General features: G+C 38.0%; 5 protein-coding genes across 9 annotated transcripts; 4 read left to right on the top strand and 1 right to left on the bottom strand.

Moving 5' to 3' along the window:
- The first annotated feature begins 1,301 nt into the window (after positions 1-1,301).
- LOC149845559 (transcription factor PIF1-like) lies at positions 1,302-26,178 on the top strand. Of its 2 annotated transcripts, XM_089995833.1 has the most exons (8): positions 1,302-1,509; positions 1,595-2,381; positions 3,717-3,809; positions 4,689-4,754; positions 7,359-7,424; positions 8,377-8,725; positions 9,678-9,738; positions 9,847-10,109. In XM_089995833.1, exons 1-7 carry the CDS (start codon positions 1,421-1,423, stop codon positions 9,710-9,712), a joined length of 1,485 nt encoding a protein of 494 aa, XP_089851959.1. In that variant the 5' UTR covers positions 1,302-1,420; the 3' UTR covers positions 9,713-9,738; positions 9,847-10,109. The 2 variants fall into 2 exon arrangements, with proteins under 2 accessions (XP_089851959.1, XP_089851960.1); XM_089995834.1 differs by lacking the exons at positions 9,678-9,738; positions 9,847-10,109 and adding an exon at positions 26,020-26,178.
- A 7,375-nt stretch (positions 26,179-33,553) lies between these two features.
- LOC149845558 (Ribulose bisphosphate carboxylase large chain, catalytic domain-containing protein) lies at positions 33,554-34,875 on the top strand. Its single transcript, XM_089988402.1, is given in 5 exon segments — positions 33,554-33,560; positions 33,665-34,321; positions 34,324-34,494; positions 34,497-34,517; positions 34,520-34,875. Coding segments are annotated over 5 exon segments (1,119 nt in total). The 3' UTR covers positions 34,783-34,875.
- Positions 34,876-54,556: 19,681 nt separating this feature from the next.
- LOC149845557 (Serinc-domain containing serine and sphingolipid biosynthesis protein) lies at positions 54,557-63,986 on the top strand. Its single transcript, XM_089988382.1, is given in 8 exon segments — positions 54,557-54,595; positions 54,858-55,018; positions 56,132-56,312; positions 59,973-60,078; positions 61,000-61,067; positions 61,201-61,331; positions 63,143-63,216; positions 63,913-63,986. Coding segments are annotated over 7 exon segments (780 nt in total). The 5' UTR covers positions 54,557-54,595; positions 54,858-54,872.
- A 10,281-nt stretch (positions 63,987-74,267) lies between these two features.
- LOC149845555 (uncharacterized) lies at positions 74,268-138,235 on the bottom strand. 4 transcript variants are annotated; one of them, XM_089995830.1, is made up of 5 exons: positions 137,782-138,235; positions 112,444-112,536; positions 78,316-78,576; positions 76,139-76,243; positions 74,268-74,373 (listed from the first exon to the last, which is right to left on the bottom strand). In XM_089995830.1, the coding sequence occupies exons 3-4, from the start codon at positions 78,522-78,524 to the stop codon at positions 76,153-76,155; spliced, it is 300 nt and encodes a 99-aa protein (XP_089851956.1). In that variant the 5' UTR covers positions 78,525-78,576; positions 112,444-112,536; positions 137,782-138,235; the 3' UTR covers positions 74,268-74,373; positions 76,139-76,152. The 4 variants fall into 4 exon arrangements, with proteins under 4 accessions (XP_089851956.1, XP_089851957.1, XP_089851955.1 ...); XM_089995831.1 differs by lacking the exon at positions 74,268-74,373 and adding an exon at positions 128,076-128,247 and having other exon boundaries at positions 75,942-76,243; XM_089995829.1 differs by lacking the exon at positions 74,268-74,373 and having other exon boundaries at positions 75,942-76,243.
- Positions 108,707-111,128, top strand: LOC149845556 (uncharacterized). The gene is made up of 3 exons (XM_089995827.1): positions 108,707-108,997; positions 109,519-109,592; positions 109,865-111,128. Exons 1-3 carry the CDS (start codon positions 108,772-108,774, stop codon positions 110,030-110,032), a joined length of 468 nt encoding a protein of 155 aa, XP_089851953.1. The 5' UTR covers positions 108,707-108,771; the 3' UTR covers positions 110,033-111,128.
- Positions 138,236-144,179: the final 5,944 nt, after the last annotated feature.

Here is a 144,179-nt window from a genome sequence, read left to right as displayed (position 1 = left end):
TGAGATCGGTCATCATCCATGTTCTGTTACTGAAATTTCTTAGAAGTCGGTGCTGCAACCAAAGGTGAAGCAAAGGATCCCCTACTCTATGGTGCAATTCCAAGCCGACAATATTGGGACATGCAGAAGTACAACTAGTAGTGTATGACATGCAGCTTTACTGTCAACTTCTTGGTTTCTCCTTTAAAAAAAAAAGGTAACTTATTAAATTGATTTCTGATGAGTTGAGTTACCCAAAACTTTTTTTTTAAGTGCTTGCATTCCCATGAGTGTCACCTTTCTGGACAAGCCAATGCATAGGTCTTATGCCTTCTGCTGGCATGACGACCATAGGTATGGCAAGCTGAGCCTAGGAGATCAGGTCTTCGTACCGGGTGCAGTTTCTTCAGCTTATAAATAGAAAAAGTGCTTGCTTTTAGCAAATAAGGTGCTCTGCAATAATGCGTTTAATTAGCCTCTTTTTTTTTTAAGTCCAGCTGGGGTTAGGCAGACTCCCACCAGTTATTATTTTCAACATACCACTGGGATTTGAACCTCCAACGTCCCCCCACAAAATGACCTGCACTGACAGCTCCTACCAACCACACTGAGCCCCCGTTGGTAGGGTTTAATCAGCCTTTGGCCCCCACACTGTTGCACAATGTAAATCTTTTTGAAGGCCGTTTTCATCATTTTGGTCACGATTGAGACCTTTCTTAGTGACACAGATTCCTTCAAAGTTATGGTCTTAATTTCACTTATATCGATGATTAGAGGCAAGAAATCATGTGTGAGGTCAAAATTAATCAAAAGAGTGCCTTAAGGGGGATTGGTGTAGTGGGGTGGGTCCTTGGGCGCTAGACTGGCAATCAAGGTTCGATATCCATGGGTGTCTTTCTTCTCTGCAAGTCGATGCCCAGCATAGGCTCCAGGGAAAAGGGTCATAACCTCAGAGTTTTAAGCTGATGGCATGGCTGATCCAGCGCTGCCAGGTCTTCGTGCCGAGTGTGGTTTCTTAAAAAAGAAGAAGAAAAAACCCAAAGAATGCAACCCAGTTTCATACACGATTTTAATACAAATCTAACGGCCATGATTTTGCAATATTTCAGATATCTCATAACTCTTAAATGAAGGAGCCATCAAGGCAACGTCTTACACAGGGTTAATGTGATGAATGGCAGTGGACTAATAAGATCCTCTGAGTCATTATTATCTTCCTTTAATTGCATCCGACTATTCCCATATTAAACAACCTCAAAACTAAATATTTTAAAGAAAAGGGTGAAAAACAAAAAGATTAAAAAAAAAGCAAACATAAAAAAACAAAAAATTCCCGTTTCAGTTAAAAAGAAATCTAAATTGAAACTTCTCCCTTCATATATATCCTTCTCTTTCTTTCCAGCCCACCGCCTCTTTCTCTCTCTAAACGTTATGGTCAAGGATGAATCATTGCGTACCGATTTGGCATATCGACGGCGTCCCAATTCCCTTCTCGCCGGAATTCGTCTCGGAAGCCGATATATTGCAACCGTGAGTATCGGTATCCTCCTTACTAATCCTTTCTTCTTCTTCTTCGCTTTGTTTTGTGATGATGAGTGTCGTTATTTTGGCTTAGGATCGAGCAGGAAGTGCAGGAATTGGTATGGAGGAACGGGAGGCTAACCACCCAAAACTACAACCAGAAATCGTCGAGGGCGAGCATCGCCACCACCTTCCCCGGCAAGCCGGAGCAGTCCTCCGGCGTCCGCACGAAGCACAACCCGCCGGGGTCGGTCGTCGATGCCGCCGCCGCCGCTATCGGATCAGCCGACCTGCCGGCACCCTTCTTCCAGGAGGACGAGATGGCGTCGTGGTTGCACTACCCGCTAGACGATGCCCTCAACCGCGACCTCTACCACGATATCTTCCCCCAGCCGGCCGGAAACGTTCCCGCCGACCCGAATTGCCAGGAGGATCCGGCGTCCAAATTGCCGGAGCTCGGCCAGGCGTTCGGAGCGGTAGGGGAGCCGTCGCCCCGGCCGGCTATGCTCCCGCCGATGCCCCGAGACGCCGCGTCGCAGTCGCCGGGGTCGAGGGTGGTCAACTTCTCGCTGTTCGCCAAGACTGCTGGGCTGGTTGGCGGCTCGGATCCGAGACGTTACGCGATCGAATCGGGTTGTTTGGACCGGGATCGGATCGAATCCACGGTGGTGGACTCGTGCGGAATCCCGGGACCGGCAGCGACCCGGACTGCGAGGTGTCGTACCGAGTCGAAGGGCTCGGCGCTCCCGAGCGAGACCAGCAAGGAGCAGGCGAGGAGCTCGTCTGAGCCGCGGGAGTCAGCGCTCGTATCGTTCCCGGCCGGTTCGAGGGACCGGAAACGCAAGGCTCGGGAGAAGGACGAATCGGAAAGCCATAGTGAGGTTCGACTCTCTCCTTGTTTTTCTAATGAATTTGTTGCCCCTTTCAATCGATAAAATGACAAAATTGTTCTTTGGATCAATGCTCGGATTTTGGACTCGAACCCTATTTTCACCGACCACGTGATTCTGACAGCTCGAGCCTATATCAAGCTCCAGGATGGTATTCAGTGCTGGGTTCAACATCCAGTTCCGGATCAGAATCTATCAAAAGTGTGTCACAGGGATTCTTCAACTTGCCTTCGTATCATAATCCCTTTGTATACTATATTTAATAGAAAGTTAAATAAAAATAACGTGTCTCGTGTCATTTTTTAACCATTTCCTTGTGACATAGAATCTAAGTAGTTTTGGACCAATATAGCTTTATTTTATTATTAAATGACAAAACTACCCCTCCTAGGGGTCAAGTCTGGGGAGCGCGAACATCGGGTCCCCCATCGGAAACTGCCAGCCTGAATCCAGCAGCATTTGCTGGTAAAGGACGACTCTGGATTTATGCATGTCATTTATGAAAATGTTACGGGGCCATTTTGGAGATAATGTCTTTGCCAGTTGTCCAGAGAACTGGGTGTGCGTTAGCAAGTTTGGAAATTTCCGGGACGGACGCTTTCCTTGATACAGTGCAGTTCAGGACCGGTGGTCCAGTACACTGACTTGTGTTGTGCTTTGACACAAAATGTGATGTGTGAATTAGCGTCCCTACGCAACTAGGGATGGCAGTGGACCGGGGCGGGGGACAAGGTCTCCACCCCCCGCCCCGTTTCAAAATCCGAACCTCCATCCCGGTCGAGGATGGATTTTAACCTTCACCCCCACCTCCATACCCGGTTCAGACGGGGGCGGGGCGGGGCGGGGCGGGGCGGGGCGGAGATTGACGGGGATGGGGCGGGGGAAAGCGTAAGTCCATCCCCGCATGGGGATAGATTTTAACCTTCGTCCCCGCCTTCATCGATCCCGGTTGTCCCCCCGGTCCACTGCCATCCCTATCCGCAACTAGTCATAGGTCTTCACGTATGACGTATTTCGAACATCACCACAGGACGTACATGTACTTATCTTTTACAATGTAACTAGGGCTGACTGGGACTCGATCGGCTCATGTTGAGCTTGTAAAAAGCTCGTTTAGGTTACTTGCTTAGGCTAGGCTCGGCTTGGCCTGACTCACATAAGCTTGTTAGGTAGTAAGCAGTATATTTTAGAATGTTATTTGGCTAGGCTAGGCTTGGCCTGACTCACATAAGCTTGGTAGGTAGTAAGAAATATATTTTTGATATATTCTTACTTCTTTTGCTGTAATTTGTTGATTGATTTTGAAGGATCAAAATTCACATGCAGGATGCTGGTGAATCTGTGAATGTAAAAGAGGCTAAGAGATCAAAGACCAAGCGAAGAAACCGTGCAGCCCAGATCCATAATCTCTCTGAGAGGGTGCACAATTCTTCTTTTTTTTTGAATTTTTGATGATCCTCTATTATCATTTTATTAGCAGAAAAATAGTTTTTTTTCTTTTTGTTTTCAATTAGACTAATTGTTTTTAGATGTATGTTTATCACCACCAATTGACAAGCATGGTAACCATAAGGTCCGTAACTTACCCAAAATAGTGGTTCAAGGAACTTTTTAGAGGTGCTACATTTGTCAAGACCTTGTTATGAACAAGTTCATGAACTACAAAGTTCCTATTAGCATCCCTCAGTGGTGTGACGTGTTTATCTATAGTGGGAATGTTTAAGTACATGAACTTGATCATGGTTTTCACAAGACATCCAAAAGTACTATACCTACCAGCTATATAGAAAGCATAAACTACAATCAAGTTCTAAGTTCTATGTTCCATTCCAATCCAAGCAAGTTCACATTGCATTTCACAAGTCGTGGTGTGACATGTTTGTCTATAATGTAAATATTGGAGTTTTTGGGAACTTGGTCATGGTTTTCACACGACATCCAAAGGTACCATACATATTAGCTTCATGGATAGCATAAACAACTAGTATGATCTATATGAGACATGATAATTCACATCAACATTTAGAGACATCCCTATGTTTTGGTTGGCCACTAGTTCATATGGCATCTCTATGATGTCTTTATCCTGTCCAAAATCTAACTGGGTCAGTTCATGGGCCTGCCTCCCTGCGAAGTAAAACTCCGAGTTGACGCGACCATCGAGCCTTACGTGCCCCAACCGTGATAGAGCGACGATTGAACATGTTGGGTGCATGTAGTATCTTTTATCTTTGATAATCACATTCTTGGCATACATCATTTTCCACCATAATGTGACCATCTCCCTCACTGATGCAGAAGAGGAGGGACAGAATCAATGAGAAGATGAGAGCACTGCAAGAATTAATACCCCGATGCAACAAGGTAACAATTCGTAGCCACACAATTTTGCGAGGTCCATGTGTCGTGTCTTTTTTTTTTTTAATAGGCAAGCTATGGGATAACTTGAGATTTGAACAGGAGACCTCTCAGTTATGATAGTGTGACCTAACCATCTAAATGTTTCATTTGTAAGTCAGTTCATATACTGTGCTAATTGACAATGAAATATTTGAGGCATGATGTTTGCTGCTTCTATCAAGTCGTGGAAGTGTCCTAATACCTCGGAACATGTGCACAATGGGAAATCTAACGTGTTGCCCTTTTAAGGGTCATACCTAGGGGTGTCAGCGGTTAGGGTTTGGTTCGGACCCAGGTGGAACGAGACTTTGACCAGGTTTTTGAGTATGGTATCAGGTCCAGACCTGGGTCTAATCGGGTCTACTATAAGAAAACCATACCCGTACCCGATAAGAACTACATGAACCAAACCCAGACCATATCCGGTAAAACCATATTTTTTTATCATTTTTACATTGAAAAATTGTGGATCTTAATTTGAACATGGGTCAAGTCCGAGTCTGGTATAAAATTTCACAAACTATACTCGAATTCCATGTATTAATCAGACCTTCGGGTCTGGACCTGGGTCTTAATCGGATCTTCATATTTATCATCATACCCGAACCCTATAGGGTTTGGTTCGGGTAAACCAGGCCTGTTGACACCCGGCCCGTAGTCATATCTAGTATGGACCAGAGCTGGCAAACAAGCCGAGCTCAGGCTGTTTGGGCTCGGCTTGTTAGGGGTACACCGCTGCTTAGGTTCAGCTCATGAATGTAGCACGAGATGAGCCAAGCCAAGAGCCCGAGTCCCTTATTAATTAGCCGATCACGGGCTAGCTTGTTTTGTAAAAAAAAATTATTTTTTTACTGCTTTTTAAAGCTTGATAATATATGAAATAATGTATAAATACATGTATAAATCATATATAATGTGCATATTATATATGTAAAAAATATATAATAGGTAAAATGAGTCTATACGAGCCAACCCGAGTTTGCCTTGTTCGTGCTCGATCGACTCATTTACCTAAACTGACTCTCATAGCTCCACTCTATCTTGTAGAAACAAATATTGATTTTTTTCTTTTTTTAAACGATAATAGTGTTTTTTTCCTTATCCACACTGTGATGCAAAGCCTTTTTTAAGGACATGTTGAAGAGGTTTTACAGATTTACTTGTTTTTCATGTTTTACTCGTAAGCTTTGCAGCTCTCTCCTCGTGAATTGTACTCAAAATTAAATTATCTCCAGTACTGCAATGGAGTTTACTATGGTAATTTATGTAATTCTTAGCAACAAAACTTATTAAAAAATCTATAAAACCTTCATTTTTTTTATAACTTGGAAAATGAATTTAGCAATTAATTTGTTACAATGAACCTATGGCTATGTAAGTAGGCTAAGTCAAGGTTACGTGTAAGGTTAGATATCCTCTGGGTGACTACATCTTTTGTCAACCAAAGATGACATCATTATTATTATTTTAAAGTTTCGTGTATATATATATATATATATATATATATATATATATATATATATATATATATATATATATATATATATATATAAGAAAAGTAATAGTTGCCTACCACTTTTTAATCCTACAATCAGTGAATAGGTGTTTTCCAGTTATTTTTTGCAAATCTGGCCCTGCAGATGTGTTCACCATGGTCAATTTGCTAAGAAATGATGCTTGAATCATAATTTTTAATTAAAAACATGATTTTTAAGCATTAAATATTTTTTTAAATTGTAGATGGATGATTTTTAAATCTTATAAAAACTTACCTGTGTGTCAGAATCGGGAATCGGGTGATTCAAGAGTCTATTCATATAAAATCAAGCATGTAGATCACATATCTATGGTTAGATCTTAGAAAAAACCCTTTCAAAGCCTATAGTGATGGTAGGTGGCTGACGTCTTTTTGTGCCTACTGCATGCCTACCCAGCTTTGGAAAGATTGTTTCTATCTTTTCTAAAATCTGACCATACAAATGTGATCTACAAATTTGTAAGAATAGACTTTTGGATCGTCTCATTCCAACACCAAGTTAGGTTTTTATAAGATTAAAAAATCTGTCTACAATTTTAAAAAATATTCAATGCTTAAAAGATCAATTTTTTTTCTCAAAAAATATTATCCAAGTGTGATTTTCTAGCAAATCAATATCTATCCAAGCTAGGTAGGCACAGAAAGTCTCAGGCCCCTACCTCTCTCTCTCTCTCTCTCGATATATATATATATATATATATATATATATAGAGAGAGAGAGAGAGAGAGAGAGAGAGAGAGTAGTGCTTTTGTGGACCTTGTGGGAAGAAAGGGCAAGGCAAAAACATTTGCCACCTGGCCCTTTTAACGCCTGAGTGGGGGGTTCCCACCATGGAGAATGTGGCCCATGATAGAGCGGCCTTGCTTTTAGTGGGCCTTCGTGTAAGAGCTTTGTGCCTTAGGGGCATCTTTTCTCTCTGAATGAATGAGATGTCCCTTAAAGATAAAATGCACTAATCAAGAAGAACTAGTTTTCAAGTGGTTTTCTATCTGAATCATTAAGTTTCTTATTTTTACTTTCATTTGTGCAGTTGGACAAAGCATCAATGTTAGATGAGGCTATTGAGTACTTGAAGTCTCTTCAAATCCAAGTGCAGGTTCTTCTCTACTCCTTTGAAAATCATCACCTGTCCCTTTAGCAGTATTTCTCTATCAATTTTTCATGACCATAAAGACGCCTGCTTTATGTTTATATTTACCCGGAGAAGCCTTCCCCAAGATCAGTGACCAAGCCGTGCTGGCTCTGCCTGCAGTACTTACCATCGCATTGTCCTGGCAGCTTAAAACTCTGTGGGGTACCCCTTACACCCTGGGGAGTCGCCATGCTTTGGCTTGCGCAAGGGGTGATGCCCACGGGATTTGAACCTAGACAGCCTGCCTGGCAGCCTAGAGGCTCCATTCCACTATGACAAACCCCTTGAGGCTTAACAAAAAATCTGCTTGAAATCTAATGACATTTCTGTAATCAAGCAATCAATTATTGTGGCTATTAACTACTACTAAGCGTTTCTTGAGCATCAAAAGCTCCCTATCATTCTGAAAGTGATTTCATCTGGGGGTTGGTTTGAGGTGCATCATGGGACCTGCCCCCACTAGGGCGCGCCTACATTCATCCTACCCCACAGAGTAGAAGATCAGTGTCAACTTCCTGCTGTACTGATGAATTGATCAGGTAGATCATGTCACTTGAGATCACTCGATAATTGAAGTCATTCAATTATCAGAACCATGATTTTGCTTTGATTTTGTTACATGTAACATGACCATTATTTGAGATAACAATGACCAAGCAGCGTGCAGAACAATGAGAAATGCCGTCTTGGTGTTGGCATTTTTTCTTTGAACAAGTTAAAATTGAGGTCAATGGCATGAAATGCATCTGATTTTGTTCTATCATTTCGTCCCCACAAATTTTTTGATAGGATCTCTAGAAAGAAATCACGTCATTTTCATGGAGTAATTATCAATAGCATTAATTTGGAAGGGATTGATGTTTTGGAGAATGATTCGTAATTGAGTGTTTTTTTATTTTGTGTCCTGATGAAACAGATGATGTCCATGGGATGTAGTATGCCACAGATGATGCGCCCTGGTCCTCACCAATACATGTCACCCATGGCCATGGGTATGGGTATGGGGATGGCTGCTGGGTCAATGCGCCCAGTTATGCCTTTTCCACCTGTCATGCCTGGGTTGGCCGTTCCGAGCCCTGGCACGGGCCCGCTGTATCCGAGTCTCCCAATGCCAGGAGTACACATGCAGGTTCCACCGTGCGCCAAGACAGAGCAAATGAGCAACAGCCCATTAGACACACTTATGAACCCAACTCAGCCCACAACTCTGGCAGAATACCAGCAATACTTGAGCCAATTCCACATGCCAGTACAAACAACCAAGGGTATGTTTCTAGCTTGAACGATATTACTTTCAGAACTATGGTACTTGTGATGTTTCGTTTTATGTCTTATGGATTAATGGTAGCAAAATCCTTGAAACCAAACACGAATTTATCAAGATTTGTGAATGTGTGAATGGTTTTTGTCCAATATAGAGTATATGAGCAAGGATTTTGCAGGGATTTGCCTAATGAAATGAAGTAGTTGGTGGGTCAGCTAGTGTGTGTGTGTATATATATATATATATATAGTGAGAGAGAGGAATGAAAACCTATCCAGTAAAAAACATGCCAAACCTACCCAATGAAAAAATTTTGGTGTTTTTTCAAAATTCTGACTGTACAAATGTGTTCGTGATGATTGATTTACTATAAATCAATACTTCCATCATGAATTTTGGATATTAAAAATGGTATTTGGAACCTTGAAAATTTATAAAAATTGTAGGCCCTTGACTTTTGAAACTTATAAAAACCTATCAGTGCATCGGAATCAAATGCTCCAAGGACTGATTCCTATAAAAACATGCATATAAATCACATCTATACGGTCGGAATTTTGAAAAAAATAACAAAAATCCAATGAAACGAGTGGTGGCTAGGTTTAGGTTTGACATGTTTTTTAGTGGGTATATATATATATATATATATATATATATATATATATATATATATATATATATATATATATATATATATATATATATATATATACACGCACACACCATCCAGGGCTATCAATTTTCAATCACCTCTTCATGGTCGGTTGTATTGATACGAACCATTTTTGTGAAGAACTTGTGGTTCCCCATCAGTATATCTGCCATCCACTTTCCTCTAAATTGAGAACAGTACCTGCTAGAGTTATGGTTGCTGGGGGTCATTATGCCTGAAAATGTGATGATTCTCCTCGTTTAAGTTTTAATATAGTAACCTCTAATGTTTATTGTGGTAGGCCTCACTACCATCAACAAGCCTGAGCAAAAGTAAAGAGCCCCCTCCTTGCAGTCGATGAGGTAACATTCTGAGCAAAAAAAATGCTAGAGAGAATATATATATATATATATTGTGAAGAAGACTTTCCTAGTGGTACTGATCATGTTATTCTGATGAAACGGTTGTAGGTTGAAGGAAGGTTCGAGGGTTGCTTTGGAGAAGCACCATAGGAAATTTTGTTCATAGCAAACTTGGTAGCATGCATCCTTGGTTTGAGGAATAATTAACCACCCACCCACCAGCCTCATGTAATTTATCATATTATTGAAGTAGCTTAGATAGAACCTCCTTTTCCTTTCCTTTTTTCTTTCTCTTACTTTTTTTGTTTATATTTTTTTATTGTAGACCACGTGCAATAGGTGATGGTTTAATGATAAAGTGGGTTTGGTTATGTTCTTGGGTTGGCTATGCGTCTCAAGTAGTTGTCCCAGTTCAATCTGTCCAAAGCATGTCCCACACGTTGCAATGCTTTTACTTTTTTGTAGTCATAGGAGCCCTCTTTGGCACATTCTTAAAGGGGTGAATAATTTTTAATGGGTCCTACACAATGAGAAATGAAAAGAGACATGCCAATCCGATTAGTATTTGGGAATTAAGTCTCTCTCTCTCTCTCAAAGGTATCATATGCTATAAGTGCAGATTACATGTTTTCTGTTCTTTTGGTATGTTAAAAGTCTTACTGTTAATTAGATAACATGAGAGCAAACTTGATCCTGATGTATATGGTGACCTTCATTAGGTGGTTCAATAGCAAGTTGAATACGTCCAACATGACCCATATCTTTATTTGGACTTCTGGACACTTCATTTGGATTGAGAACTCTAGACTCTTCCTTTTGGATCTTCTGAATCCAAGAGTCTTTCTGCCACCTTAACACGCTCCCTCAAGCAAATCTCTATTGCCACCTAATCACACCACAAAACTGGAGGTTGAACTTGAACAATTTTCAGTTCTTGAAAAAAGTTGCTTTATCCAAGCCAATTCTAAAGCAACTCATGCAAATGCCTTATATTCTGCTTCGGTGCTTGACTGCTTGGTCGAGCTCCTAAATAGCAAATTAGAACCGAGAAAAATGTGATAGCCACTTGTCGACCTTTTGTCATCTGGGCATCCCACCCAGTTAGCATAAGAATATGTAGACAACCCGAAATTGGACTTGGTAATATTTATGCCAAAATTAACACTTCCTTTTAAATAACATAAAATTGGGTTGGGTTGGGTTGGAGACTTAACTTTTATACCCGACTCAATTTATATCTGAATCTGTCAACCTTTACGGATCTATACTTTTAGTAAGAACCAAACTCGGGCCTGAACCAATTGGACTGGGTATGTAACTTTTAGGGTCTGATAAGGCCCAAAGCAAAACCGACCCAGTTACACCTCTTGGTTGGATACTAGAAAACTTCAAGACAAAGAGAGCAATTGTAACTTGTAAAAATGGATGTGTGGAAAAGGTTACAGGTATTGGCTTTCCTGTCAGATATGAGGAAGGAAATTGTAGGCTTTGAACTGTTTTCTCTAAGTACTTAGTTATTTAAGATGAGATCTTTAATTATGATTTAACTTACAACATACTAACTGAATGACTCATGTGGCTAACCGCTTTCAAATAAACGAGGAGTTTCATAGCGTGTCTGTGTGTGCCTGGTGCACGCGTGTAATTCTCCATTAGTTCGCACATATTACATGCTAAGACATAGTTGCCAGAAAACGAACAAATGACATTTTCTACTGGATCAAGTGGAGAAAGAACCTCTTGGTTGAGCCCCTTCGCTAGTGTTGAATTGCCACCAAAAAGTAAACCTAAAGAGTGCAAAGATTCCATTGACTCAACCAGATGATGAAAACTTTTTGACTTCTGAAAGAATGGAATGCCAGCTAGCCGGTGAAAAAATCGATCCCAATTTCATCGAAGATTAGAAGAGAATAGGGAGAGCCGAAGGAAGGCACCCAGGAAAGGCTGGAATCATGAATCTTTTCAACATAGCTTCTTCCTATTCCTTCTTAACTTTCCCTTGCTTACCTGGCTACTTGAACAACAAAAACCTTAGCTACTTTACATGATTCCTACCTTGGTCATGAGCTCAGCTCTATTCAGCTCGAAAGTCACGAAAAACTCTCTCTCTCTCTCTCTCTCTCTCTCTCTCTCTCTCTCTCTCTATATATATATATATATATATATAGAGAGAGAGAGAGAGAGAGAAACTAGTAGTTCCTCACACGTTAGGTGCTAACACTACAACAAAGCAGTAGATTAGCGACGACCACATTCCGTCGCTAACATGGTTAGCGACGGATTAGCGACAACGAGGCGACAGTATGCTTACGTCGCGAATATTTCGACGCTAACTGGCGACGGAATTATTCCGTCGCCAGGTCCGTCGCTAATTGCGACGGAATAACGAGCGCTATATTCCGTCGCCAATCCGCCGGTACTAAACGGCGACCACGGCTTGGCGACGGATTTACTTCCGTCGCTATGCCGTCACTAGATTAATATGAATAGCGACGGATGGTTCCGTCGCTAATCCGTCGCAAACACGAAAAAAAATTAAAAAAATTTTATTTGAAAATTAAATACCGAGAACTGTACAATTTCTATTTCCTGTACAATTTATATTTCCTGTAAATAAAAAACAAACCACACAAAAAAATTCATATAACAAGAATCTACAACAATTAATCGTTCCACCTTAAAATTAAGAAGTTTAATTATTTACAATTCAACAATTACAATTAGGAAAAATAAAAAAAATAGAACTTCTTCAACACAGTCTTCTAATCATCGCCAAGATTTTGTGCGTCTTCTTGTTCATTGTCTTTATCTGTCCCTTCAGCTCCACTACCCTGATTATCGCTAGCAGCCTACACAAGAAAAGAACAATCAGTATTGATAAACAAAATATAATGAAATAAATTACACACTATATGTGATTCTATCATGTGCTCATGTGTGATCTAAGGCAATAAAAAAACTCTATATGTGATTCTATCATGCTCATATGTGCTCTAAGGCAGACAAAAAGTTATATATATATATATATATATATATATATATATATATATATATATATATATATATATATATATATATATATATATATATATATATATATATATATAATTCTATCATGCTCATATGTGTGCTAAGGCAGTCAAAAAATTGAATATGTGATTATAGCATGTTCATATGTGTTCTAAGGCATCTAAAAAAACTCTATATTTGATTCTACCATGCTCAGATGTGCTTTAAGGCAGGCAAAAAACTATATATGTGATTCGATCATGCTCATATGTGTGCTAAGGCAGTAAAAAAATTGAATATGTGAATATAGCATGCTCATATGTGCTCTAAGGCAGGCAAAGCCAAAAATTTTATATGTGATTCTATCATAAATGATATATAACATGTTCATATGTGTTCTAAGGCAGTAAAAAAACTCTATATGTTATTATAGCATGCTCATATGTGTGCTAAGGCAGTCAAAAAACTAAATATGTGATTATAATATGCTCATATGTGTTCTTAGGCAGTCAAAAAACTGAATATGTGATTATAGCATGCTCATGTGTTCTAATGCAGTCAAAAAAACTTTATATGTGATTCTATCATGCTCATATGTGCTCTAAGGCAGACAAAAAGTTTTATATATATATATATATATATATATATATATATATATATATATATATATGTGTGTGTGTGTGTGTGTGTGTGATTCTATCATGCTCATATGTGTGCTAAGGCAGTCAAAAAATTGAATATGTGATTATAGCATGTTCATATGTGTTCTAAGGCATCTAGAAAAACTCTATATGTGATTCTACCATGCTCAGATGTGCTTTAAGGCAGGCAAAAAACTATATATGTGATTCGATCATGCTCGTATGTGTGCTAAGGCAGTAAAAAAATTGAATATGTGAATATAGCATGCTCATATGTGCTCTAAGGCAGGCAAAGCAAAAAAATTTATATGTGATTCTATCATAAATGATATATAGCATGTTCATATGTGTTCTAAGGCAGTAAAAAAACTCTATATGTTATTATAGCATGCTCATATGTGCTCTAATGCAATAAAAAAACTCTATATGTTATTATAGCATGCTCATATGTGCTCTAAGGCAGTCAAAAAACTGAATATGTGATTATACCTGAGAGGGACCTGTAATCGAAGATCCCCTATCCTGAACAGCGGCCTTGATCTCATTTCGGAGAAAGGGGGCGACGGTGTATTGAAAGTAGTTATTCAGTGATTCATTAATGATCTGGCGTACATCATCACCGGAAAGAATAGTCGGTTGCTTGGAGCTTATGTCGGCGAAGAAGTCGGTGAGCCGTAACTGGAAGAACCAATAACTGGTGAAGTGTTCATATTACTCCCAAACCTGAACACGCGACCTTTTTTGGGTTCACCTGCTGCAGTCACCCATGCTGTAGGATCAAATGATGGATGCTGAGTAGCGTCATCGCCATATCGCTCTACCATCTGTTGCTCATATGCCTCCTACAAAATAATGTTTAAAGTATTCATTAATAATTAATGATAACATTATGATAACTTGCATATATATTGCAATGATTATTAATAGAATTAATACATACCATTGTCGTTCTCGCCTTCTCTGATACGAAGACTCCCGTGGTCTTCCGTTTATGTGTTTCTACAAACACATCCTTATATGGTACACTGTCTCCTTTTTCTGCTTCCTGCGAAGTTAAATGACAAAAAATTTAGTACACAAGTTTGCAACAATACTTATAAAATTAATATTATATATTGATGAGTTACCATTTTCTTTAGGTGGCTCACAAATGTCTTAGATCCACCTGTGTGTAGATGGGCTTCGGGCATCTTCGATCGATTTTGTGCAGCCTTCGCAGAGCGATTTCTAAATGCATCTCCCGCCCACTTATCGCACATTTCATCCCAGTAATCTCTCCTGATAGTAATAGGACCATGGCCCTTCCACAGTAATGGATCATCTACTACGCCAGATGCTTTTTTTGCTGCAGTCTTCATAGTGTGCAACATGTCTGCAAATCGATTGGCAGCCACCTTCTGCCACACCTTCCTTGCATCATTTTCTTCCACCGTAGTTGCGAAGCGATTCGAAGCCTACAAATATTTTCAGAAAGTTAGTAGACATTGCTTAAATAAATTAAATATGAAACACATTAACTATGAGGAACAACTGTATACCATGAATGAGGACCACAATCTGTCTAACACCTCCTTTGGGTACTCTTTCCATTGAGCAACTGGTCCTGGTAGATGTTGAAGAAGTGAATTCCTAATCTCCCGTACTACTTCTTGTGGCTCAAACCTCGTGTTGCACATGAATTGTTACACAGTAAATATCAATATAAAATATTTAAAAGATATGCAATAATTGAAAACAAAATACTTACGGTCGATTATCGATATACACTATTCGAATGAGTCTTCTTGTGCCAGCCTGAGAAGACCCTGTTTCCTGTGTTGGCTGTTGACTTGTGTGATCAACTGGTGTAGGTGGGTCGTGTACAGGCGCAACATCATCTGTAAAAAAATACATTAGAAATTCTCAGAATGTGCATTTGAACTAATCAAGCATCTAATTAGTTATATGATATACCTATCACAGGAGCCCGTGAAGATGAAGGCTGAGCCTGGCTACTACTGGATGAGCGACCACTATAACCTCCACGAACCATATTCTAACAAATAACATATGTCATACAATACATTCAAATAATTCACATCAAGTATTACAATGCATTCAAGTCATTCACATCAAGCATTGCAATGCATTCAAATAATTCAAATCATTGACATCAAGTATTACACTAATTCAAATCATTCGTTAATTGCATAAATTATAATACATTCAGATAATTGAAATCATTCACATCAAGTATTACAATGCATTCGAATCATTCGTATCAAGTATTAATATACATTCAAATAAAATTTTTAATCATTCACACCAAGTATTGCAATACAACTCACATCAAGTATTACAATGCATTTAAATAAAGGTTTGTAGTATAAGATTTTTCTCACTAGCTTGAGAATTCTTCCTCGTCACTAGTTTGACTTTCTTTTTCTTCTTCTTCTTCTTCTTCTTCTTCTTCATTGTTTGCCCATCCACTTGGTACATCATTTGGATCACATTCCTCTATGAATGTTTCATCGGCCAATGGAGATATGACATGCATATCATGCGCAACATCGTGACCATAAGCGAAGTCATAGACATCATCTGATTGATAGTAATCACTGTCTTCAGCTAACTCATCTTCCTGTAACTGATCATACTCGGGGTATAGTTTGGATTTCACCTTGCAAACTGCCCACCATTCATTTCTATCTGACTTTTTTATACTCTGATATGAAGTATAATAAACTTGTTGAGCTTGCGAGGCAAATATGAATGGTTCATATGTTCCAAACCTGGATTTATGATTCACCTCCACAATGCCTGAAGCGTTGTCGAGTCTTGTTGCAGTTGGATCAAACCAATGACACTTGAATATCGTAACCCTGTTATTCATGCCTAAGTAAGTCAACTCCATTATTTCCTCTATAACACCGTAGTAATCATGTTCATTTTCACCGTAGCTGCTACCCTTGACACACACGCCACTATTTATCGTTGATTTGTTTATACCGTAGTCTTTTGTATGGAATCGATAACCATTTACGATATACCCGTTGTAGCATTGCACAACTTTGGTCGGACCATTTTCTAAATCACATATTCCTTGATCTTTAACATCACCATGGCGAACCTACGCACAGACATAAACAATTATTGTGATCACGATCAATTAAGTAACTTAGTGTTGTTTATAAGTACAAAATTTATGTTAGCTTCTTTACCAACTGTTTCAACCACTCCACAAACTTAGTTTCACGTTCTTTTTGTACTTCTGCATCAGTGAGATGTGAAACTTCGCTTTGCAACTCCAGATCAAATCGTCTGCAAACCACAAATACTTATATTACCGAGCCATGTATCCACATATAGAACATAAAAGGATTTATAATTGAGTTGCATATACATATACTTACTCGATGTATGGGTCGATCGCTGAGCAATTAAAAAGAATATAGATGTGTGCTGCATCTTGCTCTCGATCTGTCAATAGCCTTGATCGGCAACTACCAAATGCATGCCCAAGTGGTTGAAATATCGACAACTTGTCAGCTACAGTTACTTGTTCTCCATCATCGTTACGGGGCGGGCATGTGTAACGTGTTGGAATATGAGGTTCGAAGTACATAGATGAGAAATTTGAAATCTCTTCTAAAGTGTACGCCTCACAAATAGAGCCTTCTACTCTTGCTTTATTACGAACCTTTTTTTTTAGGTCGAACATGCATCTGACAAGAATATACATTTCAAATTTTAAATATCTGTCATTAAAAAGACAAATATAAAAAAACATATACCTTTCAAATGGGTACATCCATCGATATTGCACAGGGCCACCAACCCTTAGTTCATATGGCAGATGTATGATTAAATGTTCCATAACATCGAAAAATGCTGGCGGAAATATCTTTTCTAACAGACAAACAGTGGTGATGACAGAGTCCTCGAGATTCTTTACATCTGATACAACGACCTCCGATGCGCACAATGTTCTGAAAAATCCGCTCAACTCAGACAATACCCCCCATATAGGTTTGTCTAACATATCATGGAATGCTAGGGGTATCAATCGTTGCATAAAGATATGAAAATCATGGCTCTTCAACCCATATAACTGTCCATCGTCAATCTTCACAGCCCGAGCAATGTTAGAGACATATCCATATGGAAATCTCAGTTGTCTCAACCATTGACATACATGTTTTATTTGATCAGGGCTGAGCACGTACTTCGCCTTTGGTTTCAGTACTTTGCCATTATACTCTTTGAGTTCCAATTCTGGTCTTTTACATATTAATTTTAAATCCATACGGGCCTTCGGATTATCCTTCGTTTTTTCTTTAATATTCATTACTGTATTGAACACATTATCAAACACATTTTTCTCTACATGCATCACATCAAAATTATGTCGTATCAATAGGGTCGGCCAATACGGTAGTTCCCAAAAAATAGATTTTTTCGTCCAATTGTGATCCTTCCCAAATCCATGAAAGGGTGTAGGATTGCGGGCATCTGTTAATACATCTAGAAAGTATCGCAATCTTCTTAGAATCTCTATGCCGGACAATCTTGAGGATGGACCTTCCGCTTCAGTTGTGCCTGCTTTAAATGCATTCTTTTGACGTCAGAACGGATGATCGCTGGGTAGAAATCGACGATGGCAATCAAACCAACATGGCTTCCTTTCATGCCTCAATCTAAAAGCTTTGGAATCCTCCATGCAGTACGGACAAGCCAACCTCCCATATGTGCTCCAACCAGATAACATACCATATGCAGGGAAGTCACTGATTGTCCATAGAACAGCGGCCTTCATGTTGAAATTTTATTTTTTTTGGGCATCATACGTGGTAACACCGTCATCCCACAGTACTTTTAATTCATCAATCAATGGCCTTAGATATACATCAAGATTTTGGCCAGGTGAGGTCGGACCAGGGATCAATAGAGACAAGAAAAGATTTGGACGTTTCATACACAAGCTTGGTAGAAGGTTGTATGGAGTTACAAATACTGGCCAGCATGAGTATGGAGTTGATCTACCCCCAAATGGATTAAATCCATCTGTACATAGACCGAGTCTAACATTTCGCACTTTCATTGTGAAGTTCTGATGAGTACGATCAAAGTGCTTCCAAGCTTCAGCGTCAACAGGATGCGTGATCTTGTTTTCATCGTGTCGAACTTTATTTGCATGCCATCTCACGTGTTTAGTTGTCCTTGAAGACATATACAATCGCTGCAATCTAGGAGTGATAGGAAAGCAGCGGAGCGACTTGTATGAAACTTCCTTTGATCTCGTGGTACCATTGCCTCTTGTCTTTGGCTTGAACCGAGGATGCCCACATGACGGGCATGATATATCGTTTTTCTGCTCCTTGAAATACAACATGCAGTGATTTGGACAAACATCAATCTTTTTGTAACCCATACCTAGAGCGTTGACCATAACTTTCGCACGATAGAAATTTTGTGGCAATTTCTCATCTTTAGGCAACATACTCTTCACAATCATGCACAAACGGTCAAAACATGATTGACTCAAATTATACTCGGACTTCAAATTCATTAGTTGAAGAACTGCAGACAAGATAGTGTGACTCTCACAACCGTTCCAAAGTGGCTCATCAACATCTCTAAGTAAATCATAAAATCTACTAGCTGCATCGTTTGGTGATTCTTCATCTACGGCAGTTCTTACATCACTAGAACTCATAGCAGAACCCAGTTCTGTTCCTGCGGCATCAAATATCAAATTCGTATATGGATTATCGTGCACCACATTCACCCATGCATCAAAATCGTTTCTAAATTCTTCTCCATGAAACGTCCAGTTCTGATAATCACTCACAAAACCCTTCTTGTATAGGTGATGTCTAACGCCATGAGGTTCTACAAATCAATTATTCTTACAAATCTTGCAGGGATACCTAATCCGACCTGTGGGATCTACCGTACTGACACTTGCCATTGCAAATTCAATAAAAACTGTCAACACCATCCATATATTCATGCGATAACTCATTGTCCACTATCCTACGGTACATCCATTCACGGTTTGCAGTCATTCTGTCGTATGATGTTACGAATAGTATCCTAACCAGTTAAAAGAGAACCATCAGAATGCTATGATGAAGAAAATATCAAATTTATCATGCAATATATGATGTCATACAATCACAAGAATTATGATGCATGCATTGATAACTTAATATTTTCATGTGCAAACTATTCATGACACGATACATTCATTTGAAGCATGCTTTCAGTATACAATTTCACATAGAAGACATAATCAAATTGAAAGTAACTACATGTAAGCATGGATACAATCACATCAAACATTGCAATACATCGAAATAATTCATATCAAACAAATGTCAAACATGTACCTGCAGCAAACACACTTCAATATCCCACTAACTACTACCATGCATAGCATGGACTCCGTACTCCAAAAATAAGAACACTTCCATATTCATACATTAAAATCATGCTCAGCATGATCTCCGAACTCCAACAAAGCAGTCCTAGATATCAACAACTAAGTGAGTGTGTGAACAATAAAGTATTACACTCAATAAATTAAATAACATGTGATGCGCTTGCATCACTTACTCACCACGGGTATTTACCCGATTTGCATTGTTTTTGTCACTTACTTACCACGGGTGGCGGGGCACAAGCGAGTTCCGTTGAGAAATCTGCAAAAAACACTGTGTTAAAATGAATATTGAAGCTAATTAGGGAAACACAAACACTTATGCAATGCAAAAAAGCAACTAAATTGTTGATGATATATCTAATGATGAAATGCGATGAAATAAAGTGTGCAAGTAATGTACTGCAATGAATATTGAAGCTAATTAGGGAAACACAAACACTTATGCAAAGGAAGCAAAAAGACTAAACAAAGAAAAATAGAACAAAGAAAAAATAGGAAATGGATCATAAATTGTTTATCTCTGCTCAACGGACGATCTATAGAAGATCATTCTTATACAAGAGGTGACAAAACAAAAATTTCATAAACCAGTACAGAGAAATACTAAACAATCACTTGCCTAACAGATTATAAAAAAGAGAGACACACTAAGAAACCATTTGCAAAATATACAATGAACTAAACCACAACCAATTAAAAATGGGATAATGATATACTCTCTTTAGGATTTCTCTGTTCCCATTTTCTCAATCAAAATCTTTTATAGAGAATAACAAAGGAGTTAGTCAGAATCCAATTATAACTTGACTTAACACACATACACATTAATTCATTCAATTAATGGATTACAAAGATTTCATTATTGTTAGGTTGGTTTTTAACTCTGAATCTTGTTTTTCCAAACTAGTTTGGATGTAAACACATTTGAAAATTATGTAACAAATTTTGCTTCGTTTGTATTTTAGTGAGGATTTTTTGGCAATTGTATAACTTCCGTTTTAATAAGAGAATTCTTGAAATTGATTGAAATCCCAGACCACATGATCTTTACCATTTCAACTAGTTGATCGATATGAAAATCTTCAAGCATCTTCCTAATAAAAGCATAGCATAATGTGAACAAATATTTAGAAATCACGACTAATATTTGTACTAAAAGACTTCTTGTTCATGATAAAACCAAGAAGTCTTTGTAATCCAATAAAACATAATTATTCACTGAAAATAATCAGCTAGTTACAAAGCCCCATCACCATGCCCAAATCATAAATCTTCAAGCCAAATAAAAAAATTGGAACCCTAAAAAACAGAAAAACCCCCAAAAGCATGTTCTTCATAGATAAATGTTTACTCCATGTTAAGAATTTAAGTTATATAACAGAGAAAAATAGAACAATGAAAAACCCTGTTAAAACGTAGGGGCTAGCCGGCTAGCTTAGTTTCAAACTTTCTAAGATGGAAAATCTAAAACTACCTCAATCTCCCCTTTTACACACAGAGAGAGACACTGTTGATGTTACCGCCTGAGTGTTTTTGCCAGTCGGAGAGCTGCCGCTGTCGCCTGAGTGCTTTCACCGGTCGGACTCGGAGAGTTGGAGCGGAGGTGCTGGCGGTGAAAAGGGAGGGTTCCAAAGGGATGGGGGCCAAGGAGTGAGGCTGACGTGAGACTAGCTTGAGGGCGGTGGCGGGAGGCTGACGGGGAGCGGCAGCTGACGAGCGGTGGACGGCTGGCGAGCGGTGGACGGGGAGCGGCGGCTGGCGAGCGGCGGCGGCCGGGCGGTGGCGAGAGCCGACGGGCGGCGGGCGGGAGCAAGACAGCGAAACAGGAAAAAGAGAAAGAGGGATGGGATTAGGGATTTACGCGACATTTAGCGACGGCTTAGCGACGGAATAATTCCGTCGCTAAGCCGTCGTAAATCAAAATACCAAAAAGCGACGGAATGTATTATGTCGCTACGCCGTCGCTAATTAGCGACGGATTAGCGACGACAGAGTTCCCTCTCTAAATCCATCGCTAAAATGGTGTTCTTGTAATAAGAATTAGCGACAAAAAATTGCAGTCGCTAATCCGTCGCTAAGTAGCGACAGATTAGCGATAAAAGTTGTTTCCTCGCTAATCCGTCGCGAATTAGCGACAGATTGTATCTCTCGCTAATATGTCGCTAATTAGCGACGGAAAAAATCCGTCGCAAATTTTCGTCGCTAATTAACAATTTTCTTGTAGTGTAAATGATATCTGCTAAATGGGTTTTTGTAAACCCCCTCTGATGAAAACGACGTAGGGGATAACCTCTTTAAAAAAAAATGGTTCTCCATTTTGGGGAACCGCCTCTTTAATAGACTGAAACCCCATCCCCCACAATCCACAGGAGGGGTGAGGCTTATCCTCACCCTGCGTGAGGGCTATAAAAGCCCTCACGTAGCCCCCTCTACCTCGCATCAAGCGAACAATAGAGGAAGAGAGGAAGTGAGAGCGAGGGAGAGAAGAAAAAAAATTAGGGGGCTTACCGATTCTCTGTCGGTGATGAGGTAAGGCCTCTCCCCTTCTTCATTTTTTGTTTTCGTTTTCAGGCAAAGGGAGCCAGCAGCCATGGCTGTCGACGAGCTACAGAATAAAAGAGAGAGAGAGAGGCCAGCCGTTGTCGGTGGCCGATCCCTCTCTGTCATAGGGAGCAAGGAGGGAGAGGGCCAACAGGGGCCGACCCCTCTACACCTGAGAAAACAAAAGGGGTTCTGCCCCTTCCGCTCTTTGATTTATGGGACTAGAATGTCGCGCCTAGACCGAATCAGAAAAAAAAATGAAAGGTTGGTTTGATCGGTCTGGGTCGCACCCAAACCAAACTACATGGTTCTTAATAAAAAAAAAAGTGTTGGTCGAACCGGTTCAGACCGAACTGGTTCTGGTTGAGATGGTTCAGACCGAAACAGTTTGAATTGAATCGGTTTGGATCAAACTAGGTCAGACCGAACCGATTTGGTCTGACAAAGTCTCTGATCTATTTTGATTTGATCTGGATCAGACCAAATCTAGATCTAGTCAATCTGGACTAATCCAAATAAAACTGGATCTAGAGATATATGGGTCTGAATCTAGACTGTCTGTTCTGGATCCAGAATGAAACTGGATCTGGTTCAGATCATTTCTGGATCTAAATTAGAACTAGATCTGATTGGATCAGTTCTAAATCCATATCAGAATTGGGTTTGTATCCAATCAGATGGTTTTGGATCCAGATCACTAAGGGGTCTGGATTGATTAGACAGTTTAAGATCCAGATAAAAAATAGATCTGGATCGGGTTGTGAGTTATTTTTAAATTATAAAAATAATTTTAAAATAACCAAAATACCCTTGTGAGTATCCAAAATCTATTTTGGTAAAATAGGCATAACTTTGCACTCTGAACTCAGAATTGAGTGAGGTTTGGTGCGTTGGACTTGTATTGCAGAGACATAAAACGGGGATGGAGGACATTAAACTGGGATGAAGGAGGAGATGGAGGTTAAAATCAAAACCCAAGAAGGGATGGAGGTTAAAATCAAAACCCGTGGGGGGATGGAGGGCAGAATTTTGAGACGGGGCAGGGGTGGAGACCTTGTCCCCCGTCCCCTCCCCAGTCCACTGCCATCCCTAACGATGTCATGCCTTCTCATTTATGGCCTATTAAGAACAGTTATAGATTGCTTGATCAAGTTGCATTGGTAAGGAAACTTTTCAAACTGGATATTATGGTCTGTTCGGATTTCTTCTGTAGTGAATGCTAAAATTTTGTTTCTACTACCGCTAGATTGTTTGTATGTTATCAGCTGTTAATTGCTGAATATAAATTTTCACTCATGCACCTGTTTGTGAGGAATAGCCGCTGTGTTTTGATTGCATGAATAAGTTGGTTATTTGATGTGTATTTATGGAAAGAACTCAAGATGTCAAAACATGTTCAGAGATCTCAAAATCTTTTGAAACACCAAGCTTCAATTTCCTCATCCAATTTTGAAAATCTTGGCTCCTGGCACATGAATTGATCAAGTGATAAGATTAAGAATGCATCTTTTTTTAAGGTTTTGAAAAGAAACCCCCAACTTTTCTTTGGAATATCCAAAACTCAATGAGGTATTGCCACAAATCTGATGACCATTGTGAAACCAAGTTCCTATCTGACTAGCCTAGGGAACTTTATGTATTAGCCAGATGAGTTGCATAAAACATTCTTATATTTCTTGTGTTGTTTTCATTCTCTTTAGTTATATATTTATTTGATGGTTTCAAGTTGTAGTGTTTCCATATTTCATGCTATATTTCCTATGCTTTTAAAGTAGTTTACATAAAATTCTATCTTATCCAATTATAACTAAGTAGCTAAATCCAATTATGTGCCATGTTATCACCAACTATAGTTTTATGTGGTTCACATCCCTACCCATCTCGTTACAGTGAATTACATCTAAGCTTCAGTTTGTTCCCTCTAGGAATCATTTCTTGATGGCTTTCATACGTGATCAGTTGATTAATGTTGTTGCCAGTTTAAACAAGCATGAGAATAAACTTTAAATATATGAAAATGAAAACGAGAATAATATATTCAAGGCAAACTTGGTGAAAATGACAAATGTTGATGTGGCATTTTCCAAAACCTGTCACCTGTAAGCAACACTTTGTTTGCATCAAGCAAAGATCAATTGATTTTTGGGGAGTAACCTTTTCTGTTAAAAGAAAATTGTTTATTTTTCTTCTATTGTGGTGAAGTTATTGGACCATTTGCAAATTTGGCTATTGTATAGCACAAGTCAAGCATTATTTTCTGTGTGAACTGGTTGTGGTTGAGTTGACTTGTTACATTTATGAGGTTGAAATATTTCATGCTGTTTGATATGATATAATTTCTACAATTCCACACAGCAGCAACACAAACACACATCAAACAAAACACACCTTCTTTTAAATGATCAATTCTAGTATTTACATGATTGTTGTGTTTGCAGATGGGAAGAAAGGCTTGGAACAAAGCACCTGCCTGAGATGGTGTTTGGAGATAGTTCTTTAGTTCTTCATCATATAGGATCCAGGATTAAGATTTATTTCAATGCCTTCAATTCTCATGAGTCAATTTAGAAAGGGTATTTATAAGAACTTTTGTGCATTAATACAAATATATTTGTGTAATGACCAGATCATACTGTTAGAGCATGTTGAAACTCGATTCTGACAAGAGCATAATATTCGCACTCGAAGTAAGGGATATTATAAGTAATTTTAGATATGAATAAACATTTTTACGTTGCATGTTGCTATGAATTAACATGATAGCTTTTAAGTGTGAAAATGATATGCATAAATTGACCATGCATGATATTATGAGATGATTGCATACACATGTTAATTGTGGAATACATGTTAGTTATTGTATGTCATGCATGTTAGAAAGATTATTTTGTGATAGCATATCTATGTGATAAACTGCTAATGACATGCATGTGATGAGATTGTGTTTAGACTTGAGTCTCATTTTTATTCTATTCATGTTGTATGAATAGATATATTAAGATTAACATGCATAACTCGATAAATCCAAGAAGTGATGACATATGGTAAGGGCTACCTAGTTCACGACCATAGTGCAGCCACCATGGAGAGTGTGCCATCGATGATTTAACGATGTGGAGACCCTACATCATTGCATGCTTATTATGGGATAAGTGTGAGTCCTAATGTCATCCTGAGATTAAAGAATGAGATCTGACATGATCATTTCATGATATCACTCTTGAAAGAAATAGTAAAATACGAGTTTGAGAATGTGGGTCTATATGTGGAACTTAACCTATGACTTAGGGTTACACTCACACATTTGGGATAGCTACCGACATGGTCTCCTTTTTATTTCACTACAGTGTTTGATGGTCTAGGGATCACTGAGAGTGTATGGTTCATTGTCTGGCCAACATGTAGAATTAAGATGTTCTACGCCGGTTGTTACTCCCATAGACGACTATGACTGGTATAGTCCACCTATGATTAGTTTGGTGTGACAGAGTGTTTAAAGAAGTGAATGGAGGACAATTAAAATATACAAACTTGTATGGTGTGTCAAAATCTAAACTCAGACTAGGAGCTTAGAGTCTACTATAGTTGTAAGTTTAAATATTTATTTACTTATAATTATTTTTTACTGGGTTGTAGACTCACCCTCCTATTTAATTTTAACTGTAGGTTTCAAGCACACTAGCACAAACAGGGCTTGATCGACTACTTCTTCGGCAGAGCACTTGATAGTTTTTACTTTCTTGTCATTGAACATCTATGTAATTTTTACTCTCTTTTATTATGAATGATGAACTATGTAAAGAGAGTGAGCTATTGAAAGATAATGAAAAAAAAATTAGCCATATTTTCTTTGTGTGAATTTATACACTTTTCCTCTAGAAAGTAATACCAACCGAACTTGGATTCTCGAGATCCCAAATCGGGGTGTTAGAGTTTTTTTGCCGTTCTTACCCCATAAATGTGTTGGGCATGATCGATTTACGAGGAATCCACACCTGAATCATGTGCTTTCGATGAAAAAAATGATATTTGTAGCCTAAAAATTTTACAAAAAATTTGGTCGGTTGATTTTTTGAACCTTATAAAAACCCACCCATGTATCAGACTTGAATGCTTCAAGAGCTAATTCCTATAAAATCAAGTACATAGATCGCATTTGTACAATCATAATTTATAAATAAAATAAAAAAAGACTGAAAAAACCCATTTAGCACCTAATGAGCAGCTATCAATCACTCATATGTACATATCCTAAACAGTTTATGTCCTAAACCATCTTAAATGTTTCTGAAAAACATAACTACACATTTTTGTTTCATCCTAACTTGTAGATGCTTTCATCATTGCTTATTCACCAAGAATTATGCTTTAGATTGGATTTATTCAATAAGTTTTGGTGCAATACGAGTTGTTGATTTTGGATCGCTTTAAATATGCCTCTAAACATAAAAAATGTTTAATCTAATGCATATTTTTTTTACTAACCGTAGAAAATATGTCTGAATTTAGATTAAGCAAACACTATAAGCTATCTCTTTGAAGCCATTTAGTAGGGTTTAAGAGCTACTCTCTCTCTCTCAAAGATTAAGATAGAGAGAGAGAGAGAGATGTTGGGGCGGCCAATGTTTGCAACTGTCAAGAAGTAAACTTAATAACTTTGTCCTATCCTAATAGAATGCTATGGCAATTTCCTGTATAATTGTTAAAGGTATTTCAATTTATGGAACTAGCATGTCGAACAATGTTTGAAATCATTTGAGCAAATTTGTAAGTTTGCAACATGTCCATGTTCTTGAACCATGAACTAACTGGTGGATCATTCTACATTTTACTCGTGCTTCTATTAGCAAATTACTCACACAAAAAAGGGAACATTCAATTAACAAGAGCAATTTTTTTCTAAAATCTAAATGAGAATTTTTATTTAAAAGAGAAAAAAAAGAGAGGAAAGGGAGAACTTTGTGTTGGTAGAACAATGTCAAACATTGAAGGTTTGGGCACTTGCTCTTGTAGAGAGAGTGACAAAAGGGGCAAAGACAAGGAGCAAGCAGAGTGCTCACCGCGCTTCTAGAGTATGAGGGGTTTGGTTTACTCGTTAGGACTTTTGAAGAAGGAAAATGATGGATTCCTAAAGAAACCAACTATGTTGTGGGGTTTTATATGGTTTTAGGTGGGTGTTCTTAGTAGCTAGTAGGGGTGGAAAAACTTGACACGACCCGCCAACCCGCCTCTTAGGCGGGTTCGGGTTGGGCTTAAGACATCCCGTTTAATAAACGGGTCGACCCGCCTAACCCGTTTATTAAACGGGTCGGGTTCGGGTTGGGGGTATGCCAACCCGCCAACCCGGCTGACCCGTTTAATAAACGGGTTAGGCAGGCGGGTCAACTCACCAACCCGACCCGCCAACCTGAGAACCCGTTTACCCGACCCAACCCATTTATTAAATGGGTTGGCGGGTCGTGTCGGGTTACCCATTTATTAAACGGGTCGGGTTCGTGTTTGCCACAGCCGACCCGTTTAATAAACGGGTCGGGGTCGGGGTCGAGTTGAGGTATGCTGACCCGCCAACCCATCGGGTCGACCCGCCAACCCGACACGATTGCCACTCCTAGTAGCTAGGCACATTACCTAAATTCTAGGGCAATCATTACCCAAAATCCCAAGATTAAGCCACTGACTTTGTCAACTTTTACTCACCAACAAAATAATTTCTTGGCCTACAAGGACCTCATACGTGTCTAGACTTGAGATGTTGAGTTAAAGGATGTCAAGAGCTCGATACCCAGGGTGTGCGTTTCCCGGCATAGGTGGTTTCCTTTTGAAAAAAAGAGAGGAGGAATTCCTTGGGTTGTCAATGGACCAGACCTGTTAATTTCATCTAGTTCCCATGCCCATTTAACTAAAACTATAGTTTTCTAGCCAAGAATTTGCAAATCGGATCTCAATCTAGATGGACTCAGCTCATATTTGTCCTTGAGGATGCTTTTACCAGATACCAATATAAAAAATTTAGAATTTAAAATGTGTATCCTCTAGAATATTACATGGATGTGACCAGTTAGCATCCACACTTACTCTGTCTTTCTAGATGGTACTAATTAAGAAACACTTGGTCCTTTGTACTCCCAACTTTAGGCCAAGAACTTGTGGTTGCTAAGTTACTGAAGAAATTGAAGATTGAGGACAACTTAGCAAGATAGCAAAGAAATAGAGCAGAATTTTCAACATTCTTTGAGTGATCATGAACCTTCTTCCATTGTTTCTCAAGTTTTTCAACTTATGCATGTAATGTGATTCCAATATCACTCCCATATCTACCTACTCAGAAGTGTAGTCTGTAGCATATTTTGTCATTTGGGAAATGACCAAAATATTGAATGTAAACATCTTTAAGTCTAATTAAGCAATCATAATGGTTCATCTTTCTAAAAAACCCAGAGTATCTAAGTGAACAATGAAGGGACAAGCTTATTTCAATCATGCCCTAAAACTGAACATCATTGGTCATTCCAATAAACTATAGGGTGTGGTTTGTAATTTCAAGTGCAAAGCCTACTCCCAAAAGTGATTTCCAAAATATGCTTTACCAAAAAGTGAGGAGAAGAGATTGCTAAAACATTGGTAAAAAATATTGTGATAGCAATGGTGAAGTGAACATAAAGAAAAATAAGTTGTTTAACTAACCTCAATTACTTAACTACTATATTGAGAAGTAAGAATGTTGTGGGGCCATGTGCATATTTTGAGCAACTAAGTTTGTTGTGACATGGGCCCCACTACCTTTTTTTTTTGGAAAGCAAGCTCGGGTTAAGCAGACCCCTACCATACATCATTAATTTCCAAACTATCAGTCTTTATATACAGTCTCTTGTAAAACCAATATGGGGTAACATCCTCCCCCCCCCCCCCCATTCAAACTAGCATCACCTTCATTCATATGATCTAGATATATATATTTACATATCATTATCATTAATATTAATATATATTCCAGATATCCAATCAACCCGCTGAAATGAAAGTCAAGCTATAGATGCATAAACGTGGATTTATCCATATGATCATCATTTATCCATATGATCATCTATTTCCATTTGTGTCTGAAGTCGCATGTCGTACCATTCTCATTAAATGAAATGAAAATCTGTATTATGATCCAAAGATTGAAAAAAATTGATGAGATTGGGTCCCATCATATCTAGACAATTTTGTTTTTTTGAACATGGAGAAATAAAGAAGCCATTACAATTGCCGGAAATAATAGGCCTACTAAAGGCACAAAAATAGAGGGTAAGTTGAGATCTATCATAGAATCGGTGCCTCGGTGTATTTAATTGATACTTCTCTTATAATTATTATAAAGATATCTATTATAATTATAAAGGAGATTTGTACAAGTTATACGTTTCGTCACCACTTTGTGGAAAATCGTTAGGTATGAATATGTCAGATACCTGTGACTCGATTGGTGAAATAGTATCTCTCTCCAAAAAAACATGTTTTTTTTACCGACGCACAAAGAAAATATCTTGTTGCGGATGAACGAGATATGGAGGAATTGTCCATATGTATGGAGGAATTGTCCATATGTAAGATCATAATTATCGATATGGGTCTTTTCCGCATAAAAAGGGAATCTTTTGTTAGAATAGAAGCAGAAGTGATGTGGATTATTCAAGAATCGAAGTAGATTTGCTTTATAAAAAGAAGATATCAATGAACTTCTATGAAATGGTTTCACGGTTTTCAGCCAATTGTCCTGATCGTGGGATATCATTGAGAAATAGGAATCGGTGTTATCAAAGAATTTTCTGCGATTATTCCTAGTATGGAGTGAGTCAATCATCCACTTTGGTATCTTATTGAACAAAAATGCTGATATTGTTCCTCCATTGATCAAGAATTTTGATCTTTGGGAAGTATCATGATCATCCAATAAGAAAGGTTTCAATTTATTCAAATGAACGATTTGAACACCTATTGATTCTAACAACTTATTGCAGAGTTGATCATTCGGAACTTTCAATTCATAGATGTGGATCCCGGACCTATGAATGGGGATATTCCCGATACTCACAAAGAAAAAAGTAAGTGACTTAGACAAAAAGAAAAGTGACTTGGACAAAAAGAAATGAAGTGACTTAGACAAATCTTGTTTGTCGATAACCTTGGACCAATCAATCGAATGTTGATTAATACGTAATCGATCGAACACTACTTGAAAACGGTTCTTCTGTTCAGAAACGAAATGCTCCAAATGCTCCTGGAAATTCTTGCTCCCATTGGACCATTTGTATCTATATGCATTAGGATCCCGATTCATGGATCTCTCGGTTCGAGAAATAAGAGGATCGAACCATTTATTCTGACTCTTTTTCACATTCGATAAATGTTGGTTGATCATATATTTCATTATAGTTATATGATTCAGAGTATCATTTCCTATTTGATCCCTTTGAATTCCATATTCGAAGTTGTGATCAGATCTATTCATTAAAGAGAATCTATTTGATAGATTTCTTATGTACCCATAGGTGCTATATTGGATTTGAATCAGATTTCGGATCAATCTATATTGATTGACTGCCTCCATTATGTTGTTGCTAGCAAATACCACTATTTTTGGTTTTGGATCTTACAAACCATTCCTGCAGGAGATCCGAACCCATTTTTTTCTGATCCTTCGATAAAAAGATTCATTCTCTTCATAAAAAATATGAGGTAGAACCAATAAAGAGTTCTTTTTCGATTCATCCCTGGAGTTGAATACCTCATTCAAGATTTTTTTTTGATCCAACCCGTAGGAATCCATAGAAAAGGCAAATCCCTTATGATACACTAGATCAGACTCAGTTATTGATAGAGTGAATAGATCTGCCATTTCTTGAAATCTCTCTTCTGATTCAAAATCGTGGTGCAACGTGTATCTCCCTTTGTTTCGGTCATGGAATAGATGGAATAAATCACAAAATGGGTTTTTGTTCAAGAATGAGATCTTATTAGAACTGTCCATATCTGGTTCATCCCTCAGAACCATATCACATCCAGGATCTGATGAAATAGGATGAATTGAGACGGTATTTTGTAAATACGTAATTATCTTGAATATATCAACCATTTCTTTCTTTTCCGACCCAGAGTCGGTCAAGGTACTGTTGCGGGCCAAGCCGTAGAAGGTATCGCTAGACAACCAGAAGCAGAGGGTAAAATACGAGGTACTTTATTGCTTAGTCTGGCTTTTATGGAAGCTTTAACAATTTACGGGCTGGTCGTGGCATTAGCACTTTTATTTGCTAATCCCTTTGTGTAATCCTAGAAACATGAAAATGTGAAAAATACGTACTTTTTTTATTGCTTTGGCCATGCCACTTCGCTTCTTTAAATTATATCAACTCATCACTTCACTCCTACAATCACTTCTTCCTTGATCCAATACTCCAGGAAAGTACTGATTTGAGGAATTAGTGGATCCGCTTCCGCTCGCTTTCTTCTTTCCCACCCTTAGTCCAATGGGCATTTTCCCTTTTTTGTATGTCACAATTGACACGAGACTTGGGACTTAATAAGTGTCTTATCGGAAATCTAAATAAGGAGTGAAGTGATACAAAAAATGGAAATCTTTTTTTATTTATTTTGTTAGTCCTATTCCTATCCATAAGATAAGAGGAGAGCATATGAAAAATCTAACCGATTCTTTCGTTTTTTGGGGTCACTGGCCATCCGCCGGGAGTTTCGGGTTTAATATCGATATTTTAGCAACAAATCTAATAAATCTAAGTGTAGTGCTTGGTGTATTGATCTTTTTCGGAAAGGGAGTGTGTGCGAGTTGTGTATTTCAAGAATAGGCTGGAGCCAACCAGCTGCACTTTATATTTTGCTATTGTAATCTAAATAGATAATAGGGAAAGGTGCACGATCTCAATGAATTACTTCTGAAGGAATCAATAAATCCTATGTAAGAACCATAGCATTTCATAACTCATTGGTAATTTTGATTTTCTATTAACCAATAATGTGAGACCATTTAGTTAACATGGTTAAAACTGAACTGTTTGAAGTCTAAGCACAACACGGTACTCTTTCTACCACTGCGTTAGTACAAGATAAGATGGTTTCAAAATGCATAAAAAATTAATTTTAATTTAGTTGAGAATTTATTTGATATAGAACACTCATATCAATAAAATGATTTGAACCATTGACTGGAAAAACGGGTACCTCGCCCCTTCCTTTTTATCTAATGCTGAATCGACGACCTATGTGTATAAAATGAGAAAGAATTCTTTTGGATTTGAAGAAATAAGAAATAAAAGAAACAACTTTGTTGACAATTACAAGTTTTTTTGGTCTGGTCAGAAGAGCCCTCCAGAGATCCTGGTTTTTCTTGTATCAGTTTCGATATCGTGGAATACGAACAGAGAAGAAAGGGTAGGCTCATTAAGAAAGAGATATGGGAATGCCCCATAAGTATAAGTAAAGTAATTTAATTGAGCGTGAGAGCCAAATGTATCGAAAGATTCATGTTCGGTTCGGGAAGAGATCATGGAAGTTGTGGAATTAATGGGGAGATAATCTACTTTCATTAAGTGATTTATTAGATAATCGAAAGCAGAGGATCTTGAGTACTATTCGCAATTCAGAAGAACTATATGGAGGAGCCGTTGAGCAGCTTGAAAAAGCATGGGCTCACTTACGGAAAGTGGAAAGGGAAGCGGAGGAGTTTCGAGTGAATGGATACTCTGAGATAGAACAAGAAAAGGTGAATTTGATTAATGCCGCTTATCAGAATTTGGAACAATTAGAAAATTACAAAAACGAAACCATTCATTTCGAACAACAAAGAGCGATTAATCAGGTCCAACAACGAGTTTTCCAGCAAGCCTTACAAGGGGCTCTAGGAACTCTGAATAATTGTTTGAACGACGAGTTACATTTACGCACCATCGGTGCTAATATTGGCATACTCGGGGCCATGAAAGAAATAACTGATTAGTCCTTCTACTATAGGTATTATTTTTCTCCTTTTTTGCTTCCTAGAAAGAATTAAGAGATACTAATGGTAACCATTCGAGCCGAAGAAATTAGTAATATTATCCGCGAACGGATTGAGCAATATAATAGAGAAGTAAAGATTGTGAACACTGGCACCGTACTTTAAGTGGGCGACGACATTGCTCGTATTCATGGTCTTGATGAAGTAATGGCAGGTGAATTAGTAGAATTTGAAGAGGGTACAATAGGTATTGCTCCGAATTTGGAATCAAATAATGTTGGTGTTGTATTAATGGGTGACGGCTTGATGATACAAGAGGGTACCCTTTGGACCTTTTTAAAGAAGGTTCTGTTACTAACATGTTTACTTCCATTGTGGGTAATGTATTTGGGTTCAAAGCCCTACGAGCTCTACGTCTGGAGGATCTGAGAATTCCTCCTGCTTATTCTAAAACTTTCCAGGGCCCACCTCATGGAATCCAAGTTGAGAGAGATAAATTGAACAAGTATGGTCGTCCCCTATTGGGATGTACTATTAAACCAAAATTGGGGTTATCCGCAAAGAACTATGGGAGAGTGGTTTATGAGTGTCTCCGCGGTGGACTTGATTTTACTAAGGATGATGAGAACGTGAACTCCCAACCGTTTATGCGTTGGAGAGACCGTTTCTTATTTTGCGCCAAAGCTCTTTATAAAGCACAGGCCGAAACAGGTGAAATTAAAGGACATTACTTGAATGCTACTGCAGGTACATCCGAAGAAATGCTCAAAAGGGCGGCATGTGCCCGAGAGTTGGGAGTTCCTATTGTAATGCATGACTACTTAACAGGGGGATTCACCGCAAATACTAGCTTGGCTCATTATTGCCGAGACAATGGCCTACTTCTTCACATCCACCGCGCAATGCATGCAGTTATTGATAGACAGAGGAATCATGGTATTCACTTCCGTGTACTAGCTAAAGCGTTGCGTATGTCTGGGGGGATCATATTCACTCTGGTACCGTAGTAGGTAAACTGGAAGGGGAACGAGATGTCACTTTGGGCTTTGTTGATTTACTACGTGATGATTTTATTGAAAAAGACCGGAGTCGCGGTATTTATTTCACTCAAGATTGGGTATCTATGCCAGGTGTTCTGCCCGTGGCTTCAAGGGGTATTCACGTTTGGCATATGCCTGACCAAGATATTTGGGGGTGATTCCGTGCTACAGTTCGGTGGAGGAACTTTGAGACACCCTTGGGGTAATGCACCTGGTGCATTAGCTAATAGGGTAGCTTTAGAAGCGTGTGTACAAGCTCGTAATGAGGGACGTGATCTTGCTCGTGAAGGTAATGAAGTTATCCGTGAAGCTAGCAAATGGAGTCCTGAACTGGCTGCTGCTTGTGAGGTATGGAAGGAGATCAAATTCGAATTTGAAGCAATGGATGTCTTGTAATTCAGTGATTCTGATTCCCGTTCGTCCCACCAATTGAAATTTAACTCGGCCCAATCTTTTACTAAATAAAAGGATTGAGCCGAACCAAATAAAGAATGAGGCCCAATCTTCCCTGACTTTTGGATTCTCCCTTTTGCCAATTTGGACAAAAACTTATCAATATAATTGGAATTACGTTTGGGAGACTGTACATTAATCCTATCAAAATTTAACAAAATGACTTTCAATTCAGAAGGGATGTCCTGACTGTGGTTTTTGCCTTACAGAAACTGTAAGACTTTCACTTTTAGGTCCATCCTTCCAGTCTCGATAATAACCTTTACTCCAGGGGTTATTTGGTGTAAGATTTCACTCCACCACTGCCATTCTTTTATCTTCTACACAACCTATTTTGTAGAAACAACCAGCAAAAAGAGAGAAACCTGTATATGTGCTGACATATCTTAATTTATGTAATCTTGGCATAAGAGCTCAACCATATATAAATAAATTAGCTTTGAATAAGCCCTGTAAATTTACAAAAAAAAATTAGTCAAAAAAAGCTTTATAAGTGTCCATCATGATCTCCATACAACTCTAAGGCTCTCTTTGAGAGTACTAAAGATAGCGCAAATGAGGGTAACCATTCAAGCGTTGATTGTGTTGGTCCCTATCAAATGCAGATTCAATCTCCCTACAAATTAGGATTTGTTACTAACAGTAAACATATTCTTGATAATATTGCGGTTACTAAAGATAAAAAACTTACTCAAATTAGTGCCACCGATAAGGATGGCAAAGCTGTATATAGCTACTGCATGTAAATGTAATTGGTGGGTTGAAAAACACAAAAGATTGTAAAAAGAGTGTGAGTTCAGTGGACGTAGGCACTATTGCCGAAACACTCTAATACCTGTGTGTGTTTTCTTATTGCTTTCTCTTTCATGGTATCAGAGCACCAGACTGACTGAATGTCCTCGATTCAATGGCGTCACAAGGTGCATCTTCATCCACGTCAATCGGTTCTGAGCAAACAGGTGCTATCTTTCCTAGTATATCTGTGCCTAACAATCTTCAATATTTTCTGTCGGTAAAACTGTTTGTCGATAATTACCTGCTCTGGGAATCACAGTTTATTTCTCTTCTTAAGGGATACAATATGATGGGTCTCATAGATGGCTCATTGTCATGCCCACTTGAATACCTTTCTGCATAAACAGGAAAAGAGGTTGAAAGAAATCCAGCGTATGTTGAATGGCACCGAACAGACCAACTTCTTCTTAGTTGGATCTTGCCATCCTTAACAAAAATCGTTCATAGCCAAGTCATATGACTCAACACATCTTATGAAACCTGGACTTCCATTAAACGCATGTATGCGGCTCAATCTCGAGCAAGGATTCAGCAGTTGAAATCTCAACTCCAAAACCTGAAGAAAGAAACTGATTCAATCACTTTGTTCTCTCACAAAGCCAAGGGCCTAGCACATCAACTAGCCATGGCCAATAAACCGGTAGATGAGGATGATTTAATAATGAATATTTTGTCTAGTCTTCCCTTTTTATGAATATGGTGCCCTTAGAGTTTCTCTGCGCACTCGCATTGATCCCATTAGGCTTGAAGATCTATATGCCATGCTCCTTATCCATGAAGCCGAAATAGGTAGATCTGAACACATTGAGGATCTGCCCATGGAAAATTTAGTTCATCATCAAAGTTTTAAAAATCAAAACTTCAAGAGCCGAAATTTCCAGCAAAAAGACGAATCCAATAATTGATCAAATGATAGATCGGTCACTTGCCACGCCTGTGGTAACAAAGGCCACATTGCCTCTCAATGTCTCACCATTTGTCAAGCCTATAGAAAATCCGGGCATGGCGCCTTGCAATCAAACAATTTAAGCTTTAAAAAGAGCTTGCTTTTCCCGAAGCCTGTCATATGAAATCTGGACCGTATCTTAATTATGCAAATTGGTATGCCAACACTGGAGCCACACACCATGTTACTGCTGATCTAAACGACCTGTCTTTGCACACAGATTATCAAGGCACTGACCAACTGTGCGTGGGAAATGGTATGGGTCTCAAAATAAAAAATATTGGTCATACTACTCTCAATGGTGCTGATTCCAATTTTCTTGTCAAAGATATACTACATGTTCTCGATATTTCCAAAAATCTATTATCGGTTCATAAATTTACTCATGACAATAATGTGTTCTTTGAATTTCATGCAAATCGGTGTGTGGTTAAGAGCGCTGCAACAAGGAAGATGATCCTCGAAGGACCAACTAACCATGGACTATATCAGCTCAATTTGCGAAAGATCGATGGAGTGTCTTGTAGTGGCAAAAAACTGATAAATGTAGGAGAAAGAGCTTCAATTGAAGACTGACACAAGAGAATGGGAGACCCTGACTTCAAGACTGTTCTACGAGTTCTAAATAATGATTTTCCTGTTATCAATAAGAATTTTAATAAAGTATGTGTTGCATGTCAATCTGGAAAGAGTCATGCTCTTCCTTTTCCTCCATCCCAGCATAAAGTTAAAGCTCGTCTTGATTTAATCTTTACAGATGTATGGGGGGCAGCGGTTACTCCCTCTATGCATGGATACAGATATTATGTCACGTTTGTGGATGCCTTCTCTCATTTTTCTTGGCTTTATGTTTTCAAAAGTAGATCTGATGTCCTTTATGTGTTTAAAAATTTTCAACTATATGTTGAAAGACAATTTGACAGGAAAATTAAAAACGTGCAAAGTGACTGGGGAGGAGAATGTCGTAATCTTTCTGCCCATTTGCAGTCACAAGGCATCAATCATCGGATTAGCTGTCCTCATGCCCATCAGTAAAATGGTTGTGTTGAGAGCAAACACCGACATATAGTGTAAACCGGCCTTGCTCACCTTGCGCAAGCAGGCTTGCCGTACAAGTATTGGGATTTTGCTTTTTGAACAACTATATATCTTATAAATCGGATGCCTACTACAATTCTTAATATGAAGTCTCCATATTAGATGCTTTTTAAACGTGAGCCTGACTAAAAATTCCTAAAGATTTCTGGATGTGCATGTTACCCGTGTTTACGTGATTTCAACAGGCATAAACTTGAGTTTCGAAGCAAGTAGTGCACCTTTCTTGGGTACAACAACCAGCATAAAGGATATCTATGCCTTGACTCTAAAACTAATAAATTGATCATAAGCTGCCACGTCATTTTTTATGAAACCATCTACCCATTCAAGGTCCAAAATCAGTTGTCGTCCCTACCTACACCTTGCTCTCCTTCACCTATCGCCATTACCTCCCCACTTCCAATCTCACCCTCTCCAACATACCTGATTCCTCCTCCTGTGGAATCACTGCCCCACCCCTCACCCTCTCCCCCACCTCCCTCTAGTTCTCCTTCCAGACTGCCACCTCCTCCCGATACCGCTGTCAATGACACCTGCACCCGTCATATGATTACCCGATCCCAAACTGGGTCCCTCCGACCCAAAACATATCTCGTCTCCAAATATGCCTTGCTTGAGCTTTACCTGACCCAAGTTTACCCTGAATCCGAACCCATTTCTTTTTGGCAAGCAAAAGTTCTCCCTAAATGAATTGCTGCTATGCAGGACGAGTTCCAGGCTCTTCTAAAAAATGCTACATGGAGTCTTGTTCCTCCTCCGTCCTCAACTAATATTGTTGGCTCTCGCTGGGTTTTTTGAATTAAATGACAGGCTGATGGAACAATTGCTCGTTACAAAGCTCGTCTTGTGGCACAAGGTTATACTCAAGAGGCCGGCATAGACTACTTTGAGACGTTCAGTCCTGTTGTCAAACCTACAACTATTCGGGTAGTGCTCACCACTGCCGTCTCTCAGGGATGGACCTTCTGCCAACTTGATGTTCATAATGCCTTCTTACATGGGCTTCTCTCCGAAGACGTCTATATGGCTCAACCACCTGGTTTTATAAATGCGCAGTTCCCTACTCATGTGTGAAAACTTCATAAAGCCATCTATGGGCTCAAACAGTCTCCTCGAGCCTGGTTTCAGCGTCTTAGTCTTTTTTTGAAATCCCTGGGCTTCTCAGCTTCCAAAGTGGATACCAAGGTGACATTACTGTTTATCTGCTCATCTATGTTGATGATATCATCACTGGCAATCGACGTACCACCATTGAATCCATCATTCAGAAATTACATACCGAATTCACCATTAAAGATCTTCGTTCGTTATATTATTTTTGGGGTATTGAGGCAACTTTCCATTCTGAGGGCCTTTTTCTCCATCAGTTGCAATATATGTTTGAGCTTCTTCGTAGATTCAATATGCTTGAGACAAAACCCTCTCATACCCCATGGCCACCTCTCTCCGATTGTCTCTGCAAGATGGGGATCTTCTTTTTAATCTGACTCCATATCGACAACTCGTTGGCAGCCTCCAATACCTCACTCTTACTAGACCGGATTTGTCAAAGGAACTTTATCTCATGGCCTGCTTCTTCGTCCCACTCGCCTTTTTCAGCTTGATGCCTACATTGACGCTGATTGGGTTGGGGATATTGATGATCAAAAATCTACTGGCGGATATGCTATCTACTTGGGCAAATCTCTCATCTCTTTGGTCTGCTCGCAAACAACCAATTGTGGCTTCTTCTAGTATGGAAGCCAAATATCGAGCTTTGGCATCCTGTGCTACCGAAGTCTTATGGCTCACCTATCTTCTTCGTGAGCTCAGGCTAACCCGACCTCATCCTCCTCATCTTTGGTGTGATAATATCAATGTTGTATCTCTCTCAACGAATCCTGTGTTTCACAATTGCATCAAACACATCGAAATCGATGTGCACTTTGTACGGGATCACATTGCTCAGAAACATTTTGAAGTTCGGTATGTCTTCAGTCATGATCAGTTGGCCGACATTCTCGCTGAACCCCTTGCTCGCACAGCCTTTGACCTTCTTCGGACCAAGCTGAACCTCCTTCCTAGGCCGCTCAGCTCGCAGGGGGATACTAAAGATAACGCAAATGAGGGTAACCGTTCAAGCGCCAATCGTGTTGGTCCCTATCAAATGCAGATTCAATCTCCCTATAAATCAGGATTTGTTACTAACAGTAAACAAATCCTTGATAATACTGTGATTACTAAAGATAAAAATCTTACTCAAATTAGTGCCACCGATAAGGATGGCAAAGCTGTATAAAGCTACTGCATGTAAATGTAATCGGTGGGTTGAAAAACGCAAAAGATAGTAAAAAGAGTGTGAGTTCAGTGGACGTAGGCACTATTGACGAACCACTCTAAAGCCTGTGTGTTTTTGCTTATTGCTTTCTCTTTCAGAGAGCCTACATGGAAATGGAAATACCATTTTCATGTGTTGTTAAAATATGATTTTGCCAAAATGTAGCGTTGATGGAGTTGCCACTCTTATGAATGGTGTTCAAATATGGCGTTGGGGTGATCTTAATGCAATGTTTTGATGATACCACTTCTCTTAGAGAGCATGAGAGGTGGGAGAAACCACAAGATTCCTTAGATTCTAGGCTCCTAAACAGATCACCTAGGTTGCATCTCATGTGGTAAGTCCTGTGTCAAGCTGAAGGCCCAGGATCAAATCCCTCTGTCACATGAGGCAGTTGTTGTTTTGCTAGGTGTTTGCCTAAGCTTGTCTTTCAAAAAAAAAAGAAAAAAGCTCCCAAGCAGAACCTAAATCTCAGTGATAAAAAAAATAGTAATAACAATATAAGGTCATGTTCCCATGAAGGTTTCAACATAAAAAATTAAAAACAAAATAAAATAAAATAGAAAACAATATGAGAGGTTTTGGCTATATAGTATATAAAAAAATAAAAGAGGTGTGGCCGTGTTGTCGGATAACATGAGTTTCCAAACTGTCACAAGATTCTTCAATTCAATCTCCTGTCCTGTCTTTTTTTTTGTATATATATATATATATATATATATATATATATATATATATATATATATATATATATATATATATATATATATATATATATTGGATAATCCAAGAGAAAACCCTCTAGAGAGTACACCCAGCTTCGACCAAGAGATGTCACCCATGGGTTTCCAAACTTGTGATGTCTTTTTGTATGCTTTTTAACAGAATATCACATTAAAATCAGCATGTCCCGTGCTCTGTAACAAATATCACGAGATTTATAAAAATCTCATGATAATATTGCAAGAAATTGCCTGAAAGTTTAAAACGCTAGTTTCTTGCAAGTTTTTTAAACCGTGACAAATATTATGATATTTATAGTTTTAGCAGATATTTATCATGAAAATCCCTGATATTTTTATTTTTAAATGTGTTTTATTTATATTTTTTAATTTATTTTTTATCGTCGAGATTTTGCCCAAAAAAGTGCAAGATTTATGAAAATTTTCAAAATCTCCCGAGTTTTTTTTTACTCCGGAGATTTTGCCGTTTTAAACTTTTGTCACCATGGTCCCGTGTTCTTGTGGCGTAGCTTCTAAAGCTCCTTACCAGCATGCTACTGTAGAGGGTTGCAAATGGGTCGGATTCAGGAAGAGGCATTTGAAATTTTGGTTGTCCTGGATCTGAACTGATCTGATTCTCAATGTAATTTGGGATCCGAAATCCGAACCATTTGCATCCCTACTACTAGTGTTACCGTGTTACGTGGTTGTATAAAAGGAGAGTGAAGGGAAGGAAGTGAGTGGGAAGTGTGAGGGGTGTCCCTCTGAGTTCAAAAAAACGCCTTCCATCTCCCAACCACGAGCTCGTTCATCACCCACATTGTTGGTTTCACATTCTCAATCAAATTCGATTATGTTGAGTAATTCATACTCTCTCTCTCCTTGCCTGCTTTCGGTGCAGTTCAATCAATTCTGAAGCATTATTTCGTTCTCTGTCTCCTTTACAGAACATGGTTTCTGTACTTCTCTAAAATGAGATCATGCTTATCATTGAATTATGTTATGTCTCTGCTCTGGTATCATACGTGAAATCTTGTTCATCTTAGTGGGTTTTTAAAGATCTTCGATGAATTTGAATTTGTTGGTGTTGTCTATTTCGATGATTAGATTAGCAGAATGAAGGATACCTTTGACGAAGCTTTTGCGTAAAGGTATCAAGTTTGAGTGAAACAGTGCTTGTGAAGACAGTTTCCAAATCCTGAAGTCGAAGCTGACGACCTCGCCGGTGTTAGCTTTTGTTATCATCGCAAAATTTTACTTTTGCAAGTCAAACTGACCTTTGAAAAAGTTTTTGAAAATAACTCGTCTCTGTTTTAAAATGCGAGATAATTCTGAGGAATGGGACTCGCCTGTCGGTACGAGGTTCAACCGTTCCTGGCGCCTTTACCAGGGGTAATTGAACCAAGGATCAATTGTGTGCTTAGCTTTGCTCAACTTGTCTAAATCGTGTTCTATTTCCTAAATGCACAAAGAATCAGGCATGTGCTATGAATTTTCTGAAAATGCAAATTTGAAAACATGATGTTTGCTTTGAATATTGGAAAATACTGGGAAAAGAAGCCCTTTGAAAATTGTGAATCTTGATTGAGAAATTGTTTCTGAGAAAGTAAAAATCAATTTATGAAGAAATCTTCAAGTTTTATGAAAATCGATTCTGGGAAAACTTGGATAATTCTGAGAAAAGTTTGAATTTTGAACTTTGAAATTGAAGATATGACTTAGAAAATGTGGGTGATGGTAGGAGTGTGCAGTATGCGGTGGAAACTAAGAAGGCGTTTAGGGCGAGATATGTTTATGGGCTTAGTCTTTTTGACGAATTTACTGGCGTGGATTTTCCGAGACTACGGACGCCCTGTTTTGGCTAAGCTACAATGTATGCCCTGTTTCCTTTTACCCAAATTCATATAATCTTTGGATGGTAGTAGTTATTTTGAAACTTGTATCATGCGAGTAGCGACCACTCTTGGAGTTTTTATATTATTCGAGTATGTTTTCCTGGATTTAGCATTGTTATCCTGCATTGTTGATTCTTATAATTTGGTTGCGTAAATTTTGTTAGGAAAGTTTTAAAATTGGTGATTTCTTTCCACCAAAAGTGTTTTAAAAGGTTTAGTCCCATATCTAAGAGAAATCGGTTTTTCTAGTATTTTAAATACAGACTTTGTTCTCTATTCTTTACTTTGGTAAGCCTTGTGTCTTTGGGTGGCTTGCGGACGTTGTTGCAGCAACGCACGTGCGTGCGCGCAAGGGCGCAATGTGGCATTTTGATGGTGCACTTTGCACTTCGCAGCGGTGCGAGGTGCATATGAGGCGCAAATGTCCGTTTTGATTTTTTGGTTTTGAGATATTTGGTCGTTTGTAAGGTTTTAATAGCATTTATATTGAGTTTAAGGTGCTTTGTGACTGTTGGACGATTTTGTAGGCCTTTGATTGACAGTCAAAGGTGGGTGACCGTTCAGGTACCTTTTCGTCCTATTTTCAAACTGTCAGATTTATGGCCATTAATGTCATTTATCGCAAAACGTTTTGACCTCTCTAAAAGTCTATAAATATCTTCTATTTTCGTCTTTTGAAGATCATCAGAATTTTTGACTCTCCAGTTTTCTCCTTTCTTTCTTCTCGGTTTGGCTTGCAGAGTTCATGTGTGGGAGAGGTCATGTGTTCTTGCAAAGCAGTGACTCTCTTGAGGTTCAAGTCTAGTTGTATCCTGGGAACTCAGTCGTAACAAAACCCTTTTTCGCATCTTCGGAATTTCCGGAGTGGGGCGATTGAAGTTCTAAAGATAGCGATCTTAAGAACGTGCCTCTAGGCTTGACATCTCTTTTTCGAAATCCATTTTTTCACAAGGTTGGAATAACAATTTTAGAACTTCAATCATGGCCTCTGGTTCGACATCCAACTCCATCAATCTGCTTAGCCGTGACCTTGAAAAACTCGATCGATTTGATGGGTCAAACTTCAAGCGGTGGCAATCAAAGGTCTCTTTCTTGCTGTCCGAGCTGCATATCGACTATGTCCTCAAAAAGCTCTGTCCCACTGTTGTTGCTGGAGAAGTTGAGACAGAAGAACAGAAGAAAGAGCGAGAGAAGCGGCATACTGACAACAATTGATGCAAAGGGCATATCCTGAACACTTTAGTTGATTCTCTCTTTGACCTTTATTCACCATTGGAGTCGGCTGGAGAGTTGTGGAATGCTCTCGAGATCAAGTACAATGCAGAAGATGCTGGTAACAAAAGGTTTATCGTAGATCAGTATGTTAATTTTTCTATTATTGAAGATAAGCTCATACTTGCCCAAATTCATGAGATGCAAATTCTGACCTATAAGATCAAAGGAGAAGGTATGTATCTTGATGATGACTTCTAAGTTGTTGTCATCATTGGAAAACTGCCAGATTCCTGGAAAGAATATAGGAATCACCTAAAACATAAAAATGAGAAAATCACTTTAGATGGTCTTCATAAGGACATCTGAATTGAAAAGGAGACTCGTCTTCGTGACAAAAAGAATTTGAGTCCTAAAGAAGGTTATCCTAAAGTGAATTTTATTAGTAACAAGGGTGGCAAAATCATGAAAACCCAGAAAATCAAAAAGAATTTCGTGAAAGGGAAAAAGCCAACTGATAAAAAGAAAATTAGTTGCTATGTTTGTGGCAAGTTTGACCATTTTGCTAGAGAATGCAGAGAACGGAAGAGGACTGGTCCTAAGCCAAATGAGTCAGAAGAGAGGCTTGTTGCTGTAATCTCTGAAACCTTTATGGTGGTTGCAAATAAGGACTGATACCTGGATACTGGAAGCACTGTTCATGTGGCAAACGACAGGAACTTGTTCAAGTCGTATGAAGTAGTGGGGGAGGGATGCAATCTCTTTATGGGCAACTCTTCCTCATCTAAAGTGTTGGGAAAAGGGAGTGTGGAAATTAAGTTCACCTCCGGAAAAGTCCTAACACTTGAGAATGTCCACTATGCTCCAGAAGTTCGAAAAAATTTAATCTTTGCAGATCTACTGTCACGAAATGGCTTTAAGATTGTTATTGAGTCTGGGATTGTAATTGTGACCAAAGGAAAAATCTTTGTAGGAAAAGGGTTTGCCACTGGTGGTATGTTCAAGATGAGCATAAATGAAGCTACTACTTCTGTTTATATGGTTGAGTCCTATTTTCTTTGGCATTCAAGATTAGGGCATATAAATTCTCATTGCATTCATAATATGAATAACTTTGGTCTTCTTCCTTATCATGTTAGAATAGAACATAAACATAAGTGTGAGACATTCATTCAAACTAAGCTAACTAGACTCCCGTTTCCTAGTGTAGAAAAAAATTATAAATTGCTTGAATTAGTGTATTCTGATGTGTGTACGATGGATAATGTTTTAAGTCGTGGTGGCAATAGGTACTTCATTACCTTTATAGATGATTACTCAAAATTATGTTATGTTTATTTGATGAAACATAAATCTGAAGCATTTTCCAAATTTCTTCTTTATTTTGCTGAAGTATAAAATAGGTTTAAAACAAATATTATACATTTAAGAACAGATAAAGGCGGTGAATACTTAGGAGGAAAATTTGATAAATTCTGTGGAGATAATGGCATTATCCATCAAACTTCAGCACATAGAACTCCTAAACAAAATGGAGTAGCAGAAAGGAAAAACAGAACACTTGTAGAAATGATGAATGCTATGCTTCTTAATACGAGTTTGCATTCCAACTTAGGGAGAAAGGCTATACTTTCTGCTTGTTATATTCTTAACCGAGTTCCTTATTCCAAATCTGAAAAATCACCTTATGAATTGTGTTTTGGTAAGAAACCTAATCTTAGTTATTTTTGTGTTTGGGGTTGTTTAGCATATGTTAAAATTCCAGAAAATAAAAGGAAGAAGGTTGGACCTAAAGCATTTAAATGTGCATTTGTTGGGTATGCTGAACATAGTAAAGCATATAGATTTCTGGACATTGTTAATGATGTTATTATAGAATCTAGAGATGCATCTTTCATAGAACATAAAAATGCATTTGATTCTCTTCTTGATGGCAATCGCATTACAGTAGATGAACATCCTGTTAATGACATGATTGAATATTCTAATGATTGTACTGATGAACCAAAAACTGAAATTAGACACAGTAAACGCATTAGAAAACCAACTAATTTTGGTTCTGACTTTTATACATTTCTAATTGAGAATGATCTTGTGTCTTTTCAAGAGGCTATGTCTTCTCAAGATGCTGCCTTTTGGAGAGAAGCCATTAATGATGAAATAGAATCAATTATGTCTAATAATGTTTGCAAATTAGTGGATTTACCTGTTGGTTGCAAAACTATTAGCTGCAAATAGATTTTCAAAAAGAAATTAAAAGTTGATGGTACAATCGATAAATTTAAAGTGTGTTTGGTTGCAAAAGGCTTTAAACAAAAAGAAGGTATTGATTATTTTGATACTTTTGCTCCTGTAACCAGAATATCTACTATTAGAATTCTGATTGCCATGGCTGCCATATATAAGCTTCAAATCCATCAAATGGACGTGAAAACAACCTTTTTGAATGGAGAATTAGATGAAGAGATATATATGGAGCAACCTGAAGGTTTTGTAGTGCTAGGGCAAGAGCGCAAAGTTTGCAAACTTGAGAAATCCTTATATGGATTAAAGCAAGCCCCTAAGCAATGGCATGAAAAGTTTGATAGTTCTCTGGTACATAATGGTTTTAAAATTCATGATGCTGACAAATGTGTCTACAGTAAAGTAGATAGTAGTTCAATTATTATTATATGTTTATATGTTGATGATATGCCTATTTTGGGTAACAATAGTGAATTCATAAATCAAACAAAAATATTTTTATCTTCTTTGTTTTGTATGAAAGACTTGGGTGTTGCTGATGTTATTTTAGGAATCAAAATTATAAGAAATAAAAATAACATTGTATTATGTCAATCACATTATATTGAGAAAATTCTTACAAAGTATGGATATCTTAATAGTTCACCAGCATGCACCCCATATGATCCAAATATGAAATTGACTCCTAATGTTGGTGCAAGTGTTCAACAATTAAAATATACGAGTGTTGTAGGTAGCCTTATGTATGCAATGAACTGCACATGGCCTCATATTGCCTATGCAATGAGTAAAGTGTGTAGATACACTAATAATCCTGGTCATCAACTCTGGAATGCAGTGAACAGGATTCTTAGATATCTAAAGCATACTTTAGACTATGAAATTCACTATACCGAGTTTCCTGATATTATTGAAGGGTATAGTGATGCAAGTTGGAATACCGACTTTGAAGATTCCAAGTCTACGAGTGGTTGGGTTTTTACCCTTGGTGGAGGAGCAGTTGCATGGGGGTCTAAGAAACAGACCTGTATAACTCATTCTACAATGGAATCTGAGTTTATTGCTTTGGCATCTGCTTGTAGAGAAGCTGAATGGCTTAAGAATATGCTAGTGGATATTCCACTAGGTGAGACGCCTATACTTGCTATTTCAATGTTTTGTGATAGCCAATCAGCTATATATAAAGCTGGTAATATGAAATACAATGGGAAGTCTAGACATATTAGTCTAAGACATAGTTTTATAAGACAAATGATTGATGACAATATTATTTCATTGAAATATGTGAAGTCATGTCAAAATTTGGCAGACCCATTTAAAAAAGGCCTTTCGAGAGATGTCATCAATAAAACATCGAGGGGAATGGGAATTAAGCCAATTAAGTCATCACCTATGGATACCCAACCTAGAGCGCTGGAGATCCCACATGCATAGGTTTAATGGGAAACGAATTGGTGAATGACAAATATTGAGCATATTTATGTAATCCCATTATTGATGTATGCTCATGAGTTGTAACTAATATGAGGGTTGAGCTAATAGCTCTTAATGAGTTTGTAGGCCTTAAGGCTAGGGTGCGTGTTACAGTACACCTAGACAAACTCACCTATATGAGTGTAGAAGTGTGAGTCGTTTCTTATGAGAATTGGCAATTCTCTAGAGCACTCATGAATCCAGGGAAGCACAATGTTCTAAATGTGTCAACATGAAATCCACACAATTAAACTTTTGGAAACCTATGTATGATTGAAAACTCCGTTAACAATATAAGGAGCTAAGTTCAAGGTAAGTCCACTTAGCACCTTGGTTAATTTAGGTTTTCTTTCAAATAGTGGGGGTTCAAGTCATGCAGACAATCTCACTGATGCATTATCTTCTATACAAGCCAAATATATTTTAAAACTAGTGGGGGATTGTTAGGAAAGTTTTAAAATTGGTGATTTCTTTCCACCAAAAGTGTTTTAAAAGGTTTAGTCCCATATCTAAGAGAAATCGGTTTTTCTAGTGTTTTAAATACAGACTTTGTTCTCTATTCTTTACTTTGGTAAGCCTTGTGTCTTTGGGTGGCTTTCGGACGTTGCTGCGCATCGTGCAACAACGGACGCGCCGTTCGCGCTCACGCACGCATGCACGCGCGGGCGCGTGTGTGTGCACAAGGGCGCTTTGCACAAGGGCGCTTGAGGCGTAATGTGGCATTTTGATGGCGCACTTTGCACTTCGCACGCTCGCAGCGGTGCGAGGTGCATATGAGATGCAAATATCCGTTTTGATTTTTCGGTTTTGAGATATCCAGTCGTTTGAAAGGTTTTAATAGCATTTATTTGAGTTTAAGGCGCTTTGTGACTGTTGGACGGTTTTGTAGGCCTTTGATTGACAGTCAAAGGTGGGTGACTGTTCAGGTACCTTTTCGTCCTATTTTCAAACTGTCAGATTTATGGCCATTAATCTCATTTATCGCAAAACGTTTTGACCTCTCTAAAAGTCTATAAATATCTTCTATTTTCGTCTTTTGAAGATCATCAGAATTTCTGACTCTCCAGTTTTCTCCTTTCTTTCTTCTCGGTTTGGCTTGCAGAGTTCATGTGTGGGAGAGGTCATCTGTTCTTGCGAAACAGTGACTCTCTTGAGGTTCAAGCCTAGTTGTATCCTGGGAACTCAGTCGTAACAAAACCCTTTTTCGCATCTTCGGAATTTCCGGAGTGGGGCGATTGAAGTTCTAAAGATAGCGATCTTAAGAACGTGCCTCTAGGCTTGACATCTCTTTTTCAAAATCCATTTTTTCACAAGGTTGGAATAACAATTTTAGAACTTCAATCATGGCCTCTGGTTCGACATCGAACTCCATCAATCTGCTTAGTCGTGACCTTGAAAAACTCGATCAATTTGATGGTTCAAACTTCAAGCGGTGGCAATCAAAGGTCTCTTTCTTGCTGTCCGAGCTGCATATCGACTATGTCCTCAAAAAGCTCTGTCCCACTGTTGTTGCTGGAGAAGTTGAGACAGAAGAACAGAAGAAAGAGCGAGAGAAGCGGCATACTGACAACAATTGATGCAAGGGGCATATCCTGAACACTTTAGTCGATTCTCTCTTTGACCTTTATTCACCATTGGAGTCGGCTGGAGAGTTGTGGAATGCTCTCGAGATCAAGTACAATGCAGAAGATGCTGGTAACAAAAGGTTTATCGTAGATCAGTATGTTAATTTTTCTATTATTGAAGATAAGCTGATACTTGCCCAAATTCATGAGATGCAAATTCTGACCTATAAGATCAAAGGAGAAGGTATGTATCTTGATGATGACTTCTAAGTTGCTGTCATCATTGGAAAACTGCCAGATTCCTGGAAAGAATATAGGAATCACCTAAAACATAAAAATGAGAAAATCACTTTAGATGGTCTTCATAAGGACATCTGAATTGAAAAGAAGACTCGTCTTCGTGACAAAAAGAATTTGAGTCCTAAAGAAGGTTATCCTAAAGTGAATTTTATTAGTAACAAGGGTGGCAAAATCATGAAAACCCAGAAAATCAAAAAGAATTTCGTGAAAGGGAAAAAGCCAACTGATAAAAAGAAAATTAGTTGCTATGTTTGTGGCAAGTTTGACCATTTTGCTAGAGAATGCAGAGAACGGAAGAGGACTGGTCCTAAGCCAAATGAGTCAGAAGAGAGGCTTGTTGCTGTAATCTCTGAAACCTTTATGGTGGTTGCAAATAAGGACAGATACCTGGATACTGGAAGCACTGTTCATGTGGCAAACGAGAGGAACTTGTTCAAGTCGTATGAAGTAGTGGGGGAGGGATGCAATCTCTTTATGGGAAATTCTTCATCAACTAAAGTGCTGGGAAAAGGGAGTGTGAAAATTAAGTTCACCTCCGGGAAAATCCTAACATTTAAGAATGTCCACTATGCTCCAGAAGTTCAAAAAAAATTAATCTTTGCAGATCTACTGTCACGAAATGGCTTTAAGATTGTTATTGAGTCTGAGATTGTAACTGTGACCAAAGCAAAAATCTTTGTAGGAAAAGGGTTTGCCACTGGTAGTATGTTCAAGATGAACATAAATGAAGCTACTACTTCTGTTTATATGGTTGACTCCTATTTTCTTTGGCATTCAAGATTAGGACATATAAATTCTCATTGCATTCATCATATGAATAACTTTGGTCTTCTTCCTTGTCATGTTAGAATAAAATATAAACATAAGTGTGAGACATTCATTCAAACTAAGCTAACTAGACTCTCGTTTCCTAGTGAAGAAAAAATTTATAAATTGCTTCAATTAGTGCATTCTGATGTGTGAACGATGGATAATGTTTTAAGTCGTGGTGACAATAGGTACTTCATTACCTTTATAGATGATTACTCGAAATTATGTTATGTTTATTTGATGAAACATAAATCTGAAGCATTTTCCAAATTTCTTCTTTATCTTGTTGAAGTACAAAATAGGTTTAAAACAAATATTGTACATTTAAGAACAGATAGAGGAGGTGAATACTTAGGAGGAGAATTTGATAAATTCTGTGGAGATAATGGCATTATCCATCAAACTTCAGCACCTAGAACTCCTAAACAAAATGGAGTAGCAGAAAGGAAAAACAGAACACTTGTAGAAATGATGAATGCTATGCTTCTTAATACGAGTTTGCATTCCAACTTATGGGGAGAGGCTATACTTTCTGCTTGTTATATTCTTAACCGAGTTCCTTATTCCAAATCTGAAAAATCACCTTATGAGTTGTGTTTTGGTAAGAAACCTAATCTTAGTTATTTTCGTGTTTGGGGTTGTTTAGCATATGTTAAAATTCCAGAAAATAAAAGGAAGAAGGTTGGACCTAAAGCATTTAAATGTGCATTTGTTGGGTATGCTGAACATAGTAAAGCATATAGATTTCTGGACATTGTTAATGATGTTATTATAGAATCTAGAGATGCATCTTTCATAGAACATAAAAATGCATTTGATTCTCTTCTTGATGGCAATCGCATTACTGTAGACGAAATCCTGTTAATGACATGATTGAATATTCTAATGATTGTACCGATGAACCAGAAACTGAAATTAAACACAGTAAACGCATTAGAAAACCAACTAATTTCGGTTCTGACTTTTATACATTTCTAATTGAGAATGATCTTGTGTCTTTTCAAGAGGCTATGTCTTCAAAAGATGCTGCCTTTTGGAGAGAAGCCATTAATGATGAAATAGAATCAATTATGTTTAATAATGTTTGGAAATTAATTGATTTACCTGTTGGTTGCAAAACTATTAGCTGCAAATGGATTTTCAAAAAGAAATTAAAAGCTGATGGTACAATCGATAAATTTAAAGCGCGTTTGGTTGCAAAAGGCTTTAAACAAAAAGAAAGTATTGATTATTTTGATATTTTTGCTCCTGTAACCAAAATATCTACTATTAGAATTATGATTGCCATGGCTGCCATATATAAGCTTCAAATCCATCAAATGGGCGTGAAAACAACCTTTTTGAATGAAGAATTAGATGAAGAGATATATATGGAGCAACCTGAAGGTTTTGTAGTGCTAGGGCAAGAGCGCAAAGTTTGCAAACTTGAGAAATTCTTATATGGATTAAAGCAAGCCCCTAAGCAATGGCATGAAAAGTTTGATAGTTCTCTAGTACATAATGGTTTTAAAATTCATGATGCTGACAAATGTGTCTACAGTAAAATAGATAGTAGTTCAATTATTATTATCTGTTTATATGCTGATGATATGCTTATTTTGGGTAACAATAGTGAATGCATAAATCAAACAAAAATATTTTTATCTTCCTTGTTTTGTATGAAAGACTTGAGTGTTGCTGATGTTATTTTAGGAATCAAAATTATAAGAAATAAAAATGGCATTGTATTATGTCAATCACATTATATTGAGAAAATTCTTACAAAGTATGGATATCTTAATAGTTCACCAGCATGCACCCCAAATGATCCAAATATGAAATTGACTACTAATGTTGGTGCAAGTGTTTAACAATTAAAATATGTGTGTGTTGTAGGTAGCCTTATGTATGCAATGAACTGCACAAGGCCTGATATTGCATATGCAATGAGTAAAGTGTGTAGATACACTAATAATCCTGGTCATCAACACTGGAATGCAGTGAACAGGATTCTTATATATCTAAAACATACTTTAGACTATGGAATTTACTATATCGAGTTTTCTGCTATTATTGAAGGGTATAGTGATGCAAGTTGGAATACTGACTTTGAAGATTTCAAGTCTACGAGTGGTTGGGTTTTTACCCTTGGTGGAGGAGCAGTTGCATGGGGGTCTAAGAAACAGACCTGTATAACTCATTCTACATTGGAATCTGAGTTTATTGCTTTGGCATCTACTTGTAGAGAAGCTGAATGGCTTAAGAATACACAAGTGGATATTCCACTAGGTGAGAAGACTATACCTGCTATTTCAATGTTTTGTGATAGCCAATCAGCTATATGTAAAGCTGGTAATATGAAATACAATGGGAAGTCTAGACATATTAGTCTAAGACATAGTTTTCTAAGACAAATGATTAATGACAATATTATTTCATTGAAATATGTGAAGTCATGTCAAAATTTGGCAGACCCATTTACAAAAGGCCTTTCGAGAGATGTCATCAATAAAACATCGAGGGGAATGAGAATTAAGCCAATTAAGTCATCACCTAAGGATACCCAACCTAGAGCATTGGAGATCCTACATGCATAGGTTCAATGGGAAACGAATTGGTGAATGACAAATATTGAGCATATTTATGTAAGCCCATTACTGATGTATGCTCATGAGTTGTAACTAATATGAGGGTTGAGCTAATAGCTCTTAATGAGTTTGTAGGCCTTAAGGCTAGGGTGCGTGTTACAGTACACCTAGACAAACTCACCTATATGAGTGTAGAAGTGTGAGTCGTTTCTTATGAGAATTGGCAATTCTCTAGAGCACTCATGAATCCAGGGAAGCACAATGTTCTAAATGTGTCAACATGAAATCCACACAATTAAACTTTTGGAAACCTATGTATGATTGAAAACTCCGTTAACAATATAAGGAGCTAAGTTCAAGGTAAGTCCACTTAGCACCTTGGTTAATTTAGGTTTTCTTTCAAATAGTGGGGGTTCAAGTCATGCAGACAATCTCACTGATGCATTATCTTCTATACAAGCCAAATATATTTTAAAACTAGTGGGGGATTGTTAGGAAAGTTTTAAAATTGGTGATTTCTTTCCACCAAAAGTGTTTTAAAAGGTTTAGTCCCATATCTAAGAGAAATCGGTTTTTCTAGTGTTTTAAATACAGACTTTGTTCTCTATTCTTTACTTTGGTAAGCCTTGTGTCTTTGGGTGGCTTTCGGACGTTGTTGCGCATCATGCAGCAACAGACACGCCGTTCGCGCGCATGCACGCATGCACGCGCGCACGTGTGTGTGCGCAAGGGCGCTTGAGGCACAATGTGGCATTTTGATGGCGCACTTTGCACTTCACACGCTCGCAGCGGTGCGAGGTGCATATGAGGCTCAAATGTCCGTTTTGATTTTTCGGTTTTGAGATATCTGGCCGTTTGAAAGGTTTTAATAGCATTTATATTGAGTTTAAGGTGCTTTGTGACTGTTGGACAGTTTTGTAGGTCTTTGATTGACAGTCAAAGGTGGGTGACCGTTCAGGTACCTTTTCGTCCTATTTTCAAACTGTCAGATTTATGGCCATTAATCTCATTTATTGCAAAATGTTTTGACCTCTCTAAAAGTCTATAAATATCTTCTATTTTCGTCTTTTGAAGATCATCAGAATTTCTGACTCTCCAGTTTTCTCCTTTCTTTCTTCTCGGTTTGGCTTGCAGAGTTCTTGTGTGGGAGAGGTCATCTGTTCTTGCGAAGCAGTGACTCTCTTGAGGTTCAAGCCTAGTTGTATCCTGGGAACTCAGTCGTAACAAAACCCTTTTTCGCATCTTCGGAATTTTCGAAGTGGGGCAATTGAAGTTCTAAAGATAGCGATCTTAAGAACGTGCCTCTAGGCTTGAAATCTCTTTTCCGAAATCCATTTTTTCACAAGGTTGGAATAACAAATTTCATGTCAGTTAACGTATGGCTTATGCTAGGAAGTAGCGAATTAGATCGCTTACGTGTTGAAGAGCAATTACAAAACAAAAAGTTCATAAATTTCTGCATCTTTTGGAAAATCGAACTTTGAAATTTTTAAGTAGCAAATATCAACAGTCTGTGGTTTTTTGTCTCAGTATTCAGTTGGCAGTGGCTCCTGTTACCTATAAGTGTTGCATAATTGTCCAAACGGGCTAAATAGGCCTAATACTCTTGTGTCCATTGAGGGTCTAATTTTGGCAGGATATACCAATTTGATGAGATCAACCAATCCTAGTCTTCAAGCTGATATAGTAACTTGGAGAATTTTAGTACGGTTATGACTTTTGTTCCTTTATTTTGCAGATTTGAAAGAATGTCACAGTGGAAAAGAATGTTTTCATGCAGAGGGAGTTCTTCGTGTAAGCCTTGGATGCTTTGTATCTTTGACAAATGTAAGGATTATGTCTCTGTTTGATGCCTTGAGATCATGTGTTTTATTGAATGCACTGCTTACATCAATCTAGGTTGTCTTGGTCCAGATGAGTTAGCTGGTCTCTCTCTCTCTTACTTTTTTCTTTTTAAAGAAAGATGAGTTAGTTGCATTAAGTTTGTATGAATGCTATGTAAATTTAATAATACATGATGTTATTTTGGGGGTAGATTTTCTCATGAAAATTTGCAACCTTGACAAATATTCAGATTTTCTTCTTCTTTATGTTTTTAACTTTTAGAGCAAGAAAGTTATATGGAGTCTCTAACTTATGGCATTCTGGATGGTGGTTTCTGAAGTTTATCATGTGGATTTCATTGATGGTGATCCCTTTCTTCATTCCTTCACTTTACATTCAGATTTATGGTATGTAGGAACATAAAAAGTATTCAGTATAAACTAACATCAATTTGCACTTCCACTTGCATATAAAATGTATGTGATAAATGCACCCTCACTTGTGAAGGAAAAATCATTAAGAATGTTCGTAGTTGTCTTAACTTGGATTACCTAATCCGTTATGTTTAAAAATTCTTAGGGAGAATGCTGCCATTAATAGAAAAAACCTGATCCTCGTGTGTACACAATCCTACATGCATCCATAACTTGATTGGGTGGCCGTTGTCAAAGTCAAAGGTGGTCTGTTTGCTTTTAACCTATGTTTTTCATTTTAGGTGTCAATATATGTTCATTCATTTATATGATATTGGTGATGTTATGTGGCGGTATACTTGTATATAGAAGGAATATTATTCCTTCTCCAAATTGCATGATCATGCTTAATCTTCACCATCTCCAAGATTCATCTTATGAAGGGGACTGTACCATCCACTCAACATTGGTGGGTTTAAGCTTTCATTTCTTATATTCTGACTCTAGCAGTAGCATTCCTGTGTGATTTTAAATATTTTTTGTCTTTCTTTTATTTTTAATATTCTTTTCTTCTTTCTTTTTTGAACATGTAGGAAGCCTTGTTATGTCTACTATTATGAGAGGCATTTTATTCATGTATTATTCCAGTTTCTTTCTTATATTGGATATTTTTTGCTTTAATCTAACTAATGAAGTACTGTCAATTTGTAGTGTAGTGCCTTCCTTTTCTCTAAGTTATCCATTGTAAAGCAAAATGAACATTCATCCTGTTCTGGTTTAACATGGACCTGAACAGAAAGTATCAACTGCATAAAATTATGTTTAATCACTAGAATATAATCCCAACTTTTTATCTTCTTCTATGGTTATGCTTCATACTACAATAAATTTCTGTTTAAAAATAAAAAAAAAAGTTTGAATCTGTTTGTTATGAAGTGGTAAAGGAAATGCCAAAACTTCATGTTACTACATTTTTTTCTTGTTTATTGACAAATGTACTTTTTCTCTTGATATATAAATACATCCATGTAGAAATTAAAGTTGGCTATTCTTGTTTTTCTTTGACCATTTTAAGATTTTGTAAAAGAAGTTATCAATTCTTCATTTGTAGATGCTTCATTGGGTTATTCGGGCTATTCATGGCAACTATTTCGTATGTTGCCTCTATATGTGGGGCTTTGTTGATGTATGTGTGGTATGCTCGAGGATCTTCATGTCTGCTCAACATGTTTTTCATTACATGGACCCTAGTCTTACTTAAAGTAATGATGATTGTGTCCCAACATTCCAAGGTATTTCTATAGCCCTTCCAGCACTGATTCAGTCTAACCTATTTCTTCTCATAGTCAATTTTTTTTGGAGGAGATATGTATTTGTTGTTTGTGAGTACAAATGACATAGATTAACTTCCTTTATTAATAACAATTATTTTGCTTGTTTCATGTCTTAAAATCTTCTGTGTGATATGTTATGTTGGCCATGCACTTTTGCCTTGGAAAAAGTGCTAACAGTCGCCAACATTGCGATAAAAAGGGTAGGACGATATAAATAACACATATATAGAGGGCTATGCAGATCCTTGTGTATATATGAAATGGAATAAAGAAGGACCAAGCGGTTCAAGCCACTTAAAAAGCTTCAAAATTTTCTGTTGCCACTTGCACAAGCATGGCAGATTTTTTCCAAAAGTCTTCTACTTCTTTTTTCCAATTCCTTGAAGGCTCCAATTTTGCACATGGCAGCCGAAGAGCGTTGGCTTTATTTTTAGATTCCATTGGCAGTCACCTATAACTAGATGTGAAAGTGTCTTCCTAAATCAGTGAAGAATCATCAATCTGCATGAAAATGGATACACATCAGAAAATACTTCTATTTGTTGGTGTTTGAAGGCTGATAAGCTCAATTCACATAACTGTTGCATTTAAACAACTCTGGCTCTCTGAGATATGAAATGTACATTCTTTTTCTTGTTTGTTGTTGATTTTATCAATGAATGGGATTAAACTTTCATCATCTTCGGTAATTAATCTGTCTATTTTAGATTTTTGACCTTCACACATATAGATTTGTCTGAATGAATCTCTTGTCGTCATTTATGTTGTATAGCAGTAGCAGATGTGCAGAAGTTTCTATGCAGATTGTGAAACCCAAGAAAATGAGGGAAAAGAAGAAGAAGAAAGGCAAGGAGAGAGAGAGAGAGAGAGAGCAAAACTTTATACAAGTGTTTTTGCCTAGAGAAATTACTGGGCCTTCTCCAACACAAGAAGCCTGGGAATTTGATGCAAGAAGTTATGGTGCATTTTCAAAAGAAGGGCATGTTCGTTTTGGTCACAAATGGGGATGAACAATCACAACTTAGAAAGTAGAAGCTGTGATTGTTGGTCACAAGGTCAATCTTGTGACCAACTTTTACAAGATTCAAGGCAAAAACAATTACAGTTGACAATCACAATCAAAACTTGCACTTTTCTCATGTTTCACTAACCTTGAGAAAGTGTTGTGATTGTGATTTACAATCACAGGCAACAACAACAGCAACAATTACGCCTTCATCCCAAAACAATTGGGGTCTACGACATGAACCAAAAAAGAAAATCATTCTACGTCTTTCACATGAAGCCTTCTCCTCCAATCATTTCTATCCAATGCCATGTCCTCGGTGAGGTTCAAAGCATTCATATTCTTTTCTATCATCTCCATCCAAGTCTTTTTAGGCCTACCCCGACCTCTTTTAACTAATATATTTTTTTATTTCTCCATCCTTCTAACTGCAACATCATTAGGCCTTTGCCGAATATGTCCACACTACCGTAAACGATTCTCTCTCATATTATTTTCAATGGATGCAACACCTACCTTCTTGTGTATATCCTCATTCTGAATCTTATCTTTTATTATATTTTCACACATTCATCTAAGCATACGCATCTCAACTACACTCATTTTTTGAATATGATGTCTCTTGGCAGCCCAACATTCTGTACCATATAGTAAAGTGTGCCTAATTGTCGTCTTATAAAACTTTTCCTTCAACCGCAATAGCATTTTACGATTGCACAACACTCCAGTTGCACTTTTCCATTTCATCCACCCAACCTTTATCATATGATTTACATCTCCATCAATTTCTCCATACTTTTGATTGATAGATCCCAAATATTTGAAACAATCATCCACCGGTATTTCTTGCTCACCAAGATTCACTACACTCCCATCACTACTTCGTTGCTTACTAAACTGACATTCCATATATTTTGTCTTACTCTTACTCAACTTAAAATCTCTTGCTTCCAATGTCTGTCTTCATAATTCTAACTTAGCATTAACCCCAGATTTAGACTCATCAATCAAAATAATATCATCAGCAAACAACATACACCACAGCACATTTTCTTGAATTGATCTCGTAAGCTCATTCATCACTATAGCAAATAGGAAAGGGCTTAATGCAGATCCTTGATGTAACCCAACCTTCATAAGAAAATTGGTTGTTACCCCTCCACAAGTGCGAACATTGGTTACTACTCCTTCATACATATCTTTAATTATACTAATGTACTTGAGAGAAACACCTTTCTTCATCATTGTCCACGAGAGAATAACCCTAAGTACTCTATTGTATGCCTTCTCCAAATCAATAAAAACCATATGCAAATCTTTGTTCCTCTCTCTATATCTCTCAATAAGTTGTCTAAGAAGATGTATAGCTTCCATAGTTGATCTTCCAGGCATAAAACCAAATTGATTCTCCGATATCATGAACCTTCCTCAACCTATACTCAATTACCCTCTCCCAAAGTTTCATAGTATGGCTCGTGAGTTTTATACCATGATAGTTTATGCAATCTTTAGAAAATCCAAGAATCACAGGCCATTGCAAACATGCTCGAGGAGTTGTATTGTTTCACAACTGCAATTTCCGTTTTCCTCCCTCAACATTTTCATTTTACCATTTTGAATGTTGACTTCATCAACTTTTGGTCTATATTATAATTTACACAATATAGGTCCTTTCTACCCTGATACAATACTGGGTTTACTTGGATTAACCCAGGTCTGATTATTATTAACTTGTAACCAAGTTAGCTCGGATATATCCTGATCATTACTGTTGAAAATTATGGCAAAATAAGTAGGTGATTTCTCCTTCAATCTCAATGTAGAACAGTTGGCATCCAGGTATATTTTTCAATAGATGACTGAAATGCCATTTTTGTTAAGAAAATAGTGAAAACAATTTAACATAATTAAGCTAACTGGCGCCATCTGAGAAATGTTGCTTTCACACTGTATTACATTGACCCTCATTATGTTTAGATCCTTGAAATCATAGTAACAAGCATCACATGTAATCACCATAAAATAGCACTGTTGCATTTTGCATTTACTAATACCATAAAAACAACATGGATAAAATGCGAACCCTAAATATTCTTGCAAGTTGCAACTAATTGAGCCATAAAATGGCCCGAGTGTCTTACATCAGTATACTCTTGAACTAGTGTTGAACTTACAGACTGGTTTATGCCTCTTGTTCTTGAGAAACATACGAGGAACAACACCTCAAAAGTATGTCTTTGCATCAAATTGGTTTGCCTTATTTTTCCGTTTGAATCTTTGTAAAAGAAAATATTCTGCATTCATCGTATTTTTTTGGTCAATGAATTTGGATTTTTAAAATGCTAATAGGAATTCACTTTCTCAAGTTCATATTCTATGTATCCTAAAAAGGTTCTTGCTCTGGCTTTCGGTATTTAGTAGTAGTAATCAATAGATAATTCATAGATGATGCATTACACGCTTTTGTTTAGTAGCAATAATCATTAGATAATTCATGGATGACATATTACACTCTGTTCATATGAGTTTTTATTCAGATGTAATTGAATACATGGATCCCTAGATATTTGAATTGCAATTTGCCATGTTTGACATATGAATTCAAATAACAGGTTAACACGGGTCTTTTATCATCAGGAATCATGGGTTCTTACATTGTGTTTCTCTGTTGGTCTGCTATTAGAAGGTTTGCTCTTTTACAATGCAGGTTCCCACCATGTTGACTGGTGCTGATTGTGTTTTATGCATGTTCATATGCTTCTTGCTGCTCACAAACTTGACTTTCGATGGCAGTTTTCTTCAACCACTGGATTAAAGCAATCTGTTTAAATATATTTTCTAGAGGCAGATGCACGTTATCTATAGATAGAAAAGGAACAAGATTGTTATTTTCCTTGCCTATTGTCTAATGTTCTTTTATTTATATTATGTTTCCATATATGTATTTCTCTTGTAAGGATAAGTATTTTGATTTGCAGAACAGAAGCCCTTTTGGTTCTTGTGCTACTACAAATGATTTCTCATAAAGATAATCATGATTTTCAATTCTGGATGAACTACATTATATGTGGAATACACATAAAATGATTGAAAGACAATTGACTTATTGATGTTAGATTTATGCACTGTGTATGGTTTTGCAGTGAACCTTTTGCTGAGAAATCCAACCCTGAAAAGCAAGATTATTAGAATAATGATTTGACCACCATAATTGTAAGCTAGGAGCCCTCGATTTTTTTTTCTGGTTTGTTTGGTGTCTTCACCAGGGCTCAAGAATTTTTGTTTGTCTGCTTATGGTCATCTCAAGTAATTTCATTTCTTAGCTCCAATCAATGTTTCTATTAATAAGGATTGGGAATATTATGGGAAAAAGGAAAAAAGGAAATAGCAGACATTTTTTTTGTTCTTTTGATTGCTTTAATAAGAAATTATCGGAGATGATTTTGTAGTACTTTTTCATACTCTTAGGTGATCTCACGATATTGACAAGTTGCATTGGAGATGAGCCTATATAGTTTGCACAAAATAAATCTTTATAATTGATTTCCTTGGAGGTCATTGCTTTTTCCTCACTTCTCTCTTCAACTAAAGCTGAGCCCTCTGTTGTTAATATGTTGTTTCATTGGTTTGCTTCCAAAGCTTTGTTTGCTATTTGTGCAATTGTCATGGCAACATTCTCCACAGGGATTGATTCATAGTCCTTCCAGGTGAGATGTACAATGGTTATTGATTATATCCTACCTTGATGTATGTTAAATATAAGCCTTAGTTTTTTTTCTAGAGTATTAAAGGTGTATTGTTAGTCCCAGTTAACTCTTAAAGGTTGTACTCTTGTTGCAGTTTCGCAAGGACAAAGTTCAGTTAGAAGATACACCTTATAATTATGGGTTTTTCCATATCATATTTTGTCTGGGGGCAATGTACTTTGCAATGTTATTTGTCAGTTGGGACCTTAAACATTCAATAAAAAAGTGAGAAACTCTTATACATAACGTCCATCCTTTTTTTCAGTGATAGAAAGTACAAATGTTGTTTGGTTCATCCCTGATGCGTGTGCATGTGTGATTGTGTCTATTCTAAATAACATTGCATGTTTTTGTTCTGCAGTCATTTTATTAGGATCTGCGGTGATTATTTTGATAAGCTATTTAATGAAAGTCATGCTCAGGATCTTGAAGACTTTTCCATTCCTTTTCATGAGATGAATCATGACTTCATGCGCAAGATTCAAAAGAAAGAAATTGCAGAGGCTTTGAAGAAAATGAAATCAAGAAGGGCAATTGGCCCAGATGGTATACCTATTGAGGCTTGAAAATGCTTGGGAGAGAAAGGTTTAGAATGGTTGACAAATCTTTTTAACAAGATTTGACAGACAAATAAGATGCCTAATGAGTGGAGGAAGAGTACTTTGGTGCTTCTATATAAGAATAAGGGTGATATACAAGATTGCACAAACTATCGTGGTATAAAACTGATGAGTCATACTATGAAACTTTGGGAGAGGGTGATTGAGTCTAGGTTGAGGAAGGTTGTCATGATATCGGAGAATCAATTTGGTTTTATGCCTGAAAGATCAACTATGGAAGCTATACATCTTTTTAGACAACTTATTGAGAGAAATAGAGAGAGGAACAAAGATTTGCATATGGTTTTTATTGATTTGGAGAAGGCTTACGATAGAGTACCTAGGGACGTTTTCTGGTAGACAATGATGAAGAAAGGTGTTTCTCTCAAGTACATTAGTATAGTTAAAAATATGTATGAAGGAGTAGTAACCAATATCCGCACTTGTGGAGGGGTGACAACCAATTTTCCTATAACGGTTGGGTTACATCAAGGATCTGCTTTAAGTCCTTTCCTATTTGCTATAGTGATGGATGAGCTTACGAGATCAATTCAAGAAAAAGTGTCGTGGTGTATGTTGTTTGCTGATGATATTGTTTTGATTGATGCGTCTAGAGTTGGGGTTAATGCTAAGTTAGAATTATGGAGACAGACATTGGAAGCAAGAGGTTTTAAGTTGAGTAAGAGTAAGACAGAATACATGGAATGTCGATTTAGTAAGCAACGAAGTAGTGATGGGAGTGTAGTGAAGCTTAGTGAGCAAGAAATACCGGTGGATGATTCTTTCAAATATTTGGGATCTATCATTCAAAAGTATGGAGAAATTGATGGAGATGTAAATCATAGGATAAAGGTTGGGTGGATGAAATGGAAGAGTGCAACTGGAGTGTTGTGCGATCGTAGAATGCCATTGCAGTTGAAGGGAAAGTTTTATAGGACGACTATTAGGCCCGCTTTACTATATAGTACGAAATGTTGGGCTGTCAAGAGACATCATATTCAAAAAATGAGTGTAGCTGAGATGCGTATGCTGAGATGGATGTGTGGAAATACAATAAAAGATAAGATTCGGAACGAGGAGATACGTAAGAAGGTAGGCGTTGCACCCATTGAAAATAAGATGAGAGAGAATTATTTACGGTGATTTGGACATATTCAACGAAGGCCTAATGATGCTCCAGTTAGAAGGATGGAGAAATGGGAAAATATATTAGTTAAAAGAGGTTGGGGTAGGCCTAGGAAGACATGGATGGAGGTGATAGGAAAGGATGTGAATGCTTTGAACCTCACCGAGGACATGGCATTGGATAGAAATGAATGGAGGAGAAGGATTCATGTGGAAGACCCAGAATGATTTTCTTTGTTGGTTCATATCGCCGACCCCAATTGTTTTGGGATGAAGGCGTAGTTGTGTTGTTGTTGTTGGTCATTTTATCAGGTGGAGCATAGATGTTGGTTGGGCTAGCACCTAGGTGAAAATTGTCAACGAGTGGTTTGCTGCTTCCATATACTGTAAGATAAGATTGAGTTGTTTGCTTATCAAGTCGATTCAGTTTTTAATTACTTGTTACTTTTTCTTAACATGCAGTTATTTATAAAAGCTTAAAATGATGAAGATCATGAAATAAATAGGATATTGCATCAGTAATTACTAATTACTCAAATTTATTGTGATGGCATTTAAATGGGTATCCATACAATTTAATTGGGAAATTTTCAAAAACACACCTAAATTTTGGGCGATATAAATAGACATTAACTTTTCGATACTGTTAAAAGCACACCTAGACTTTTTCATGGTTATTTTAAAAAAAAAAGAGGTTTCCTTCAGTTAAATGTGTGCTGAAATTACCAAAACTTTGGTCTGCTTTTTATTATCGCCAAAAGTTTAGGTGTGTCTTTGAAATATTTTTCAAAAAAGGAATTGCTTTGAAGGTAAGTCCGTAATTTTATCCTATTAACTCAACTTGGGATAAATATAACCCAAGTTAAATTGATGGAATTGTGTTTTTTTATTAACGGAGCATAAATTTAGGTGTGTGTTTAACAATACCAAAAACTTATTTTTTATAACTTCTAAATCTTTAGGTGTATTTTTTAAAATTTACCTTTATTTTTTTTCTATGAGGGGGTTCTATGATGCCCCTGAAATCCTCAATTTATAGGTGTTGGTCTACAAATTAATGTATGATTTTTGTGTTAAAGCAGTGTGGACGTTAGTCTCCCCGCTTGTTAAGAAGCATAGCAATACCTCTGCCGTCGACATGCATGATGCAGTTTGACTCATCCCTAATGCATGGCCTGTATTGATTTATTAATTTTTTTTTTTTCTTCTGTTGGGGTTTATCATTTTCTCTTAAATTTTTATAAAGCAGTTTTTACGTGTTTAACATATTGTAGTATCCTTATTGTGATTTGTGATGAATGGTACAATAAAAGCTACATGCCAATTTACATATATTTGGATTCTAATTTTGATCAGATTCTGATGCAAAACTCGATACCAAACTCAGAACTGATTATTAATTGGCTTAAAGATGGACGTTCATCAAGGAGGGAGTTGTCTCGTGGTGGTTGCTTTTGCACCCCATCTATCTCTACGGTGAAGGATGACTATATTTGTTGTATATGATTTGTGAAATTTCATACCGAGACAGGTCCTACCTAAGTTCCTACTAAGATCCGCAAATTTTTTAATATAAAAAAGATTAAAAATATATATTATTTTTTCGAGCATGGTGTCACGCACTGAGTATTTGCCAAGCATTTTTTTAAAACCTTGGTTAAATACTTTTTAGCTTTATTCAAAATATAAAAGCTAATTTAAAGGTTATTTGTAAACCATATAATCAATCAAACCAAGATCACTAATGGGAATGCTTTTCAACACTTAGACAAAAGTTATCATAATTCATTTATTTACAAAAATGTGAGAGTTTTTATATCATATATTACAAAATTGCATCATAACCCAAAATCCCAAAAGGTTCCTCAGAAGGAGGTCCAAGAGCCTCTAGTGTCCATTGTGCTCTATTTCGCCTTTGGTTGAGTTGCCCATCGGTAGTACACCCATCTTCCACCGTGTGGCAAGGGGCACCACTCATGGGTTTCGAACTTGTGATATCCCATCAACTTGGTGACATTCACAAGTCGCCTCCACCAGATAAGCAAAGCTCTAGTAAAAAACAAATCTGAAACCAACCGGGGCTCCGCTTAAGAGTAGTTAGTGCACGTCACCTTGTTTTGGAACATTGCAAGTTCAAATCCCAATGGTATTGCTATATAACTGGTAGGGTCTGCCTAACCCCAACTTGCTTTAAAAAAAAAATGAAACTTGACAAATAGAGTTTGAACAAATTCAACATCTTGGGAAAATCTTAAATTGTTATAAACATTTCTAATAGATCAACTACGCACATATGGGTCTGCCTAACCCCAGCTTGCTTTAAAAAAAATTGAAACTTAACAAATAGAGTTAACAAATTCAACATCTTGGGAAAATCTTAAATTGTTATAAACATTTCTAATAGATCAACTAGGCACATATGGGTCTGCCTAACCCCAGCTTGCTTTAAAAAAAAATTGAAACTTAATAAATAGAGTTGAACAAATTCAACATCTTGGGAAAATCTTAAATTGTTATAAACATTTCTAATAGATCAACTAGGCACATATATGCAATTAGAACCACACAAAACCAACATAATCCAAAATTGACTAGACTAGATCAGCTAGGCACATATATGCAGTCAGTTGGTTAGGGCTAGATTGAAATTGCCATAACAAAATATTTTAAACCCACTCATGTTAAATTGTGTTTGATGCCGAAGCTAGCCCTAACCAATTGAGCAACCCTGCGTGGGCAAAGTGCAAACAATGCTACTGCTCAAGTAATTAGATTTTGTTCAAATCTCTACTAACGGCCTACAAACAAATTGCACACTTTGAGCGGCTGCACCTAACTGCCCTCCATCTCTAGGGTACAGCCTGTGAACTGTGGGGTCCAACAGAAAATGAAGGTTAAATCAAAGACCCAAGGGGTTTGGCGTAGTCGGATGGAGCCTAGACCATTTGACGGGAAGTCTAAGTTCATCCCATGGGCATTACCTCTCTCTGTACGCCGAAGCTTAACGACTCCCTAGGGTTGAAGGGTAAGCCCTCGGAGTTTTATGCTGACATGAACAAAGACCTAAGTATGGCAGGCTGAGTCAGTGTGACTAAGCCTCTGCGCCTGAAACAGTTTCTTCGAGTAAAAAAAAAATGAAGGGCAAATCAGGTGCGGTGGCAAACTAAAGTGTCAAATGTGATTGTCACCTGATCTGAGGTCACATGGACATTGAATTTTGTAAAGATCTTAGGTAACCAAATAAGTTATATCAAGCCCACACGGACTCACCTTTGGTCCACAACTTATCCAAACCGTGGTTCCATCCTACTTTAAACCCACATGAGCCTAGATCCAATCCAGACCCAATTAAGTTTCAATACTGACCCAAACCACCACCCAATTTCCTAGCTTACCCACTGACTTATGTCATATGGACACACCATTTTGAGCGAGTGTCCCTGGTGACACAAGCAGACACACCAGGAACGGTCATGCGAACATTGACATGTACAAACATCATTTTAACATTTTTAATAATATTTCAATATTTATTATTATTTTAATAAAATGTATTTTTACTATTAAAATATATAAGAAATATATTTTATTGGTTAAAAGATTTTGATGTGTCGTTGTATCCTATTCTTCGGGTTTTTCTTTCAAATTTGCAAGTGGAACTCATGTCACGTGTCTTCGTGTTGACATATCTCTACATATCTCACGGTGCCCACAGGCACCATGTGCTTTTGGTTATTGAGGGTGAGGTGAGGGAAATACCACACTCGTGCCAAGCACACAACCCACAAACCCCTAATTCTCTCTCTCTTTCTACACACCCTTAGGATTCATTTTCGTCCTTCCCCTTTCGCTCGTGCCCTCGCTTCGACTGCCATTAACAACACCAACATCGCAAAATCCCTTATCTTGCTGTAGAATACCGTGAGTCGCTCTTTCCTCTCGTCATTTATCCCTATTTCATTCATTTTTCCTGTTTGGTAGTTTGAGATTTCCGGTATGGTTATCTATTTTGATTTCCGCTTGCATTTGCTTTAAATTTGATTCTTTGTGCATAGTTTTTGGGTTTTGCTTGTTATGGTCGAAAGCATCATAATGATTTTTCGGATGCGAAAATTTTAGCGTGTTTTGTGTTTTTCCTAATTTGAGAATGAATTCATTTTGTCTGTTTTCTTTGGGCGAATTAGTTTCCAATGATTGGATAGTTGACGTTTGTGTATCTTTTTCCTTTTTTAGTTTTTGTTTTTTGGGTTGTGGTACGACTGAGTGTTGTGTGAGTGGTTCGTGGTTCCTTTGGTTTTCATCGTGTTTGTGGAGTTTCTTTTTGAGGGGTTTTATGGTATATATATATTTAAAAAAAGTGCATAGACACAGACCTACACAATGACGTCCATGTCTGTCACAACTGGATAGAAATCGCAATTGGCATGAGTACAAATCGCGACACAATTGCACAGACAAATCGTTATCTCAACTAGCCTTCAGTTATACATGTTGTTTAGGGTTTAGGTATAATGTTTAGGGTTTAAGGTTTAGGGCTTAGTGTTAGGGTTTAGTAAGATATAACATAATTTGTAAATCTCTTTATTTATCATTCTCAATCCTCAATATATAAATCATAAATCATTGCTGCTTTAAATGTATAAATCATAAATCATTAAATATATAAATCGTTGCTGCTTAGTAAAAAACAAATCGAGTTAACTTCAAAGATACATATGTCATTGTGTAAATAGCTCTGAGACAATATCTGGTATAACGATTTACACTGACTGATAAAAGGTGAATATATACAAATTGACTTAGAACCACAATTCTTTTTCATAGTATAATAATATTTTTTATTGACTGATTCATAAAAAAAGGAAAAGAAAATAAATAAATAAATTGACACGATGTTTATACTTAGTAAAATACAAATCCTGACTTAGCAGCAAATCGATATCATTGTACGATAATTGATATAGCGATTTGCTTGATACTGATTGTCCTTTTGCGAATTAATTTTATGAGCTTTATATATGTGAACATGTTCTACCGTGATTTATACAATGATTGATTCATAAAAGACAGAAAGGAAAATGTAATAAACAAATCGACACGATGTTTAGGCATAGTAAACTATAAATCGAGTTAACTTCAATGATTACAACCACATTCATTTATAAAATATATGAGTGTTGCACATTCTTTGTTTCTCATACAAATATCCTCAACTAAACATTCTTTGCTTTCAGAGTGTTGCATATTCTTTGTTTTCAGGGATCCTCCAATGTTATCACTCCTGACACATGGTTAAGATTTCAGCTAGCAAGAGCTTTAGAAAGATATACATGTGATCGGCACATAGAATCGCTTTGTAGCAGAAAATGAGCGCACTCTTGAGAATATGCTTCACAAACTTCAGCTCAGACACTCACCGCTAGAAGGAACCGATTCTCTATGCATATTTGTCATGAAGTATATCGAAGGTAGGTAGATATTTTTCCAACTACGAATTATGATTTGCGAACAATGGAGGGTCCGACAGTAGGAATAGATCAAATAGATGAACATCAACATCACCCCTTGTCTATCATGCAGAATATATGTATTTGCTCCGCTATGGCGGTAACGATTGAAGATGATTATGGTCGTTATATTCTGCGTAAGCTTTGATATACTTCACGACAAATACACCATAGTCGTATGTGTCATGAATATATCGATGTATACACAGAAGATAACAATCATAATCATCATCGAAGATTATACAGATTTTTCCTCACAGCGTAAAACAATTACGTTATCAGCATTAAGAAGGCGAAGGAGAAAAAGTAAGAAAAAGAAGTTGCGTTGCCACATAAAAGAGGAAGAGAGGTTAAATAGATTAGGGTTTTAGACATGAACAACATGTCGGGTAAGGTAGGGTTTTACATAGAATAGGGCTTTACACAGATCTATATTAGGGTTTTATATAGAATAGGTTTTTACGCACGTGTACATAAATCAACACGACGTTTAGACTTAGTAAAGTACAAATCGATTTACAACTTGATAACTATTAAAAAGTTGTAAATCGCTATCACTATTTTATAGAAAAAGTGTTCTATCACTATCTGTAAAGCAACAAACATTAAGGTAAAGTTGTAAATCGTTAGCATTGTTTTATAGAAGAAGTGTTCTATCAAGATCTGTACAGCAACGAACCTAAATAAAAAATGATTTGTCCTATCGCGATTTGCGTTTACGAGCTTTGTTTATGTGAACGATATTCTATCACGATTTGCTTTTATGAGCATTTTCTACGTGAACGATATATTGTATCACGATTTACCTAATGACTGATTCATAAAAGGCGGAAAGAAAATAGTTGTAAACAAATTGACATAATGTTTAAACTTACTAAATAACAATTCGACATGATGTTTAGGGTTTAGGATTTAGGATTTAGGGTTTAGGGTTTAGGGTTTAGGAGTTCGAAGTTATGATCTAGGGTTTAGGGTTTAAGGTTAAGGGCTTAGTAATTTATTAAGGGTTTAGGGTTTAGCATTAGGGTTTAGTAAGATATTAAGGGTTAGGGTTTAGGTTTAGGATTTAGGTTTAGGATTTAGGTTTAGGGTTTTGGTTTATGGTTTAGGGTTTAGGATTTAGGTTTAGGATTTAGGGTTTAGGTTAAGGTATAGTAAAAAATTGATACAACGTTTAGACTTACTAAAGTACAAATCAATTTACAACATGATAGCTATCACGATTTGCTTTTACGAGCATTTTCTATGTGAACGATATGCCGTATAGCGATTTACTTGATACTGATTCATAAAAGGCAAAAAGAAAAAACAATAAACAAATCAACACGATGTTTAGACTTACTAAAGAACAAATTGACACGATGTTTAGGGTTTGGGGTTTAGGATTTAGGATTTAGGATTTAGAGTTTAAGGTTTTGGGTTTAGGTTTTAAGGTTTAGGGTTTAGAGGTTTAGGGCTTAGGGTTTAGGGTATAGGGTACATGGTATAGGGTTTAGGATTTAGGGTTTATGTTGTAGGGATTGGGGTTTTGGGTTTATGATTTAGGGTTTAGGGTTTAGGGTTTAGGGTTTTGGGTTTAGGGTTTCGGGTTTCGGGTTTCGGGTTTAGGGTCATTTAGCAATTTCTATGGAAATTGCTTTAAAGCATCGCACCTATAATTAAATAGTTGTCACGTGAATCGCTATTGCATCAAATGTATAAATTGTTTCTGCTTTAAATGTACAAATCGTTGCTTCAAACTTACAAGTCGATGTAGAAATCACACCCTTTATAAGTACATATCATTGCAATGTTTAGGCTTTAACAGTAAACCTCGTTGCACCATTTAGCAAACTTCAGTACAATTCTTGGTAACTTTATATATCATAAATTGCTATTACGTTAAATGTATAAATCGTTGTTGCTTTAAATGTATAAATCATAAATCATAACTCGTGTCGATTTGGCTTTGTTGCCAAAATATGTGAGATAATATAATATACTATCAATTTGAGAGATATTATTTTGTTTGTTAATATCGATTTGTAAGCTATTATGCTAATTTTTTTTATCGATTTGTAATATATTATGCGATATGTATATCGATTTGCAACATACTATGTGTTGGCTAATTTTAATTTTTAAAATATTTGTATTATGATATTGAAACATGTGCGTGCAATATTTACATTGTTGTGCGATTGCGGTGGTGATTTGTGTATTCAAATCGTTGTTCATTTAGCAATTAAAATTGAAATTGCTTCATAAAGTCGTAGCTGTCATTAAATCATTGTCACGTGAATCGCTATCGTCAACACAAAAATACGATAAGTTGTTTCTTTTATTGGCATAGTAAATAACAATTCGATACATTTTGCATGGTCGGCAGGAAGAAATCCTTTTGCGTCATAAGTGTGAATAGTTTTTATTCTCCTTCTCGTTCTTCCTTTGCTTTGCCTTCTCTTCATCATCATTCTTCTTCTTTATCATCTTTAGTTCTTCCTCATCCTTCGTTTGCTTTTCATCTTCAATATCTAATGGATCAAGCTCCGCGATTTGTATTTGTGATTTATGAAGTTACCACGATTGTTGTTGTCTAGGGTTTATGAGGCATAACAGTACTTACGTTTATTGTATCGATTTATAATATGAATAAGTGATTATGTTGAATTGTCATATTGATTTATAGTATATTATGCAATATGTACATCAATTTGTGTGTTCAAATTGTTGCTCATTTAGCAATTTCTATTAAAATCGTTGCACATTATTTGAAGTATGAATCATTGTAAATAGATATTATGTGTTTGTTAGTGACAATTATTACGATATTTGTCGTATGAATTGCGTCAAAACATGCTAATACTATTACTTTTATTGGCATGGTAAATAATAATTTGAAGATCATTACAAATAACTGAATGGCATTGAATGTTGAACAAAGTTTACAAAGTTTACAAAGTTTGTATACTAAGTTAATAAACTCCAATTTATTACACTCCACACGAGTGATACCTTATCATGCTTCCAACCACCTTATCATGCTTTGTCATACTTCAAACCACCTTTCCTTTGGCAGGGTCAACCCATTCGTTGTAAAGATCTTCAATTATTTCTCTTCGATGAGTATGTACAACCACCAATTAAAACAATATTGAACATAACAAACATTTGAGAAACTGTATTGATTTGAATGGTGCAGTGGACTACCAATACGAATGAGCTCATTTGATTGCAAAGGATATGTGGGATCTGACCCCTAATACAGAGTTGTTGTCAGAACTTCTGCAGAAGAACATAGAGCTGCTACCCGCTGCAGAGTATACTTCTGCATTTGCGCTTGTAGATTTAATATCTGATAGATTCCAAGTTGCACGATAAAGGGTGGTCTGACAATAGACGATGGTAAAAGGTGGTCCGATAGCAGATGACAGTAAAAAGTGTTCTGGCAACAGATGACGACAAAAGGTGCTCCCGCGACAGCAGACAACGGCAAAGGGTGCTCCTCCGAAGGTGTAAGGGTGATCCAGAACAGAGAGGGCGACATATTTCGAGGTTGAGACTCTTCAAGCAGAGGTGTTTACTACTTAGGGTGAAAACAAAAGGTTATCCTCCATTTTCTGGCTGGAGGACATTTTGGTACATTACTCGAAATGTTGTTTCATGGCACTAATGGCGGGAAAGGATACTTAAGTCTTTGCAAACGCACTGGACTTCGATGCTAAGTGATGCAGACACACACGGGGAAACAAGCCCCACATGCTTACATACGTGGCGCTCATTCAGAGCTGAGAACACGCACCTACGTGTTCCGGGGGGGAACATATAACTTGGCAACTCCTTTCGGTGAGGCTCAATCTAACTCTTCCCATCCTTCTTCTCATGTCATATACCCATGATTTTTTGTCAACACCAATTTTGCTTCACCACCTACTACATGGTGAAGCAGAATTGCATATGTTCTACAAATTTTTGTTTGGTTATTATCTATGTCACATAGGTGTGGGTGCAGATGCGGCGATGTAGCACTTGAAAAAAAAATTGAGGTGCAGGTGTGTGAGGAGTATATATATATATATATATATATATATATATATATATATATATATATATTAACAATTTTAAGTTAACACTACCTGTATTTGTGTGCATTTATGCCTTTATATATATAATATAGATAAAAATAAACTTGATTAGAGTTAAGTAAATCTATTTTTGGACATAAAAGGACCTCAGTGTGGCTGACTTCACCTAACACAAAGTAAGTTGTGTCGGGTGCGATGTGGGTGTGATACCCTGTTAGAAGAGTCCATGTGACATAAGTTATTATTTTAAAACATTTTGATTTTGCATATAGCTTGAGATGTTGATCCATTGCTATAGCTATAAATGATGAAATTATGTAATATTTTGATTTTTAAAGTTTGTTTCTTTGCTCTTATTCTTAACACTCATTTTATTTCAATATATATAATCTCATTATTTTTATAAGCTATATTATGTGATTTAATGTCTAGAAACTTGTACCATTGTCACGTATCAATGTCTATTAGAAATTCATCCCAAAACTTTTGGATACACATTTAAATTAAAATATACTTTTGAGGGCTTTGTGTACCGGTATCCATCTCTGGCATGTTTCTTTTCTTTTCCAAATATCATGAAACTATACAATGCAAGAAATAATTGATGCATGAGAGAGAGAGAGAGAAGCTTATCCTAATACCACATCGTCCATTCAACGCATTACAGATGTGGCGGCCGGTGCCACTGAATGCAAAACAATGCTTGGTTCTGCCATTGCTGCAAACAAGAGGAGCTCCTTGGGGCATTGAAGAGCAAGTCCCAATGCCACCATGATCGATTTCGGAAGAGTCAATGCTCTCTTCTCTGATTGCAGATGACGGGAGTGGTGGTGGGGTCCCGAAGGAGATGTGGGACATGGTCTTGGGCACCTTTTCCACAACCACCTGGGTCTCCAAGTAGTGTTAGAGATTTTAGTGATAACAAGTGAGAACTAAAGCTTGGAGGCCCGCAATAATGGCACATTCTTAAAAGTGACAATGGTTCCACCAGGTACAGTAGGGTTTCTGGGATGCAGCTAAGTCGGCACCTCAGCATGAACAACTTCAAGAAAACAGCAGTGAGAGAGAGAGAGAGAGAGCACAAAGAAGAGAGAGAGAGAGAAGGGCTAAGTTTGTTGATGGAATGATTTGACCGCAACTTTATGTAGACTCCAATATAAAGATCTAGAGGATTAATCGCATGGGGCCAAATGGGTGGCATGCACCCATTTAAGGCCTAAACAGCCACCCACAATGGGCTGCATGCGCCCACTCCCCCATCCCAATGTGCCAAAGACGTTGAGGCTAGCCATTGAGTCTAGTTGTCGCTCCAAAAAGGTCAAAAATAACTTTTGACTGCCAAAGTCTAAAGTTCAAATAACAAAACCCTGCCCTCTAAGTCAACTCAACACATCAACGTGGGACTAAACATATTTCATAAAGTAGGCTATACCTCCAAAATCTATTTCCCAAAAAACTCTCAAGCCAAAGGCAACCTATTAAGAATTCCTGAAAATGATTCTCTCTAAAAGAATAAAAAGATTCTTTGAAAAAAGCTTTCAAAGTCAGAATGGTTTCTTCGCCAAAAAGCCTAAAATTTTGGAAATTGCAAAGATCTTAAAAATCTTGTATATTTCATCTTTTCTTCAAAAGTTTTTCTTTAAAGAACAAAGTTTTCAAAAAAATAAGTCTCCTATTTTCTTTTTCACCAAGGTCATTGTTCCACTCAAAAAAAAAAAGTTTCCACCCAGCCCTGATCAAAGTTTTATATCCTTGAAAATAATTTTACCACCAGAATAATCTTTGACCTTGACAACCCAGGTACTTTAACATTTTCTCTTCTGCTGATTTCCTGTATCCATCTGTGGCCAAGTCCTCTGAGATGTTGCCATTGCATGTGAGAGTGATCATGCTCAGCTACGAGCATTTCTGTTGCATGTACTCTCAAGGAGTACCTTGACACATTATCCTATTAAGGATAGAGGCTCTTTTTCTGTAAATAGATATTAAAAAAAAAACTTAAATTCCTAAAAAGTAAAAAAATCCAAAAAGAAAAAAATGGTAAAAGTTGAAAAGGAAATAAAAATCACAAGATTATACAATGAAAAAGGTCTAAAAACAAGAGAAAAGTCTTGTAAATATTGGAATAAAACCCTAATTAATATAAAATATTCTCCAAAAGAGTTCAAAAAATGGTTCACAAAGAAGTAATAAAAGTACGAGACAATGAAATGCAAAGCAAGATTTCATTTAAAACATGTTTCAACTCATTCAAACCAGTCTTATAATAGATTTTCTTGCTAACGTTATTAACTAGTACCGATTTTCTTTCTTCCTTTCTTCTTGTTGAAGAAAATATGTAAGATGGGAGTGTTGCCACTAAGAACCATGTTTCTTAGTGGGGCATAGGCCCAGGGGCGTAGCTAGGGGGGGGCAGGACTGGGCTGTAGCCCAGTCCTGCCTCCCCAAACAGTTAATTTTTTTAAAAACCCAGTCCTAGCCCTGCCCTGATTCCATATGAAATAGATTTTTATCCATTTTTTAGCCCAGCCCAGCCCTGACTGCAGCAAATAGTTTGATTTGTCCATATGAAATGGATTTTTATTAATAATTGTAGCCATTTTTTATTTTATCTCAAAAAAAAAATTTTTCGGGGGCGCTGCCCCCGAACCCCCGACTATCACACAAATACATTTTTTTTTGCTACACCCCTGTTTGCCCCCCCCTCACATGAATCCTAGCTACGCCCCTGCATAGGCCTAAAGATGATGGTAGAGGAACATCAACTAGAGCCCAAAGGTTTTTTAGTTGATTCTCTTCCCTTCCGGCATGTAGCAATGCTCTATAGAAGTCCCCTCGGACATTCTGTTAGGAGAGTACCTTGGACACTGCTGTTGGCCAATAGCAAATGGTGGAGCGAGACCCTTCTAACTTAACTTTTGAAAATCTGGATAGGATATCCCATGAGCGATTCCTTTAAGTGAATCTACAATTCTTTGATAGATCCCAACCATCCTTAGGGATAGGTGATTTGTTAGCACATAATAATAGAATCATTTTTTCGGCCGGATACTATAGCTGAGCATAGGATGGACCTATAACTTTTTTTTTATATTTACAGGGAGAAACCACCCCCAAGAAGATCAGAGACCTAGCCATGTTGGCTTTGCCTACCGTGGTCGCTATCATGGCAGCATAAAACTCTGGGCTTACCCTTTTTCCCTAGGGAGTCGCCACGCTTTGACATGCATAAGGGGTGACACCCATGGGATTTGAACCTAGACCACCTGCCTAAGCGGCCTAGGTCCCATCCCACTACCCCAAACCCCTTTTGGGCAACCCTATACTCCTTAAAACTAAGAAATCATAATTTTCTAGGTTAGAGGACCTAGAAAGATCGAAAATAAATCCGGAGATAATTTGCACACATGAGCAGAGAGAGAGAGAATCAAATTTTCAATTTGCTTAAATAAACATAGTACAACTCGCCTGGTCAGATTCCATATAAATTCAACCAGGTTGATGGCCCTTCCAGAAAACTGCCCTCATGTTTTCCTCATGTGGCATAATAAGTGCTTTTATAATAATTAAAAAGACCAGATATGTGAAACATCATCTTTTGGACATACTGCATCCAGTATTCTAACAATTTTTTGGACAATAAAAATTGAGTCCATGAAATTACTCATGCATTCTAAAAAAGCAACAATTAAATGTTTGAGAGTGGTACGTCAATTTTACTAATAAAAAAAAATCACCTGCTAAATGTGTATTATTTACTACGCTTAACAGCACGCCTGCCCTGGCCCTTCTTGGGTGGTCCCTTCCCACGACGCTTCAGCATTCCATGCTTAGCAAGGCGCCTGAAAAAATACGTAATGATTTACATGGCCCACTTATAAGCCCCAAAAACAATTAAGTTCCACATAGTGAAAGCAAGGTTGGTCGGCCCACTTAGACTGACCCTTGGCACATTCATCTAGCAAAGCATGATGAGGACCCTTAATCCAGGGAAAAAAGAGCCACCTTGAGAGGGTTAGGATGCAACAAATTCCATGGTAGAGATTTTCTGCCACTTTTGTTTACTAAGAAGCCCAAGGGGTAGAATATGCAGACCAGTCCCATGGAGATTTGCTTATCTCATCATAAACATATAGTTTGTGTTCAGTGGGATAAATGTATCAGCACGAATGTTTGACACTGACTCAAAGCATATTCAATAAAAGATGAAAGAAATGAAGAATAGAATCAGGCAGGACCTTAATGACAATAAAGGAACAGAATGTTCTAAGGGTTTGAGGGTGTAGTGCACTGTATGAACAAAATCCTTTAATGCAAATAGGTTCCATACTAATTGTAATGCATTTACTTGTTTTAGATCATATATGATGATCATATCAGCATTAAGAAAAAAAGGGAAAATTTGTCATAAGAAAATCCTTGTTTGACTCCAAGAGAAGGTTCAGGACATTCTGCAGCAACAAGGATTCTTGGTTTCCAAAGGGAGATGTGCCCTATAACTCAATTAAGTATATTCTGAACTTTTTTACCTTTTCAAGAAATGGATCACATGAAAGGAATACAAACATCACAACCTCACTGTAGATGTAATGTACATTTTAGACTTTATGCTTGTTTGATCTTATCCAGCTATTTCAATGTCCTTTTTTCTCTTTTTCCTACTTTTGGGTTGGATAGGGAGGCGCAATTTTTTTCCAGCGACACACGTCAAGTTGACAGATCAAGCAACCAAAAAACGTGAAGGCCAAGTAAACGATTGCAACATTTTATTCAAAGCCTTACAATCTATGGAAAGCCTTACAAGTTTCTGCTTTCTGTTAGTAGAGTGAGTAGTCTAAATATATTTATTTTTGTTTCTTTTTTTAATGAATTTTGAAGAAAGTGAATCAGACAATGTTGGTTCAGCTTCAATATGAGACAGATGCCATATAATCTTAGTAAGACTAAGACAACATACTTTTGATAGAAAATGCTCTTTAATTCCTCCTGCTAAAAATACGAGACTGCAGAGTGGTGGTTAGTGGAACCAACTGATGCAATGGTAAATTGGGGAGTTCTGAACTCTCTCACTCATATTCTTCACATCTTGAGCTATACATGTGTGTACATCTGCATGTGCAGATGCGTATCATTGTGTTTGCATAAACAAATTCCTCACATCTTGAGCTATACATGCGTGTACATCTGCATGTGCAGATGCGTACCATTGTGTTTGCATAAACAATAATGCATGTATGATATATTAATTTTATTTTAAGGTTTGGTTCAGCTTCTCCGCTCTCCTCCAGCTAACTCAAACCATGCAGGTCCCAAGTGAAAGTCATGTTTGATACTGGAATTGCCATAGACAGCATACTACTCTCAGACTTGGGAATAGTGAATAAAGTTGAACAACTTGGCCGAATTATCTCTAACCAAAATCTATGCTAAATGCACCAATAAAACTCTAAATTGACATAAAAGTTTCACAAGAACTTCAATAACATTTACTATATCTGCATATACCAACATTTAAAACAAAATTTTCTTTTTATGATTACCTTCAATGAAGACATTGAGAACCAACAAAGAAAAGAACCATATTTTATGTGCACAAATTCATAATTGTACTAAAAATGGGAGAATCAACAACTATCACATACAGAACACCATGTTACGCACTGTACTAAGAAGTTCAGCAACAGTACAGAATCAATGAACAAACAAAGCAAGTTGAAGGGTTGATGTGTGAAGTTACCCTTATTTGGTCTATAAATGAATGCACCCATTTATCCCAATAAGTGAGATGACATGATATTGCATTGTGAAGGGGAAATGCAATATCCCAACTCAAATCCAACTTCTGGATAAGTGATCATGCACCCTAAGCATCAGGTCACTCGGAGGGGGGAGAGAGAGAGAGAGAGAGATTTACTCGTGTTCGAGCCTGCCCAAGACTAAGGGGTCATCCTTCTTTATGTCGTAAGGGTACCACTCGGCCACCTTGTCACCAATCAGCTTCTTGCGGAGGATCTTATGGGGAGACCTCTGCCCCATTGGGTTGAGGACGTGCCCAAAGATCATTGCCCTTGCCTCCGTCACACCCTTGAACACTGCAGACATCAGCAACTGCTTCAGACTCATCTCTGCTTCCTTCTCCCTCCCTCGTCTCCTCCTCCTTAATCAGGCACTCTTCCTGTCCGAAATAAGTAAATCAGTAGTATGAAGATTGGGGGATGAAAACTCATCCACTTGGATTGGTAAGTTGGTAACAAGATAAACTTGGGCAAATTTTTCCATTTAGGTTGTATAATTTCCATCGTGTTTGGGAGTCATACCACTGTTAAATTATGTAAATCAAACTTGTTATTACGTATATATATTTTATATATATAAGGTAATACATATATTATATATATATATATATATATATATATATATATATGTATATGTATCTACTTATTATATATATAAAATATATATATTATTATCTTTAGTCTTAGGGGTAGTTTAGGCATTTTATATATTTTTTTTCGTGAATATGTTTTGTATTTTCTTTTTTCTTTTTTCTTTTTTCTTTTTTCTTTTTTCTTTTTTTTTCTTTTAAATAAAGCTATTGTACTCACCTTGGGAGGGGGGCAACACACTAGTCGTTGGACCCCTCCAACGATCACATTTGTGACCGTTGGAGGGGCTCCAACGACTATGTGGAGCCCCTTCCAAGGTCTCCTTTTGCCCTATAAATATGGGCACTCCCTCTTGTATTCTCTCAAGGTTTTTCGGGATTATTGCCCAACCTTTTATTGTTTATGAAACTTTTGAGTGCATTTGCACATTTGTGATTTTGTGCTTATGTGCACAAGTGTTCCAAGTGTTCTTGGTGTGTGTATGTTCACACATTTATTCTCAAGAATATTGTTCTATCGATTATAGTATCTCGTTGAACATACTTTTACATAGTATCAGAGCCTCGTTGAAGAAGAAGAATTGTGATTCTCCTCTGTTTGAGTACCTCGAAAAGCATGCCTTCAAGATTTTTTAGATTGAAGTGGATCATCTTCTTCGAGCAATATTTTAGAAGCCTCTTTTATCAAGAAAGACGTGAAAAATACTTAGGTACGTATTATTTTTTTGTCTTCTTTCCTCTCTAATGGGCGAAAAAGACTCTCATTTCTCTCTCGGATTTAAGCTTAATGGCTCAAACTATCATGTTTGGGCCGGTAATATGGAAGCCCATATTAAATGAAAGGGGCTTTGGGGTTACATTCATGGATCAATATCGGAACTGGAACCCAAAATCACCTTCATTGAAGGAGGGGATATTAAGATCCTTGAAGGGGATGAAAGACAAAAGGCTCTTGAAGAATATTCTAAAAAGCATGATGATTGGGAAATGAAGAACTTCAAAATCTTATATTGGATTTTTTCATCCGTTGAGACCAAGATAAACGTCAATATCATCAAATTTAAAAAAGCTTCCGAAGCTTGGTTGTATCTTGAGAGAATGTACACTTCAAGAGACTTATCTCACAAGTACTTTCTCCAAAAGAAGACTTTGACCCTCCAACAAAATGAAATGATCATTCGGGAGTACTTTGCCGAATTATCCTCTATTTGGGACGAGCTTGTCGTCCTTGAACCAAAATGGAGTGGAGAAGCAATCGAATTAAGGCATAAACAACTTGAGGAAGACCGATTCTTCAATTTTCTAAATGGGCTTAGACCCGAATTTGAACAAGTTTGGTTCTCTCTTTTCTCGGCTTTCACATCTCCCTCACTTGAAGATGTAATCACCAAGCTAAGTTGTGAAGAAACCCGTATGGGGATTAGCAAGAATAATCCTAGCATTCTTGTTACCTCTTCTACTCAAGAAGATGGTGAAATGGTTAATGTCGTGTCAAGACCGGGGAATAACGTAAAGACCTATAGACCTCCTCATTTCAAAAACCAAGGTCAAGGAGAAAATGATCGGTATGGCAAAAGAGACTATAGCAAATTGAATTGTCACTTTTGTAAAGAACCAGGACATATCAAACCTATGTGTCCTAAATGGAAGAAATTAATTGCAACGACTATGGCATCCCAAGCCAAAGAACGACCTTCATCATCAAGTGAGTCTCTTTCCCTTCAACAAATCGTAGAGGCATTGCAACCTCTTCTCAAGGGAAGCATTTCCGGAGCAGCCATGTCATTTTCTTCCCCCGGTAAGACATCTTGTCTTTTAGATTTCGGAGAATCCTTTCACATGACGCCAAGCACTTGCTCTCTTTCAAATTTTTCTAAAAATTCTCTTTCATCCTTTGTCTCAACCGTGGATGGTACACCTCTTGAGATTAAAGGAATATGCAATTTTGAAAGACAAGACTTCTTTGTTCCAAAAATTCGTCTTATCCCAAAACTTAATCTAAATCTTTTTTTCGTCTCCCAACTCTCAGACCATGGTTGCGATATAAAATTCTCTTCTAATAAATGTTGGATACAGGATGGCCAGTCTGGGAGATTGATTGGGGAAGGCTCTAGAAGAGGAGACCTCTACTACGTTGATTTTCTTCAAGTTCCCAAGAGTCAATTTTGTAATGTTGTTCAAAACAAAGATATTCATGTATGTCATAAGAGATTGGGTCATCCCAATATTGTTAAAATCTCCTATTTGCCTTTTATTAAACATCTTTGTAAAAGTGATTTTCTATGTAATGAATGTATTCTTGGGAAAATGAAAAGTTTGCCTTTTCCTCAAAGATCCATGTTTACGACAAAACCATTTGAAATTGTCTATTCTGATGTATGGGGTCCGGCTCCTATAATGTCAAAAAGAGGATTTTCATATTATGTGATTTTTGTGGATGACTACACTAGGTTTTGTTGGATCTATTTCCTTAAACATAAACATGAAGTTTTCTCAACCTTTAAAAATTTTCATATGATGATTTTAAATCAATTCAATGGATGCCTAAAAATCCTTAGGTCTGATTATGGAGGAGAATACCTCTCAAATGAATTCAAAAGTTATCTTGAAAATTTTGGTATTCTTCACCAAAAATCTTGTCCGAAAACCCCCCAACAAAATGGGTTAGCCGAACGAAAACATAGGCACATCATTGAAACAACTAGGACTTTACTCATTTCACAAAACATTCCAAAGAATCTCTGGGCTGAGGCAGCTCTTACCTCTGTCTATCTCATAAACAGACTTCCATCGAAAAATTTAAGCAAAATTTCTCCCTTTGAAAAATTATACGAAAAGGAACATGATTATAGCAGGTTAAGGGTCTTTGGGTGTAAATGTTTTGTCCTTACTGATAAGAATGACAAACTTTCTCCTAAGGCCATTCCTTGTGCCTTTCTTGGCTATTCTGAAACCCAGAAGGGTTTTCGTTGTTATGATGTCAAAAGTGATAAACTGTATGTTTCCAGAAATGTGATTTTTTTGGAAAATCTTAGTGGATTCAAACATTGTGAATCTCACATTGAGAATGTGGATTATTCTTTTCTATTTGATTTACTAAATAAAGACGATGATACTAGTGATGATGAGTCAGATCAAAGTAACTCAAATGAATTTGAAACTGAGGAAAAACATCTTGCTCCCTTCATCACATCAACATATTGATGAAGGATTACCTAGAGACCCTATCACCTATACTCATAGAGATCGAAACAACTTTAGAAGTGGTCTTGAAAGATATGATGATGCGAGTCCAAGTGCTCCTCAGAGCGAAGTGATCCCTCGTAGAACTGAAAGAAGTAGAAAGACTCCTTCTAGGTTCATTTCCTATGACTCTTTTTCACCTAAATATAGGGTATGTCTTAGTGACATCCACTCTTATATAGAACCTAGAAATTTCGAAGAAGCACAAAAGTGCCCTGAATGGATTAGTGCAATGAACAATGAACTTGAAGCTTTGAGAAAAGCCAAAACTTGGGAGTTTCAAAATCTTCCTGAAGGTAAGAAAACAATAGGGTGCAGATGGGTTTTCAAAGTAAAGACTAAAAGTGATGGATCCCTTAAAAGATATAAAGCTTGATTGGTTGCAAAAGGATATAGTCAAGAGTATGGTATTGACTATGAAGAAACTTTTGCTCCTGTAGCTCGTATGGTCACTGTCTGATGTCTTATAACCGTTGCTTCTATCAACAAGTAGAACATCTATCAAATAGATGTTAAAAATGTTTTTTAAAATGAAAATTTAAACGAAGAAGTTTATATGGATGCTCCACCTGGAATGGAGACTCCTAAGGGAAAAGTGTTTCGCCTTCAAAAAGCACTTTATGGTCTAAAACAAGCCCCCAAGGCTTGGTATGATAGGTTTAACTCTGTAATGGTTGAAAATGGTTTTTCCTCTTGCTTTACTGACACTGCTTTATTTGTTAGAAAATCCAATGCAGGGATTGTGATTTTATTATTATATGTTGATGACATGCTCATCACTGGGAGTGATTCTAACGGGGTTAAGAGTATAAAATCTATCTTGAAAGATAAATTTGAAATGTCTGATTTGGGTTTTCTAACTTATTTTTTGGGGATTGAAGTAGCATACTCTCTTAGAGAATATTTTTTATCTCAAACTAAGCTTGCTTCTGAGAGCATTGACAGGTCAGGTATCACAGATGAGAAGCTTTGTGAAACTCCTGCAGTAGTAGGGGCAAAATTGAAAATTGATGATGGGGTTCCTCTTTCGGATCCTACACCCTACAGGCAGCTTGTAGGATCTTTGATGTATCTGAGTATTACCAGACCAGATATATCCCATGCAGTCCATACTGCAAGTCAGTTTCAGCATGCGCCTACATCAGTTCACATGAGTGTCATCTTTTGAGTCGTAAGATACATAAAAGGTACTCTAAATAAGGGAGTTTTTTTGTCCTCTTCTTCCGATTTAAAATTAATTGCTTATACTGACTCTGATTGGGGAGGCGACCCAAATAACCGTCACTCCACCACTGGTTTTTGTGTATTCTTAGGAGACTCATTAATTTCATGGAGATGCAAGAAACAACAAAAGGTGTTGCTCTCCTCAACTGAAGCTGAATATCGTGCTATGGCAACTACTACCATGGAGATTGTTTGGATTCATCAATTGCTAGAAGACATGGGGATCACAATAGAAGGGCCCACCAAGTTGTGTTGCGACAACAAGAGTGCAATCTACATTGCAAAAAATCACACCTTTCATGAGCGGACTAAACACATCGAAATGGACTGCCACTATGTTCGTGAAGCATATCTCTGAGGAGTCATTGATCTTCCTTATGTCACGTCCGAATATCAGTTGGCAGATTTCTTTACTAAAGCCTTGTGCGCTCCACGGTTCAACTTCCTTCTTGGCAAACTATCGGTCATCTTGCCCTAAGTTTGAGGAGGGGTGTTAAATTATGTAAATCAAACTTGTTTTTACGTATATATATTATATATATATATATATAAGGTAATACATATACATATTATATATATATATATATATGTATCTACCTATTATATATATATTACTATCTTTAGTCTTAGGGGTAGTTTAGGCATTTTACACATATTCTTTTTTGTGAATATGTTTTGTATTTTCTTTTTTTCTTTTTCTTTTAAATAAAGCTATTGTACTCACCTTGGGAGGGGCCCAACACACTAGTCGTTGGACCCCTCCAACGGTTACATTTGTGACCGTTGGAGGGGCTCCAACGACTATGTGGAGCCCCTTCCAAGGTCTCCTTTTGCCCTATAAATATGGGCACTCCCTTTTGTATTTTCTCAAGGTTTTCCGGGATTATTGCCCAACCTTTTATTGTTTATGAAACTTATGAGTGCATTTGCACATTTGTGATTTCGTGCTTATGTACACAAGTGTTCCAAGTGTTCTTGGAGTGCGTATGTTCACACATTTATTCTCAATAATATTGTTTTATCGATTATAGTATCTCGTTGAAGATACTTTTACAACCACAACCCTTCAAAAAACCCCTCAAAAAGACACTCCTAAACACGATGAAAACCAAAGGAACCACAAACCACTCACACAACACTCAGTCATACCACAACCCATAAAAACGAAAACAAAAAGTGGAAAAAGATACACAAACGTCAGCTATCCAATCATTGGAAACTAATTCTGTAACGCCCCAAAATTTTAACCCATATTTTTTTGAAGAATTTTTTTTTAACATCGAAAACAATAAATACTATAGGGTTAAACATCTCGGAACATTACAGTGGAGAGCAAACTAAACCATTCATTTCATTCCAATATCGATGAAAAATTAACATCAGGGTTTTAAATAACATGAACAAATAAATTACAATGAACCCAAACTATCTCGGGAACAGTAAATCCAAAAATCTCGATCTAAAAAATAGTAAAATTATAGAAATTAGACTACAACTGTCTATGTAATGCCCCAAAATTTTAACTCATATTTTTAGAAGGATTTTTTTTTTATAACAGCGGAAACAAGAAATACTATAGGGTCAAGCATGTCGGAACATTACAGTGGAGAGAAAACCCAACACCTTTATTTCATTTCATTTATCAATGAAAATCATCAGAGTTTTTAAAAGGTATAAACAATTATAATAAACCCAAGCGATCCCTAGAACAGTAAATCCAAAATCGCGATCTGATGCCTCATCCCGCAGCCGCTCATAAACCCTACTCTTTACCTGAAAAATGGTAAAATTATAGGAATTAGACTACAACTGTCTAAGTAGGAAATCTGAAACTTTTAATGTAGGTATTTCATGAATCTAGTATGTGATGTGGGTGTCCTGTATGATTTTTAACATATACGCAAGCAAGCAAGCAGATTATGCGACGATAGCAATAGTCTTGTACATGAGCAAGTAAGCAGTTATGCAACAATAACAATAGTCATGTACATGAGCAAGTAAGCAGTTATACAACAACAACAATAATGTAGCCGGTAAGACATTCAACAAATAAGGCATATTCTGCAACAACAATAACAATAACATGCCTAACCTTCATGTAACAATCACATTATGAATTCAATTATTTCATATCTACACATTTCAGGATTTCATTTCATCACAAGCTCAAAATATAAAACATGTTGAAAGATTATGAAATTGTCTCTCTAGTAACTTCACTCACTGTGATACCTAAATGTTCTAAATAGTGTTTATATTATCTTATCCCGCGAGTACACACGGGCCGAGAAAATCATCACAGAAGAGAACGTTCAAAAGTATATTATTTAAGGTTATTTTATTAACCCGAACATTCTAACTGAGACTGAAATCTCAAGGGAGCGGCCAGTAACTGAGAGAACCTCCCAAAGGCCAAAACCAAAACAGGATGCATCCCTAACTTCTGCAGAAGAACATGGAGCTACCACCTAGAACATATTTGTAGTTCGGGTTCCCCAACTCTGAGGACTGGGGACCAACGAGTCATTTTAGCTCGAAACAAATAAACACGTCCCCGGAGTTTTGTACCACCTACCCTCTCCAAGTTAAGCCCAAATCTGAGTGGGTTAATCTTTTCATTTAATTATTTTTCCGAAGTACAGGGCATTTGCCCAACTTCCTTCTACTACCTTAGCAGTAGATCCCAACCTTAGTAATTTTACCAAGGTGAATAAACCATCCAAATCCTTTTTCCATATTGATTGCTTAAACCCACTCAGAGTGCTCCGGTGTCTTTAAACCAGTCAAGCACACAAGTCTGGGTACCTTTAAACCAGTCAGGCCATAGAAATTAAATTTAAGTTTCTCATCAATGTTGTGGTTATTACTCAAAGTGCTTCGGTACCTTTAAACCAATGGGACACAAATGCCTTGGTATCTTTAAACCAATCAGGCTCACAGAAATTAACCTTTAATTTTCTCACCAATGTTATTGACATTGAGTGCAAGCTCATTAACCAAAGTACCTGCATTAGGTACCCAATCCATATTGCCCAATTAGGCAAGATTCTCAAACTCCCTATCATTCATTTTGAATTTTCAGTGGACAAGGGAAAGCAATTCACATAACTTGATTGCATGCAACAAACAATTTCAATAAATGACATTTCATCAATATGTCTCATAGCTCTTCTACAGAAAGCAGTCAAAACTCAGACATTTCCAGATTTGAATGTCAGTAGTTTACATGACAAAATTTCAGATAAAACCAAATTGCACATACACCCATTTCTATATCAAGTTACAATTCGATCTATTACTAAAGTGTAAAACATAGTGTTTCACAAATAGGTAGCATCACATATTTCCAACTCAAATAAAGTGTAACATCCGTATTTCCAGACATAAAAAGGAAAGCACTATAACTAGATGCATGCACAACTGGGATTGTTGGACCATAAACATAGCCTGCAATTTTTTTTCTTTGCATATTGGAAATGAAGCTTCCCTTAGATGTATATTAGAAATGCCACACCCGTTCAGGTGTACACTGAAAATGTAACAAATTTGAGTGTTTCCCTGCTTCCCATTGACGTTGCAGAAATTACAAGGCACTATCGTATGGTTGTTAAAATGCAGACATTCAAATTTGATGGACCTCATAAGAAAGCTTGGCAAGGTGCATCTTGCCACTGTCTATGACTACGCAGAATATGTACATCAAAGGAGGATATGCACATAGGCATATTCAGACGTCTGATAATAATGCAGAAATTTCCATTCAGATGCATCTCATCATAACACATATGCAGTCACCTTTAGGGTAACATACAAAGCTAGATCTTCAGTTATATAAGATGCAAATTCATTCATTGTCGTAACAGATTTCTAAAACAGCTTAAGTAAGATGCATAATGAAACATGTCAAACCCGCTAAAATCCCTATGCTGCGAATATTTCAATAACCCATGAGGTGAAGTTCCAGAACTTAAATCATTTTTTTTCACACATGATTCAATAGCGCTAGTTCTCACACATGCTCTGTTAAACAAAGAGTACCATATATGACTTTCTCTAGCATAAACTCTTTCCTAGAAATACCTTTTCCTCAAAATCACCACACTTATATCATGATTAATGTGTTGAAATCCCAAAATTTATAATTTCAATCGTAGTTTAACATATTTAATTTCCCAACATTACGTAATAGGATATAAATTCTACAGCATGCTAGACATGAAACCTAGAAAACTAAATTGTACAGATTAATCTCCACTACAACTACCTAGTGGCTGACTGAAACCATTAGCATAAGTCAAATAGCAAAAAGAATTTTCAGATACAGACAATACATACCAAAACCCATCCACAAGTGGTATTATACTAAGCAAATATTTAAAACTGCAGATTCAATCCATAGGCCTCACACCCACGTACACGACAATCTAGCATTTGGGAAACAAAAAGAAACTAACCCTAATGTTTGGTTTAGATAGCATGCCAAGACAAATTTCTGAAGGTTCAGATTTCCTTTTTTTTTCAATGGGTATTGAGAACTCAGAGTAACCCACCCCTGCCATTAAACCCATCGTAGGATAGAGATTCTACTATCAGGAGTCCAAAATTCCCCAAATCGAAGATCTGGGATTTTCGGCAGACCTAATCCCAAATTTCCCCTTTCTTTAGAATGCTGAACACCCCTCCCCTATTTGGGGATTTTTGGTCCCCCACGCGCACACACCCGAGCATAGGTATAGCTACAGGAAAAGTTACAGAGATCCTACCTTTTCGAAGCTTTTTCCCTGATTTCCTCCTCTTGCTACAATGAATCTGGTGCAGCCGTGTGCACCTTCAACTCTAGACGTGCTGCGAGGAAGCCGGTGTCGATGGGCAACCGACGGCGGCGACTAAATAACACGCAGAGATGGCAGAGCCAAGAGGGAGGCGAGAGAGGATGAAGAGAGAACGAGAGAAAGAGAGCGTGGGAGGGGACTAAATAGAGAGGGTGGCCCCGAAATGAAAGGAGGTCAGTTACCTTCCTCCCTTCAACCAACGGCTGCGCACACAAACCTTCCCCTTTTTCCTTATCAGATGTGTTAGGGTTCTCTCAAAACCCTAACGCCCATTTTATCGGGTAGGGCCTCTTTTTTGTGTGTGTGTGTGTGTTTACCTTTTTAACGCACCACTGTTGCGGGTTTGGTTTGACCGAACCCGTGACTCGGAACCCATCACAATTGGGTCCAGGTTTTGGGCATATCCGGATCCACCAGAGGATCCGGACCCATTTTTAAATGTTTAACTTATTAAATATTTAAGTTTTTAGAATATAACCCTAATAAAATTCAGTGGATCCAGTTACATTATTATGGATCTCTACTAACTTATTATGGATCCAAAGTTCATTCTGCTTCGTAAGTCCCCTTACTAAATCTGGATCCAGGGATCCAAAGTTTTGATCATATGATTTGGAACTGTGGATCCAAATTACACTATCGTGGTTTCCACATGACTTATAATGGATCCAAGTAATATTTAATTGGTTCCCTACCCTTTTTACCTCTCTGATGTCCGGGATCCAAAAGAAATATTGTGGGTCTAAACTTCGCATAAGCTACTACGGACCCCATGAAATTGTTATAGATCCGATATAGAAATTTTCCTCATGAAAATCCAGTTTTAACATCGTGGATCAACTCCATTCGTCTTGGATCCAATATCCAATATGACTCTGATATAGAGGATCCAATATCAAAGATCCAATCCATGTGCTTAAAATCCCTTATTGGTTATCCAATTAAAATGTTTGAGATCTGTTAGCTAAGATTCAAATGGAAAATCGAAGTTCTAAACAGGGTATTAAGGTTCCAACGTTGAAGATCCAAATAGAATATCCGATATCTGAATACAAATAATACGTACAATAATAAAAATATCTGATATTCAGTTCAAGAACATAAATTTCAAGTTTATTTACCAGATAAAATTTACGGGTATTACATCCTTTCCCCCTAAAAAGAATTTCATCCTCAAAATTTCGTTGTAGGATTCCCATAGAGATCGTAATCTAAGGAGATTGGTATCGACAAGGATGCACATATATGTGCAAGCTCCCAACATATAAGGATCAGGACAACACACAATGAGTTTCTAAGAGAAGTTTGGAGCTAAAATTTGGTCTTGACAGAATTCATACATGATTTCTTTGATGGTAAAATGTACTAAATCACGGAAAAGTCTTAACCTATGACAGTTAGAGTGTATGTTCACTACTTCCTACTTGTTGTAGTCACGAATGATAGACACAACCTGCTATTCCTTTAGCTTGTTCTAGATTATTAGATGAAATTTTCTTTATTTTATCATAACCACGTCGTTTTTGTCTTTGCTATTTCTAACAGACTTTTTATTCTGAATAACCTCCACTTATTCTTATTTCTCAAGGCTTTGCATGGTTAGTTATCTCCAATCAAGATTTCACTCAAGACATAATTCTCTCACAGAATGGCTCATAAATCCACAAAAGACATAAACATAACATTATATCGAGATCTAAGTTTAATAATGATTCAATTCTTCTTTAACTAAAGTCAAATCTATTGATCTCTAACTGGCTATATCAATCAATCTTGTCATATTCTCCTAATTTACCAAAACTCTTTATTAATTAAGAATTAATAAGATTCATGTCAGATCACCTGGTCTGGAAAATGTACAACCTCACATAGAATTACCGTCCTAGATGGTATACCCGGTCTTGGACAATACACTTCCTCACAGGAATTTACCGTCTTTGGGGTTGCCCGTTCTTGGATAATGTACTACCTCACAGAGATCTACCGCTCTAGTCGGATTAGCTGGTCTTGGTCATACACACCCTCACAGATAATCCTTTAGAAACAAATCCTCAACAGGTGCCAAAATAGTGATACTACAAATTACCGCTCTCAAGGTCGGTAGCCACCAATATGGGCACAAGCATATATATCATCAATATGCATCATTACTTCATTTGGCACATAAATCATAAAATTAAACCTTTCACCATTATGGTTCCATGAATCATAATTCACTATTGAACTTACGCATATATTGTATGCTTTCAAAATTTCAGATTACGTGGTATTTCAATCATATCATGCAAAAGCCTATTATTCTATGTATCATATCATTGCCACCAGGAAGATTGCATTTTTCAAATCTAACCTCGAAGCATGTGTAACCAAAGCATGAGTTCTATACAATGAGATCATGTATACATCAAGAACCAACTAAACCTCAAGATACGTAACTTCTACGTAGTTTGAGTTATGCACGCAGGACTCAAATCCTATATGTATCTAAAACATCCAGATCATTTCATGAGCATTGATAATTCTTATCTCATATCATATTTGATTATTTTGTCATGAAATACACGCAGATATCTACAAAGAAATTTACTCAGATATCTATGATACGCGCATCAATCAAGCTATGCAAGTATGCTAAATCCATTCACACAATCATAATACAATCATCTACAATGAAACTATGTAGGCGTGATACATCATTCACCTAGTAGGTTGATACTAATGATTTGTAGGCGTGATAAGTAAACAACCTAAAAGCTAATCATTTGTAGGCGTGAAGTATCATTCGTTAATAAGTCAAAATCAATCAATTATAGGCGTGAATTCACCTATATGCTAATATGAGAATCACCATAAAAGAACAAGTAATATAACCAATAACAAAACAAAATAAATTATACTCATAGAGCGCGTGCAGGGTGTGGCACGACCATGATCTTTGATTTATTGTTCTCAGGCTCTAATACCATTTGTAACACCCTGAAATTTTAACCCATATTTTTAGAAGGATTTTTTTTATATATATAACAGCGGAAACAAGAAATATTGTAGGGTTAAGCATGTCGGAACATTACAGTGGAGAGAAAACCCAACACCTTTATTTCATTTTATTTAACAATGAAAATCATAAGAGTTTTTAAAAGGTATGAACAATTATAATAAACTCTAGCGATCCCTAAAACAGTAAATCCAAAATCGTGATCTGATGCCTCATCCCGCAGTCGCTCATAAACCCTACACTTTACCTGAAAATGGTAAAATTATAGGAATTAGACTACAACTGTCTAAGTAGGAAATCTGAAACTTTTAATGTAGGTATTTCATGAATCTAGTATGTGATGTGGGTGTCTTGTATGATTTTTAACATATACGCAAGCAAGTAAGCAGATTATGCAACGATAGCAATAGTCATGTACATGTGCAAGTAAGCAGTTATGCAACAATAGCAATAGTCATGTACATGATCAAGTAAGCAGTTATACAGCAACAACAATAATGTAGTCGGTAAGGCATTCAACAAATAAGGCATATTCTGCAACAGCAATAACAATAACATGCCTAACCTTCATGTAACAATCACATTATGAATTCAATTATCTCATATCTACACATTTCAGGATTTCGTTTCATCACAAGCTCAAAATATAAAACATGCTGAAAGATTATGAAATTGTCTCTCTAGTAACTCCACTCACTGTGATAACTAACTGTTCTAAATAGTATTTTATATTATCTTATCCCGAGGGTACACACGGACCGAGGCAACCATCACAGAAGAGAACGTTCGGAAGTATATTATTCAAGGTTGTTTTATTAACCCGAACATTCTAACTGAGACTGAAATCCCAAGGGAGCGGCCAGTGACCGAGAGAACCTCCCAAAGGCCAAAACCAAAACAGGATGCATACCTAACTTCTGTAGAAGAACATGGAGCTACCACCTAGGACATTGGTAGTCCGCGTCCCGCAACTCCGAGGATTGGGGACTAACGAGTCATTTTAACTCGAAACAAATAAACACGTCCCCAGAGTTTTGTACCACCTACCCTCTCCAAGATAAGCTCGAATCTGAGTGGGTTAATCTTTTCATTTAATTATTTTCTCGAAGTACAGGGCATTTCCCCAACTTCCTTCTACTACCTTAGCAGTAGATCCCAACCTTAGTCATTTTACCAAGGTGAATAAACCATCCAAATCCTTTTTCCATATTGATTGCTTAAACTCACTCAGAGTGCTCCGGTAACTTTAAACCAATCAAGCACACAAGTCTCGGTACCTTTACACCAATCAGCCCATAGAAATTAAATTTAAGTTTCTCATCAATGTTATGGTTATTACCCAAAGTGCTTCGGTACCTTTAAACCAATCGAACACAACTGCCCCGGTATCTTTAAACCAGTCAGGCTCACATAAATTAACCTTTAATTTTCTCACCAATGTTATTGACATTGAGTGCAAGCTCATTAACCAAAGTACCTGCATCAGGTACCCAATCCATATTGCCCAATTAGGTAAGATTCCCAAACTCCCTATCATTCATTTTGAATTCTCAGTGGACATGGGAAAGCAATTCACATAACTTGACTGCATGCAACAAACAATTTCAATAAATGACATTTCATTAATATGTCTCATAGCTCTTCTACAGAAAGCAATCAAAACTCAGACATTTCCATATTTGAATGTCAGCAGTTTACATGACAAAATTTCAGATAAAACCAAATTGCACATACACCCATTTCTATATCAAGTTACAATTCGATCTATTACTAAAGTGTAAAACATAGTGTTTCACAAATAGGTAGCATCACATATTTCCAACTCAGATAAAGTGTAACACCCATATTTCCAGACATAAAAAGGAAACACTATAACTAGATGCATGCACAACAAGGATTGCTGGACCATAAACATAGCCGTGCAATTTTTTTTTTCTTTGCATATTGGAAATGAAGCTTCCCTTAGATGTATATTAGAAATGCCACACTCGTTCAGGTGTATACTGAAAATGTAACAAATTTGAGTGTTTTCCTGCTTCCCATTGACGTTGCAGAAATTACAAGGCATTATCGTATGGTTGTTAAAATGCAGACATTCAAATTAGATGAACCTCATAAGAAAGCTTGGCAAGGTGCATCTTGCCACTGTTTATGACTACGCAGAATATGTACATCAAAGGAGGATATGCACATAGGCATATTCAGACGTCTGTTAATAATGCAGAAATATCCATTCAGATGCATATCATCATAACACATATGCAGTCACCTTTAGGGTAACATAGAAAGCTAGATCTGCAGTTATATAAGATGCAAGTTCATTCATTGCCATAACAGATTTCTAAAATAGCTTAAGTAAGATGCATAATGAAACATGTCAAACCCGCTAAAATCCCTATGTTGTGAATATTTCAATAACCCATGAGGTGAAGTTTCAAAACTTAAATCATTTTTTTTTTCACACAGGATTCAATAGCGCTAGTTCTCACACATGCTCTGTTAAACAAAGAGTACGATATATGACTTTCTCTAGCATAAACTCTTTCCCAAAAATACCTTTTCCTCAAAATCACCACACTCATATCATGATTAATGTGTTGAAATCCCAAAATTTATAATTTCAATCATAGTATTACATATTTAATTTCCCAACATTATGTAATAGGATGTAAATTTTACAACATGCTAGACATGAAACATTGAAAACTAAATTGTACAGATTAATCTCCACTGCAACTACCTAGTGGCTGACTGAAACCATTAGCATAAGCCAAATAGCAAAAAGAATTTTAAGATACAGAAAATGCATACCAAAACCCATCCACGAGTGGTATTATACTAAGCAAATATTTAAAATTGCAGATTCGGTCCATAGGCCTCACACCCACGTACATGACAATCTATTATTTGGGAAACAAAAAGAAACTAACCCTAATGTTCGGTTTAGATAGCATGCCAAGACAAATTTTCGCAGGTTCAGATTTCCTTTTTTTTTCAATGGGTATCGAGAACTCAGAGTAACCCACCCCTGCCATTAAACTCATCGTAGGACAGAGATCCTACTATCAGGAATCCAAAATTCCCCAAATCGAAGATCTGGGATTTTCAGCAGACCTAATCTCAAATTTCCCCTTTCTTTAGAATGCAGAACACCACTCCCCTATTTGGGGATTTTTGGTCCCCCACGCGCACACACCCAAGCATAGGTATAGCTACAGGAAAAGTTACAGAGATCATACCATTTTGAAGTTTTTTCCCCGATTTCCTCCTCTTGCTATAATGAATCTGGTGCAGTTGTGCGCACCTTCAGCTCTGGACGTGCTGCGAGAAAGCCGGTGTCGATGGGCAACCGATGGCGGCGACTAAATAACACACAGAAATGGCAGAGCCAAGAGGGAGGCGAGAGATGAGGAACAGAGAACGAGAGGAGGAGAGCGTGGGAGGGGACTAAATAGGGAGGGTGGCCCCGAAATGAAAGGAGGTCGGTTACCTTCCTCCCTTCGACCAGCGGCTGCGCACACAAACCTTCCCCTTTTTCCTTATCGGATGTGTTAGGGTTCTCTCAGAACCCTAACGCCCATTTTATCGGGTAGGGCCTCTTTTTTTTTGTGTGTGTGTGTTTACCTTTTTAATGCACCACTGTTGCGGGTTTGGTTTGACCGAACCCGTGACACGCGACCCATCACAGTTGGATCCAGGTTTTGGGCATATCCGGATCCACCAAAGGATCCGGACCCATTTTTAAATGTTTAACTTATTAAATATTTAAGTTTTTAGAATGTAACCCTAATAAAATTCAGTGGATCCAGTTACATTATTATGGATCTCTACTAACTTATTATGGATCCAAAGTCCATTCTGCTTCGTAAGTCCCCTTACTAAATCTGAATCCAGGGATCCAAAGTTTTGATCATATGATTTGAAACTATGGATCCAAATTACACTATCGTGGTTTCCATATGACTTATAATGGAACCAAGTAAATTTTAATTGGTTCCTTACCCTTTTTACCTCTCTGATGTCCGGGATCCAAAAGAAATATTGTGGGTCTAAACTTTGCATAAGCTACTACGGATCCCATGAAAGTGTTATAGATCCGATATAGAAATTTTCCTCATGAAAATCCGGTTTCAACATCGTGGATCAACTCCATTCGTCTTGGATCCAATATCCAATTTGACCTTGATATGGAGGATCCAATATCAAAGATCCAATCCATTTGCTTAAAATCCCTTATTGGTTATCGAATTAAAATGTTTGAGATCTGTTAACTAAGATTCAAATGGAAAATCGAAGTTCTAAACAGGGTATTAAGGTTCCAACATTGAAGATCCAAATAGAATATCTGATATCTGAATACAAATAACACATACAATAATAAAAATATCTGAGTATAGCAAACATTCGTCTTAGATCTTCAATGTGAATTTTGCAAATATACTAAGTAACAAGTATGTAAGGGATTTGTTTAATTACAGACAATAAAGCATAGCATGAGAATATGAACATGACTAAACTACTGCACATTGTCAATTTAAGTTTCTAGCTAGAATATATAAACACTAATAGGATCAAGTCAACCATTACAGGAAAAAAGAACTTAATTCATGCTAAGGTAACATCATTAGCAGCATTTAAATATCTCATAACTATAGATTTCATTGAATGCTAAAAGTAAATGACCACATTTCAAGAGTAACTGTTTATGAATACAATTGTAAATCTGTCACTACCTACTCAGATGTGATACCTAAGATGATCTAATTCAAATGTTTATCTTTAATTATCTCGCGGGTACACGCGATTTGAATCACTCGTAACGAAAGAGAACATTCGAGGGTTTATTATTCATGGATGTTTTATTAACTCGAATGTTCTAACTGAAACTATAAATCCTAAGGGAGCGGCCAGTGACCGAGAGATCCTCCCAAAGGCCAAAACCAAAACAGGATGCATTCCTAACTTTTGCAGAAGAACAAAGAGCTATCACCTAAGACATACTGGTAGTCCGGGTCCCCCCAACTCCGAGGACTGGGGACAACGAGTCACTTTAGCTCGAAACAGTTAAACACATGTCCCCGAAGTTTTGTACCACCTACCCTCTCCAAGGTAAGCCTGAATTTGAGTGGGTTAATCTTTTCATTTAATTATTTTTCTGAAGCACAGGGGGCATTTTCCCCAACCACCTCTTACTACGATAGCAGTAAGTTCCCAACCTTAGTCATTTTACCAAGGTATAAACATCATATTTTTTTTTATTGCACAAATCCACTCAGAGTGCTCCGGTATCTTTAAACGAGTCAAGCACACAAGCCCCGGTACCTTTAAACCAGTCAGACCACATAATTTAAATTTAAGTTCTCATCAGTGTTATGGTTATTACCCAAAGTGTTGCGGTACCTTTAAACCATCGAGCACTGATGCATGGAATGCAGTTTAATAACGAGGAAGATGCATATAAATTTTACAATGAGTATGCCTTAAAAGTTGGCTTCAGTGTGAGAAGTTTTTCTTGGTCAAAAAATGCACAGGGTGTCTTGGTTAGAAAGACATATGTCTGTTCCAAGCAAGGTTGGAAGAAATCAATGGGAAATCCAACAAGGAGCATGCCAGAATCAAGATGTGGATGTCAGGCGAGATTGGTTTTGAGAAGACATCCGAATGAGAAATTTGTCGTGCGTACTTTAATCAGTGATCATAATCATGATTTATCTGCATCATTTATGACTCCTATGCTAAGGTCACATCGTAAAGTAACTGTAGCGCATGCTGCAATGGCTGAAATAGACGATAGCGCCGGCATTGCACCAAGGAAGACATACAATTTGTTTACCCGCATAGATGGTGGTCGCGAAAATGTGTCATTCACACCTTTGGATCTAAGAAATCACTTGAGAAGGAAGAGGACAGATAACATGAAGAACGGAGAAATATGTTGTTTGGTTTGTTACTTATAGAATAAATCAAGCAATGAACATGGTTTCTTTAGTGCAATACAAGTGGACGAAGATGGATATGCTGTGAATATGTTTTGGGCAGATTCAAAGTCTAGAGTAGATTATGAATGCTTCAATGATGTGCTTGTGTTTGATACTACAGTAAAAATTAATACTGAACATTGGCCATTTGCGCAGTTTGTGGGAGTGAACCATCACGCACAGAGTTGTATATTAGGCGGTGCTTTTGTGTATGACCAGACCAAGGAAAGCTTTGAGTGGTTGTTCAGAGTATTTACACAGGCAATGAACGGGAAGCATCCTGAAACTGTACTTACAGATGGTGATCACGCAATTGCGGCTGCAGTACTTCATGTGTGGCCAGATGCACATCATCACCTATGTTTGTGGCATATCTTTCAAAATGCAGCAAAGAACATAGGATACATATTTAATCAGAATACAGGGTTTGACAAAACGTTTACAAGGTGTGTACTTCATAGCGTAGACGAGGTCACCTTTAAGTCAGATTGGGACAAAATGATTAAGACATACGACCTTACTGATTGTCTGTGGTTACAAAATTTATATGCAGAAAAAAAGAAGTGAGCATTGGCATATGAAAGACAATACTTTTGTGCAGGTATGATAAGTACACAAAGAGTCGAATTTATGCATGCCACCCTGAAGAAAACCATGTATTCATGTTTAACAATGTTTCATTTCATGGAACAATATGAATTATTTGTAGACAGTCTAAGACAAAATGAGCTTAAACAAGACGTGAAATGCTTCAATACACGACCTCTAACTTTTGGCATGCAAATATTGATGCGACCTGCAGCTCTGTATACACTAATTGTATTTGAATGGATCAAGAAAGAGGTGTTGCATGTCATGAATTGCAAAATAGAAAGACTCGTGCAAACCGAGAATATGCACAAATACCATATTTTTTGTCAGGGCGAAAAGCATCAGAAAAGGCAAGAAGCACATGTCATGTACAATGTTGACAACAGAAGGGTAGAATGTTCATGCAAAATGTATGAATTCAAAGGTATTCTATGTTGTCATGCATTAAAGGCACTCAATCAAGAGAAGATACAAGAAATACCTGAGTCTTACCTAATGCGAAGATGGAAGAGACACGCAAAGATTGAAATGCTCGTTATGGACAATGCGAGTAAATCTGGTGTTGACCAGAAGCGCCACATAGCCTCTCATTACCAACAACTATGTAGGTCATTCATGCATGTTGCTGATTTGGCATCGAGAAGTGAAGAATGCTATGTATCTGTGAGAAAAGCTGCAATGGAGTTACTTGAAAACGTGGAGTCAATTCACCTTAAGTCCGTTGCAGCGAATGAATACCAGCCGAAGATAATGGGATCGAACACCGCAGGTGAAAATCATGTTTCGCTTGACACTCCCGAGAAGTTGCGTCAAAGCGTAAACATTATCTTCAACAAGTCAGTAGTGAACGTTATTGATTATGATGGACATATTCATGAAGCGAAGGGTATCAAAAAAAAAACCTGCCTCTGATCGCAGTCATCGGAGGTCAAAGGGTGCACTAGAATTGGTTGGCAAGAAAAGGACTAAGAAACAACCAACCTGTAATAAAAAACAATAAAGCCCTTCGAATGAACAGGTATTTTTGACATTATATTGCTTCCCATTACATGAAGCTTGTCAATATCTAACTCGTGTAATGTCCAACATGCAGCAATACCCTACAGAAGTACCATCAAATGTTGAAACCTCCATTCCTCCCGACCAGATTTCCAGAAAGGATCGCTTCAGTTTTACAAGTCTATTGGTATGTAATCAATGTGGTGAGAAGGTATGCATTTCTTGTGAAACTTAATGCACTGTCTTATATTTTCTCTATCATGACAGGCTCTGATGCATTCGATAGATGGGTATGGGACGCAGGAATCTCGTGTGGGCTATTAGTTTAGTTGTCATGCATCTTTGCATAACCCGATTGCAACATTGTCGGATTTGTTACGAGTTTATAGTGATTTGTCATCGACGACTTGTGGTCCGTGCTTGTGTTTTTTCGATTTGTGGTTATCGTTGAATAGCGATTTGTGTCATCGCAGCATAGTGATGTGTGGGTATTGTTCGAATGTCAATCTAAGCGGGCTGAGAAAGGTTGTTCAAGTAAGTTTTTATGGGGCATTGATCAAGGTTGCGATTCATTTTATGATCTGAGTTTGCTATCACCACGCAAATGAAATCTTACTTAGATCATGAAATGAAACGCAACCATGATCAATGCCCCAAAAAAGCTTACTTGAACAACTCCTCAGATAACGCTTAGAGTGACAGTCGAACAATACCCCCAAATCATTATGCTGCGGTGCCAAATATCGCTATTCGACGATAACCAAAAAATCGCCATTAAGTTATGTCATGAACCAGCAGAAGCCACAAATCGCTATTTAGCGATTAAAGCAAAAAAATCGCTATTTAACGATTAAAGCAAAAATACAAGCACGGGCCGCAAGTCGTCGATGACAGATCACTATAAACTCGTAACAAATCCGACAATGTTGAAATCTGGTCAATTTACCAACGTTAGTTGGTAAAGCTATGATTGTAAATAAAAGGCGTTGATTCAACTTCTTCTGCAACAATTCTTTCATTTTCCCAACACCTCCAATTGTTATCTTGTGAAAACTTTTAGCCATATGTTGTAAATAAAAGGCTAATCAATGTGTCGTTTCTCTTCCTCACTTCATTTCTTAATTGGTAAGTAAACCTCTTCGTCTGTTACAGAGTGAGCTTTGTTCGCTTTAATAGTGGATGTGCAAGTGTGAGGGGTACTCCACAATTTGTCACAATCGCTTTGAAGTTCTTAACGTGGGTTTGTTCAGATACCTCTGGTTTTTATCAACAAACGTTGATTATCGCTTTATACTAGTATCGTTTAACATAGTAACTCGGTGTTGACTAACACTGCTACGTGCTACCGCGATGTAGGCCGTGAACAATAATTTAACGAGTTTTGACGTCGTAATTGACATCAGTGAATAGTGTAAGTAGAAAAGCTACCGCCATCAGAGAAGATCGATGCGACGAAATCGCTAATGATGATCATAAGTAAACTGTAAGTAGATTGTAATCGCGCAATAGTATGACGGCCAGCCAAAATCGGTACGATATTGATCTCTGCCAGAAGTCGCTCATTTGCGAGGATTTCAATTCATGAGGTCAACAACGCAAATGGCAATGGCTTGTCCCTTTGTAAACGTTGTAAGTCAACAAGGATTTGCGGTGTTAAATGATACTAGTATAAAGCGACAATGAACGTTTTTAAAAAACCGACAACAGCTACGATATTTGGCATGAATATATCGTTGTATCCATGTTTGATAATCAATTGAGTAATCGTCAAAGATTATTCATACCTGGAAAACGGGTTTGTTCGGGTCGGGTCAATCTCCCATTGAACCATTGTTATAATATGTAGTCGAAACGACAGTTTTTAAATTATTTAAAACCCAATCATTTAAGTTGCGGGTTGTCTTCGATAAAGGGCGGTATTTGAAACGACGGTTTTTAATTATTTAAAACGAAATCATATAATTAGCGGGGTTTTTTCGAAAAAAGGGCGGCATGGCGAAAGACGAATTTTTTATTATTTAAAACGCAATCATTTAATTTGCAAACGTTTATCGAGCAACGACAGCATGTGAAATGATGTATTATTAATTATTTAAAACGCAATCATCTAGTTTGCAAAAGGGTGGCATGTTAAAGGACATTTCCTTTATATTTGACTGACGACGTCGATTCCGTATCTGTGTTGCAAAGGTGGCATCGATATCGTCGTCTAGGCATGGCACCGAAGAAGAGGACTATGGCAGCAATACGACCAGGCATGGCGCCAAAGAAGAGGACAATGGGAGCAATACGACCAGGCATGGCGCCAAAGAAGAGGACGATTGGAGCAGTACGACCAGTCATGGCGCCAAAGGAGAGGACGATTGGAGCAATACGACCAGTCATGGCGCCAAAGGAGAGCATGATGGGAGCAATACGACCAGCCACGATGCGGACGAAGAAGACAACCACTCCCACAGTACCAGCTTTACCGCTTAAGATGTATAATTTTGCCTTTTCATGTCGTATTTCATCTTTTGTTGTTTACTGTAGAAAATAATTTGAACGGCGAATTCTGAATACTACGCTAATGGTGCACTCAGTGCAACATCCATAGGTAAAGGTGGGCGGCAACACCCTAACGAGGTCCTAGATGACATCGAGCAGATGCAAGATGAATTTGCAGACGGGAACACTATCAGTAATTTTGTACGTACGCAACCACTATCATTTACTAGGTCTTCGGTTTGTATGTTTTGAAGTTTATAAATTTTTGCAACTAGACAATGTGTGATTTTGTCAATTATATTCAAAGCAACGCAACGAGCAATATAGTACGCATCATCACCCCTTATTTCATGGTATGTGTGGTCTGCCATTGTTTTATTTGCTTTTATGACTTACTTAGATTTCTTGCTGGTTAAACCTTACTATTTCATGCAACAGATGTACGTCCGACGAAAACCATACACCAGTGGATTCGCATATGCACTACCTTGTTGGAACAGCGGTGAAGAGTTCGTAGACTTTGCGAATTTTGATAAGGTAAGTTAACAAACCTCTTCTTCAAGGTTTAGTCGTTACATCCCCATCAGGATCTGTCTATAGAATTATAAATTATTGTATCGATTCACAGATTTTACTTCCTACGCTGTGGCAAACTCCAGAACATTAGGTCTTATACGAGATGAATTTTGTGGAAAAACAACTATGGTGCTACAACTCATTGGACTGCCACAGTGGTGTAGAACGTGACGCTATGCATTTGGTAAGCTTCTGCCCATAGGTGAAGCGTAGCTATTTCTGGTGGACCGGACTGTACTATATTTTTCCTTTATCACAGGTGGGATTCCTGAAGGACTATTCGCGTGTCGACATTTCCGAGTGGATGTTGCTCTGTGCTGACGATGCTCCTGTACAAACTAATGGGATCGATTGTGGCATATTCGTAATGAAGCACATTGAAGCAATATACATAGGAGAAGAAATTGTTTTCATCGTTGTATGAACTTTGCATCCGCTGATATTGGGGATTCCTGTTATATATTGGTTTCACATTACATATTTTTGTTGCAGGAAGATATACCGGATTTACGCCAGGAAATATGCAGAAATTTGATTGAGTTCAAAAAGAACAGGAGACAAAATATATAATGTGAAACCTATCGATTGCTCTCTCTGTACAACCTAACGAGCTCCGCCATCACCGCTGTCGCCCAATTACGGCTGTGCAGTCGCAACATGGTGAGGAGCGGTCAACGTAGGTGGAGTTGGTTGACGTGGAGCTGCCAGCGGTGCAGTCGCGGGCACTTAATTGTGTGGAAATGGATTACCGCGATTCCTAAATGTAATGCTTTTCTTCGGTAATTAAAAATAATGTACAGCGAAAGATATTTTGTTGTTGTTCCAAAATCGTTGTATAGCTCGCAACCCGTGAACGAAATGTGTGGAAATGGATTACCGCGATTTCTAGTAACCATACGACCTCCGAAATCTGCAAATGGATCGAAAAAATGTTGTTAGCACTGTCATGTTGTAACCTTGCATTCTAGGTTTGTTTGCTTACCTTTTCACTTGACAAAAGGTCTCTGCAATGATTATCGTTAACCCAATAAGGTAGGTCGTCTTTAAATCCACTGGAATATGGCAAACGGCCTAAGATCGTCTGCATACTGAAACATTGCTAACAGCAAGGTTAACATACGAATCAATCGGACTTAATCAATAACCAAAAGCAACGTAAAATACAACTGATATACCATGAAATACGGGCTGACGATGCATATAGTCTGGCTTGGTGCGTTGCTTTTAATATAACTGATGAAATTGGATATAGTCTGTTTGAAGCAAATATGGTGTTGTTAACGCACGTACACATGGCTTACGTATATAGACAACTCCTACAAGTTTCATACGAACAAAATTATTGATCATGTTGCATTCTGAGAATTCTTTGCGCATTCGTTTGATGTCCTCCGCGAGTGATTGACTAAGTTTTCGCCCAACTTCGTCGGTGGATGTACTACTGAAATGAATAAGGACATTGCAATGAACGATATAGAAATTACATTACATAGTACACAACACAAACTGCAAATAACGGCTTCAAAGACACAGATTTTGTTGAAAATGGAGACGATGTGAAGACAATATACGCATGATTCGTCATTGTTGGTCGTGTAGTTGTCTTCGTCTGCCTCACCAACCACAATTTTCTATGTTCGGGGGGGGGGGGAGTCCAGGTTTATGAAGGAACTGTCGGTTTGATTGTTGCTGATTCACGAAGTTGAAGATAATCACACCGTCGAGTACTTGTGCGACTATTTATGACCAAAAAGTTCTACTGCTCAACCAACATGATCAATGAATAATGTACGACAAATCCAAAATTTATGGGCATCAGTTGGAATTGCGTAATTCGACTACATATTCGCTGCATAGCGAGTTGTGTAAAGCGATAATCCAAAATTAAGGAGTACCACTCACACTTGCACTTCCACTGTTAAAGCGAACATTGCTCACCGCATAGCCAGTTGTGGTTATCGCAGGAAAGCGATTGTGCTGTCAGCTGGACAGGAATCTAGTGTGGTGATAGCTTACGTCTTTTCCCATGCTGCCCTTATTCGAAAAAAAACTGCTAATTATATGATTTCGTTTTAAATAATTAAAAACCGTCATTTCGAATATCGCCCTTTATCGAAGACAACCCGCAACTTAAATGATTGGGTTTTAAATAATTAAAAAACCAGCGTTTCGACTTCATATTATAACAATGGTTCAATGGGAGATTGACCCGACCCGAACAAACCCGTTTTCCAGGTATGAATAATCTTTGACGATTACTCAATTGATTATCAAACATGGATACAACGATATATTCATGCCAAATATCGTAGCCGTTGTCGGTTTTTTAAAAACATTCATTGTCGCTTTATACTAGTATCATTTAACACCGCAAATCCTTGTTGACTTACAACGTTTACAAAGGGACAAGCCATTGCCGTTTGCGTTGTTGACCTCATGAATTGAAATCCTTGCAAATGAGCGACTTCTGGTAGAGATCAATATCGTACCGATTTTGGCTGGCCGGCATACTATTGCGCGATTGCAATCTACTTACAGTTTACTTATGATCATCAGTAGCGATTTTGTCGCATCGATCTTCTCTGATCGCTATTCATTGATGTCAATTACAACGTCAGAACTCGTTAAATTATTGTTCAGACAAATACAGCAATTGCTGGGCAGAAATGCTCTATCATAACGATGGTGACCTTATTCAATTCAATGCCACGCGATTTGTCGTAATAGGACAGCACTGCCATCGCACTTAAGGCCAGTGATCCTCGCCACATCTTCTAGAGTCATGGTCATCTCAAAAGAATCAAACTGGAATGTGTTAGTCTTATCATTCCACTTATTTACCAGGTGGGTCATGGTATTCCAGCAAGTTTCAAAATATTGCTGGTCCAAAAGGGCACCAAAGTGCATATTTCGTAATCGGTCCTTCTGATATGCACTCAGTTGACCATACCATGACAGAACTACATGCCATTGACACCGGCCTCCGAGCTTTTCACTTGGTGCTCTCCTTCTCCTGTGACCTCCCTGTAACAAAAAATAACATATTATTCATACCAATTGTCAATTAGTTCCATTTGTACTTATAAATACTATTCTACTAACTGCTATAAATAATATTGGTTGCACACAGACTATCGCAGTAATCGCTATAGATATTAATACCTAACACAGTAATCGTTGTACCAAAATCGCTAAACATATTATTAAATCTTCAAAGACAGGTCGGATTTATTTACCTTGGTCACTTTGTTCTTCTGTTCTCTCTCCAACCTAGGCCTTTCTGGTGGGTCCACTGCCTCCAATTGCCTTTGCCTTTCCCTTTCCTTTACTACCGGCTCCACCATCGCCTTCCTTTCTCTCTCCTTCCTTTCCTCGTCCTCCTTCTCCTTCCTTTTCTCGTGCTCTCTCTCCTTCCTTTTCTCGTGCTCTCTCTCCTTCCTTTCTCTCTGCTTTCGCTCTTCCTCCCTCTCCTTCTTTTCTCTCTGCTTTCTCTCCTCCTCCTCCTTCTCCTTCCTTTCTCTTGCCTTTCTCGCCTCCTTTTCCTTCCTTTCTCTCGCCTTCTGCGCCTTCTCCTTCCTTTCTCTCTCCTTTTTCTCGTCCGCCTCCTTACGTCGCACTTCCTCCTCCTGCTTCTTCCTTTCTCTTTCCTTTTCTTCCTCCTCCTCCTTCTCCTTCCGCCGCCTTTCTTCCTCCTCCTCCTCCTTCCAGCGCCTTTCTTCCTCCTGCCGCCTTTCTTCCAACTGCTTCTTCCTTTCACTTTCACTTTCCTTTTCTTCCTCCTCCTCTTTCTCCTTCCGCTGCCTTTCTTCTTCCTCCTCCTCCTTCCGCCGTCTTTCTTCCGCCTGCCGCCTTTTTTCCTCCTGCTTTTTCCTTTCCCTTTCCTTCTGTTCCTCCTCCTCCTTCTCCTTCAACCGCCTTTCTTCCTCTTCCAAATAGTGTTTTCTTCTTTCCAGCACTTCCTCCTGCTGCTTCTTCCTTTCTCTTTCCTTTTGAACCTCCTCCTCCTTCTCCTTCTGTTGCGTTTCCTTCTTCTCCTCATCCTCCTTCTCCTTCCGTTGCAATTCCTCCTTATTCATTTGTCTTTGCCTCTCTTCCGCCTCCTTCAGTAGCTTTGCCTTGTTTCGCCTTGCTTTATTCTCCAAGATCCCCTTATCTAATTCTGCCCTAGCCTCCATCATTACCTGGTTAAAATACCTTTCCCTCTCCTCCTCATTCTTTTTTTGCCTTTCTCTAAGCTCTGCCATCTTCCTCCGCCTTCTCTTTTCATTCTCCTCCGTATTTCTTTGTTTTGCCTTCTTTTCGTCATCCTTCTTCTGCATCTTTCGTTCTTCAGCATTATTCCTTTGGTCCGCAGCCTCGATAACTGAGGGATAATCCTCCGCATAATACAATTCCAAGGCTTTCTCCCTGTCTTCGTCGTTCTCAATGTTAAGTATATTTTGGTACCTCTCAAGAATCTTGGATAGATGAGACTGGCGGATCACTTCTCTAATACACAAACTATAGAACGACGGGGCATCTCTTCTCTGATGAGGAGCAGACATTGTTAACCTGCACAACAAATTAAATGATCATCATGATTACAAATTATCGCAACATTTGGGTTCATAAGTACACATCTTTGTAAGATTTCTCAAACTTATAAGTCGTTGTATAAGAAGAAACCTACAGATTGAATAACGAAACCTTACACGAAACTCACCGAAACGATGGGATTTTGGATATTCCAACTGTAGAGTAAGCAACAGTAACAACTAATACGCAACAGAAGGTGGCAACGATGCTGCGACTGCGCGTAAGACGGAAACGGATGCTCTGGAACAAAAGAAAGGATGCTCCGGCGACAACAGATGAAAGTAGAGTATGCTCCGGTAGAGTTTTCTGCTTAGAGCGAGAATGGATTGTTTTGAACTATTTAAATCCTACAACATAAGGCTTGCTACATACGCAAACTTTGTGGAACATTTTGGCGCGATAACGATAGAGGGCAGTTTTGTCCTTTTCACGAACCCACGATTCAGTTTTCTAGAAGGAGGGCATTTATGTCCGTTCGAGGAAGAGAAAGTGAATGGCGGTAAAGGATACTTAAGTCTTTGCTGCGGCACCAAATTACGATGCAATATGATGCGGACACACATGGGGATACATGCTGGTCTGCATCTTATACGTTCCCCCCCGAACAGGGCTATAGCGATTTGTAGTGTCTTCCGCAAATCGCTATAGCGATTTGTAGTGTTATTCAGTAAGCAAATCGCTGTAAATCACTATCCGAATTAGGACCAACTTGTCAGGGCCATATCTCCCTAACCGGAGGTCATATTCCAAATCCGTAAAAAGTGGTGTCTTCGTTATTGAGTCTAGTTTATTTCTATAAATTTTCAGCGATTTCTATTGTCATTTCATTCCCCATTTTAACTTCAACGATACATTACAACCATAATCATCAAAAGAAAGATTGCCCAAGCTAAGAGTCTTGAGAGAGTAGAGGAGGGCCTCACCACCCACCGAACAACAAAAAATACAACGACTCAACTTCAAGTGAAGTAAGGACCCAGAGTCGAATAAATTTAGAGGCAGCTCATCAGTAAGGACCCACAACAGTCAATGTGCAGGTCAGTCGATGCTTGATGGAGCAATGTAGGATCTTCTGATGGATGTGCACAGAAGCAGAAATAGAAGTGAGAGAGAGAGTGAGAGGGTTGGTGAACCCTCGGACCCCCCTCCTGTAAGGGCAAAAGGCCATGAACACGCTGGGAGGAGCCCTCAGACCCCCCTTCTGTAAGGGTAAAAGCTCTGAATCAGACTCCATAACTCTTCAAGATGAATGATGCTACCCACACTGGGAGGAGCTCTCAGACCCCCCTTTCTGTAAGGGTAAAAACTATAAATCAGATTCCACAACTCTTCAAGTTGAATGATGCTACCCACGCTGGGAGGAGCCCCCAGACCCCTCTCCTGTAAGGGTAAAAACTCTGAATCAGGATTTACAACTCATTTAGTTGAATGATGCTACCCACGCTGGGATGAGCCCCCAAACCCTCCTCCTGTAAGGGTAAAAACTCTAAATCAGGCTCCACAACAGTCAATGTGCAGGTCAGTCGGTGTTTGATGGAGCAATGTATGATCTTCTAATGGATGTGCACAGAAGCAGAAATAGAAAGGAGAGAGAGAGAGAGGGTTGATGTTCATGGCCTCCTCCAGGGGAGATTTCTTTCTCGGATAATCCTGTCGTGCAGAGACTAGGTCTTAAATAATCATCTTTGGGGCACTTAAGTCTTTACAACCACTCCTTTTCAAGAATCGTCATTTTTTTTTTGCACCAATGGAGGAGAGGGTACTTAAGTCTTTGCAATCGCATCAAACTCCAACGCTAATTAATGCTGACAAACATGGGGATACGAGACGCACATGCTTACATACGTGGTGCTCTTTGGGACCCCCGAACATGAGATGTAGCTAACTGCCCTGTTGGGGGGGAGGGCATATAACCTGCTTTGTACGGTAGAGGGTTGCAAATAAGTCGGATTCAGGAAGAGGCCTTTGAAATTTTGGCTGTCCTGGATCTGAACCGATATGATTCTCAATGTAATCTGGGATCCGAAATCCGAACCGTTTGCATCGCTACTACTAGTGTTACCATGTTACGTGCTTGTATAAAAGGAGAGTGAAGGGAAGGAAGCGAGTGGGAAGTGTGAGGGGTGTCCCTCTGAGTTCAAAAACACGCCTTCCATCTCCCAACCACGAGCTCGTTCATCACCCACATTGTTGGTTTCACATTCTCAATCAAATTCGATTATGTTGAGTAATTCATACTCTCTCTCTCTCCTTGCCTGCTTTCGGTGCAGTTCAATCAATTCTGAAGCATTATTTCGTTCTCTGTCTCCTTTACAGAACATGGTTTCTGTACTTCTCTAAAATGAGATCATGCTTATCATTGAATTATGTTATGTCTCTGCTCTGGTATCATACGTGAAATCTTGTTCATCTTAGTGGGTTTTTAAAGATCTTCGATGAATTTGAATTTGTTGGTGTTGTCTATTTCGATGATTAGATTAGCAGAATGAAGGATACCAGCAAAACTGTGAAGGATAAAGTAGAGAACGCGGTGAATTTGGAAGTGGTTCGTTCGGAAGAAAATGTGGGTGATGGTAGGAGTGTGCAGTATGCGGTGGAAACTAAGAAGGCGTTTAGGGCGAGATATGTTTATGGGCTTATTGTCTTTTTGACGAATTTACTGGCGTGGATTTTCCGGGACTACGGACGCCCTGTTTTGGCTAAGCTACAATGTATGCCCTGTTTCCTTTTACCCAAATTCATATAATCTTTGGATGGTAGTTGTTATTTTGAAACTTGTATCATGCGAGTAGCGACCACTCTTGGAGTTTTTTTATTATTCGAGTATGTTTTCCTGGATTTAGCATTGTTATCCTGCATTGTTGCTTCTTATAATTTGGTTGCGTAAATTTCATGTCGGTTAGCGTATGTGTTGTGCTAGGAAGTAGCGAAACAAAAAGTTCATAAATTTCTGCATCTTTTGGAAAATCGAACTTTGAAATTTTTAAGTAGCAAATATCAACAGTTTCTGGTTTTTTGTCTCAGTATTCAGTTGGAAGTGGCTCCTGTTACCTATAAGTGTTGCATAATTGTCCAAACGGGCTAAATAGGCCTAATACTTTTGTGTCCATTGAGGGTCTAATTTTGGCAGGATATACCAATTTGATGAGATCAACCAATCCTAGTCTTCAAGCTGATATAGTAACTTGGAGAATTTTAGTACGGTTATGACTTTTGTTCGTTTATTTTGCAGATTTGAAAGAATGTCACAGTGGAAAAGAATGTTTTCATGCAGAGGGAGTTCTTCGTGTAAGCCTTGGATGCTTTGTATCTTTGACAAATGTAAGGATTATGTCTCTGTTTGATGCCTTGAGATCATGCGTTTTATTGAATGCACTGCTTACATCAATCTAGGTTGTCTTGGTCCAGATGAGTTAGCTGGTCTCTCTCTCTCTCTCCCTTTTTTACTTTTTTCTTTTTAAAGAAAGATGAGTTAGTTGCATTGAGCTTGTATGAATGTTATGTAAATTTAATAATATATGATGCTGTTTTGGGGGTAGATTTTCTCATGAAAAATTGCAACCTTGACAAATATTCAGATTTTCTTCTTCTTTATGTTTTTAACAACTTTTAGAGCAAGAAAGTTATATGGAGTCTCTAACTTATGGCATTCTGGATGGTGGTTTCTGAAGTTTATCATGTGGATTTCATTGATGGTGATCCCTTTCTTCATTCCTTCAGTTTACATTCAGATTTATGGTATGTAGGAACATAAAAAGTCTTTATTGTGACATTTTCTACTAGATCTATCTGGGTCAGTATTGCTAAATATACCAAATTGATGTTAGTTTATATTACTTTCTCTCCTACTTTTGTGTGCTTATTATGCACGTTCCCCTTGCAGGAGAAGTAGCACATTTTGGTGCAGGGTATGCGATCACAATCCTTTGTTTCACTCACTGCTGACTGTATCCTAGCTTTCTTAAGCCTTTTTTCTTTCTAGTCCCAAATTTTAGCAACAGGTATCATTCTTCAAATGTGCTTTTTCAAGGATTTTTCTTCTTGTCCAACTAATAAGTGTGATTCAATTCATTCTGTGGTTGAACAGATATTGGATGCCAGATGATAAAGTGAAGCAAAGGTATGATGAAGACTATCTTCTTGGACTTTTGGTTTGTATACATCTATATCTTAGCATTTTTTATCACTCAGTTATACATCTGCAATTTAATCTTTCACTAGGCTTTGTTTTTTTGTCATTTTCCTCTGAGCGCTTGGTTTGGTGTTTGCTGACAATATGATGTCTTAATCATAGGCACACACCATTTACACTTCCACTTGCATATAAAATGCTTGTGATAAATGCACTCTCACTTGTGAAGGAAAAATCATTAAGAATGTCCGTAGTTGTCTTAACTTGGATTACCTAATCCATTATGTTTAAAAGTTCTTAGTGAGAATGCTGCCATTAATAGAAAAAACCTGTTCCTCGTGTGTACACAATCCTACAGGCATCCATAACCTGATTGGGTGGCCGTTGTCAAACTCAAAGGTGGTCTGTTTGCTTTTAAGTAACCTACGTTTTTCATTTTAGGTGTCAATATATGTTCATTCATTTATATGATATTGGTGATGTTATGTGGCGGTATACTTGTATATAGAAGGAATATTATTCCTTCTCCAAATTGCATGATCATGCTTAATCTTCACCATCTCCAAGATTCATCTTATGGAGGGGACTGTACCATCCACTCAACATTAGTGGATTTAAGCTTTCATTTGTTATATTCTGACTCTAGCAGTAGCATTCTTGTCTGGTTTTAAATATTTTTTGCCTTTCTTTTATTTTTAATATTCTTTTCTTCTTTCTTTTTTGAACATTTAGGAAGCCTTGTTATGTCTACTATTATGAGAGGCATTTTATTCATGTATTATTCCAGTTCCTTTCTTATATTGGATATTTTTTGCTTTAATCTAACTAATGAAGTACTGTCAATTTGTAGTGTAGTGCCTTCTTTTTCTCTAAGTTATCCATTGTAAAGCAAAATGAACATTCATCCTGTTCTGGTTTAACATGGACCTGAACAGAAAGTATCAGCTGCATAAAATTATGTTTAATCACTAGAATATAGTCCCAACTTTTTATCTTCTTCTATGGTTATGCTTCATACTACAATAAATTTCTGTTTAAAAATAAAAAAAAAAGTTTGAATCTGTTTGTTATGAAGTGGTAAAGGAAATGCCAAAACTTCATGTTACTACATTTTTTCTTGTTTATTGACAAATGTACTTTTACTCTTGCTACATAAATACATCCATGTAGAAATTAAAGTTGGCTATTCTTGTTTTTCTTTGACCATTTTAAGATTTTGTAAAAGAAGTTATCAATTCTTCATTTGCAGATGCTTCTTTGGGTTATTCGGGCTATTCATGGCAACAATTTCGTATGTTGCCTCTATATGTGGGGCTTTGTTGATGTATTTGTGGTATGCTCGAGGATCTTCATGTCTGCTCAACATATTTTTCATTACATGGACCCTAGTCTTACTTAAAGTAATGATGATTGTGTCCCTACATTCCAAGGTATTTCTATAGCCCTTCCAGTACTGATTCAGTCTAACCTATTTCTTCTCATAGTCAAATTTCTTTGAAGGAGATATATATTTGTTGTTGTGAATACAAATGGCATAGATTAACTTCCTTTATTAATAACAATTATTTTGTTTGTTTCATGTCTTAAAATCTTCTATGTGATATGTTACGTTGGCCATGCACTTTTGCCTTGGAAAAAGTGCTAACAGTCTCCAACATTGCGATAAAAACGGTAGGGCAGGATAAATAACACATATATAGAGGGCTATGCAGATCCTTGTGTGTATATGAAATGGAACGAAGATGGACCAAGCGGTCCAAGCCACTTAAAAAGCTTCAAAATTTTCTGCTGCTACTTGCACAACCATGGCAGATTTTTTCCAAAAGTCTTCTACATCTTTTTTCCAATTCCCTGAAGGCTCCAATTTTGCACGTGGCAGCCCAAGAGCGTTGGCTTTATTTTTAGATTCCATTGGCAGTCACCCTGTAACTAGATGTGACAGTGTGTTCCTAAATCAGTGAAGAATCGTCAATCTGCATGAAAATGGCCAGACACATCAGTTAGTTTTTCAACTCATTCAGAAACCTGTTTGTGCTCCAAAATCCCAAAAGGTTCCTCAGAAGGAGGTCCAAGAGCCTGTAGTGTCCGTTGTGCTCTATTTTGCCTTCGGTTAAGTCCCTGAAAAATAGAATAATTACGAGAGTGAGACACAACTTGTCTTTGTACAGTCCCACCACTCACACGATCCAAAATATAAATGCATTTGTTAAAATCTTAAGTTCTCAAATACAAAGAGTCGACCCTTCCCATAGGTGTTGACCTTCAAGTTAATTCACTCTCAAGAGAAAACTCAAAAGGGGTCGACTCACAGACCAAAGAGAACACACACAATGTAAGAAACTCAAGAGGAGTTGACTCAGCTTAACCAAGGGTCGACCCTTCACTTGAGTTAACTCAAACTAAAGGAACAAAGAGGAATGGACTCTCAGAATATAACACTCAACATAAAATGAGTCAACCCTCAACCAATAGAACAATTTACTAAATCAAGGAGTCGATGCACCCAACTCAGGAGTCGATCTTGAGCCCAACTAAACCACCATCTGAAACAATAGGATCAGTACAACTAGACCACTGACTGACACAAATAGAAGTTGACCCTCACTACAATTGAACTTCTAATAAACATAAAGAGGAGTCAACCCACCCAACTCAGAGGTCGATCCTTAGTGCCCAAGGCACCAAACTCACAGACGCATCCCATGCCTACTTATACATGCATGAATGCTTTATTAATTCTTTTCATTAAAATTGCTATTACAGTACATGACATGTTTCACACACATTCGTTATTCCAATCTTGTTTATGACCATAGGGGCACCACTCCCCTGCGAACTTGGGCACCTATGGCCCACCTAGGGGGTTTATTCATCAATTTGATTGTATATTTTAACCTTAGGAGATACTACGATACTTGCACCAGGATCAGGAGCAAGCTACTCTACTCTCACGGGATAGTGTAGTACACTATGAAAGACATACTGCAGCAACTTCACCTCCACCTTGAGTATCAGAGTCCTTTGTCCCCTAATCCACTGTGGCTAGGAACAATCCACATTTGACCAAATAGTGTTAAACACCCTACCACGGGGTTGGTGCTAGTGCTTGTCTACAATTAACAAGCTTGCTCCAGCCACACACTTTGGTGAGCTCAAACCAATAATTTAGTATAGTTTGTTTTTAATTATTACTTCTTTATGCATCATATTGTACCCCTCAGTATCACGGGCAAATGCCCACACAAGCCACACTCAAAATTGACATCATATTTTGTCGTGCTTTCATCTGCGTATTTCCCATCCTTGCAATACAAAACCAAAATTTCTTGCTTATATAAGTACCAAAATATTGTATTGCCATACACTTGCAAATACGAACCACCAACAAACAAAATCATGCATACACAAATCATGTAATGCCACACTTGCACTATGACATGACAACAACCTTCCATCAATAATTATGAAAAGAAAGATCTGGAACATATTCATATGCGCCCCATGCATGCATGCTTGCATGCCCGTGTATTTCAACATGAACCGGTCCCCTCCTTGGACCACCGAACATAAATCAATTCAACAAATCCAAAAATATCGTAAACATGAGTATCTCAGCCTGCTCTCAGGTTGGTACACTTGAATCTCAGGCTTAACAGCCCTTACCCGAGCCCAAAATATAGAGAAATCACAATATGGTACACAAGAGTCAACTCTTCCCCTAACAAGAGTCAACTCTCTTCATCAAGAGTCAACTCTTTCTCTGCAGGACTTAACTCTTCTGAATCAGGAGTCTACTCCCCAAAAACATGGGTCGACTTTCTGAAAGAAAGAGTTGACTCTTTAGAGTCAAGAGTCAACTCATCTAAAGCACGAGTCGACTCTTACAACACAGGGGTCAACTCAACCCCAATAGGAGTTGACCCCTAGGGTGTAAGGGTCGACCCTCAGGTCTTCCCAATAGCATGTTAGGCAGCAGAAGTTGACTCTTGAGTGCAAAAGTCAACTCATGTACTTCACAGAACTGGGTAGCTTTGCCAAAACACCAATATGGACATCGAAACACCATCCAACAATGCTTCTACTCCATCATACTCCACCCCAGCCTCCTAGGGGTGAGATAGAACGAACCAAAGCATACACAGTTCATAAAAAATCTAAGACAAAATGGTTCTTAGCAACTACAATCGTGAATACAATCCTTAAAAGCTAAAACTTATACATTTTTGCAAACCAAAATTCATATTTTTCAAACTCTTAAAACACAAATTTTATTTTCAAAACCCTACCCATGATTCTCAACGTAGCTCTTTACTCAAAGAGACAAAAACTACATAGTTTAAAGTATTTAAGTTCAAGAATTATGCTAAAACAAACTTTCTTGAACATAGAGCATGTTGTACATAAAGTTTTTGAAATACATACCCTTAGACAAGATTTTTCCCTAAAAATTTACACTCTTGAATAAAAAAACACTCAAAAGTACCCAACATGCTAAAACAGAATTTCAGGTCAGATATTAAGCATAAAATATGCAAATTCTTCAAGAACCTCTTTCCCTAAACATCGTTTCTAAAAACATGCTTAAAAAAATGTTTAATGCATACTTTCTAGAGGTTGTGGAAGTAGGGCACCATACCTCTAAATCGTTCAAGAACAATGAAATATGCAACCAAAACTAATCCAAGATCTGTCCCAAATTCACAAGAAATTCTCAAATGTACCAAAAACCAACTACCATATAGTTCTACAAGTGCAACCTCTCCTTCTTACGGCAGTGTCCTCAAGAATGTGAGAGGAGAAGGGGATGAAGATGAGTGAGAGAGAGAAAGGGTGAGAATGTTATATGCATTGGTGAAGAAGGAGAAGGTGGTGGAAGTGAGGGGAAAGCCAACATGCATAACATGGAAAATGAATAATGGGTTAAACTTAATAACATTTTAATCCCATTATAACAAAGGCTTACGTGGCTAAGAGTGGGGAAAGGGTGGGGCCACCTAGCATCTACCTTGCACCAGTTGTCCCAACAAAAAGATATCAGTGCCCTTATAAGGGAAAAGAATCCCAGGTAGGCCTTTGCCTATCAAAAATACCCTTATATGGGACCTAATTCGCAACCTTGCCATTACCCTAAAAAACCAATGCCTTTACCAAAAAACCCTTCTATATCCCATGACAAAAATATCCTCAACCTATTCCAAGAATATCGGTCTTGCCCTTTTGCCTAAAACACCCATCGTCTTTTTCAAAATGATGATTTTGCTCTTGAATCTGAATGGATTAAATTCAAACCCAAATTCAATCGGTTTGAGATTCAGATCCATGAAAAACAAATATTTGTAGGCAAATAATCATCCATATCACTAACATGTTCATATTAAATTCAAAATATAATCATATTACAGTGACGGAAAAGTCGGGATGTTATAATCTACCCCTTTAAAAAATTCATCCTCAAAATTTAGATCAGACAAAACCATCGAAAAGGTATGGATAATACTCTTGTATCTCAGCTTCGGGATCCCAAGTGCATTCTTCTAGGCCATGATGCTGCCACCTGACCTTGACCAAATGAACAACCTTGTTCCTCAATACCTTCTCGCGGTGATCTACTGTCTCTATTGGTCGCTCCTCCATGGTCAAATCTTCTTGAATTTGTATATCTTCCTATTGGATGATGTGCAAAGGATCCAAAACATACTTCCTTAGCATCAATACATGAAATATGTCATACACCAGAGCGAAATGTGGTGGTAGTGCAATCCGGTACGCTGTCGGTCCAACTTTCTCAATGACTTCAAATGGACCAATGTACCTCGGGCTCAACTTTCCCTTCTTATCGAATCAGAATACGCTTTGGGTCGGTGTAACCCTTGTAAACACATGGTCTCTAATACCAAACTCAAGTTCTCGGTGCCTCTAATCCACATCTCTTCTATCTGCTCTGGGCCACCAACAAACGCTATTGAATCATCTTCACCTGGTTTGAGTAGTATTGTATAATCATAGGTGATTAATCGTTCAATCAACAATGTCACTCCAATAAGTCGATAATCAACATGGTCTTCCATAGAGGGCCTCGAATGATGTCATCTTGATGTTAGTGTGATAATTATTGCTATATGCAAATTTGGCTAGATTCACGTGTCGATTACACTCACCTGACCATTCTAAGATATAAGATCTGAGCATGTCTTCTAAAGTCTAGATGGTCCTCTTAGGCTGTCCATTTGTTTGTGGGTAAAACATAGCATTGAATCTCAGGTTTGTCCTAAGGGCCTTTTACAACTATCTCTAAAAATAAGATGTGAAATGAGGATCATGATCAGACAAGATAGATTGTGGCACTCTATGTAATCTGACAATTTCCTCAATATAAAGTTCTACTAGACCTTCTAGAGTCCTGCTTTGATTAATCAGCAGAAAATATGTGGGCTTAGTGAGTCGGTCTACTATTACCCAAATATAGTCATTATGTCTACGAGTATGTGGCAACCCAACTATGCAATCCATAGTTATGTTGTCTCACTTCCATTCAGAAATGTCCAAGGGTCTCAACAAATTGTTAAGATTAATGTAATATATATATATATATGTGTGTGTGTGTGTCTATATATATATATATATATATATATATATATATATATATATTGAAATAATATTTGTATAATATAATAATATATATAATAGATATGGGAGTCAAGTCAAAGCTAGTTTGACTTGCTCCCAATGGCTAGAACTCTAGACGTTGGGAGCTCTCTCTCATTCTTTAATGAGAGATGACTTCTCCTTTCAATTCCATTTCTCTTTTTCTTGTTTGTGTTTGTACTTTGAAGGAAAGATTTGAATTGAATAACGGCTTGGACTCAAGACTCTCGTATTTTGATATGTATTTTCTTTGGATTCTCTACTTTAAATATTTATAGTATATATTAAAAAAATGTGTTTGAAATATAATAGATATTTATTAATATATTAAAAATGAATATGTTTTCATGTTAATTAAAATTAGAACTTGCGAAAAATTATTGACTTTTAATATATGTTTTTGTGTAAACGCATTTACATGAAATATATGTTTTGATTATGAACATGTATATTTTTTGAAAAATGTCATCATGAAAATTATATTTTATAAGAGTATGTAGTTTTCTTTAAAATCTTAAATACTATGCTTGTATATTTTTCATATTGTTTGCAAAATACTAAAATTTTTTTATGTATTTTGTTTTATCGTAATGATCATTGGTACCTTTAAGTATGTTTCAAAGTATGATTATTATGTGAAAAATGTGTTCCTTAAGAAATTCAGATTTTTGTATAATGTGTATCTTGAGTCATCTTAATTTTAATTCTTTGGTAATACCATGAATATTTTGTATGCTTTTATATCAACATGCTCGTTCCCCATATTTTTATGTGTATTCAATGATTGACTTTCAGATATTGCTCTCATTGTGCAAAATTAATTATTTGAAAAATATCATCGATTGATTATGCTTGAGAATGATCTTGGATATTTTTATATATGACTTATATTGATTTCTCTTTGTCATTTGTATTACAAATGACTTTTGCATTGAATGTTTTGTTCATATATACTTGAATGCATTTTATATGTTATAATATTAACTTATTTTCTCCTTATGTATTGTATTTTGCCCCTAGTGGGTTCTTGTGCTTGTGCCCCATAGAAGGTTATATTTGATGCATTGTGAGTGATATTTAGTATGTAGTATTAAAATTCATAGCTTTTGTATAGCCTATGTGGCTATAAGTTATTAGATTATCTTATTGCTTTGAGTATTTATGATTGGTGATAATTATGTATGCTTTGGGGTTTATAAATGGTTCCTCAAGAATCTCTATATGTGTTATTTTCTTAATGTTACATGTCATTGTTGTCTCATAGTAGACTTATGATTTAAATCTAAAAGACTTCTTTTTAAAATCATATATATTGTTCTTGACTTCTCTTTGAGAGTTATTGGATCCTTTGTATGTGATGTGCCTTAGCGCACTTATTCCTTGATTGGTGGATTTATGAATTCATTTTTGAAGAATTACTTATATTAAGCATGATTCTTGTTTGCTTATTAAAGATTGTAAAAATTGTCATGGGATATATTATTGGGCATATGATTGCACTACATTCATTCTAAGATCTCATCTTCTTTATTGGATTTTTAATTTGAAACTGTCTTTTCAAATCGATTTCTGAACTCACCTATTTGGAAATTGATTTTCGTATGTATTGCCTTTTTATGCTATTTGGATTGTCCATCACTGAATTTTATATAATGCATCATTTGTTTTTGGCCTTATTGTTATTGGGTCAGGGTTGCCATTAAGGTGAGTTATGTGTGCACCTTATATCATCCTATCAATCTAGATACTCAAGTTTATGAGTGACGTGTTGTCATTTGCCTTGGGTCTTGATGATAGATGATTGACCTCTGAACTCATTGTTATTGAAAATGAGTTAGTCATTGGGGTGAGTTGTGTGTACACCTCATGTCATCTTGTCAGTATAGGTATGTATCTAACTGATAGGTGATTGACCTCAATTTTTATGAATGTATTTTGACATTCATTTGCTTATATGTTCATTTGATGCTTGATATCTTGTTATGGTAGTTATGAAACCATGAAGTTTCAAAAGATTGTTAAAATTTTTATTCTTATTGATATCATTAGTTTGTTTTCCATTACAAGCTTTTTTACCTCGAATGTTTTTTTTTTATGCCTTTTATCTAAGTGTCATTATATGTAGACAAGAGATGTTTATTCAAACCTTCATGTGTGATTTTAACTCATCGTTGTCATTATATTGTTGATCTAGTCACTGATACACTTGATTTTTTAGTGTCATTATATGTAGACAAGAGATGTTTATTCATACCTTCGTGTGTAATTCTAGCCCATTGTTGGCATTATACTTTTGATCTAGTCGCTGATACACTTGATTTTTTAGTATTATTATTGTAGACCATAGATATTTATTTACACTTTTGTATGTGATTTTAGCCCATTGTTGGCATTATACTTCTGATCTAGTTACTGATACACTTGATTTGTGAGTGTCATTATATGTAGACAAGAGAAGTTTATTCATACATTCGTGTGCGATTTTAACCCTTTGTTGACATTATACTCTTGTTATAGTCATTGATACACTTCTTTTTAAGTGTTATTATATGTAGACAAGAGATGTTTATACACACCTTCGTGTGTGTCTTTGGCCCTTTAGTGGCATGATGATTATGCTTTTGTTCTACACACTGATACACTTGATGTTTGAGGCCTATGAGGTGATTGCTTGTGGTGGTCAAACTTGTGTTTTAATTTGCAAAATTCATTCATTATGATGTATAAGATTTTTAAAATCTCTTCATAATTTTTTTAAACTCATTTACTCTTTTATGAGAAATGGTTGTTAAAATATTTTCATGCATTTTGCATTGTATATGATTTAGTTGCATGAGTTATTCATGATTAATTATTTTTGCATAATTTGCATAAGGTTATGTTTTTTCAAGCATATATTCAATAAACAATATATATATATATATATGTTGGCTCTTTGTATTGTCTCGTAGTAGACTTGTACTTATGTACTTTTGTGTTTGTATTGTGTCTTTGTGTTGTCTATCTTAGATTTTATGTACTTTTGCACTTTGTTTTTTAATTCTACATATTTCATTACATGCTTTTCTAAGCATTTCATTAGTGAAATCTCTTATGTATGCCTATAGTGGCTATTGTATGCATTTGATTGCTCTTGAGATTGATCTCATTTTGTATTACTTTTTGGTAAAACGGGTGTTTGAGCACTTCTATTGTATTTATATGGATCCTCATTGGGATCCCTTTTTTTGCTTATTTCTAAGCATGTGTTCTTAAAAGATTATTTATTGTTATTAGTCCATATATAACTTCTTCATTGGTTCTAAATTGTTGTATGGTTCATTAACATATGCATTGGTTCTTAGTTTAAATATTGCTTCTAATTGATCCATGCTTATTTATATCTTCCACGGTGTAAAGATGATTTGTTATTGAGTAATTTTTTTATAGTATTAATAATGATGAAAAACTATGATTGTTATACGTTAATATGTTTTTTGTGATAGATATATATGTGCATATTTTCATAAAATAACTTTATCATTGTTTGCATTTCTCTTAATATTATTATATTATGGTTGAGTTTGTCAATGACTATTGATAATGCATGAAATATATATTATTTTTAATCATGAATTCATGCATTTATATGTTAAAAAGTAGTTTAAAACCCATGTTTGTGTTATTTTAAGGTGTGAGGGAGTGGTGGTTCGAATTTCATCCAAATTGAGCAAAAAACAGGCTTAGAAGAGCCATTTTAAGGTATTTAAAGTGAATCTCAAGAAGATCTGGGTCTAGATCTGACTGAAACCTCTAATAATGGATCTTGGATCGGATCCATAGCCTATCCAACCCAAGATCTGGTCGTCCTTAGTGCAAAAAGTCCAAAAATCTCTCTCAGATTGTGCCAACCTTGTTTTTAGAAATAGTTCTAGTTTTAGGTAGTTTTTTAGAAATTATATTTTATAATGTAGTGTTTTAATAAATTAAGACTAATTTGTAGTATAAATAGAAGAATAGGGTTAGGGTCTGTCATCTTTTGCCTAGGAAAACCTGCCCCCATCTTACTTCTCCTCTTCAAGATTTTTCACCGGAGTTGTCTTCTTCCACCGTTTTTCTTCTTCTTCTTCTTTGTTCTTCCCCATGGCATCATCCTTCTTCCTTGTATACCCCCATATCTCTTCCCTCATACGTAGAGCAACCTCGAAAGGGGCATGAAAAGCTGCATATAGCAAGGCGAGATCGCTCTGGCCTCCCAAATCTGTCATGTAACTAGCAGTCGATAAGTTCCTTCTAGCTCTTTTTTAGTTTCTTTTAGGATTTTTTGCATATATATCAGATTTTTATTTTATTTTTCTTGCATATCTAGATCTACTTTATGTGATTTTTGTGTATTAGGATTGTTTAGGGTCATTTGGATTAATTGTTTTATGTTTTAAAATTTTTATGTTGACTGAAAAACTCTTTTCTTCACCGGTTGAATTTTCTGTGTGAGGCCTTAATTTTCTAGTCTTATAAACAAATTGTTCTGGCTGATCCAGAAGGAGTTTGAGGCTGAAATTTTAGTATGTTTTAGTTGTACGTGTCTAAAGTATACCCTTCAAAATCCAACTCAATCTGACTAGGGGTTGGGATTTTACAACCATTTTACCGAAGCCAGTTTTTTGGTTTTGCAGAAATCTGACTTCCAGTTCTGGTTTTGGTTGGAGTGATTTTTGAAATTTAATTTTATTTTTTATTTTTAGTTTTTTTTAAGTCAGTAATTATAAGTAATTTAAGTTAGTTTATTTATGTTCGTCAGTAGGTTAAATTAATTTTTAGCAACTTATTTCATCATTTTAGGAATTAATTAGTTTAGGGTTTTATTGTTAATCGGGTAGGACAGTATGGTAATTCTTCTTACTTTTAAGTATAGTTTAGTGTTTACTTTTGCATTTAAGTTTAATTAAGATAATTAAGATAGGTTATACTCTATTTTTTATCAGAAAAATAGAGGATTTAATTTGTTTGAATTTAGTTTAATTAAGTCCTTTTCAAGCATAGTTAGTAGCATAGTTTCAATTGTTTTTAGTTTTAGTTTAAAGTAGTTTAAATTAGATTGTTTATTGCATTTATTTACTGTTACTTTCTTTTTAACTGAATTAGATCAGTAATTTTTTACTTACTTACTTTTTAAGCCTCTTTTAGTTTGATTTGACTTAACTAACAAGGTGTTTGCATAGTTTGGTTGGTTCCCGTTCTTCGTTTTTACAGGTGTTGACTGGCGAGGCGACCATTGGTGGGAAGCGAAAAGGCTATTCTACATGCTAAGGGTTGAAGCTAGATGAGCTCGAGCAGTAGAAGATTGTTTTTGTTTTCTTTAGAATAGGGCATTAGGCCTGATTTATTTTATTTCAGGTTGTATAAATTTTATTTCTGCTCAAAACATTATAATAGGTTTTTACGCGATTGTTTATAGTTCTTTTATTTTATTCGAGGCAATAAAGGTGTTCTTTTTTTTAGTACAAAAGTTTTTTTTATCTTGTTCCTTGTGTTCGACCCAAACTTCACCACTAGTGTGAACCGACGTTTATAATTTGGTGCATGATTTACACTAACGTTTTCATTAAAAATATCTTTCAAAAATACCTTTAAGAAAAGTGTTACCAAATTTTGGCATCGTTGTTGGGGAACGATGATTAGAAACTCAATACTTATTGTATTGCCTTTGCTTTATGTATATTTAGGATTGCTAGTTTTTTTTTTTTAGGACTGCCTAGTTTTTTTTGTGTTAATATTTAGGATTGTTTGGTTTGCTTTGGTTAATTAACTATGATTGTTAGCACCATGCTGAGTGTAAACAATAGAGATAGTTTATTTTTCATGTCCAGCCCACCTATTAGGGTACCATTTTAGGTGACTGAGCATCTAGTTTGCTTTCTGTCTCTATAACTACCTTTGTGTGATTGCATATTTATTTTCTTTCTGTTTTTTATTTTTTGCATGCTTCATGGTATGGCTTGATTGTGATTGCATGCTAGTTTAGGTAGAAAGCCTCTAGGACATTTGCTATATTGGGTCTAACTGTGGTTTATGCAAGGACGATGTTCCTAGGACTCCCAGCTTCAAACCATTCTACCCGATCCAGAACGCTTGTTTCAGAACCGATCTCCATGAGTTAGAGTGATGGATGAAGAGATTCCAACATGTCCTCTGAGGGAGTATTTCATCCCCACGGAATATGCTCCCGCCTTTTGCATCATGAGACCTGATGTAGGAGCAAACCAACATGAGATAAAGGCCAGTGTGATTCAGATGCTACCTTCTTTCCATGGCCTTGCCAATGAAGATCCCTATAGGCACCTGGATGAGTTTTTAGAAATTTGTTCAAAAGTAAAAATCTATAATTTTAGGAAAGATGCCTTAAGACTCACCCATTTTTCTTTTTCTTTGAAAGAAAATGCCAAGCACTGACTTAAATTATTAGATTCAGTGGTGATTAGGTCATGTGATCAATTATAGAAGGAGTTCCTAAAGAAGTACTTTTTCATCAGAAGAACGAACCAGCTTAGGCATGCCATTACTAGCTTTTCGGAATTGGATGGTGAGCAGTTTCATGAAATATGGAAGAGAATGAAGGATCTCGTTAGAAAGTGTCCTCACCACCAGGTGCCTAGATGGCAACTAGTGCAATGCTTTTATGATGAACTGTATGAGTGAAATCGTTAGATGATCGATGCATCGTGTGGGGGCACCTTTATGCTGAAAAGCGAGGATGAACCTTGGAGGTTGTTCAAAACTCTTAGTGAAAATTCATTGCATCATACATCCACCTTGCGTGCTGAGAGAGCCACACTAGTACTTTTAAAGAAAGGTGGTGCCCTCGAGGTTGATACAGTCGTTGAGTTGCACAACAAAGTGGAATTGCTTGCTCAGAAGCTGGATCAGCTTCTTGCTGGTACACCACCTCCTTAAATTGTGTATACTTTGTGTGCTAGCTCAGCATATTCAGTCACTGGGTGACATTTGGTAGCTCATTACCCTAAGTTCATTCAAGAGCAAGCTCAAGTATCCCAAGGTTTATCTAGACTTGGGAACAATCCATTTTCTAGCACATACAACATAGGTTGAAGAAACCACCTGGACTTCTCTTGGAAGAACCTCAAGCATACAACCAGGACTATTCTAAGTCTAGTTTTCCTTCGGCGTTCGCTAGAGCCCCACTTACCACACCTTAGTTTTCTGCAGTTGCACCACAACAGCCTCCTTTAGAGCCTTCACAACAGCCTTCATTTTAGGAGAAGCTTCTCTAGGCATTTGCTGATATGAAGGTCAGCAATCAAAATGCCATGGACAAGTGCAGCCAGATTCTACACTCGCATACCCAATCTATAGCCAAACTAGAGATGCAGATGGGTCAGTTGGCAGAAACCCTGAGTAGGCGAATGGAGGGCAATCTCTCTAGTCAGCCAATAGAAAATCCAAGAGGTAAGGACCCTATGACTTCAGGTTTGCATATGACAAGCACTCACCAAGAGCAAGACAATAAAGTCTTAGCCCTTAGAAGCGGGAGAGAGTATGACTGAGTAGAGCAGGAGCATTCTGAGCATATGACAAAGACCACACTACCTAAGTCTCAGATGATTCCTACATAACATGTCTAGGAAAAGAGAGACCTTGACCCCCAAGCGTATATTTCTAGGCCTCCCTTTTCACAAGCATTAACATATCCTAGGTCTCTGAGCAAGAAGGGGGTAAAGATACAGGAAATGATTAATTTATTTAAGCAAGTTCATATAAGCCTCACATTACTCGATGCTATCCAACAAGTCCCAGCATATGCCAAGTTCCTTAAGGAATTGTGTACTCAAAAGAGAAAATCAAATTCCTAATAAAGTCGTGTTACCTGAGCAGGTGAGTTCGTTGTTGAAACACCATACTCCACCAAAGCTCAAGGATCTGGGGACCCCAATCATTTTATGTGTCATTGGAGATATCATCATAGAATGAGCCTTACTCGATCTAGGAGTGAGCGTGAATATTCTTTCAAGATATTTCTATGATTCATTTGGATTGGGGGAGATGAAACTGACTCCTATTACCTTACAGCTAGCTGACAGATCTATCAAGATCCCGAGAGGAATCTTGAAAGTTGTCCTAGTCAAGGTTGATGAGTTTTATTTTCCCGTTGACTTTATTATCTTGGATATGAAGGGAGGACAACATCAAACCCCAATTATTCTTGGCCGTCCATTCTTGACAACAATTAATGCATGTATTAATTGTCGCACTCAGGCTATAGATGTATTCTTTGGCAACAAAAAGGTAAGAATGCATATTTTTAATGCTGTCATGGGACCTACTGGAGAAGATGCATGTTTTCTGATGGATTCAATGCAAGAGCTAGTGGAAGCAGACACATCTAACATCTTAACTGAGGACTTGTGGCAATCATACTTGATTGTCGGCATGGAAGATGAAGAAGTTGATAGCCTAGAAAGTGATAGTGAAGATGTGGAGATCACGAGTGATGTGGAAGTCTTGTATAGCCATCCCACTAGATTAGAAAATTTTGAACCCCTTCTAGACTTAGCAGGGTCACTTGCTAAGCCATTTGTGGAGTGTCTGCCTATGCTTGAGTTGAAGCCATTACTGGCTTCACTCAAATATGCATTTTTAGGAAAAGACCAAACATTGTCAGTTATCATAGTTGCAGACCTGACTGAGTGATGTGGACTCGGTACGCACCAATCCATGATCCAAGATCCAAACGGATCTCAATACGCGTGAAAGCTTCTTTCACTAAGATGAGTCTGAACAGGACTCTGGGAAACAGGATTTTCGAGACCCGTGTGCTCTGTTTTGATAGAGGTGGTCCAAAGGAAAGTTATGCGTGACTCGCGCACCTTTCTAATGAATCCAAAATTACTAGATTCAAATCAGGGGTGTCCATTTCACGGACTCGCAACTGGGACAGGTAATCAAATCTGTGACAGACTCTCTGGGTTCGATGGACAGCCTGTTCGAGGAGATTTTTGCCTGCTCAAATTATGGAGTTTGCAAAAACTTCCAACTGAAGAATTGAAGATCAAACTTAGACCTTTCCAGAAAGTTATGACTCAAAATTTTGGAGCAATCCTATGTGCCTCTACTGAATTTTAAAGATCCTTGATGATCTAATTGCTAACTAGCCTAACCTGCTAATTGGGTTCTGATTGGCCGCATGAAACACCCCAGATTAGGGCATGAAGATGAGGGCTTTAGAAGAAACCTTAAACATCACTATTATGTGTACAAATGTTAGCTAACCAGACTAACTTTCAGATTTTGATTTCACACCATACATATTCAGATATTCAAAAATTAAGAAGTCATACACAAAATGCTATAACAGTGAATATTATATTCAGACCTAAGACAAGTACAAAAAGATAGATTTTTTTGGACTACTTTAAGGCTGAATCGATTAAAATGTAAAACATGAAAAATTTAGATCTTTCTCTTAGATTTCTACAAAATCAAACGGATCAGATTTTCATGGAGAGAATCATGAGAAATCCTCAAAATACGGAACATTGTTCACAGTTTTCTGGATGGGACAAGTTCTGACAAATTCTGTCTGACTGATTTCTTGACAAGGATTTTTTGAGATCCTTCCAGCCGAATCAGGCCGCAACATCAACAACACTATTGTAAGTCTGTGTCTTAGCTTTCCAGAAAGCTCAAGAACACCAGAATTGGATCAGTACCTTAGCAGATACAGTCGATTCTTTGGAGTTGACTCAGACAACTCCAGAACCGAGAATCCAATTTTTGACAGAAAAACAAAATGGATAAACCACAATGCGCAGAATCAAGTTATAATTGAAAATCACATTCAATAACATAAAATGCTTCTAAACACTTAGTATATTGACAACAATCAATTAGTTTGTAGTTATATTCAATAAACATCAAGATCAAAGCACAAAAATAACAAGAGATCAAGGGATGCAAACACAGTTTCATAAAGAAGATGGTGCGGCTGGGCAGCAGCTAACACCATCACCAGTTCATGGAAGTTGGGAGATGTTGAACCCTTCAGCCATGGACGTGACTCATGTAGCAACTCAGTTAACGTGACCTTCTCCAATCGAACATTCAAGCACACACCAAGCTCCAACTCGCGTTTTCCTTTCACCTTCTTCCTTGACGTCGTTAGTAGGCAACTTGTTTGTGACTTTAGCGGCTTAACCGAGCCTAATCAAGCCAAATGGTAAACAGAAAACTTATAGATCAGAATCTTAGCTTTTCAGCAAGTTAAATATCATGCAATTTAGGCCAGTATCTAGGGAGATACGGCCAAAATACCGGGACGGTATTTACCCTTTAAACAACATCTTCTCCCTCATCACCATTTCGAATTTCTTTATTTTTTCTCAAAAAAACAACCACCAGCTCTCATGGTCGACCACCATGAGGGTCTTAAGCTCTCAAAAAAGGTGTCATAATGTTGTCACCCACTTGCTCCAATCATGCACAAAGGGAGGTGGACTTCCCCAAGTCGCCGCCCACTTGCCCAATGCATGGGCTTCTTTAAAAAATGGCTATCATTGCTTCTCCAACAGCCCCTTTTGACCTCCTATGGTCAAACTGATTCAAAAGGGGGTTATATGTGTCTAACCCAAAGTGGTGCCAATTAGGGTTTTGGTTGATATGGATCTTGGATAAGATCCAAGATCCAAGATCCAAGATCCAAGATCCAAATGATATTTTTTGTTCCAAAAACCGTTCATGATAATAAAAAAAGAAAACTACCCTGAGTACCCCATACACCCTCTAGTGCCGCAAAACAATCCTACAGGACACTAGAACTATCCAGATCCATAGAATCCAACACCTAAAAATAAAAATAAAAATTATATAAAATAAAATACATAAAAAAATGCATAAATGATTCCAGACATACAAAATGGATTCAAATATAGAAATACAATTTCTGAGAAAACAAAATATCCTAAAAATTGGAATATGATATTCAAAATGAATCTGGATATGTGGAGATCCAATTGGACCTAGATGGTCCTGCATGATTGAATCTGCCACAGATCGCATCCAGGATCAGATCTTGGGAATTGGATTTGGATCCAATTCATCTTCAAAGCTCGGATCTCTGCATCATTCCCCCATGGGTCGAAAGGCTTCATCCTCGGAGCCTTGTTCTTATCATGTGAAGCTCCATAATCCCTGCAAAGATTCAAAAAAAAATTAACGCAGAGTCTGTCTAAAGGAAAAATAAATGTACTATGCAATGTAGACAACATCAGATATATACTTAAACCATTATGCATGCTCGACAAATATTGTAAATTGCTATCAGATATTAACACATTAACATTTTTATCATACAAGGCAAACATACTTGGGTTTTTACTCAAATATTCACACGGATTCTCACAAATATTTATGGTTTGACTAAAAACATGCAAATTAATATTCTTTGCATAATCTAATTCAGACGAATTAGATTGAAACATAAAACTTTTCAGGACTTGATATTTAATAATTTAATCATGTATCAGAGCTCTAACAATTGCAACAAAATTCAGATCAGTCACAAAGAAAAATTATCTATGTATCATGCTAATCACAATATCAAACTTCGCAAACAGAGTTTTGCAATCATAAGACAATTCATTTTGAAAATAAGCAACATAATATAATAATAGAGCAAAATTACTATCTGAATTTATCAAAGATACAGAAGTACGATTATCAACAAAATTCTGATGGTCACAAAAAAAATAGAGTTTTCATGTTTGCCATTTCCAATGTATTTGTCTTATAATTTTTTAATAAGTCAACAAGAGACATTTCATTTTGAGCTTCTAAATTTTCAATTTCTAAAAGCTCCTTATCACACATCTCGATCGAATTTTCAATACTATGATAGGGCTTTTCAATTTTGACATTTTTATCGAAGATGAATTCACTAATGAGACTTGACGAATCAATGTTAACAATCATGTCAAACGTATCTCGAGGCAAAATCATATCTTCTATAGGCTCATAAAATTTTTCGTAGACTGGATCGTCAAGACAGATATAGGATTGGTCTTCTAGAGGTTTTATTTTCCAAAATGATGAGATGTGGGCATCTCTTCATACATCGTTTCTAACACTGGTTCAGTAATAAATCCATGCATAGGAACATCCTTAATTTCAAGTGAGGGTTCCTTCTCGATTTTATCAATTTCATTAGACAACGCATCGAATGCTATATCAAGGATAGGTTCCTCTTCATTCTCCTCGTCGAATATCGGGTCACCTACAATTTCATGAAAAGGCTCCTTAGGAGAATCCTTTACTGAAATGATATGAGTGTGACTGATTTCATCACATTGGGACTCTTTTTCGTGATCCAAATCAATTTCAAAATCGCTGCCTATGACCTTTTGAATTTTCAGAGATTCTAAGTCATAAAAAACAATTTTTTTTTTCATTCTCGCAACTCACATACGAGGTTTTCTCTAACCTGACTCCAGCATTAATATTCTTGAATGAGGTGGGGTTGGGTCAGGGACTAACGGCTGAGACGGGCTTACGAGGGCCATGCCTCCATTCTCTATGCGAAGAGTTCGCATAGTTGGACTTTAGATTTAGAGCTCTAGGCTCCCGACTAGATCTCCTGTGTGGATCCAATTGACAACACGCGTATGAATATCGATGCGGGTCAGACCCACGAATGGAATCAAACCTCCAAGATTCGAGCAGATCAGGTCTGTGACAACGATATTCTCCTAACTCCAGTTCACAAAGTATAGATTTTATTCTTGCCAGCCAAGTTTTTTTAGTGAGCAATTGACTTTACAAAAACCTCATTCTCTTATCACATTCTGACTCAAATCCATCATCAAAGTCATAATGAAGTGTTCTATGCATTCCTCGAAAAACGCATTGACTTCGCTCGAATGACTTCTCTCGCTCCTTGGTAAAATCTTTTATTTTACGATAAAGATATCGATTTGATGCCGCAAGGTTCGAGTTCCATCCCTAAGGTCGCGAATGTCCTTTTCAGGGATATACTCGCTTTGACTCCTATATCTGCTTCGCCCAAACATGGCGCATGGATCCTAAAAAAAAAATTGACCTTCCCACTACAACTGTAACGCCCCAAATTTCAAACTTGTGAACCTTTTCAGAAAATAGGCAAGAGACTAGAAATATCTCTTTCCTTCAGAGTTTGTTTATGAAATCAGTGGAAGACTATTCTTTTGTTAAATTCAGAAAGGCAAGCTGACAACTTTGAGCGTGTTAGCTAAAAGAACCAAAACACACAAACCATGCTACTTGCAAGACACTTGAAAAAGCCACTTCCATTAAAAGAAGTTTCCAAATAGTACAAAATTCGGATATCCCAAGGAAAATTCGTTACAAAACTCAAAACGTCCAGGACGCGAGCTAAGAGCAGGAAAAAGAAAATCTTGAAGCCATCTTGCCATCGCCCGTGGTGTACCTAATCATCACCTATACCAATAGAATGGGTTAGTTTCGCGAAAAACTAGTAGGTGCACAAGAAAGACTACAAGAAACTGAATTATGTAATTTAATTCAGTATGCTAAGCAGTGTAAAACAGATATGCAGTTAAACAAGTAAGTAGTGCAAACGGGTAAGTAGTGCAAGCGCGTAAGTAGTACAAGCGAGTAAGAAGTGCAAGTGTGTAAGTAATACAAGTGAGTAAGTAGTGCAAGCGAGTAAGTAGTGCAAGCGCGTAAGTAGTGCAAGCGAGTAAGTAGTGCAAGCGAGTCTCACGACCCAACAACCAGTGTGAACAAACTTTATGTTTTGATATTACTGGCCTGTAGGTACGCGCAGGCAAAACGTAGAAACAACTGAGACTAGTTCGGACATCTATTATTCTATGTATTTTCAATAACTCGAATAGCTAGTTGAGTTCGCTCCTAAAAGGACGGCTTTAGCTGAGAGAGGATTCCCCAAAAGCAGGTAAGCAGTGCCACAGATGCATCCAACTTCTACAGAAGTGTTGAGCTAACAATTGTAGCCCATTTCCCCTAACTCCAATGACTAAGGAGGCCAGATCATTGCCCGTGGGGTGGTTGTTAACAACTTGTCCATTGGAGTTTTGTACCGCTTTGTTCTCTCCCTTGACAGACAACAAGAAGCGGATGGGTGCGTTAGGGGTTGCCTAACTAACAACCCATCCTATGTTGTGGTCTTTAAACCACTCGAGCATCTTGCCTGTAAAGGCGAATCAATCACCATTTAAGTGATTACAGCATTATGCATTTAGCACTATTCGAGGTCGCACGATCGTCTCATCCGATAATCGCAGTACTAGCGTGTAGCGCATGACTACAAGTACTCTAAGATAAAAGGGGTATAGCTCATCAATAGGAGCCTCAACAGGAGTGTTTCACAAAGATGTAATGTTTATCAAACTTTACTTTTGACATTCTTTATCTTTTGAAACAACCAGCATCTTGTGCCAACATTTGGCATGCGATTTTGTAGAATCTCATCCGCTATCGGTGTATCGACATGCCTCGCATGACTCGATACCGGCCTAGATAGACGAGATACAGGTTTCTCAACAGAACCCCAAATCGTCTGCAGGACTGCGTACTCGAAGAACCCAAATCTCTGCTAGGGATCCCTCTCCTTCGATGATGATGAATCGCTAAGCTCCTGACTCAACTCTTGTCAGAAGAGGGAGAGCAGTAAATGCCTCTTGCATCCTCCACGAGGATGCCTCTAAAGCATATGCAATAAGCGAAAACCTGAGCGCCATCTACAATAACAAGGCAACAACGACACATGCAAAAGCAAGAGCCTGGGCGCAAAGCGTGACGAAAAATTAAAGACTGTAAGCAAAAGTGCAACGCAAAACCTCGACGCAACATGAAACGGCAAGTAAAAACTGTAAGCAGGAGTGCAATGCAAAACCTCGACGCGATGCGCGACGACAAGTAAAAATTATAAGCACGAGTGCAACACAAAACCTCAACGCGAAGTGCGACGGCAAGTAAAGACTGACAGAAGGTAAAAAACACAACATAAAGTAAAGGGCAAGGATCATGAAATCGCGATCTTGAGTTAAGTGCATACTTGTATAAATATATGTATTTGTATATATATATATATTATTTATTTATTTATTTAATGTTAATTTTTGGTTAGTTGAACTTAATTCAATTGTCCAAGTCTTCTGTGCAATCTTCCCTTACCTCAGAGAGTTGCAAGCTTGCTGGCGTCTACGAATGTACACGATTGACGGCTCGGGTCGTGGAGAGCGATCCATCGTACGAGCTGCAAAAGCGACAGTCTTAGCACGCTAATACCAAAAATAAAAGGTCAGGGACATTGCCGTCATCCTGACGTGAAGGAAGCAGAGGCAAGGGCATCGTGCCCCAGCGCTCGTACTATTAGCGCAAGAAGCAGGGACAAGGGCTGTGAGCCCCTACTGACCTATTGTCAGCAAATTATGAGGAGGCAGGGGGTTGTACCCCTACCCTCAGAAAGCGAGGGCAGGCAGGGTTGCGCCCCTGCTTGACAAAGTAGAAGAGAGGCAGGGGGCTTCGCCCCTGCCTGTCGAATATGCACGGAGGCTGGGGCTTGGCCCCTGCCTAATGAAATGCGAACAGGCAGAGGGTGAAGCCCTTGTTAGATGCCAAGGAAGAACGAGGCGAGGGGGCTTGCCTCTGCCTGTCGAAAAACAGCGGAGACAGGGGCGATGCCCCCGCCTAAAGAGCGAAGAGGCACAGGGAGGGGGTTCGACCCCTCCCCTGCTGAAACAAAGAGCAGGGAGGGGCTCGACCCCCTCCCCTACTATAACAAGAAGCAGGGAGGGGGTCGACCCCCACCCATGTCGTAACAAGAAGCAGGGAGGGGGCTGACCCCCTCCCCTGTCGTAATAGGGAGCAGGGAGGGGGCTCAACCCCTCCCCTACCGTAACAGGAAACAGGGAGGGGGCTCAGCCCCCCCCCCCCTTCCCCTACCTACAAGGGTGCAGGGAGGAGCTGGGCCCCTCCCCTGCAACAAGAGGGTACCAGGAGGGGCTTGATCCCTCCATTACCAACCACGGCGCAGGGAGGGGCTCTGCCCCTCCCTTGTGATTTAGGGCAGCATGGAGGCGGCTCGACCGCCCTCCCTGCGCAACGAAGAGGTGAGGGAGAAAGAGAAACGAGGGAGCGAGAGGGGAAAAGGAGAAAAAGAGGGGAGAAGAGGCATACATGTGGGTCGCTGGAGGAACTTGCCGGAGGGAAGGGGGTCACCGATGAAGCTCTGGTCGGTCGACGATCGGAAAGGAGGTCGCGGGTGGCGGCGGGCTGACAATGGTCTCCGGCGAATTGAGGAAGATGAGAGAGTCGGTGAGGGAGAGAGAGTCGAGTGAGCGAGAGAGTAAGTGAGTCGAGAGAGATAGTGAAAAGGGCAGAGGGGAAGGAGGTTTCGAGAAACATCCCCTCTTTGCCTTACTGTCTCTCAAGGGCACGAGAGGCGGTGCCTCAGGCTGGGTCCGAGTCGGGTTCAGGTTCAGATCCGACCCGAATCTAAAGGATTTTTTTTTATTGTTACATCCTACCCTCCTTAAAAATAATTTCGTCCATGAAATTTTTATATCATTCATTGGTCAAAGTACAAGTCAGGGTATTTTTCCCTGATATCAGACTCAGACTCCCATGTACATTTATTTATTCTATGGTGTTGCCAACGTACTTTTACAAGAGAGATCATCTTCGATCTGAGCACTTGGTCTCGATAATCAATGATTGCCACAGGCCTTTCCTTGAACATCAAGTCTTTTTGGATGTCCACATCATCGTAATGAATGATGTGTTATGGGTCGTGAATGTATTTTCGCAACATAGATACTGGAAGACGTTGTGGATCTGAGCGTACTAAGGAGGCAGTGCAACACGGTAAGTTGCCTCACTGATCCGATCCAGGATCTCAAAAGGTGCAACAAATCGGGGACTCAGCTTTCCCTTCTTCCCGAATCGGAAAACGCTCTTTGTAGAAGATACCTTAACAAAAACCATATCTCCTATTGAGAACATGAGCTCTCTACGTTGATGATCGACGTAGCACTTCTGCCGACTTTACGCGGTACGCAGACGTTCCCTGATCATCTGCACTTGCTGAGTATAGTGTTGTAGCCCTATAGGTGAATCTAGCATCCGTTCACCAACCTCGTCCCAGTAGACAGGTAATCGACAAGGCTTCCCGTACAAGGCTTCGTACAGGGCCATAGTGATGCTCGCATGATAAATGTTATTGTACACAAATTCTGCCAATCTGGTATGAGAGTCTCATTCTCCCTTTCAGTCCATCATTCAAGCTCGCAACATGTCCTCCAAAGTCTGAATCGTGCGTTCAGATTGTCTGTCGGTCTGAGGGTGGAAGGCAGTGCTGAATTTTAGTTTTGTGCCCAAGGCCAATTGCAGCTGCCCCCCAAACCTGGAGGTGAACCTCGGGTCACGATCAGAGATAATTGACACAAGAACATCATGCAATCTCACAATCTCTCTGACATAGAGGTCTGTCAAGCGGTTCAGTGACTGACTGAGCCGTATAGGGAGGAAATGCGTCGATTTAGTGAGTCGATCCACGATCACCCAAATCGCATCGTATTTCCTTTGCGTCCTCGGCAAACCGATGATGAAGTCCATCGTGATGTCCTCCCACTTCCATTGTGGAATCTTCATCTACTGCATCACCCCGCCTGGTCGCTGGTGCTCAATCTTAACCTGTTGGCAAGTCAAGTACTTTGAAACATACTCGGCTACGTCTTGCTTCTTTCCGCACCATCAATACCTGCGCAGCAAATCTTTGAACATCTTTGTGTTGCCCGGGTGAATCATATACTTGGACTTGTGAGCTTCTGCGAGAATCTCATCTCTCAAAACAGCAGCTTATGGCACCCAGAGACGATCCTTATGTCATACACCTCCTTCCTCACTCAGACAGAAGGGGGTATCGGCCCGCTGCGCTAGAGCCTTCAGCTTTTTGTACTGCGCATCGATCTTCTGACCAACAAAGATCTTTGACAATAGCTCAGGTTGAGCTACCATGCTGGACACACTGATCGAATCTTGAGTGACCGCAAATGGTTCCCACGATATCAGATCCTCGATCAGCTTCCACCCAATGAATAACAAGTTAACGGAAACGCTGGGAGACTTGTGGCTCAGAGCATCGGTCACGATGTTCGTCTTTCCTGGGTGGTAGGACAAGGTAAAGTCGTAATCTTTGAGGAATTCCAGCCATCACCGTTGCCTCATATTCAGCTCCTTCTGCGAGAACAAAAATTTTAGGCTCTTGTGATCTATAAAAGCCTCAAATTGCTCTCCGTACAAATAGTGTTGTCATATCTTCAATGCGAAGACCACTGATGGTTATTTTTGTAAGCATTATTTTGAAACATTATTTTATCATTGAAAGCATTGTGGAAAATCACCAATCAAGTAATAAGAACCGAATTTCCACGAATGTGGCGAGTACGGGTCAAATCCACAGGGAACGAGATACACTCAGATTAAATCTAAACTTTGCATATTATTGATATTGAACCTGTTCGATTACATAGAATATTACAATGAAATCAAATTTGAACAAGAACAGAAAAGAGACGAGCAGTGACTTAAGCCTGCGAACACAAGGGCATTTTCGTCAGTTCACTTGGTGCGACAATCTATCACTGGGACGAATTACTCTTACTACAACTTAATATCACCTGCACGATATAAAAACAAAGTTACTAAACTATTTACAGGAATGGAAACAATTACTTCTAGATTAATTCTAAAATTAATCACTAACCTAATTCTTACGTAAAATAAGAAATTACCAGAGCTAATTTCCTAAATTGATTATCCTAATGTTACAATTAACTCTGAATTGATGTCAGAAACCTCATAGAATGCTAAAAATCACAATTAGACAAACTACGTAAAAGCACAATTGACTATTTCACCCACGCACTACGCGAAACCCTAATTTTTGATAGGCAATCGAAAATTTCATCATAGACGGCTCAAACAGAGTCCAAATGGAGTGATTTTGGTTCTGTTGGATTCCTGACAGAATCAGAAATTCAGTAAAACCTATGGATTCCAAACTTCACTCTGGGAGCTTTAGATATAGGCGTCACAAAAATACGAAACGAGCCTATCTAGAAAATCTAAGCATGCGGTGGGCAAAACTATGCGAAAACAAATCCTAAAATGCTAATTATCAAACTAATACGGGTATATGCTAAATCTAAACCTAATTAAACTAATAGTCTAGAGAAAATGCAAATTTTATAAAGAACTTAAAAACCCTAGAAAACACCCCAATCAACTAGAGTAAGTTTAGTCGATATGTGGCTATCGAACAAAGTAAAGGCTAAAGTTGCTAACCATTTCTAAGAGTAACTAAACTAAATTATCTGAATTACTTAAAATATTGTATATTAGCTAATAAAACCTAAACACATGCTGCCACGACAGATTTAACAATATATCAACTAATATCTACTAAGCAATGCTAACATTAACTAATCATGGAAATTATGTTAGATAACTCTAATCACAAGAGCTAACTAATGTAGAAACAAAACACAACTAATTAATGCTGACTCACGCCTATATTCATTAATCCACCAGGTTCAAGCAAGCAGACCTAATCTAAGACTGAAATGCTCATAGACTAGCAAATACATCAATGCAAGTTGTTGCTAAGGAAACCAACACTTACTCTGAAGTGTAATATGCAATTCAGTTTCACAGTTAAGCGCATCTAGGCCTTAGCAACCGATTTACACAAGTATATGACCCAAATCCACCAGATACCATGCACTACCCCAATTATATTAATATAACCCAAGTGGATTCACAAAATAACGATTGCATCCTTATCAAAATGTTGCTACATTGGAGGTTAACATCCCATCTTCGTCCACTTGAACAGACCATAATTCTTAGGTCAATAAGTCAGAACATTCAACATAAACCAAATTCATACCAGAATTATCCTAATGCAGATGCAACACTAACCAAAGTAACATGTAGAAATTCCATTAAAGTGCCTATTGACTCTAGCAAGGTAAGCTAAGTAAATATCCATTTAGATCTAATCTAAACTACATACGACATATGCTGGATACCTAATATTAAATGACCCACAATCGGCTAGAATAATTCTAGCCGATTTAGACATGGTGAATGCTTTCAATTACACAAAGCTCTAAACAACAAAACACAAGAACTGAAACAAAAGCTACAATCCAAACTCTACCTATGTGCTGAGAACATAAAAAAAAAAACACAGATCTATTTTAAGTACCCAGAACTCAAAACACTAAAATCGGGTAGAATCACTCTACCCGATTATTGTCATTGATGTGTATCTAAAAGCAAAATGGAATTTAGACAACATCTAATTCTAATACCATATCAAAAACTAATTAAACACGCACCGCAGTTCAATTAAATTAAATTAACATACTAGCTAATATTCTAAAGAGAAACACCACAGCCGACTAGAATCAATCTAGCCGGTTTAACATGACAAAAGGGAAACCGCTATAAATTGGGATACAAATTGTAAAAAGCATAAAAAGTAACGAGAATACAAACCTAGACTCGATGTATATGCTGGTTCAAGCATGGACAACCCTATGCTAAGGCTGGAAAAACAGGAAAAACTCAGACATTAAAAGAAAAGACAACCACACGCATAGGGGGTTTTTACACTAGAAGAAAGGAGATGCGAGGGCTTACCAGGCTAATCCGAAAGTTCGAGGAATGAGGAGGTAGTGGGGAGCGGACTATGCCTCAGATCTATGCCTAAAGAACCCTCGTTGATGTTGTCTAACCCTGCTTTGTTGCAGGATGCTGGAACTTGCAGCAGGTAGGTCTCCGAAGGTGGCGTGAAGACAATGATGAAGAGAGAAAGTCGGATGGGGGTAGGACCGACTAGCTATGGAAAGGCAGACAACACCCTTGCTGCAACTAGATCCCTTCCAAGGTTGCTGGTTTCTGTAAGAAGAAGCATAAGGTGTTAGTTTCAGCAATAGGGGAAAAGCAAGGTAGGTATGCACGATAGAAATGGTGGAAGAGGAGTGGCGGCAGCTCCAATGGAGGCTGCAAATTTGGCAAGCCCCAAAGGATGAAGAAGTAGGGGGGCGTGATAGTGGCTGAGAGAGAGGAGAGGAGTTGGGTTTTTTTTAGGGCACAGAATCCGAGGAAAAGATGCCCTCCTTAGGGTGTCTCTTTGCTTTTATATAAAAGTTCCTCTTTTTGGTATTTCCAAAAAGAGGATTAAAAACTATTTTATTGCTAGGTGCCATCTTTGGAGGGGGTATTTAGCAAGTATTTTAAAAATCGTGAATGGGGTGGAGTGTGGGTTGGATTGTGGAGTTTTGATCCAGATCCAAGGCCCAAAATGGCCGTTTTGGATCCGAAATGACCCGGTTTGCCCAGAGATCCGACCCATTTCACTAAAAATGCGATATCTCTCTCGTTTTAAATCTGATTCAAACAAAATTTGAATCGTAGCTCAATGACATCTAAATGCACCTAAGTGTGGGTTTTAAACCTATAAATGAAGCATTTATGCAATAAAAATATATTATATTTATGAGTAATTAATGCATCATCAACCATCGTTGCTAACTCCAAATCATGAGTCGGATAATTCTTCTCATGTATTTTAAGTTGGCGCGATGCATAGGCGATCACTCTATCATTCTGCATTAAGACGCAACTCAAGCCTGTCCCGAAATCGTTGGTGTAAATTACGAAGCCGCCTTGACCCGAAGGTAAGGCCAGAATAGGAGCAGTCGTAAGACGTTCCTTCAACATCTGAAAACTGCTCTCTCACTTGTTGTCCCATACAAACTTATTTTCTTTCTTTAGGAGCTTCGTCATGGGTAGAGAGATCTTAGAAAAGTCCTGGATAAATCTTCGGTAATACTCAGCTAATCTAAGAAAACTTTGGATGTCACGAACATTCCTCGGTTGCTGCCAATTGAGTACAGCCTCTACCTTCGCTGGATCCACGGACACATCTTCCTTGGAGATAACATATCCCAAAAACATGATATCCTCGAGCCAAAACTCGCACTTAGAGTACTTAGCAAACAAACGCTCATGGTGTACACAATCCTCGAGATATCGCATTTCACAGGGTTTCGAGAATAACTCTCAAGTGCTCATGGTGTTGCTCCCAGCTATCTTAATACACCAGGATGTCGTCGATGAACACGATCATGAAGGTGTCCAAGAAGGGTCTGAATACCCTATTCATGAGATCCATGAACGTTGCAGGAGTGTTAGTGAGTCTGAAGGGCATGACCAAAAATTCGTAATGCTCATACCTGGTTTGGAAGGTCGTCTTGGAGATATCATCTTCCTTAATTCTGAGCTGATGGTACCCAGATCTAAGGTCAATCTTTAAGAAGATCTTGGCCCTCTGCAACTGGTCGAATAAATCCTCGATGTGTGGCAACGGGTACTTATTCTTTACTGTTGCCTGGTTGAACATCTGATAATCGATGCACAATCTCAATGATCCGTCCTTCTTTTTTACGAACAAGACAGGAGCTCCCCAGGATGAGACGCTGGGTGGATGAATCCCTGATCCATCAACTCCTGCAACTGTTTTTTGAGCTCTTCGAGCTCGGCTGGCGCCATCCAATATGGATCCTTAGAAATTGGTGTAGTACCCGACAGCAACTCGATGCTGAATTGCACCTCACGAGGTGAAGGAAGGCCTCGCAGTTCCTCTAGAAAGACGTCTGAAAAATCTTGAACAACCTCCAAGTCTCCCATCGGCTCGGACTGGATGACACTGACCAAAAAAGGCAATGTATCCCTTTCTAGGTAGCACTGCGCCTTTAGCAACAAAATCAACTTGCTCGCCCAAACGAGTTTCACGATCTTGAATTCCACCTTGGGCATCCTTGGTGAAGATAAGACAATCCTGCTATCTTGGCAAAAAATCTTGGCATGATACTTGTGCAGCCAATCCATGCTTAGGATGACGTCAAATTCCGTTATCACTAACAGGATAGCACAAGCCGGTAAATGCCAATCTGCCAAGACTACGTCCAACTCTGGTACGTAAGCCACACAAATGGTGTTTTTCTCAATCGGGTTACACAGTTCAAGGGTATTACGCATGGGTTTTACAAGTATGTGCAAAAACTCGGTAAAATTTACCGAAATAAAAGAGTGTATGGCACCATAATCAAAAAGCACAAAAGTCGCTTGGTTAGCAACAAAAAAAGTACCTTGCACTAGGTCGCCCTTGGTCAACTGCTCGGCCTTGGCGGTGTAGAGGCGTCCCAGTGCCCTCCTCTAACCGCTCGATTGCGGTTGTGGGGATTGATACTGATGTCGTTGCTGTGGTGGCCGAGGGAGCAGAGGTGCTTCGTTGTTCTGCCTGGTGTCGTCAGCTGCCTTTTTGTGGCAATTGCGAGTGTAGTGGCCCATCTTGCCATAATACAAGCATCTACCTGTCTCGAGCGGGCACGCCTACCTAAAGTGAGGTCGTCGGCATCCAGGACATACATTGCCAGTTTGTTGCCTGGCTGGAGGGTTGCCCTGAGGCCACTGACGCTTCGAAGAAGGATACTGTTTACTTCCTCCTTTGCTCTTTATAGGAAGGGACAGTCGTTTGTCTGGGCCGTCGAAAGGTGTCTTCGGCTCACCATCCGCAACGGGTGGCTTCCTGCCCTGAGTACTCCTAGAGCGCTTTCAAGCTTCACTCAAGAGGGTGGCGGCAGCAACTACCGTAGAGAAGGTCGAGGGCATGTTGGTTAGGACCCGATACATGAGCCCCTCATTCAGTCTTCGAATAAACTTTCCGTCCCGTTCGCAATCATCAGCCAAAAGATTGGGGCAGTATGGTTCGAAGCTCTGAAATTTGGCGATGTAATCTGTCAAACTCAAATTGCCTTGGCTGAGCTCCAAGAACTCCACCTTTTTTTTCTCCCTCGCATGAGGCGGGAAGTAGTTCTCCAAGAAAGTCTTTCTGAAATCTTCCCAAGGAATGAGTTAAATTCCCGAAAATTGCACACCCCGGGCCATGTCCCACCAACTTTGGGCATTGTCTTTCAGCCTGAAGGTCCTAAATAATGTCTTCTTGTCGTCAGGGACTGACAAGACCTCAAACACTCGTTCCACTTCCTTCACTCAGTTATCGGCCATGTCTAGGTCGGGCTTGCCGTCGAAGGTCGGGGGTCAAGCTTCAAAAATTTCTCATACGTCACTGCGGTATGCAGGCTTGACTTAGGAACGGGTGCTGGTTTTCTTTGGAAACGAATCTGGTCTCGCATAGCCGCTGCCAAGGAACTTAGGGAATCCATCACGAATCCCCGTTGATCTGACCATTCAACAGCAGACTCTTCATTCGAGTTCCTTACCATCCTTGAAGTTAACAAGGAATACCAAAAATTAGAAATTTCATGAAGCTCGTAATAAAAGCAAAAAACATAAGTACTATTCATGCTTAACATGAGTATTTTACAAAAACCCAGCAATGCTGATACATAAGCAGAACGTGTCAAGCTACTTAGCTCAACAAGGCAAAAATACACCCACAAAGCAAGAGGAAAAAAATATACTCACAACGCGATGCGGATGCTCAATGGTCAAGAATCCTTGCTTCCGTTAGCTCTGATACCAAGTTGTAACGCTCCAAATTTCAAACTTGCGAACCTTTTCAGAAAACAGGCAAGAGAATAGAAATATCTTTTTCCTTCAGAGTTTGTTTATGAAATCAGCGAAAAACTATTCTTTTGTTAAATTCAGAAAGGCAAGCTGACAACTTTGGGCGCATTAGCTAAAAGAACCAAAACACACAAACCATGCTACTTGCAAGACACTTGGAAAAGCTACTTCCATTAAAAGAAAATTCCAAATAGTACAAAATTTGGACATCCCACGGAAAATCCATTACAAAACTCAAAACATCCAGTACGCGAGCTAAGAGCAGGAAGAAGAAAATCTTGAAGTCATCTTGCCATCGCGCCATCGCCCATGGTGTACCTACTCATCACCTGTACCCATAGAATGGGTTAGTTTCACGAAAAACTAGTAGGTGCACAAGAGAGACTACAGGAAACTGAATTATGTACATTTAATTCAGTATGCTAAGCAATGCAAAGCAGATATGCAGTTAAACAGGTAAGTAATGCAAACGGGTAAGTAGTGCAAGCGCGTAAGTAGTACAAGCGAGTAAGTAGTGCAAGCGTGTAAGTAGTACAAGCGAGTAAGTAGTGCAAGCAAGTAGTGTAAGCGCGTAAGTAGTACAAGTGAGTAAGTAGTGCAAGCGAGTAAGTAGTGCAAGCGAGTAAGTAGTGTAAGTGAGTCTCACGACTCAACAATCAGTGTGAACAGACTTTATGTTTCGATATTACTAGCCTGTGGGTATGCGCAGGCAAAATATAAAAACAACTAAGACTAGTTTGGGCATCTGTTATTCTATATATTTTCAATAACCCGAATAGCTAGTTGAGTCCGCTCCTAAAGAGACGACTTTAGCCGAGAGAGGATTCCCCAAAGGTAGATAAGCAGTGCCGCGAATGCATCCAACTTCTGCAAAAGTGTTGCGCTAACTATTTTAGCCTCTTTCCCCTAACTCCAATGGCTGGGGAGGCCAGATCATTGCCAGTGGGGTGATTGTTAGCAACCTATCCATTGGAGTTTTGTACCGCTCTGTCATCTCCCTTGACAGACAACAAGAAGTTGATGGGTGCGTTAGGGGTTGCTTAACTAACGACCCATTCTATGTTGTGGTCTTTAAACCACTCAAGCATCTTGCCTGTGAAGGTGAATCAGTCACCATTTAAGTGATTGCCGCATTGTGCATTTAGCACTATTCGAGGTCGCATGACCGTCTCATCCGATCATCGTAGTACTAGCGTGTAGCGCACGACTACAAGTACTCTAGGATGAAAGGGGTATAGCTCCTCAATAGGAGCCTCAACAGGAGTGTTTCATAAAGATGTAATGTTTATCAAACTTTACTTTTGACATTCTTTATCTTTTGAAATAGCCAGCAGCTTGTGCCAATATTTGACATGCGATTTTCTAGAATCTCATCCACTATCGGGGTATCTACATGCCTTGCATGACTCGATATCAGCCTCGATAGACGGGATACAGGTTTTTCAACAGAACCCCAAATCGTCTATAGGACTGCGTACTCAAAGAAACCAAATCCCTGCTAGGGATCCCTCTCCTTCAATGATGATGAATCGCTAAGCTCCTGACTCAACTCTTGTCGCAAGATGGAGAGCAGTAAATGCCTCTTGCATCCTCCATGAGGATGCCTCTAAAGCGTATGCAATGAGCAAAAACCTGAGTGTCATCTGCAATAACAAGGCAGTAACAACACATGCAAAAGCAAGAGCCTGGGTGCAAAGCGCGACGACAAAGTAAAGACTGTAAGCACAAGTGCAATGCAAAACCTCGGCACAACGGCAAGTAAAAACTGTAAGCAAGAGTACAACGCAAAACCTCGACGTGATGCACGACGATAAGTAAAAAATGTAAGCAGGAGTGTAATGCAAAATCTCGATGCGATGCGCGACGACAATTAAAGATTGACAGAAGCTAAAAGGCACAACAGAAAGTAAAGGGCAAGGATCGTGAAACCGCGATCTTGAGTTAAGTGCATACTCGTATATATATATATATATATATATATATTTATAATGGTCATTTTTAGTTAGTTGAACTTAATTCAATTGTGCAAGTCTTACGTGCAATATTCTCCTACCTCGGAGAGTTGCAAGCTTACTGGCGTCTGCGGGTGTACATGATTGACGGCTTGGGTCGCGGAGCGCGAGCGGGATTCATCGTACGAGCTGCAAAAGCGACAACCTTAGCATGCTAATACCAAAAATAGAAGGTCAGGGACACTGATATCGTCTTGACGTGAAGGAAGCAGAGGCAGAAGCATCGTGCATCTGCGCTCCTACTATCAGCGCAAGAAGCAGGGGCAGGGGCTGTGAGCCCCTGCTGACCTGCTGTCAGCAAATTACGAGGAGGCAGAGGGTTGTATCCCTGCCCTCATAAAGCAAGGGCAGGCAGGGTTGCGCCCCTGCCAGACAAAGTAGAAGAGAGGTAGGGGGCTTCGCCTCTACCTGACGAACATGCACGAAGGTAGG

Source organism: Nuphar pumila, chromosome 2 (genome assembly GCF_984573655.1).
Source record: "Nuphar pumila chromosome 2, dmNupPumi1.hap1.1, whole genome shotgun sequence".
NCBI classification, from domain to species: Eukaryota; Viridiplantae; Streptophyta; class Magnoliopsida; order Nymphaeales; family Nymphaeaceae; genus Nuphar; species Nuphar pumila.
This window is presented reverse-complemented; position numbering and strand designations above follow the sequence as displayed.

What these genes read in the sequence shown, in the direction of transcription:
- LOC149845555 (XM_089995830.1), bottom strand. Translation starts at nt 78,524, where the DNA reads ATGAGTCTGAAGCAGTTGCTGATGTCTGCAGTGTTCAAGGGTGTGACG. An exon ending in TTGGGCAGGCTCGAACACGA is followed by an intron (nt 76,244 to 78,315) that starts GTAAATCTCTCT and finishes GTATTTTTTCAG; the next exon opens with GCGCCTTGCTAAGCATGGAA.
- LOC149845556 (XM_089995827.1), top strand. Translation starts at nt 108,772, where the DNA reads ATGAAGGATACCAGCAAAACTGTGAAGGATAAAGTAGAGAACGCGGTG. An exon ending in TGTTTTGGCTAAGCTACAAT is followed by an intron (nt 108,998 to 109,518) that starts GTATGCCCTGTT and finishes TTTATTTTGCAG; the next exon opens with ATTTGAAAGAATGTCACAGT. An exon ending in GTGTAAGCCTTGGATGCTTT is followed by an intron (nt 109,593 to 109,864) that starts GTATCTTTGACA and finishes ACAAATATTCAG; the next exon opens with ATTTTCTTCTTCTTTATGTT.
- LOC149845559 (XM_089995833.1), top strand. Translation starts at nt 1,421, where the DNA reads ATGAATCATTGCGTACCGATTTGGCATATCGACGGCGTCCCAATTCCC. An exon ending in GAAGCCGATATATTGCAACC is followed by an intron (nt 1,510 to 1,594) that starts GTGAGTATCGGT and finishes ATTTTGGCTTAG; the next exon opens with GATCGAGCAGGAAGTGCAGG. An exon ending in TAATACCCCGATGCAACAAG is followed by an intron (nt 4,755 to 7,358) that starts GTAACAATTCGT and finishes TCATTTGTGCAG; the next exon opens with TTGGACAAAGCATCAATGTT.